The sequence below is a fragment of the Natrix helvetica genome (genome assembly GCF_964273705.1).
Source record: "Natrix helvetica genome assembly, chromosome: Z".
In the NCBI taxonomy this organism is placed as follows: domain Eukaryota; kingdom Metazoa; phylum Chordata; class Lepidosauria; order Squamata; family Natricidae; genus Natrix; species Natrix helvetica.
In genome coordinates, this window is record NC_138554.1 from 19,035,682 (window position 1) to 19,179,860 (window position 144,179).

The 144,179-nt window shown below is 43.6% G+C and overlaps 1 protein-coding gene across 2 annotated transcripts; it reads left to right on the forward strand.

Annotated features, from left to right (window-relative positions):
• Positions 1–13,485: 13,485 nt before the first annotated feature.
• HSD3B7 (hydroxy-delta-5-steroid dehydrogenase, 3 beta- and steroid delta-isomerase 7) lies at positions 13,486–107,173 on the forward strand. Of its 2 annotated transcripts, XM_081971537.1 has the most exons (8): positions 13,486–13,732; positions 32,524–32,598; positions 68,031–68,195; positions 89,598–89,741; positions 98,593–98,701; positions 100,971–101,070; positions 103,463–103,625; positions 105,941–107,173. In XM_081971537.1, the coding sequence occupies exons 2-8, from the start codon at positions 32,586–32,588 to the stop codon at positions 106,363–106,365; spliced, it is 1,119 nt and encodes a 372-aa protein (XP_081827663.1). In that variant the 5' UTR covers positions 13,486–13,732; positions 32,524–32,585; the 3' UTR covers positions 106,366–107,173. The 2 variants fall into 2 exon arrangements, with proteins under 2 accessions (XP_081827663.1, XP_081827664.1); XM_081971538.1 differs by lacking the exons at positions 13,486–13,732; positions 32,524–32,598 and adding an exon at positions 61,503–61,633.
• The last annotated feature ends 37,006 nt before the right edge of the window (positions 107,174–144,179 follow it).

Here is a 144,179-nt window from a genome sequence, read left to right on the forward strand (position 1 = left end):
TAACAGAAGATCATTACATCTGGTTTATCTTTTTCTAGGAATCATCCATCCAGATTTGCCTTCTCTTACTAGTACATATGTATCTGCACCAGCATTCCGTTCTTTCCAAGTCATTATAATTAATTCTGAACATCAATCAGTTCTTCGTTAATTAAATCACAACATTTTGGAGAAAAATGCAATTTATTTGGCATGTTTAATTATTTGTAGCTGCTTTAGAAATGTTCCATCTGATTATAGTGAAATAATTCTTCCTTTCATGGAGATTAGAATGTTTTTTCAAAGAACACTATGCTAAGGAGTAACAACTTAAAAAACTTTTTCAGGCAGTGCGTGTGAGAAGGGCCAAGCTTAGAAAAGTTCACATATAGTTAATAATGCCAGCTTATTATAGCAATAACACTTATATACTGCTTTATAGTGCTTTACAGCCCTCTCTCTAAGCAGTTTACAGTGTCAGCGTACTGCCCCCAAACAATCAGGTTCTCATTGAACTGCTGGCAGTCGGCAGAATTAGCCTGCAATACTACATTCTAACCACTGCACCACCACAGCTCTTACATATTGCACTACATTATTATAGTAAGTCCTCATTGAAACACATCTTTAGCAGTGCACAAAATAGGAAAAACAACAGAATCCTGCAAATCATGGAAAAAATGATAAAACGAATGGCATCCCATACATATACAGCTAGTCCTCGACTTACAACAGTTCACTTAGTGACTGAAGTTAAATGGCACTAAAAGTGGCAAGAATATTCCACATTATCTAAAATTATATGGGAATAAAAGCTAAAATACTTTACCCGGTAGGGAAGCATGGGTCCTTGATTTACAACAATTCATTTAATGACCATTTGAAATTACAATGGCACTGGGGGGAACAAAAAGCAACTTATGACCATTTATCACGCTTACAAACATTGCAGCGTCCCCATGGTCTCATGACCAAGATTCAGACGCTTGGCAACTGACTCATATTTATGACGGGTTCAGTGTCCCGGAGTCATGGGATCATCTTTTGTGACAAGAAAAATCAATGGGGAAGCCAGATTCACATGGTTTACAACCATGTTACTAACTTAACAACTGCAGTGATTCACTTAACAACTCTGGCAAGAAAATGGGGCAAAAGCCACTTGACAACTCCCTCATTTCACAAGAAAAATTGGGGGTTCAATTTGGTTAAAAGTCCAGAGCTATCGGTAACGGCGTAGTCAGAACAAATGAGGCCATTGACCTACACCTAGTCATTTTTACTGACTTTCATTACATTTATATTAATTTCAGGAGATGGACTATTTATTTATTTAGCCTCTCACTTCTGCCTCATGTTTTAAAAGAAGCTTGAGTCCGTCTGGGTTGAAACCTCCCACTTTTTAAAAAAATTCACAGGATCATTTTTCATGCCCATCTACAGACTTTAAGCAAGCAAGCCTAAATGAAACAGAAAGGTTCTGGGAAAAGGAAAGAGGAAAGGGCCAATGGAAAATGCCAATTGATCTTGTGTGGTGTGTGTGTGTGATGTGTGTGTGTTTGCAGGAACTTTTCATAAGTTTCTTTATCCTTTTTCTTATTATTTCACAGACCATTCTAAATTTTTCAAGACCATCTGCTAAATAACATTCTCAAAACATACAATGCAGATTGTCCTTAGAATCATAACTCAGCCCAAAATTTCTGTTTGCTAAGCAAGGCCATTGTTAAGTGAGTTTTTGCCCCATTTTGCTATCTTTCCTGCACCGTTATTAAGTGAATCACTGCCATTGTTGAGTTAGTAACATGGCTGAGTGAAGGGAATCTGGCTTCCTCATGGACTTAGTTCACAAAAGGGAATCACATGAACACAGGAGGCTGCAACCTTACTCATAAATATGAGTCAGTTGCTAAGCACCTGAACCTTGATCACATGACTTTGGGGATGCTGCAACAGTTATAGGTGTAAAAAATGGCCATATGGCACTTTTTTCAGCCCAATTGCTAACTTCGAACGGTCACTAAATAAGGTTGCAAGTCGAGGACTACTCGTAAGTTCATTGCAGTGGTGGGTCCCTAATCGATTTACTACTGGCTCGCTTAGAGGGCGTTTTATGCGTGCGCTGCTCGCTTTGCTCACACACGCGCCCACCATGTGTTGTGCGCACGCACAGTTGACTGAAAACTGTTCTGTGCATGCACAGAAACAAGCCGACATAGCAGAAGAGACCGGGAAACTGGTTTGGGGGTGTGGCAGGCCTGGGTCGTGGCTGGTTCCAGTGACCCAGGCCGCCATACTGCTACCGGTTGAGCCAAACCGGTCCAAACCAGTAGGAACCCACCACTGGTTCATTGTCTCCTTTTTCTCAACCGATATAATGCTCAAACACCTGCAATGCACCATAATCACTAACATAATTTTTAATGTACATTTATTAAATTTATTGCATTTGTTATGGAAATTAGTGCATATTTTGTTGTTAGTTGCAAAATCGTGTCCGACCCATTGCAACACCATGGACAACGTTCCTCCAGGCCTTCCTGCCCTCTACCTGTCCTCTACTATCCTCTGGAGTCCATTTAAGCTCACGCCTACTGCTTCAGTGACTCCATCCATCCATCTCATTCTCTCTTGTCCCATTCTTCAGTTGCCCTCAATCTTTCCCAGCATTAAGCTCTTCTCCAGTGAGTCCTTACTTCTCATTAGGTGGCCAAAGTATTTGAGTTTCATCTTCAGGATCTTCTAAAGAGCAGTCAGGGTTGATCTCCTCTAGGACTGACAGGTTTGATCACCTTGCAGTCCAAGGGATTCACAGGAGTCTTCTCCAGCACCACAGTTCAAAGGCCTCAATTCTTTGGCATTCAGCCTTTGTTATGGTTCAGCTTTCACAGCCATCCATTGCAACTGAGAGAACCATAGCTATATGCAATTTTGTTGGCAGGGTGATGTCTCTGCTTTTTAGTATGCTATCTAGATTTGCAATAGCTTTCCTGCCCAGGAGCAAGCGTCTTTTAAATTCTTGGCTGCAGTTCCCATCTATGGTGATCTTGGAGCCCAGGAAAATAAAATCTGTCACTACCTCCATTTCTTCCCCATCTATTTGCCAGGAATTGAGTGGGCCGGATGCCATGATATTAGTCTTCTTAATGTTGAGTTTCAAGCCAGCTTTTGCACTCTCCTCCTTCACCTGCATCAAGAGGCTCTTAGTTCCTCTTCATTTTCTGCTTCTTTATTTTCTGCCTCTAAAGTGCATCTTTAGAATGGGATTAATACATTCGTGCTTTCTCTTTGCTCAAACTTAATCAATACAGAGATTTAATTCCAAGGTCTTGTGCAGTCATGAAGACCTTGAACAAGGGTTAACTTGTTTCCTCCACACAACTTACTTTCCTAACGGGGAAATGTCTTTGGCCTCCAACAGATCAGCTCAAAGTTTATCACCTAATCTATCTACTACAAAAGCAGCTATGTGCGTGTTGGCACCTTGTAAAGCAAGCCATTTTATTATTGCACAGATTTTCATGGATTGCAGTCATGTCTGATTCATATTGGTGCAGAAATAACTGTAGCACCTGTGGTCATTTTTAAGGTGGACTGCAACTTTGTGTGGTTCTATCAAGGCCACTTGGCATATGAAAACTTGTGGTTCAGAGGTGGTATTCAGCAGGTTCTGACCAGGTCTGGAGAACCGGTAGTGGAAATTTTGAGCAGTCCATAAAGCCGGTAAATACCACCTCTGACTGGCCCCACCACCGTCTAGTCTCTGCCTCCTGAGTCCCAACTGATCGGGAGGGAATGGGGACTTTGCAGTAACCTTCCCCTGCCACGGCCACCCAGCCACGCCTACAAAACTGATAGTAAAAGAAATTTGAACCCCACCACTGCTGTGGTTCCCCCTTCTGCTCTGTTGAAACATTTCTTAATGCAGTCCATCAATAAGGATGATGGAATATCGGTTGGTTTGCAAAATTTAGACCACGGGTGTCCGAACTTGGCAACTTTAAGATCTGTGGACTTCAACTCCCAGAATTCTCTAGCCAGCATATGCTGACTGGGGAATTCTGGGAGTTGAAGTCCACAAACTTTAGCATTGCCAATGTTGGACACTTCTGGTTTAGACCCAACTTTTCCCAATTTCTGCTGGGGAAAAAGGTAAGAAAAGGTGACTAAAATCCAGTTAGGATTTTACGTTCTGTATTTTTATATATACATATACATATACATATGCATATGCATATGCATATGCATATGTATGTATGTATGTATACACATACACACAGATATGTATATGTATGTATGTGTATATACACACACACACACACACACATACTTTATATGAGTTTTTAAATGAAACATAACCTGTTTACCAAAGGGAAATACGGGATCAAGGGCACATTCAGAAGTATAGAGTCCTTCTTCCAAAAAATAAATATTTGTTTTCATCTTAGGGCATTTTCCATGGGGGGAGGGGAACATATTTCATCCTAGTAGATCTTACCTAGCGTAGGATCTGCTCTGTGATCACATTCCCACTATGCTGTAGTTTGTAATCACTGAATTGCCTAACACATTGAACCAATTTCAAGGTGTACAACCAGAATTACAGGCGTCACACAGTACATTATGTCCAAACTAAATAAACATTGTTATATCTGTTAGATCGGGTAATGGAAAGGCACACTCAGGCTAAAGACAACAACGGCTCTTCATTGTAACAGAACAAGTATGTACAATCCACCGAAGGTTGAGTCTGACAGCAGCCCTTTTATAGGGAGCTGTCAGACCCTTCGACCAATGGGATTAAACCTCTCTTCCCGCCGGAACAGAGGACCTTGGTGGAAACCATTATAACTGTAGCAAGTATCTAACACCCTTCCCCTCTTAGATGGAATCATCCTACTGGTAACGTAGTCATGCAGGTAGGCGGGCCTTTTGGTAGCTCTGCCAGACCTGCGCAGTTCAGTCAGAGGGTGTTCTTCGGACAGGTCGGATGGACCTGTTGGCTCTGCAGCTTCACCTGGTGGAAGCTCCTGGAACCTTTCACAGGCTGCAGCTGGAGCTTCTAGAGCCGGTTCACTCGGAGCTCGCTGTGGGCCTGCAACACAAGTAGATAAGTATCCTGGTGTCTTCGGGTTTCAGTTGGCTGTGGAAGGAATGACTTTGTGCTCCTTTTGGGTAGGGCTTTGGCTAACTCGTACAGGAGTTACCTCTGGCTGCCTAAGAGTGGAGTTGGAGAGGCGGCCACTGAGTTGGTCAACATGCCTTCTCCAATTCTGACCATCCTCGAGTTCTACAAGATAAGAGCGAGGCTTGTGATGCCTATCACTGTGGCAAGAATCCGCAGAGTTCCCACAGAGTAGTTGTGGGTGTAAACTGAATCCCCTATGCTAAAGTTCCAAATTTTGCTTGTGGAGTCTGGGGGCAATGCGGCAGAGTAGTTTGGGTGTAGCCAGTCTAAGTGGGACCTTAGCCGGCGACCCATGAGAAGCTCGGAGGGGCTTCTCCCTGTAGTAGCGCTTGGCATGATATGTTGAATTAAGAGATAATGGTCAACCCATGTTTGCCAATCTCCCGGCCCATCCTGGATAGGACCTCTTTTGCAGATCTCACCATTCTCTCTGCCTGGATGGAACAGCGCAACCAGGGCCTGTCTGATTCCCTGTGCTGCTAAGTAGGTCTCAAATTGCATGGCCTGGAATTGGGGCCTGTTGTCAGAGACCAGGACATCGGGCAGGCTGTGTGTAGAGAAAAATCTCCGTAGTACCTTGATGACCGCTTCTGCCATAGTAGAGGTCATAAGGACTACCTCTAGCTATTTCGAGTAGGTGTCCACAACTACTAAGAATGTCTGGCCGTGAACTGGGCCAGCAAAATCAATGTGCACCCTAGACCATGGTGCTGAGGGCACTCCCACTCCTTAGCGGGCACCTCTGGGTGAGCTAGTCTGGACTCCTGGCACGGTGTGCAGGTAGCCACCCATTCTTCGATCTCCCTGTCCATGTTAGGCCACCACACATAACTCCTGGCCAAAGACTTCATCCTGACAATTCCAGGATGCCCTATGTGCAAAGCCTCTAATACTGCAACTTGCAGTTTGGGTGGAACAACAACCCGGTCCTCCCACAGCAAACAGCCATTAATAACAGACAATTCATCTCTCTTACAATGATACACTTTGAAATCAGACTCAACAGGCCCCAAAATTTGTTTGATGGTGGAGTCTTTTGCAGAGTTGCAGGCAATGTCATTAGATGAGACAGATGAGACAGGACCAAGCAGTCAATGAGAATAACTGGCGTCTCGGGGGTAGGGTCTCCAAGAAGTTCTGGCAGCGGGCAGTGACTCAAACGTAGGCATGCCCCAAGGTGGATGAGACAATAGGAGTAGGCCGCTAGGAATATAGTCCATCTGGTCATCCGTGGCAATAATGACCCAGGAGTAGGTCGGTTCCCAGCCAGCAACCCCAGTAGCGGTTTGTGGTCCATAATTAGTTTGAAATCATGGCCGTAGAGGTACTCATGGAACCTTTTTACACCAGCCACTGCTGGTGTAAAGCCTCACGGTCCATTTGGCTGTAATTCCACTCAGTAGCAGAAAAGGTCCTTGAGTAATAGGCTATGGGAGCCTGGGTTCCATTGGGCATGCAGTGGCTGAGGACAGCACTGATGCCAAACGGGGAAGCGTTGCAAGTCAACACCAGTGGCAGGGTCTGGTTGTACTGCACCAGGAATGTGTCTGTTACAGAAGTCTTTTTACCGCGGCAAATGTGGCTGCTTCGGCTCTGCCCCAGGACCACTTTGCGTTCTTTGCCAGGAGGCGATGTAAGGGCTCAGCAACAGTGGCTTTCTGTTTAAGAAAGACGCTGTAGAAATTAAGGAGCCTGAGGAATGCTTGCAGCTTGGTTTGATTGCGAGGTGTGGGGGCGTCCTGAATAGCTTTAATTTTTTGTGAGGTTGGGTGAATCCCAGAGCCGTCGATAAGGTACTCCAGGAATTCAACCTTTAGCATATTTATTTGGCATTTTTCTTTTTTGAGACAGAGGCCTTTGTCTCTAATTCTGGTCAAAACAGTTCGTAAACGTTTGAAAAATTGCGCCTCATTTGCAGCTGATACCAAGATGTCGTCAAAATAGGGGACAACTCCTGGAATCGCCTGCAAAAGCCATTCCATGATGCTTTGGAACAGTCCAGGGGCAATACTAACTCCAAATTGCAGGCAGTTACATTTGAATGCACCCCTGTGCAACACAATATTTTGGGCCTCCTCCGTAACGCCATCTACAGGCAATTGTTGGTATGCCTGCGCCATGTCCAATTTAGTGAATACTTTGCCGGGGCCTAAAGAATATAATAAATGCTGTACAATGGGTGCAGGGTAAGCGCTTTATTGTAATGCTTTATTGATTGTACATTTGTAGTCCATGCAGATGCGGACAGACTCATCAGATTTGACAGGTTTCACTATAGGTGTCTTTCAGTGTGCGTGATCAACTGGCTCTAGGATTCCCTGGCCTATGAGCGTTTCAATTTCCAGATCTATTTTAGGGCGGAGAGCAAAAGGTACTCTCCTGGGTTTTAGCCTAATGGGGGCTATGTTGGGGTCCAAATTAAAAGAGATTGGAGTCCCCACATATTTACCCAGACCTGTGCCGAAGACGTCCTCAAACTCCTTAAAAAATTCTTCGCCGCTGTCGTCTTTCAAGGTGTTGATACCGGTCACTTCTAGGCCCAGGGCTTCGAACCAGTCAAGGCCCAGGAGGCTCTGCAGGTCACCGCTGACCACTGTCACTGGGAGCTGGTGCTGTAGTTTTTGAATTGCACCCGGAAGGTGCCCTAGCCCACGATGGGGATCTGGTTCCCCTGGTAATCGTGAAGGCCTCAGGGGTACGTAGATGCTGCTTCTTCAGGCTAGGGATAGCTTGCTTGAGTGTACACCATGGCATGATGGTCAATGATGACCCCATGTAGATCTCCATTTCTCATGGAGAGCCCTTGATGAGGACTATGACCTTCAGCTTTTTGGCCGCCTAGTGCGGACTTAGCCGATTGAGGTGTGGTAGGTGATTCTGGTGTCTTCCTCTGATCGCCGTGGTGGCGGCTGCCATGCCCCTTAGTTGGGCCTCTGCTGGCGGTTAGGTTGGCTTCTGGGCTTCCAGGTCGTCATGGGGTGCTCGCTTCTGCAAACCTTGGTGATATGCCCCTTTCGTTCGCATTGCTGGCAGATAGCGTCGCGGAATCAGCAAGATGCTCTGGCATGGTCTCCTCCACAGCTTGCACAAGGCAGGAAACACGATTCGAATTTGTGCACCGGCTGTCATCTTCATCTTCTGAGCTCTCAGCCTCTGCAGCCTTGCGATGTACGCGTGCGCTCTTTCGCGCGTCTTGTGGAGTGCTTTGGCGCTGCAGGGTTTCTGTAGACTTAACGGCCGATTCGGATGTCCTGGCTTCGTCCAAGGCAATTTGTAGAGTGAGGTTAGATTTGGCAAGTAGCCTCCTCTGTAAATTAATGTCCCACACACCCCATATGATGCGGTCTAGTATAAGTTCGTCTAGGTCTTAGAGCTCGCAGTATGCTGCGGCCTTCCTTAGCGCCGCAATGTACTCATTGATCGATTTGCCCTCCTTCTGATTGCGACTATTAAATTCGTGCCGGCGGATGTGCTTAGACGGCTAGGGAGCATAGTGTGTCCTTAGCATCTGTTGGAGCACTGACCAAGTGACCGATTGTAGCGGCTTTGGCTCAAATAGATCTTTGGCTGTTTTGAACACTTTCCGTCTACAGTAACCCAGGAACATGTTCTTCTTGCGGCCTTCAGAAAGGCCCATGAGTTTGTTGGCTTCGAGGAAGCAGTCGAACCTCAGCATATACGACTCCCAGTGCTCGGTGACTGGGTCATACGGAGTCGGTGGGGCGTGCATGGCCATCTTGTGTTCTGAGGGCGTTTTGAGTTTGCCGCTCAAAAATGGCTGCTCGAAGCCGCACTGAGCTCTGGGCTGTACTTGCTGGATTGTTACGCTCTTTTTGGTTTACCTAATTGCCTTCCAATCCCACATTCGTCGCCAGTGTTAGATCGGGTAATGGAAGGGCACACTCAGGCTCAACGGTAACAACAGCTCTTTATTGTAACAGAACAAGTATGTACAATCCAGCAAAGATTGAGTTTGACAGCCGCCCTTTTATTGGGAGCTGTCAGACCCTTCGACCAATGAGATTAAACCTCTGTTCCCACCGGAACAGAGGACCTTGGTGGAAACCATTATAACTGTAGCTAGTATCTAACAATATCTTTGGTCAAAAAAGCAATTGGTCTTTCTTTTCCTATGCTTTTTTTTACCTTGACATTCATTGCAGGGAGGCAAGAGCTAAGAAAACACACCCTTCATTTCATTGCAGATTTCACACAGAATCGCAACTTAGTTTTACCCATGGTTTCTGGCCTAAGCATGCTTTCATTTCAGTGTCTTGTATTAATGTTCAGGAAGGACAGAGCCCAAAGGCCTCCTATCTCTTTTCCTCTCCTGCTTCAATTATGCAGGATGCAGACACAGATACCTTAATGCGTGCAGCTTTATGTCTTCATCAGATCTCTGATTAGGACCGGTGTTAACAGTGTGTAAGATAAAAGGAATTGTTATGCGTACAATAAAATAGAATAGAATAACGGAGTTGGAAGGAACCTTGGAGATCTTCAATCCCCTGCTTAGGCAGGAAACTCTATACCATTTCAGACTAATCGTTCTTCAATATCTTCTTAAAAACTTCCAGTGTTGGAGCATTTACAATTGCTGGAGGCTAGTTGTTCCACTGGTTAATTGTTCTAACATTTCTCCTTAGTTCTAGGTTGCTTCTCTCCTTGATTAGTTTCCACCCTTTGCTTCTTGTCCTGCCCTCAGGTGCTTTGGAGAATAGTTTGAATTCCTCTTCTTTGTGGCAGCCACTGAGATATTGCAACACTGCTATTTTGTCACCTCTAGTCCTTCTTTTCATCAGATTAGATATACCCAGTTCCTGCAACTGTTCTCTATGTTTTAGCCTCAGGTGACCTAATCATCTTTGTTGCTCTTCTCTGTACTCTTTCAATATGTTTTTTACATCGTGGCGACCAAAACTGGATGCATATTCCAAGTGTGGCCTTACCAAGGCATTATAAAATGGTATTAAAACTTCACCTGATCTTGATTCTATCCCTCTGTTTATATATCCTAGAACTGTGTTATTATCCTGTTAAAATCCTGGGCTGCAAAAAAAAGACACAGTCAGAGAAAATCTACTTTTTAAAAAATAATTTGATTTTCTATTAAACACATTTCTTAGTGCTTAGTAAACATTGTGTTTTCTGGATATTTTAATTTGCTTAACAATACAAATTTACCTTTTTAAACTGCACCCATTTTTTGCAACCATTGGTAAAATAGATTTCATATTTGATAATATTCTACATCTTCTTTCCCTTTAATTTTCAATGTCAATCTATCCATTTCTACACAATCTAATATCTTCCTGACTATCTCTTTATCTTGCGGTATATCTTCATTTTTCCAGTATTGTGCGAATATAATCCTCACTGCTGTTAAGACATTTAATATTTTAATATACTTTTCTTATCATTTTTTTCCTGATATTATACCTAATAAAAACAATTCTGGTTTAAAATCTGTTTTTCTATCATCTTTTCCAGCCACCTGTGTATCTTTGTCCAATTTCTTTTGCTTTGACGTAAGTCCACCATATATAATAAAATGTGCCCGTTCTTTGGTTTCATTTCCAACATTTGCTAGACATATTTTTAAACATTTTAGCTAACCTAGCAGGTGGCAAATGCCATCTTTAAAACATTTTATACAAATTTTCTTGATAAGAGGTTGCCATTGTTAATTTATAGTTTCTTTCCCATAGGTTTTGCTATTTCTTAAGTTATACGTTATAGCCCAAAAAAATTTCCCATTGTACCATTGCATCTTTATTTGTTCATTTTCCATTTTCAAATCCAGTAAAAAGTTATATACCTTCTTAATTAGTTTTTCATCAGAGTTCAATAGTGTTTGATCAAAAGAAAGAAGGAAGGAAAGAAGGAAGGAAGGAAGGAAGGAAGGAAGGAAGAAAAAGAGCAGGCAGGCAGGCAGGCAGGAAGGAAAGAAAGCAGGAATGAATGAAAGGAAGGCAGGAGAGAAGAAAGGAAGGAAAGCAGGCAGGGCAGGCAGAAAGGAAAGTAGGAAGGAAGGAAGGAAAGAAGGAAGGAAGGAAGGAAAGTGGGCGGGCTAGCAGGTGGGCAGGAAGGAAAGAAGGAAGGAAAGAAAGAAAGAAAAGGAAGGAAGGAAGGAAGGAAGGAGGGAAGGAAGGAAAGCAGGCAGGCAGGCAGAAAGGTAAGCAGGAAGGAAGGAAGGAAGGAAGGAAGGAAGGAAGGAAGGAAGGAAGGAAGGAAGGAAGGAGGGAGGGAGGGAGGGAGGGAGGGAAGGAAGGAAAGCAGGCAGGCAGGCAGGCAGGCAGAAAGGTAAGCAGGAAGGAAGGAAGGAAGGAGGGAAGGAAGGAAAGCAGGCAGGCAGGCAGGCAGAAAGGTAAGCAGGAAGGAAGGAAGGAAGGAAGGAAGGAAGGAAGGAAGGAAGGAAGGAAGGAAGGAAGGAAGGAAAGCAGGCAGGCAGGCAGGCAGAAAGGTAAGCAGGAAGGAAGGAAGGAAGGAGGGAAGGAAGGAAAGCAGGCAGGCAGAAAGGTAAGCAGGAAGGAAGGAAGGAAGGAAGGAAGGACGGAAGGAGGGAAGGAAGGAAGGAAAGCAGGCAGGCAGAAAGGTGAGCAGGAAGGAAGGAAGAGAGGAAGGGAGGAAGGGAGAAAGAAAAATCAAATACTGTAAATTCTAAAGAGCTGAGCTTTTATCAGTGACCTCCAATCAGTTAATTTACTGCTGGATCAGCAAGACTAGATCCTGACTAAATAACCTTATGCAAGGCCTTGTCCAAAGAGCAAAGCCAAATGCTCTCCAGGTCATTTCATTTTGCACGGCATGTAGCTTCCTTCCAGTTGTAGCTACGTGTCACTATTCAGCATGGCTGAATTGAGAACCTGTGTCTTTTGGCCCTCTGCCATTTTAGACTCAATCCTCGCGGGGGGTTGAATGCCAGCTAGGTTGTCCTCAACATACAACCAAAATTGGAACCAGAAAATTCATTGTGCAGTTGTTAATCGATACATGACATGACATCATTGCAACCTTTCCTTCACATTGACTTTGTGATCTCGGGACGCTCGAAGTAAAAGCAAGTTGATTTCTAAGCACCTGGATTGGGATCAAGTGACTGTGGGGACACTGCAGTGGACGTAACTGTGAGGATCATGTCACTGAATAAATGGTTGTAAGTCGAGTACTACTTGTAGAGGCTCAGAGGTCCAAATGTTTCCAAGTGCTGGAGCCAAAAATGCTATCCTACATCTAAATTAAGAAGCAGGGTCAAACTGGCCTGGAAGTCTTACCATTGGAGAGTCTTACTATTGGAGAAGGATGTAAGTTTTCCTCACAAAGGAACTCTGGCCTTTTAAAGTTTACTTGTGACTACAAAAAATTTCCAGGTTACCAGTACAGGTAGCCCACCACTTACAACAGTTATTTGAAGTTACAATGGCACTGAGAAAAATGAGTTATGACCATTTCCCCCAGGGGGATTTGATTTACATTCAGGTGTTTTGACAATTGACTGATATTTATGACAGTTGCAGTGGTCCAGGGTCATGTGATACAAGAGTGGGCTTCAAACATTTTAGCAAGGAGTTATCTGCCTGGTGGTTGGGTGGATGTGGCCATAGCGGGGCGGGGCCTAGACGGCCTTCTGCGCCACACTGGGGGTGACGTTTTTGCCCTCCCCAGGCTCCAGGGGTTTTCCTCGAGCCTCCAGGAGGGCAAAAACGGCCTTCCAAGGCTCCGGAGGATGGAAATGGACCCATTTCTGGCCTTCTTGAATTTCCGGTAGGCCCGTTTTTCGCCCTCCCCAAGCCTCTGCGCACATCCTGCACCTAACTGCATTCAAAACAAGCTATGTGGGGACTCCTAGGAGGGGTGGGGTGGGTGGGGCCAGCCATGAGTGGGATTTGGGGGTTCTCCTGAACCCCTGCGAACTTCCAGCAACCCACCCCTGATGTGGTCCCCTTTTGTGACCTTCTGAGAAGCAAAGTCACCAGATTCACTTAACAACTATATAACAAACAACTGCAGTGATTCACTTAACAAATGTGGCAAGAAAAGTTGTAAAATGACCTGGCAAGCCACTAGAACTTAAATTGAGAGCTAATCCCATTCCTTACTCGCACTGATGATGCTGGTTTGGGCAAGGAAACACCTGCAAGCAAGCAAGCTCAGAGAGCATCAAGGACCCCCACATTTCAATGCGGAGCTACAAAGATTCTCCTTTATTGAGACCCCTGCTTGCTTTGTCGCCCCCTAGTGGCCTCCTTTCTAGCTGCTAACTCTGAGCCTATGAAATTAATCCAATTTTTTTTTGCCAAGCCAGACCGACCCAGAAACCGGCCCCGACACAGAGTGAAGGGAACGGGGGAGGCTAAAACGCGGGTGGCAGAGAGAAGGGGTGAATACGCGGTACGGCCTCTACTCCACCCAATGAAGGGAGGGCAGTTTGTCCCGAGCGGAACTTCAAAAGATGGGCGGGGAGCTGACCAACTGAAGAGACAGCCAGTCCTCGCCGACCTGGGAGAAGCTGGGAGAGAGTTGCGATCTTTGCAGAGAAATCGGACGGTCCGCGGTGGGTTGCAGGTGCGTATGCAGCGGAAGACGGTGGCCGGGCCGAGGGTCAAGTGCCGAGAGCGGCTGCCTTCTGCCTCTGAGCGCGCGCAGAGCGCCTTTCCGCCGCGATTGCAGCCACCCACTTTGGGGAGGTGGGTGTCGGTCTCATCACTGGAGACTTTCAAACCCAATTGCCTTCCCGCCCCCCTTACGGCATCTCTGGGCAAAAGATGCAACCCGGAATATACGAGGCGCCCCCCGGATCGAAAGTCCGGGCAGAACTGCCCCCTCTCGCCCGCGCCGAACGCTTTAACTCGGCTCAATTCAGTTCAAACCGATATTCCTTTTTCTTGAAAGCTTCTCTTAGCCTCGCTCCGCCCTCCAGGCGCTCTCTGGAGGTGACGAGTTACACTGCCCATCATCCCCGGCCGCTAAGAGTAGCAGGTGATTTGGAGCTGCATCCTGAACCCCTGGACGCGGGAATCTGATCAGGGAGTAAGGACGGCGTTTTGGAGGGACTCTTTATTGTTTGTTTGTTTTGTTTTATTGGATTTATATTCCGCCCTTCTCCCAAAGGACTCAGGCGTACAACATTAAAAAACACACATCACAAAAGTTAAAAGGAAATTAGATAAATATCCAAAAAAACCAAACCCAATTAATATGACAATAACATTTTAAAAATTAGATAAAATTAACAGGCCAGGCCAGCTTGTTGGGAAAACCAACTTTTTAGGGTGCGTCAGAAGGACCAGAGGTCAGGGATTATGCGAAGCTCTGATGCTCCAATTTTAAGTTGGTTTCCTGTTCTTTTGCATGTTGAAAGGAGTTTTTTCCCCCATCGAAATATTAATTTGCAAACTCGCCTTTCCCAGTTTAGGGCGTTATGATTCTCCGCGTTGGCTTTGTCCATAAATCACAGTTTGCACAGAGATGAAATAAAGAATTCCATTTCCTAATTTGGGGAAAAGGCTTGCTAGCATCTCCTTTGCGCAAGGAACAGATGCAAAGGTATTGTTCTGCTCTGTCCAATAAGCTCTTTGGCTTGGGATCTGTAGAGATTCTCAGCTATCCAGGCCTTTTCAGCACCCTTGGGGACATCCTTTGGCTTGGCTTTCTTGCTGGAGCTCTCTGTTTTCTTCCGAAGGAGGGCAGTCATTTATCAAAGGAAGGTTTGGGCTGTACTGTTTCTCTGCAGGTGGCCACATCTGGGGGAAGAGGAAGGAAGGATGGGGGGTGTGTGTGTGGAATCCTTGCTTTGGCCTTATATGCAAAACAATTTGGGCTGGATTAGTATTGGATGAGGGAGCACAAGGAAATGCCCTAAATCAGGGGTGTCCAAACTTGGGAACTTTAAGACTGGTGGACTTCAACTCCCAGAATTCCCCAGCCAGCATGGCTGGCTGGGGAATTCTGGGAGTTGAAGTCCCCCAGTCTTAAAGTTCCCAAGTTTGGACACCCCTGCCCTAAATGTGGCCTGAGCTGGGATACAAGAGAAAACCAGTGGCAAACTATGGCTATACAGAAAACAGCTTGGATGGATCCAATGGATATTATCTCCAGTCCTTGCTCTCCAGTTCTGTCTTTTCCCCCCTCAAAATAAATTGTTTGTTTATTTTGTTTGTTTGTCAGGCATGTATGAGAAAACAAGTATAAGTATGAATATAGCATATAAACGTATACGGTAAGTATAAGCAGGTATATGTATATACATAAGAAATGAGTACAAATAAATGAGGACAATAGGACAGGGACGGTAGGCACGCTGGTGCGCTTATGCACGCCCCCTTTACGGTCCTCTTAGAAATGGGGTGAGGTCCACGGTAGAGAGTTTAAGGTTGAAGTTATGGGGGTTTGAGGAAGTAACAACAGAGTCAGGTAGAGCATTCCAGGCGTTGACCACTCTGTTGCTGAAGTCGTATTTTCTGCAATTGAGTTTGGAGTGGTTTACTTTGAGTTTGCGTCTATTGTTTGCAAAACTCCACTGGTTGGCAAAACTGGTTCATAACTATGACCATTGCAGTGGCCCAGGGGTCATATGATCCCTTTTGCAACCTTCTGACAAACAAACATCAGTGGAGAAGCCAGGTTCACTAAACAATTATTTTATTAAGAATTGCAATGATCCACTTAACAATTGCAGCAAGAATGGGGTCAAACTCATTTAACTGCAGTCCCTCTCAGTAACAGAAATTTTGGGCTCAGTTTTGGTCATAAGACGAGGACTATCTGTAAAGCCTCTCTCCACATTACTATTATACTTTGGCCCAACTATGGCTAGAGACATGGGCCTGATGGGCACTTGCCCCTGGGCCCCACAAGCATAGGGGCCCCATACTAATCTGTGTATGTTAACCCTTCAATGCATGTATCATATAAAGTACAGCAACTGTATGGCTTACTGAGTATTATTGTGCTTTTCAACACCGGTTTTGTTGGAGGTGCCAATAAAATAAATATATGTTATCGACCATTTACATTTTTATTCCTGTGAGCCGTTGTCGTAGGGGCCTACCTACACTTCTTTGCCTGGGGACCCATAATGCTGTTAAGACAGCTCTGGTTGGAGGGCTCTGAATAACCTGTTTAAAATGCTCTGAATCTGAATCTCCACAAAAAGATGTGAAGACTCTAGAAAGAGTGCAGAGAAGAGCAACAAAGACGATTAGGGGACTGGAGACTAAAACATAAGAAGAACGGTTGCAGGAACTGGGTATGTTTAGCTTAAGAGAAAGAAGGACTAGGGGAGACATGATAGCAGTGTTCCGATATCTCAGGGGTTGCCACAAAGAAGAGGGAGTCAAGCTATTCTCCAAGGCACCTGAGGGTAGAACAAGAAGCAATGGGTGGAAACTAATCAAGGAGAGAAGCAACTTAGAACTGAGGAGAAACTTCCTGACAGTTAGAACAATCAATCAGTGGAACAGCTTACCTCCAGAAGTTGTGAATGCCCCAACACTGGAAGTCTTTAAGAAGATGTTGGATAGCCATTTGTCTGGAACGGTATAGGGTTTCCTGCCTAGGCAGGGGGTTGGACTAGAAGACCTCCAAGGTCCCTTCCAACTTTACTATTGTATTATTGTATTATTGCTCTAGATATGCTTCTGCTTCTCTGCACTTGTTCTAGGTGGACTTTGTGGTCTATACTTGGCATAGTATGGGAGATGCAATCAGGCCACCACAGAATCAAATTGCACAATTGTACCCCCGTGATTGATTATCTCCATTCATCTGCTGCGTTCCAGAAAGGACATCGGTCATTTACATTTTTTTTTGCAGAGTCACACACACAGAATAAAATGCAGGTAGTCCTCGGCTTACGACTGCAACGGAGCCCAAACATTTTGGTTGTTAAACAAGACATTCGTTAAGTGGGTTTTGCCCCATTTTGCCACCTTTCTTTGCCACAGTTGCTAAGCGAAACACTGCAGTTGGTAAGTTAGTAATCCAGCTGTTAAAATGAATCTGGCTTTCCCATTGACTTTGCTTCTCGGGATCACAGACCCCAGGATACCATAATGGTCATAAATAGGAAACCATTGCCAAGCATTTGAATTTTGATCATGGAGACCCTGCAAAGGTCATACCTATGAAAAATGGTTATAAGTCACATATTTCAGAGCTGTTGTAACTTTGAACAGTCATGGCCTAATGAAAAAAGAATTGGAGAAAAAAATTGGAACTTTGTTATTATATATGTTGACAGCAGCAACACTTTTGTATGCACAAAAATGGAAGGACACTTCGATTCCTACTATGGATGAATAGTTGCAGAAGTTGGTGGAATTGGCTGAAATGGCTAAACTGACCATTTTGATTAAAGAAAAGAACATAAGTGCTTTTATTTGCATACGGAAACCACTTCTGAATTTCATGCTTGGCTTCATTCTCCAAGAATAAAACTCTGACTTGGGTTTTACAAATTAGACTGATAGATCTTTATAGAAATTGCTTGTTCGTATTATGAAAAAAGCAAAAAGTTGTTGTTTGATGTTAATGCCTTATTTTACTGCAACGGAGAGAGTCCGAAGTCAATCTTCTTTTTCTTTTCTTTTCTTATCCTTCCTCACTTCTCTTCCCCTTCTTCCTCCCCACTGTTTTGCTATTTACTTTCGTATTTTGTATCTTATAATAGATGATAAATAAATTGATAGATAGCGTATGCCGCGTGGCCGAAAGGAGGAGGTGGGGGGCGGGGGGCGGCAGTGGGAGGAGGAGGTGGCAGCGTCAGCTGGCATACACTGCATGGCCGAAAGGAAGTGGGTGGCAGTGGCGGGGAGCAAGCTGGTGTGCGCTGGCGGCGGGGGGGTGCGAGCTGGTATGCGGCGGGGAGCAGCAGCGGCGGCAGGCTAGCTTATGCCAGCTCGCGGCTTTTGCGAGGGAAGGCCTTCAATTTATTGTGTATAGAATATTTTTAATGGTTTTTAAGGACTTTTTTATTATTTATAGAATATTTTTTAAAATTATTTTTAGGGAAATTTTATTTATTTATTGTTTATAGAATATGTTTATTACAAGAAATGTTATTCCTTTTTGCAAATGGTTTATTTGTGATGCAATATGTTGCTTTTAAGTGTGCAGGTTGGTGCATGGTTTATGTGTCTCAAAGTGGCTGCTTTTCTATGGGCAGCCCAGGTTGGCGCAAGGCACCTTTGCCAGATTTTGTCTGTTTATGTGTGATACCTGGTTGTTTAGGTAATTGTGAGGTGGTTGCTGGTTCTGTCAGCTTCTTGGCACTGTTCTTTATAATTTCCCACAATGCCTTGATGGTTTTTATTCCAGTGGCTTTGTCTTTCCTGTCCTTAGGGTTAGAGAAAAAGCTGGTTTCATCTGCAGTTTTTTTGGGGGGAAATTGTTATTTTTTGGTGTTTTCCTGGCACTGTCATAGTTTGTGGGTGTGTAATGTCCCACAGCTATCTACACATTAATAATGATCAAGTACTAATAATATTTTCTTATACATTTTAGTGACCTTCCCTTACATAATTGGTGTTTTCTTTCATACTTTTAGATTTCTAATTTCTGTTTCTGTTAGTTAGCAATTGCTAAAACAAATCCCACATGAAAAAGTATTCAAAGCCTTCTTGATTTTAATTGTCAATTTATTTATTCCTGCACATTCTAATATTTATTCATTTTCATATCTCCATTTTTCCACTGCTGTGCAAACACAATTCCAGCAGCTGCTAACATGTGTAAAATTAAATATGTGTTGTATTCCCTTTCAAACAGCCGACAAAATATTTCTGGTTTTAAATCCATACCTTGCTTTACCATTACTTCTAACCACTAACTCCAAAATTTTCTTGCGGATCACCAGTTGGTGACTGTGTGGTTCCAGAGCACTTGTTATCCTGACAGGCTTCATGTAGTCCTCGATTTCCAATCATTGATGTAGTGACTGTCTGAAGTTAGAATGGCACTGGAAAAAAAAATGACTTGAACTTGCGACTGTGGCAGCCTTCCCCTGGGCACCTGCTGAAAATTTGTGTGCTTGGCAACCGGTGTCTATCTATGACAATTGCAGTATACCAGGGTCACATGACTGCCTTCCCAGCAAGCTTCTGATAAGCAAAGCCAACGGGGGAAACTGTATTCACTTAATGACCGGAAGATTCACTTAACAACTGCAGTGATTTGGTCAGCAGTTGTGGCAAAAAGGTTTTTCCCCTTGCTTGTTTTTAATGATAATGAGTTTGAATGAATCATGGTCACGATTCAACCACTGCCTTAGTTGGCAATGGAAATTCGGCTCCCAACTGTGGTTATAAACTGATGACTACCCATGCAATGCACAGGTGTATTATCTTCTGTCTGCTATTACTGTTAGTGGTTACACAGTGATTAGAAATAAGTGCCATGTAGGCTGACTGCCGGCTGACTGCAATTTAGCAGATCGAATCTCAGCAGGCTCAAGTTTGACTCATCCTTCCATCTTTCCGAGGTGGGTAAAATGAGGACCCAGATTATTGGGGCCAATATTCTGACTCTGCAAACTGCTTAGAGAGGGTTGTAAAAGCACTCCGAAGTGGTATATAAGTCTAAATGCTATTGCTATAGCTAACTGCACCACTGCAAAGAGTTCAATCCTCGTCAGGCTCAAAGTTGACTCAACCTTCCATCCTTCAGGGCAGTGCTGAGTTCCTACCGATTCAGACTGGTTCGGCTGAACAGGTTGTGGTTTGGCGGCCTGGGTCGCTGGATCTGGCAGCGACCCAGGCCTGCCACAGAACCGGTTCTCCTGGGGGCGCCCTAGGTGGCGCCATCTTGTTTTTGGCTTCTGTGCATGCGCAGAACAATTTTTTATTGTACTGTGCACGCGATGTGCACCCATGAGCAAACCGGCAGTAGCGGCTTCCGGAACCCACCTCTGCTTCAGCGGTAGGTAAAATCAAACACCCAAAAGATCCTGACTCTGTAAACTGCTTAGAGAGGGCTGTAAAGCTCTATGAAGCGGTATATAAGTCTAAGCGCTGTTGCTATTGCTATCATTCAGAGCCCAAAAGTGAGCACAGCAACCATGAAAGTGTGCAGTTAACGAACATTAAAAAACGGAAAGAAAAAGAACCGAAACATCAGTTGTGTGGGTTGTGATTGTGATATTAACCGTTTTGGACACTCCCTTCCCGTCTGCAGATGTTGTTAACGGAGGGCCTAGGATGCTGAATGTAAAATCCAGCAATGTTTCTTAAAGCAGGCCTTGGTCTGGACGTGCCTAGACAACAATCCTAAAGTTGCATCAGGTTATGTGCTTTCAGGCATGCATTCCTGCAAGACGTGTTGAATAGCTCTCTGTTGGATGAGACTCAAGTTTGCTACCTGAAACAGTTTGAAGCTGATGGGGACCACACCAAGCCACCTGCTTGGTGTGGTCCCCATCAGAGGGCTGGAGATACCTGTAGGATAGTTTCCCAACCCTGGCCATGTCAACTCTCAATTCAATTCAAATCATTTGTCTTAAATGGTATAGGGTTAGAAGACCTCCAAGGTCCCTTCCAATTCTGATTCTCTCCTCTCCTCTCCTTCCTTTCCTATCTTGTCCTATCCTATCCATTACCTAAGAGACAGAATAGACCTGGAAAGTACATTGGAGATCTTCTGGTCCAATCCCCAGCTCAAGTAGGAGACCCTATACAATTTGAGGCAAGTGGCTGTTGGGTCCAGTCTCTTCTTAAAACCTTCAGTGATGAAGCACCCGCAACCTCTGAAGGCAAACCGAACCACCGGTGAATTGTTCCCACTGTTAAGAAGTTTCTCCTTAATTCCAGTTGGCTTTTATTCTTAACTAGCTGATAACCCGGTGTTATTGGGTATTTATTTATAGGGGGGAAATGTCCAGACCAAATGTAATGTCTAATGATGGCTTTTCCCCCTTACCAGAGGGAGCCCCATTGTGGAGTACTGTGAAGCCGTTACCATGGCAACTCCACTGTTCTGTACAGTAGAATCCATTTTACGGCAGTACAGTAGAAGCCATTTTAAGGCACAACAGGCTGTATCTTAACAGAACACACACCCCAAGGGGTGTTAGGGGTGTCTTACCCCCAAAGTATTTTTTTGCAGAGAGTAAGTCATCTGTGTACCACGTTTGGTTGAAATTGCTCAAGGCGTTCTGGAGTTATTCTGGAGAACACACACACACACACACACACACACACACACACACACACACACACACACAGAGCTATATATATAAATTGTGCAAGCACAAAGCCAAAGGCACCGGCCTGAAGATGACGAGTGTGACCTCATTGAAACGTCACCAAGATACTGTCAATCTTACACGGGAAAGGACCCGAATACGCCAAGACCTCCATACCTATACCCATGAAAATCTTAGCAGCCCCCCAAATACTGGAATATTGCTATCATGTCACCCTTAGTCCCTCTTTTCTCTAGACTAGCCAAACCCAAATCCTGCAACTGTTCTTCATATATTTTAGTCTCAGGCTTTTAATCATTCCAATTGCTCTTCTCTGTACTTTTTCCAAAGTCTCAAACATCGTTTTTGAAATGTGGTGAATTATGTTAACTGGGGAATTCTGAGAGTTGAAGTCAAGAGGCCTTATAGTGGCCAAGGTTGGAAAACCCTGCTGTAGGGGATCTTTGAAAAAAACTGACAGCTTGTCTGCCTGCATCATTAAGGAGATTGACAGCTTGTCTACGTCATCCAGCTGTTGAATGATCCATACCTGGTTCCCTGTTTTATGACAGGAATAGTGAAAGCTAGAACTCCCTTAATAGGAGAGTGAAAGATTTTGTGTATAATAAGCGCGCTGACCTTCTGTAGAAGCTAAATAGCTTGGGAGATATAAATGTCAGGTGACATGGGGGAGGGAGGGAGGGAGGGAGGGAGGGAGGGAGGGAGGGAGAGAGAGAGAGAGAGAGAGAGAGCGCTGACTTGCGTATTTTTAGGTTGTGCAAATCGTTGAAAGAGGTGATGAAACACGCAGGGTTATGCCAAAGATCTTGGTTGCAAATCTCCCATTGCCAGCGTTATTTAACACTATCTTTCCCAGCACACAATTCTGCAAATCTCCTTTCCTGTGCTCAGCACTGCTTTCCCTGGCATTGATTATTTTATTGATTTTGCAGCATCAAATCATTTTCAATGTGCTTTTCTTGATAAAAATATTGGGAATATTATTAAGGAACAATTTAAAAATACAGGTAGTTCTGCACAGGAGCTCACTGTATCCCCCCCCCCCTTTTTTTTTTTTTTTTTTTTGAGAAAAAAGTGTCCTATTGAATTTCTGGCCTTCTTTGACCAGAAGAAGGCAGGTGAAAAGTGATGGGAAGATCAGATATGGATGATCCACTACCAATACAGGAAGTCCTTGACTTATAACCGCAGTTGAGCCCAACATTCAGTTGCTAAGCAAGACAGTTGTTAAGTGAGTCTTGCCCTATCTTACAACTTTGCTTGCTAAGGTTGTTAAGTGAACCACTGCAGTTGCTAAGTTAGTAACATGGTTGTTAAATGGCAATAGCAATAGCAGACATATACTGCTTCATAGTACTCTTACAGCCCTCTCTAAGCAGTTTACAGAGTCAGCCTATTGCCCCTAACAATCTGGGTCCTCATTTTACCCCCCGCAGAAGGATGGAAGGCTGAGTCAACCTTCAGCCTGGTGAAATCTGAACTGCCGAACTACAGTCAGCCGGCAGTCAGCAGAAGTAGCCTGCAGTACTGCACTCTAACCACTGCGCCACCACGGCTCATGATTCTGGCTTCCCCATTGACATTGCTTGTCAAAAGGTCGCAAGAGGGGATCCCATGACCCCAGGACACTGCAACTGTCATAAATACATACCAGTTGCCAAGCACCTGAAGTTTCATCTTGTGGCCCATGGGTTGTAAGCGTGGAAAACATAAGTCACTTTCTTTCAGTGCGGTTGCACCTTGGAACGGTCATTAAGCAAAAGGTTCTAAGTTGAGACATACCTGTATAGTCTTGGCATACACGCCAGACATGCTTTGCTGATCCCTCCCAAGAACACACCTTCTTGGCCCCTGCACCCCCCTCCCCCATCGAAGCAACACGACAGGTTTCGTTTCTTCCTCTGTACAATTCTGCAACTCCCACAAGTGAGGGAAAGAGGAGGAGGATGGGGTATGTAGTCTTTCAAAACCCTTTGTGCCAGCTGGCCCAGAAATTTCTTGCAGCAAGGAAATAGCTTTGTTAGCATTGGTTAACATGGTTCTCCAATCAAAAAATAAGGTAAGGTAGGTGTGGCAATATTTGTTTTTGCAACCTTTGCCAACTACTCTTAACCTTTGCATTGTTTTCAAGGAGCTTACAGCAATGACAGTTGCCCTGTCATTTGTCTTAGGTTCTTTCTATATTCTAATAAGTAGGCAGGTATTTGGGTTACAGGTGGCCTTGTAAATATGAATTTTCATCACGTGTATAAATGCTGCAATGGTTGAGAAGAGGAGAGGAGAGGAGAGAATCAGAGTTGGAAGGCACCTTGGAGGTCTTCTAGTTCAACCCCCTTGCTTAAGCAGGACACCCCGTACTATTCCAGACAAGTGGCTGTTCAGTCTCTTCTCTCTTCTCCTTTTCTCTCCTCTCCTCTCCTCTTCTTTCCTTTCCTCTCCCCTCTCCTCTCCTCTTCCCTCCTTTCCTCTCGTCTTCTCTCTTCTCCTCCCCTCTCCTCTCATCTTCTCTTGTCTCCTCTCCTCTCCTCTCCTCTCTTCTTCTCTGCGCAAGTCGTTCCATTAATTAATTGTTGTATCGGGAAATATCTCTTTAGTTCTAGGTTGGTTCTCTCCTTGCTTGGTTTCCATCTGTTGTTTGTTGCCCTGCCTTCAGGTGCTTTGGAGAATAGGTTGAGTAGATCTGGAGGGAATCTGAATGGATCTGAGCAGATTCAGAGCTGTTGTAACTTTGAACGGTCACTAAACGAACAGTTGTAAGTTGAGGACTGCCTGTATTTGATATTTAGAGCATGCCTCACTGAATTGGAGGGTACACAATAGTAAAAAGTTTTGCAAGAGAGCCAAGGAGATGTAGTGGTTAAGGGGTTAAATTAGCAGCAGGGAGGCCCAATGTTCTCTCCCAGGCCAACCTACCTCGCAAAGTTGTTGGGGAGAAAAGCAGAAAGTTTGCCTGCTGTTTGTTGCCTTGAGCTCCTCAACGAAAGGAAATAAATAATTAAATTTGGAAGCGTAAAACATTCAGACATCAGGTGGACTTATGTTAAAAATTAATAAAAGGAACATTGGGGCAAAGGTTTGAACCTCTTGCGTTGGTAGTTAAAGGTTGCTTGGGGAGAGTTAAATTTTCTAAAGCTCCTTTTAAAAGCCAGTGTGGAGGATGGGTCTTCAAAATCAGCAATGAGGATGCGGAAACCCATCTGCAGGAAGAAGGGCCTCCTGGGATGGTCTTGGGAATAACAACCCTACAGGAAGAGTTATTTGCTTTCATTTGTACATTCCATAACAGCTGCATTTCTTAAGAAGTTCAGCTGAACTCTTGTTAAATTGCACTATTTACAGCAAATCCCTGAATTTACGTATCAAAGTGAGATGAAAAGTTCACCCTGTTTGAAATTTCAGAGAATCAATGCAGAGTTTGACAATAGAATAGAATCAGAGGTGAGTTGCTCCCGCTTCGGGCCAGATTGGGTGAACAGGTAGTAGCGGCGGTGGGAGGCTCCGCCCACCTGCCCGGATGCTTCTGCGCATGTGCGAGCATGTGCACACGAGCGAAATGGTAGTGGAAAAAAATGGAAATCCACCACTGAATGGAATGGAATAGAATAGAATCTGGAAGGGACCTTGGAGGTCTTCTAGTCCAACCCCTGCTTAGGCAGTAAACTCTATGACATTTTAGACAAATTGTAGTCCAGTCCCTTCTTAAAAGCCTCTAGCGTTGGAGCATCCACAATTTCTGAAGGCAGGTTGTTCCACTGGTTAACAATGTTCCCTCTAATTTTTTTTCAGTGTGAGCGGAAAAGTATAGTGTTTGAGCGGCACATTTTCATGCCTGAGCACCTGAATTTTTTTCACAGATGTCACCCAAGACAACAACAAAATCAGTGTTATTTGAAATTCAGTTATGTTTATTCAAGATACCCGCTTAATTAAAACTGTTATATAATATATGACTATGTAATATATATAGTAAGTTGAGGACTACTTGTATTCAAGTTCAATGGATGACTCTCTATGGGAAAAGGATCTATCCACATTTTCCATGCTATGAATTACTTTATATGCTTCATACTTTCCCCCTTACTATCCAATAGTCTGCAGTGATATTAGCAAGTGATGAATAAATTACCAATTGATGTAGATTAGCAATTGGGGTACATAAAGAAACAAACCTATTATTTATTGAGTTGCATGTATACAACATTTATATATTGGCTGGCTGTAAAATATATTTAACCATTTGTTTTTATATGATGATCCAAGAACTGGAACCATTTGCTGTATCAATACTATGGATGGTATCACCTAGCTGACCATGGCTGATCCCCCCAAAACTAGTAGAACAAACTGCCAAAACAAACTACATGGAGGTTAGCCAATTTGAGCTTGCTAAAGAAATCTGATCAGTCACCTTTGAGAGGATGAACCAACAGAAAATAAAGTTGGTTTTCAATATATTAAATGGCTCGTTTAATATACAGCCTTTTCATATGCAAATGATATAATAATGCATGGAATGTGTGATGAAATGTTGATTTGTAAGTACTAATTTTCAGACTTTCAGACAAAGATGCATAAAAGAGGCAAACCAATACATTAGGTCAGTTTTCTGTTTCCTGAAAATTATCCCTTTCTTCTCTGGTGCCATTGGTAAAAAAAACAGAAGACTAATTCAAAGCATTTAAAAAGAAAATAGATAATGACAGCATGCAAGTGTCAGCAAAGCCTTCCCCTGATAGATAAGGGAAAGAGGTATATGACCCTACACTTTCAGAATCAAACAGAAAGAAATCCCCTCCCAGACTAAATGTGTGTGTGTGTTACGCGCCTATACTTTCCAATAGATATGTGCAACAGACCGATCGGGAACCTGAAATCCAACTGCTTCCCCAAAGGCAGAGTGCTGTAATGTGCTTCCAGCAGCCCTTCGGGGCCGGTGGTCCTGTTCACAGTTATCACAAGGAAGCCCCTCTCCGTTAAGTGGAGATTATTTTCAGGAAAACAATTTGCGGACTCGCCGCCTGCCTTACACGCTCAGAGCTTTAAAAGCAGTCCTGGATAAATGGCAATAAGTGACGGGGGCTGCAGGTGCCGGGCGATTGAAGCGCTCTGCTCTACCCAGAGGGAAAGAGGAGGCAACCACCAGGAGCAGCCCCAGCGCTCGCGAGGCCACACGGCAAAATGGATGCGACACGCCCATCCGAACTGAGACACAAGCTGCCGCCGCAATTCCCTCTCCACCGCCCCTCCCTCCCTCCCATCCATCGCGCATTTCCTTCTGCGGAGGCCGAGTCTATCCCCGAGGGCCCGGGAGACACTTATTATTCATGACCGCCTTTAAGTTGCTCTTGCGGTGATTGGCTGGGCCTGCTGAAAGACAGAACTGGCAGCCACTCTGCGACAAGCTTGAACGGAGACAGGGGTTGCTGCCGGTGGTGGCGGGGGCGGGTGGGGGTGGGGGGTTACCTGCCCAGCTTGTTGATTCCTCTTGGTCCTGAATTGAATGGTGTCATTTCGGCTTCGTTGCTCTCCCCGGCTGGGTAGTTACGTTTCGGGGGAGGAAGGCAGCTGGCAGAGCCGAGGATTTGGCTCTGGATTCATCATGCTAAAAAACACTGCGCGGAAGTTGGAAGCTACTGCGCGGTGTTTTCTTTTCAAGTGCGCGCTAGCGCAGCCGCGCAGCTTAGAGGGAACGTAGCTGGTTAATTGTTCTCACTGTTAGGAAATTTCTCCTTAGTTCTAGATTGCTTCTCTCTTTCTTCAGTTTCCATCCATTGCTTTATCTCTTGTTTTCTGGTACTTTGGAGAGTAGGTTAACGCCCTCATGTTTATTGGAACGCTGCTGTCATGTCACCTCAAGTTCTTTTTTTCAACAGATTAGCCGAACCCAATTCCTGCAAGTGTTCTTCACATGTTTTAGCCTTCAGGGTCCCCCAATCTTCTCAGTTGCAGTTTTTCCAACTTCTTTTTCATATTGTGGTGACCAAAATTGGATGCAGTATCCCAAGTGAGGTCTTCCCAATCCCTGTAAATGGGCTTTGTTGTAGTTTGCTGGGTTTGGTATTTTTCTCAAAACATGATCAGGACTTTCCTGATCATTAACTTTAGGTTGTCCTCGACTTACAAATCCAAAATTTCCCTTGCTAAGTAAGGCAGTAGTTAAGTGAGTTTTGCCCCATTTTACGACCTTTTGGCCACAATTGTTGTTGAATTGTGAATTTCGCCAGTTGTTAAGTGAATCCTGCGGTCATTAAGTGGATCTGGCTCCTCCCATTGACTTTGCTTGTTGGACGCAGGCTGGGAAAGTTCCGAATGGTGAACAAATCATCCCAAGACAGTGCAACTCTCTTAAATACATGCCAATTGCCAGATTTTGATCACAGATTTTGATCATCCAGAATGCGGCTGCGCAGGTTGTCATGGGGGTACCTAGGTGCTCCCATGTTACACCCCTTTTAGGCGGCCTGCACTGGTTGCCGGTTGTTTTCCAGGTGCGATTCAAGGTATTATGACCTTTAAAGCGCTCCATGGCTTAGGCCCAGGGTACCTGCGAGACCACCTACTGCCAACAGTAGCCTCCCACCGTCCAGTACGATCCCACAGAGTTGGCCTGCTCAGGGTGCCGTCGGCCAGGCAGTGTCAGCTGGTGACCCCAGGGGGAGAGCCTTCTCTGTGGGAGCGCCTTCCCTCTGGAATGAGCTGCCCCCGGAGCTCCGCATAATCCCTGACCTCCGGTCCTTCCGACGCACCCTTAAAGTTGGCTTTTCCAGCAAGCCGGCCTGGCCTGTTAATTTTAATTTTAACTTATTTTAAATGTATTGTTTTTTTAAAAAAATTCGGTTTGTTTTTTTGGAAATGGATTTAATCTTTTTTAACTTTTGAGATCTGTGTTTTTTAATGTACGCCGCCCTGAGTCCTTTTGGAGAAGGGCGGCATATAAATCCAAATAAACCAAACCAAACCAAACCAAACATGACTGCGAGGATGCTGCCATTGTCGTAACTGTGAAAACCCATCAAAAGTCACATTTTGTTGTAGCAACGCCGTTGTAACTTTGAATGATGACTAAATGTATGTTTGCAAGTCAAGTACTACCTATACTTCGATATTTCTCGTTCTGAAGGGCTTCCGTGATTAATTCATGTTGAAATTATTGGCGTTGGAATGAGTTGCTGTCTGAATCCAGTAGTACAGGGGTGTCCAAACTTGGCAACTTTAAGACTTGTGGACTTCAACTCCCAGAATTCCCCAGCCAGAGCTGGCTGGGGAATTCTGGGAATTGAAGTCCACAAGTCTTAAAGTTGCCAAGTTTGGACACCCCTGCAGTAGTAGCTTTGCTTTCTAAAGGCAGGAAGAAAAAGTGAAATTTAGAAGGAAGAATATTCTGGGTATGCTTACAAACACCTGTTTGTGTAGCTACTGAAGGTGAAACCTATTGATTCTCTGAGTTAACAGGACATCATGTAATCTCCAAAAAACAGTAAAGAACATTATAGCATGATGTAACGGTCCAGTTCCCAAAATTTGTCAGGGTGTTCTGACCGAGGCTTCCAAAGAGCATGACGCAAATGTTTGATCCTGACAAAAACCTCTTTTATTAATTGACTGCAAATTCTGCTCATTCACATCCAGCAAAGTCTTTCAAGGGAGGATTTACAGTCACAGACCTTCTCTGGCTTGGAGAGCTGCCAGGCCAATATCTGCAAAACCTGGCAAGGAGTCTCGGAGAGTCACGAACTAATTAATTGAACAAATTGTCTCCTGCAAACTCCACTCCCCTTTCGCTCCTCTTTTATTTCCTCTGAGAGGGGCCATTCATCATCCACCTGTGGCTTTACCCCCAAGACGACCCCTATTCTTTAGCTGTTCCCTTTGTCTGGCAACTCTGCGCGTGCGCACATTGGGAACAGGCTCCAGCTTTTCCTCTGCCTCACTGATGTCTGACTCTGAAGGCAGCTGATAACTGGCTTATGGCTCTGGTCCCATCTCTGCCTCTGACACAGAGCCCTCATCAGAGCCTTCAGGATTGGCTCATGTTTCTCCCCAACCTCCTCACTGTCTGAATCTGCTGCCAGCTCTGCTGGCTGCTGGTGGGCCACAACACAGGATGGATTCCCACCAGACACTGGATCACAAACTGACCCCCATTTTAGCTCAACTCACACATAGATTCCTAAGGAAGAATGACAAGCCAAGCTGAGATATCTTCTCTATCTAATCTCATTTCATTATACTAGATCCTTCTCAGAATCCAATTAATGATAAAGGGAGCAGATATTTTTCCATCATGTGCAGCAGGAGCCTGCCTAACTCTTATATAAGGTTGTATGTGTCATCTGTGTGAAGCATATCGCCCTTAATATGCTTTTTGTTGTTGTACTTGATGCACAATCCTTAGCCAAGATGGCTATTAAATCCAGGCCATTATGGATTTATTGAAGAAACCACAGTCAACACTCTAGCTTGCCAATTACTATCAGGATCTAACAACCATTGCACAGGAATGGTCCTAGTTTTCTCCTAGTGATATACGTCAGTCCTCAATATCTGAATCAGCGTTAGTCAGTGGTGGGATTCTAAAATGTTAGCAACTGGTTCTCTACTCGGTTCTCTACTCAGTTGCTGGGTAGGCGTGGCCATCCATTGGAGTCATTGGAGGCAGGGGAGGCAGAGTCTCCCCTCTCATCATGAAATAATAATATATAAAATAATAATATCCACGAGGGAGTTTCATATATATAAGAGGAAGAGGAGCTCAGGCGGGCGAAAGGAAGTACTTTAGTCAGCGCGGTGTGGGGGAGAGGAGGGGAGAATGCCTGAGCATTCTCTCCTCTCCCCCACACCCCGCTGACTAAAGCGCTTCCTTTCGCCCGCCTGAGCTCTTCCGCGGGCGAAATAAAGCGCTTTAGTCAGTGGGGGTGTCGGGGGAGAGGAGGAGAGATTCTATCCTCTCCCCTGACACCCCACTGACTAAAGCGCTTTCTTTCGCCCATGGCACAGCTCAGGCAGGTGGACGCTCAGAGCCCCTGGAGCCCTTCCGCCAAGTAGGGTGCTCCCTCACAGCTCCTGTCCCGTCTGGCAGGCGCCACCCGCCCGGGAAGCAGCTGAGCTGGGAAGTCCCGGCCGGCAGTTTGGCTTCCAGAGCGGGCGGTGCGGGCACCGGTGGGCTCCTCTGGGCTCCCGCCTTCCCAAAGCGCATCCCTGTTTTTGCGGAAAGCAAAAGAATGGAGAAGAAACGGGGAAGCTTCGGGTTTTCACCCTCCCCAGGTTCCGGAGGCTTTCCTCGAGCCTCCAGAAGGGCAAAAATGGCTTCTCCGGGCTCCGGAGGCCCCTTGGGAAACCAGAAACTGACCTGTTTCCAGACTTCCGGTAGGCCTGTTTTTCCGCCTCCAGAGGCTTCCCCAAGCCTCCAGGAAAAACGCCCCCCTAGGCTTTGGAGGCCCCCCAGAAGACAGAAATGGGCCCGTTTCCGGATTTCCGGTACTTCCGGTAGGACTGTTTTTTGCCCTCCCAGACCCTCCATGTGGCCCCTGCACTTACCTGTGATCCAAAATGGGCCGTGTGTAGACTCCTGGGAGAGGAGTGGTGGGGTTGGGTGGGTGGGCCAGAGGGTCCTTCCAACTACTGGTTTGCCTGAACTGGTGTGAACCAGTGCAAACCGGCTGAATCCCACCACTGGAGTTAGCCCAAACCTCAATCCACTTAGATTGGCACTGTTTGTTGAGATTTTTCAACTGGCAAGATTGGGGAACTAAACACGGTTTCTCTCTCATCTTTGGGGAGGGGTGTGTGGATATTGCTTCTTAATGTTTTGCAGTTTAGGGTTTGTCATCTTGAGCTCTTGCCATGCTGGAGTTGACGGGAGTTATAATATTTTGGGAGTTACAGTATTTGGGGTGTTATGATACTTCGACGGCTGGGGAAAAACTACATGAAATGTTTGTGGCTGCAGGTTTCTACAGCAAACAAATGTGGGTTTTGATTACAGAGAAGGGAAGGCAACTCTATGATGCAGGAACCAGCAGACAAACCACAGCGAGCAAAACTCCCCTTCTTGTTACCGAGTTTTTAGAAATAAAGTGGGTAATTAAGCAGCCACTACCATCAGTCACCATGACAGCTTAGTACTGCTCAAACCCTTGGAGACAATCTGCTTCCTGTTCTCCATTGCTGGAGTTTCTTCCTGTGTCACAGTCACAGTCATCTTCCTCCTCCTCACTTGGGGGACATTGACGGTCGCTGTGCAAGCAAGCAGGATTGTCCCAGCCACTGGCTGTCCATTTTTCTCTTCTCTCTTCCCCTACTTTTTTCCTTCTCTGGTTTTGATTCCCTCCCTTCCTCCCAATCATTTGCCTTCCTCTTTTGGCGGCAGGTGCTGCATTTTCCAGCCTTCAATTGCTTTGAAGGTGCCTTTCTGCAGATTTAATGCTTGGGGGTGGGGGGAGGGGAGAATTGATATGCTGGCTCTGCATCTTTGATGGTTTAGCCCAGTGTTTCTCTATGGTTTTACTAGCATGAGGGGACTCCAACTCTCAGAATTCCCCAGCCAGAGAAACTCTGGTTTAGCTTGCAAACAGGGGTGGGTTATTCTGTTTCCCACCTTTCTGCTGCCTGCCAAGCTTTGATTTCTACTTCTGGAGAACCTCTCTCTGTAGTTGAGCGTCTTCTGTGGAACAAATACTCCTTTTCCTTTTCCCTTCCCTTCATCCTCTCCTTTCTTCTCCTTTCCTCTCCTCTCCCCTCCATTCTCCTGTCTTCTCCTCTCCCCTCCTTTCCCCTCCCTCCATTTTCCTCCATTCTCCTCTCTTCTCCTCTCCTCTTTTTGCCATTTGGAGCACTGCAGAGTGATTCTCAGGGCCAGGGAATGCAAAAACGCGATGCGCGGAGGCTAAAAAAAATTTTTTTTTTTGGTTTTTTAAAAAAATATTTTTTATTGAATGTTTTAATCTTTAAAAACAGAAAGAAAAACACCATAAGAAACAAAAATTGTTTTTCTTGTTTTCCTCTAGTAAACTTAGGTGTGTCTTATAGTCCGGTGTGTCATATAGTCCAAAAATGTGGTATCTCTCTTCCAAGCAACACACAACGAATTAAAATAATCTGAGTCATAAGGTGCATTAAGGAGGAAACATACTTCACCTTAATTGTTTTCTTTTTCTAGCATTTGAAGTCTTGACCTTGTCTTTGTTGATACTGGAACTGGAAGCCATCCAAGCAGTAAGAATGCGGATTCCTGGTAAGTGTCTCACAAGATACTAGGAATGCTGTAAGAAAGAAAACAGTAACTGCAATTATAAAACGCCTTAGAGTGAACGTCTTGTCTTTCCATTCTTAAATATACGCAAGGTTGCCTTAAAGAACTTTTATTTTCTACAATACACCCTTTCTACCATCCTCTCTCCAAAGAACTCTATTTTCACGACTCACATAGATCTGTTCCAGATAAAGATTTGCGAGTATTATTATCCTCTCACCATACAGTACATAATTTATTTTTATCTCCAAACTAGCTGAATGTACATGCTTTGCTACGAAACCATGTGATCGGGCCAGCCAGCAGGCTGGATGAGTCACATGCTGGCCCTGCCCATATAAGGCAACTGGCAGTTAGAACAGAGTTCCTTTCAGGTGGGGCGGGGGAGTAGAACATCTAACTCCTTAGCACTGGCGTATGTTAAATAATACTGTATAAGAAATACTGATGATCTGATGGTCATTTCGAAAAATCCTTTCTTAGTGAGCACCTAGAAGCCAAGAGGAACATACGTGCCAAATTTCAAGTTTGTAGGCTTTACGGTTCTGGAGATTTCGTGATGATGCGTGGGTGGTATTTTGCTTTTATATATATAGATTTCCCCATCCATCGTTTATATAATTAAATAGTGCAGAAGAAAGACAAAAAGGAAACAATAGAAAGAAAGCAACACAGAACAGTAAGAACAAAATTATATGTATCTCCCAATTCTTTTCAACTACATAGTTATTATGTGGAAATTGGTGGTTAGATAATGGAAAATGAAATTTCTGCACTGTTACTTCTAGAAATGCAGTCCTGCAATGCTGGATAAATAAATTTATTGACCAAATTTCATGGCGGATTGACGTCTTGATGTTCCCTGTGAGTCACGTACAAACGTAGGTTAAGTATTGGGTGGACAATTACAATGCAGAATGCTCAGCCTTCATGAAAACTGTTGTGGGAATTTTATAGACAAATCTATTTGTAATATAAATAAGCAAGGTAAGGGGCTCCAACAGTTTCCAGGAACAACATCGCAGCTCTCTATCCAGAAGAGTGCTAGGAAGGGTTAAGATCCTACAAAGAACTCTTAATTTCCCAGACTCTGGTAGAAGACTTAAAATTGAGGAAGACGCAGATCATCCACGTGGATGAGAAAGGAATTTTTATAATATGTTCCTGGGTTGTTTTTCTCTCCTGCCTGAATATAACAAGGAGCTTTAAGTCTCTTGTTTTGGATCTGGAATAAGGGGCAGGGTGATAACATAAAAACACAGTTGGAAGGAACCATGGAGCAGGGGTGGGATGCTACGGGTTTGCTTGGGTTCGGGAGAACCCGTAGCTAATGTTATGGCCGGTTTGGAGAACCTCCAAATCTCATCCCTGGCTGGCCCCGCCCACCATTCCCTGCCCCTGCCACCCACCACGCCTTTCCCAGGAGTCTCCACACAGCCCGTTTTGGATGTGAGGTAAGTGCAGGGCCTGCATGAAGGCTGGGGGAGGGGGGGGGAAACGGGCCTCCTGGAAGGCAGTTTTTTTCCTCCCAGAGGCTCAAGGAAAGTCACACCCACCACCATAGTCATGCACACCAAGCAACCGGGCAGAGAATCCATTGCTAAAATTTTTGAAGCCCACCCCTGCCTTGGAAGTCTTCTAATCCAGCCTCCTGGTCAAGCAGGAAACCCTATACTATTTCAGGCAAATGGTTGCTCAGTCTCTTGTTAAAAATCTCCAATTTTGGGGCACTCACAACTTCTGAAGGCAAGTTGTACCACTGGTTGATTATTCTTACTTGTCAGGAAATTTCTCCTTAGTTCTAGGTTGCTTCTCACGTTGTTCAGTTTCCCTCCATTGCTTTGAACAATAGGTTGACCTATTGTTCAACTCTTTTCTGGTGCTTTGAACAATAGGTTGACCCCCTTCTTGTTTGTGGCATCCCCTCAAATCATCAGTGTTGGAGCACTCACAACTTCTGGGGGCAAGTCCTTCCACTGATTAATTGTTCTAAGAGATGGGGTCCCTTGTTATTGTAACAAACTCATCTGGTGTCAGGTTGCTTCCTCTTGATTCTGCCCAACTAAATTCTCAAACCATGTAATCCTATAGGTCCTCTTTTTACAACTTCTCTGGAGCCTTTTACTTCCCTGTCTCTTAGACTGCGGCCTCAAAGGCCACAACCTCTCTTCCACTGCTTCTATTCTTATTATTATGGTTCGTTGTATAATATCAGACAGACTGGGTTTAGGAAAGACTCCCTCCTATCGAGTCCTTCCCAAGGATCTGGGAGAGATAGATGTGAGTGTTTGGTGGTGTTAGAGGTATCGTCACAGGATGGAAGCTGGTGGGTTTTTTTATCAGTGCCAATGGTGTCCACGGGATGCTCCAGATGTTTTGGAATTCTACCCAAGGCGCCTATGAAAATTGGTATGTACTTTGCTTTCTTTGGCCACAGTCGTTCTACTTCTGTTTGCAGGTCTTTGTATTTTGTGTTTTTTTCTGGTGACGCTGGTCAATCAGGGCAACCGGGACTATGCAAATATGGGATGGAGCATATTGCTTACACTTTTGCCTTTCAGCCCCAATCCAGGAGCATTTGCAGGCCGTCGCTTTCGTGACAAACTGTTTTTGTGTTGAATTGATGTTTTATTGACAAAGAAATAAAGGGAGACTAAACGTAAAGGTTCCCCTCGCACATAGGTGCTAGTCATTCCTGACTCTAGGGGACAGTGCTCATCTTCGTTTCAAAGCCGAAGAGTCAGCGCTGTCCGAAGTTGTCTCTGTGGTCATGTGGCCGGCATGACTAAACACTGAAGGCGCATGCAATGTTACCTTCCCACCAAAGATGGTTCCTATTTTTCTACTTGCATTTTTTATTTATTTTATTCAATTTATAAGTCGCTCCCTCTCCACGAAGGGACTCGGGGCGGCGTACAATTAAATATATAAACATATGGTATGGAGGAGGTATATACATAAAATATTTTTACATGCTTTCGAACTGCTAGGTTGGCAGAAGCTGAGGCAAGTAATGGGAGCTCACTCCATTATGTGGGGCTAGGGATTTGAACCGCTGAATTGCCAACCTTTCTGATTGACAAGCTCAACATCTTAGCCCCTGAGCCACTGCGTCCCTCTGAAAGTGAGAGTAGTATAGATCTATTTCAAGCTATTTAGCTCTCAACAAGTAGCCATACTCTCCTGGGATTCGAACCCTGGTGACTGTCTTTTGTTATCTTCTCTGGTTTGTTATTTGCCACCCATATTGCAGTTTGAAGTGATTCCAAGAGGCTTGCCACAAGCAGTGGTGAAATTCAATTTTTTTACTAGCGGTTCTGTGGACGTGGTCTGATGGGCGTGGCAGGGGAAGGATACTGCAAAATCTCCATTCTCACCCAACTCTGGGGCCAGCCAGAGGTGTTATATGCCAGTTCTCTGAACTACTCAAACTTTCCACTACCGGTTCTCCAGAACCTGTCAGAACCTGCTGAAATTTCACCCCTGCCCATAAGACAAGCCAAAATGTTGATCCTACAGTTGTGCCTTCAACTTGATTCTCTTCCTCTATTGGTGCTTCTGTAATGGAATGTGTGAATGACCTTGGGGAGATGAGGGAAAGAGGTACAAATGGTCCTTGACTTATGACCACAATTGAGCTCAAAATTTCTTGTTGTTAAGTGAGACCTTTGTGAAGTGATTTTTGCCCTGTTTTACGGCCTTTCTTGCCACCATTGTTCAGTGAATTGCTGCAACTGGTAAGTTATTAACCCGGTTTTTAAGTGAATCTGGCTTCCCCATGGAATTTGCTTGTCAAAAGCTTGCAAAAGCAGATCACATGGCCCCAGGATGCTTCAACCGTCATAAATGTGAGGCAGTTACCAACAGTCTGAATTTTGATCATGTGACCATGGAGGTGATGCAATGGCCATACATGTTAAATTTTGATCGTGTAATCCTAGGGATTCTGCAAGGGTCATAAGTGTGATTAAGCAGTCATTTTTTTCAGTGTCGCTGTACCTTTCAGCGGTCAGTAAATGAATGGCTGTAAATCGAGGATTATCTATAGTCTACAATAACCCTGGTAGTATGTTTGAAAAGCAAAATAGAGTGTTCTTCTCACTGAATGTCCCTATATCCTGAAATTCTCACAACCAGAGTAAAAGTATAGTTCTTATTTTGGTTGCCTTTGTTTTGATAATTTTTTTTAAAAAAAAAAATCTTCACATTGATCTTCATAAAATGTCCATCTCATTATTTTGGCAACAGGTTGGATTGTTTTCTCTCTTTGGATTTCTTTGTGCTCCTCCTTTGTAATCTTTTATAATCCCATTATTTTCTCATCTTGCTCAACTCTATAGGGCCACTCTGATCCAGCTGCCTGCTGAAATATTTCAAATCAGAGTTTAGTAATTCTATTTAGTCAGCACATTTCTTAGAGCAGAGGCAAGATGTACATTTAATCATTGGTGCCTCATTTGTTGACAGTACGCACTTCCACTTTCTTGGGGCTTTAAAAATGTTGAAAGGGGAGTATTCGAGTCTGCAATTCTCAAGGGAAATGTTTTTAAAAGGGATGGATCAAACTTGGAAGCAGAAATGAAGTTGATCAGTATCTTATGAACTCTTCTGTTCTTGGAAATATTGAAAATGATTGTTTCTGAGTCAGAACTGCATGTAATCAGGGTAACGTCATTTGTTCTCTCAGACATCCCCACAGACCAAGAGGGATGTGAGGTGAGATATGATGCTCTTCATCTTTAAGGTCAGATAATTTCATGCACCAATGTTTTGCATCCTTCTGTTTTGCAAAGCTGGGAATCTCGAGGGAAGATCTGTAGATTGACCTTATAAATTATTAGCGTGGATTTCCTAATGTGTTGCTTGATGAGCTAATACAGTGATGACAAATCTTTTTGTAAAAGCGTGCCAAAATTGGGTGTGCATGCATGATCGTGCGAGTGCACATGCCTACACCCACAATGCAATGCGCCCCACCCACCAGCGCATGTGTGTGCAACCCTCTGTGCATGTGCACCCCTCCCCTGCACGGTAGGAGGGAATTTCCGAACTTCCGGTTGGCCTCTGTTTCACCCTTCCGAGGCTCCCGAGGCTTTCCTGAAGCCTGGGGAGGGTGAAAACGGCCTTCCCCGGCCCTCCGGAAGGATAAAAATTAGCTGACCGGCACGCTCATATGCACTGGAGCTGATGGCTCATGTGCCAGCAGATATGGCACTTCCTGTCACCTGTGGCACATGTGCCATAGGTTCGCCATCACAGAGCTAATATATAGTTTCATTATCGAAATCAGCAAAATGAACCAGTGAAAGCATATGCTTCCAGGTTTACAAGGATTCAGTGATGCCAGTTGTGTTTCACTGCAAATAAATGGGATATTGTGTTAAATTTTGCAGCCTCGTAATCTCGGTTAGAAAGAACTAAGCTCCTGGACCTTGCGGGGAGGGGAGGGAAAGAGTGTCTGCCAGGTTTCAGAATAATTGGGAGAGGGAGAAGGTTGGCCCATCAAACAACAGAAATGTTGGTTGTACTGTGGTCGTAAGCCAAGAACTATCTGTATAGGTTTTTTCAGCCCCATGTCTCAAAGTCATTTAAAACGTTTTCTTGGGCAACAACGTAGAAGAAATTTGTCATTGCCATTTGTGTTTGACTCTGTGGACGCATTTTAGACCTCGTAAAACAGGAGTGTCAAACTCAATTTCATTGAGGGCTGCATCAGGATTGTGTTTGACCTCAGGGGGAGAGTGGGCGTGGCCAGGTTGGGCGTGGCCAGCTCGACATCACTTGTGTTGGGGGCGCCTGTGGCAGCCCAAGCGCTGTGCCAGAGAAGACGGGCTCCCGAGCTCCATTTTCGACTGCGACGGCCTCCTGCAACCCTCTGATAGTGAAAACAGAGCTCGGGAGTGCTCCACACACTGTTTTTGCTGGCAGAGGCACTGTGGGCCAGTCCTTCTCTGCTTCCAGAGAGGCTCCGTGGGCCAGATCTAAGCACCTACAGGCTGAATCCGGCTGCCAGGTCTTGAGTTTGACACCCCTGTCATAAGGTGATCCACTGGCCTCCCAACCAACAGCTAACCTCATCTGACTCTGCTTAACTTCCCTGTCACGATGTTAAAAAGTTTGCTAGGCCTGAACTGCCTAAACTGACATTCAAGAGTTAAACTAAGAAAGCTTTATTGCGCAGGTCATAAAACAAAATGTTATCTGAAAGTGATTTATTGCGCACGCGTTACACATTCCAAAATTCCCCTCTTCTTTGTTCGGCAGCCAACTTTGGCAGACGTAGCTTTCATTATCAAAATGTAACCAATTAGTTATTTTCTGTTTCATTTACTTTTATTATTTTATTATTAAAGTTTGTTTATTAATTAGAATATTTTAAAAGACTTATTTTTTCTCAATATCTCAAAAGATATGCGGAAGGGAATCAGCCACGGTCCATTGATCTCCAACAGGGTGTTTTTCCCCTGACAACTTGGTATGCAGAGTTTGGCTTTTGATGATACCGGCTGAGATGGCTACAATTTATGGCTGTATTTTCTCTTCACGCTATCTTAAGATAACCGACTAAGCCTAATTAGCAATGTCGAAAAAAAAAGAAAAAGAAAGACGGGGCGAGCACAGATGGATCAGCTTCCTCTGACAAGGAGGCTCCCTCGGACACAGAGAAGCAAGATCAAAACGTGCTTCAGGAACAACAAATTCCTTCAGGTGCCGAGCCAAATATGGGAGAAGAAGCTACAGGACGCGACATCCACGAAACGAGGTCAGTGGTTCCTCCTTCTAAAATATCTCCAGGAGATTATGAATTTTTGGGGGCCAAGCCAAAACTTCCCACTCTGCCAGAGCCACTCCATTCCCAGACCCTCACAGATTATCAAACGATTGATGAATGGCAACTGCCGGCACAGAAAAAAATCCTCCCACGCAGAAAGCTGATTTTATGAAATCCCCCCAGATGATGAGCAAGAAATGCAAAGCTATCTTGATCAAATAGAACTGTTTGAAAAATATGCTAGGGAGGCGAGAGTGTGTTTTGAAGAGATAAGGCGAAGTAGGAGAAGCTCCCCCACTCCCAAAATGTCTGAGAACGCCATCTTGTCTTCAAAACAACAGCCTAAGACACACCCCACAGAGTTCATTGGTCAATTAGAACAAAGAGACATGTACACGTCACCGAGGTCACGGGGTCCCTTTGAGTCAACTGAACTTCCGCATACGTATAGAAAGGAGAGGCAGCCAAAAAGTGAAGCTGCACTGCCATCTGCTGGCGGAGAAAAATTATTACAACAAAAGATGAAGCAATTGGACCAGATCTTTAGAGATCTGTCTATGAGTTTTACAGAAGCCCAAACTTTGCCCCCAAAGGTTAAGTCTTCAACACCCCCTGGCGGTGCGGAATTCTCCCTAGATGGAAAAAGGCAAAGCCAAAGGCGAATTCGAGGAAGCCAATTTGATGTTGCCACGCAAAGGCCAATGATGCAACCCCAGCATCCCCTGGTTCAACAACCAGCTTTGCAACCAGAGCAACAAATCATTCCTCAGCAGGTATTCACAGTCACCCCCTTGACTGGTGAGTCCAAATTAAAGGAGTCAGGAGAGAATTATAAAGCCTGGGTCAGTGAAATTGCGCTCTTACTTCGAAGAGAAGGCACACATTCCATGGTTTTTGATCCTCCCCGTCAACCCTGGACACCTGCAATAAGAGACCTCGAAAACAGAGCAATCACGACTTTACTCATGTCAATGGAAATTGAGATCCAAGGTATCTTTCCACCTGATGCAACTGCCCAAGAAATATGGGCTATTTTGGAAGATTGCTACAGGCCCGTTTCAATTGAATCCTCATGTTTGCTCATGTCCGAGTTCCATGGTTCGAAGTTGAAACCTGGTGAACGAACTGGTGGACATTTGACCAAACTGAAAAGAATGAGAAGTGAATTGAGACAAAATGGCCATGTAATCGATGATATCCAAATGATTAGCATCATCATTAACTCATTGAATTATGAATGGAAAGATGCTGTTGCAAAGATTAACTACGTGCCTATTGCTCAACGCACAGTTAACCACGTTTGCAGACTTTTAGTGGAAGACGAAGCTATCAGGTTAGCTACCCCACATCTGCAACGGCCTCCAGCACCAAAGGCTCCAGCCAGATGTCCCTGCCGAGGAAGAGGCTACGCTCCAAGGATGCCAAAATGCTACACCTGCAACCGTGTGGGACATGACACCCGGGATTGTCCCCAACGAGTTCCAGCTCCCATCACGTACCAGCCCAGAGGAACAGATTCCAGAGGCAGAGTTAGAGGCGGAAGACAAGGTCGTCGTGGTCCAAGGCGTGATTCACAAGCTCCATTTGTGACACTGGCCATAACCAACGTTCCACAACCTGATCCAAAGTTCGACAGACGTCTTTTGTGGACTTTAGATAGTGGAGCAGCTGTGCACGTTACCCACAGAAGGGAACTTTTCACAGAGATGGGCGAACCAGAGCCCGAGTATCGAGAACTGTATTCCTTCACCAACCACACTTGCAAGGTCATGGGAAAAGGAACTGTTTACATTGAAGAGCTCGATACACACATCCCTGATGTTTATTACATACCTTCAGCAACCAGTAATTTGTTTAGTCAAAGTCACTTGTCTAGAGAGTTAAAGTTCCAGGTTCACCACCTCGAAAAAGCAAGTTACTTAGTTAAAGATGGTGATATTGTTGCTGAAACTATGCTGATTGGTGGTGTTTATTACTTAAAGCCAAAGCCTAAAGGGCAAGCACAGGCAAGTATGCAAACTCCAAAAAGGCACAACGCAGACCCAGAGAGAGTTGTCCCAGAGAGAGAAAACGTTACTGTGCCAAAGGCTCCTAAAGCCAACAAACAAAGAAAACAGAAACAGATTGCTCAGAGCAAGCCTGAGGGTCCTCATGAAACTGTTAATGTTGAGAATTCACTAACTGGTAAACCTTTGCATTCCAGGTGTATTCACAAGTGGCACAGAAGATTGGGGCATGCCAGTTTCCGTGTTCTTAGAAAGATGCCGGATTTCGCAAAAGGTTTGGATCTAAAGGGGTGTAAGGTGTTTTTGGATTGTGCGGTTTGCAAAAAGGCTAAATCCAAGGTGGCTGCAATTCCCAAACACGCTACACGCCGGTCAACACGCATTTTTGATTTGGTACACACTGACATAGTGGGTCCTTTCCCACCAACACTTGGTGGCAGAAAGTATTTTTTAACAATTGTAGATAATCATTCTAGATATGGATTTGTATATCCTATGAGAGAGAAATCTGAGACCTTTCAGATCTTTAAAGACTTTGCAGCATTTGTTTCTACACAATACCAAGTTCGCATCGCCAGAATCCAGAGTGACCGTGGTGCAGAATTCATGTCTCAGCGTTTCCAGGACTGGATGCGTAAGAATGGAATTCTTCATCAGACATCTGCTCCATATACACCGGCTCATAACGGAGTCGTAGAAAGAAGACAAAGGGTTCTACAAACCATGATGCGTTGTCTTCTAGAAGATGCCAATCTCAGTAACGCATACTGGGGTGAAGCAATCAAATATGCAAATTACATTGTCAACCGTACTTGGAGCAGTGTAATCAATCAAACTCCTTTCTACATGCTGTATGGCTACAAGCCTGATCTCAAGAACCTCCACATTTTTGGTTCATATGCTATGGTGAACACTCCCTTAAGTCAAAGAAGAAAGGGAGGTACAGTAGCAAAGAGACTGAGATTTATGGGTATTGATGATAATTCAAAATGGTACAAATTCATTGATACTAAACATGTGATTGTCATTTCACAATCTGCTAATTTTGAGGAAGACATTGACTGGTCCAGGATTCATTCCAATGATCCTGAAGTTTATTTTCCTAGAGATGGTGTTCCAGATGCCACGCAGCCTGATGACAATTCGCAGGCAGATATTCCTTCTACCAGTTCTTCACAACCTGATGTTCCATCTTCGCAAGCCGCGGATACTGATGCTAGTGACGAACGTGAGGACGAGGATGATGATGAAGAAGAAGAAGACTGGACTGATGTTCCTAGACGCTCCAAGAGGGCCACAAAAGGAATCCCTCCACAACGTTATTCATGGCAACTGACAAAAACACCAGTACCTTTGATTTGCAACGTTACTCTACCTCCAGAGACATTCACACAAATCAAACAGCTTCCTGATTCAGAACAAGACAAATGGTATGATGCAATGCAGGATGAAATGGACAGTTTGAAGAAACTTAATGTATTCACACCTGCAAAACCTCCAGCAAACAAGAAAGTCATTGGCACCCGATGGGTCTACAGAATCAAGAAGAAACCGAATGGTGAGTCTTTATACAAAGCCAGACTTGTAGCTCAGGGTTTCGCTCAACGTTATCCTGAGGACTACACAAACACTTACTCACCAACAGTCAGAACTGAAAGTGTAAAAATTGCTTTAACCACTGCAACTATTCTTGGTTTAGAAGTTTTCCAGTTTGATGTAGACACAGCTTATCTACATGCAGACCTAGATGAAGAGATCTACGTGAGAAGCCCTCCAGGATTCCGAAAGCAAGAAGGGGATACCTGGTTCCTGAACAAAAGTCTTTATGGTCTGAAACAGTCAGGTTTAATGTGGTATTTATGTCTTACTGACAAACTAAATTCAATGGGCTTTATTAAGTCCGAAACTGATGAATGCGTGTTCACAAAAAGATCTAACAATGCATATGAGATAATTCTTGTTTATGTTGATGATATTGTTTATATTGGTCCAAATAAGAAAATGAGTGAGATTTTTGCCAAAAGTTTGCAGAGATACTTCACACTAAAATCTTTAGGACACATTAGCACTTATTTAGGTGTTCAAATTGAAAAGACACAGAAGGGGTTTAGTCTTTCACAAGAAGAGAAAATTGACCACATTCTACATCATTGCAACATGAAAGATGCTAGCACAACAAAGACACCCATGCAAACAGATTTTCACAACTTAACACATGAACCAAGTCCTGAGTTCGAGGATCAAACACTTTATCGTTCAGTCATTGGTTCACTATTATACATTAGTAGTTGGACCAGACCTGACATCGCACTTAGTGTTAATCTTTTATCACGACACGTAGGTAAGGCAACACAATTTCATTGGTCATGCATTAAGAAGTTGTTGAAATACCTGAAACACACTAAACACATGAAGTTATTGCTAGAACCAACACACACTGATCAACCAAAGCTGATTTGTTTTGTTGATTCCGACTGGGCGAGCGACAAGAAGTCACGCAAAAGCACTTCTGGTTACATGATGTTCCTAAATGGTTGTCCTGTTTACTGGCAAGTGAGAAAACAGAGTTTTGTTTCATCTTCATCTACTGAAGCTGAATATGCTTGTGTTTCAGATGCTTGTAATTCTCTAACGTGGTTTGATGCTTTGATCACAGATATCTGGACACGTCCGATTCGACCAATCACCGTGATGGAAGATAATGTATCTGTTGTTTATATTTCTGAGTCACATTTTACAGGTTCTAGGTCCAGACACATTGACATTCGTTATCAAAACACAAAGCAATTAGTTAAGCAAGGTTTTGTTAAATTGCAATATGTTTCTACACATGATCAGATTGCAGACATGCTTAACAAACCACTCGCCGCAAATCAACACGAATATCTGCGAAAGAAGATGTGCCTTAATTGATGATTTGATGATGTCAGCCCAGACTAGCAAAAGAAGGGGTGTCACGATGTTAAAAAGTTTGCTAGGCCTGAACTGCCTAAACTGACATTCAAGAGTTAAACTAAGAAAGCTTTATTGCGCAGGTCATAAAACAAAATGTTATCTGAAAGTGATTTATTGCGCACGCGTTACACATTCCAAAATTCCTCTCTTCTTTGTTCGGCAGCCAACTTTGGCAGACGTAGCTTTCATTATCAAAATGTAACCAATTAGTTATTTTCTGTTTCATTTACTTTTATTATTTTATTATTAAAGTTTGTTTATTAATTAGAATATTTTAAAAGACTTATTTTTTCTCAATATCTCAAAAGATATGCGGAAGGGAATCAGCCACGGTCCATTGATCTCCAACAGGGTGTTTTTCCCCTGACATTCCCAAGCAGAAGTTCCCCAGATGTTCTTAACTGCTAAGGTTAAGGTAGTTTAGAATGGGACGATGTCATAATTCTAAACATTGGGTGACATCATAATTCTAAACCTCCTGCCGTAGTTTAATGTTCTTTTTGCTGGAATCTTTTCAGATAAGTAGGTTTGCAATGGCATGGCTTTTAGCAGCCTCTATGAGAACAATGACAAAAGGGCCAAGGAAGATAAGTGTTGTGAACAACGTCATTTCCCAGTTTTCCTCTTGCCAAATAGATCGTCAAAGGTTAAAACCCTTTTGTTCAGGAGCTGTGTTTTTAAGACCAGCTGGTGAGTATCTGAATAGCAAGAGTTTTGTTCACCTGAACACATCAGTAACGGTAACAGGATAACAGAATTGGCAGGGATATTGGCGTTCCATGGCACAGGACCTAGGTATTTGCGGGATCGTATCCTGCCCCATACATCCCTTCGGCCGATCCGCTCACACAGAGAGGGACTCCTCAGGGTGCCGTCCACTAGGCTGTGCCAGCGGGCGACGCCCAGGGGAAGGGCCTTCTCTGTGATGGGCCCGACCCTCTGGAATGACCTTCCCCCTGATATTAGAATAACCACGGACCTCCACTCTTTCCATAAGAAGCTTAAAACCCACCTGTTCAATTTAGCCGGCCTAGCCTAATCCCAGCTCTCCCACCTCAGTCGGTATTTTTAAATTTTACGGGTTGGTTTTAGGCCGAGTTTTAATTTTTATAATTTGTACAGGGGTTAAGGTTTAATTTGATTTTAATGGTATTTATTCTTATGTGTATGGTTTTTTAATTTGGTGCCTGTACACCGCCCCGAGTCCCTTTGGGGAGAGGGGGCGGTCTAGAAATCAAATAAATTGAATTGAATTGAATTGAATATTGGGGGTCTTCTAGTCCAACCCCTACTCAAGCAAGATATCCTATACCATTTCAGACAAGTGGTTGTCCAATATCTTCTTAAAATCCTCCAGTGAGGGAACACCCCCAGTTTCCGGAGGCAAGCCTGTAAGATTTTTGAGTGCAGCTGAGAATCCGATAAATCCAGCGAAACTCTTAACACGAGGCTCCTGACAATCAGATTTATTTTTCCACAGAAAGCAAAACTGGGTGACTTTTAATCTGCCACCTTAAACAGAGCAGGCAGAGAGAGAAAAGCAGGTGTGCACAGTTTGCAAATTCCACCCCCTCCCCCCAAAAAAATTCTTTTAGTTTACACAGCTTGCATTGATTGTCATAGTGTTAGAAACATTATTTTGTATCATGCAAACCTCATGATTTTTCTCAGCGCTGTGAAAACAATGGACCTTAGAAGGGGAAAGAAATACATTTTCTGGCATGCAGCCCTACCATTATTATCTCTCATTGGGTTGCTCAGAATACACATTTTAAGTTACAACAAACAGAATCCACATTTTGCATTTCAAGAAGTCTACTTATTTTTATTTATTTTTATTTATTTATTCAGTTTGTCAAACATGTACGAGATGACAGGTATAAGTATAAACATGGACATAAGCATATGGAATGAGTACAAATAAAGGGGGACAGTAGGACAGGGACGGTAGGCACACTGGTGCGCTTATGCACGCCCCCTTTACGGACCTCTTAGGAATGGGGTGAGGTCCACAGTAGACAGTTTGAGGTTGAAGCTGTGGGAGTTTGAGGATGTAACAACGGAGTCAGGAAGAGCATTCCAGGCATTGACCACTCTGTTGCTGAAGTCGTATTTTCTGCAATTCAGTTTGGAGTGGTTTACCATGAGTTTTGTATCTATTGTTTGCTCGTGTATTATTGTGGTTGAAGCTGAAGTAGTCGTTGACAGGTAGGACATTGTAGCAGACAATTTTGTGTACTATGCTTAGGTCAGACCGTACGTGGCATAGTTCAAAGTTGTTCCAAGCCCAAAATTTCAAGCTTGGTGGCATAAGGTATTCTATTGCAAGCAGAGGAGTGGATTACTCTTCTGGTGAAATGCCCCTGGGCTACTTTAGCTAGGCTAAACTTGGCAATTTGCCTAGAGCCTTTATCTCTGCAGTTGGCACATTAGGTTACAATGGAGCTCAGCTCAGCAGGGATTCAAAAGTCAAGTTAGGCACCCTCTGTGTATGCTCTAATCCTTCAAGGACCGTTTCAAGCCTTTCCACTGATTAATTGTTCTGACTGTCAGGAAATTTCTCCTTAGGCTACCTATACAGCCCGCATGCAAACTAAGCTGTCTTCAGTTCTCATTTTAGAGTTGAAGGGGACAAATAAAAATAAACATGTCTGAAGTTCTCCTTGGCTGGGTTATTCCTCGTCTGAGCTACCTTGAGATGGGGAAGTCCTGTTTTCAATCTTAGAATCAGACGATTTCCCAACCTGTTTAGAGGAAGAGACGAGGAAAGCCAAGCTAATGCGGTCCAGGTTTCAAAAAGGCTTGATGCATCTTTCAAAAGAAAATGTTGAGTCTAATACCATTTGCAGTTCCTCAGCATTTTCTTCCACATTCCTGGTTAGAGACAGATTACAATAGTTTACTTTGCAAAATTGCCAATTCATGTGCTGTGAACTATGGAGCATGCAAAAAAAAAAAGTACAGTAAAATAAAATAGTTCTCAGTGTCAGAAAATTTCTCCTTAGTTCTAGGTTGAATCTCTCTTTGATAAGTTTCCCCCCCATTACTCAGGTGCTTTGCAGAATAAATTGACCCTTTCACCTCTGATATTGGAAGATGCCAATATATCTTTTTTATTCATTTTATTCACATTAAAATCATCCCTAGTCTTTCTTTGTTAGACCTGACATATGCAGCTCCTGCAACCGTTCTTCATATGTTTTATTAGCCTCCAATTGCGTAATCATCTTTGTTGGTCTTCTTGGCACTCTTTCTACAGCCACAGCATCTTTTTTGTATTAAGCTGACTAATCTTTCATACATACACAAACACACACTTTTTGTTATCCTCTTCTGCACCACGGTGATTTTTAGAAAATATTTCCAGTTTAGTTTCTAATTTCGTTCTCTTCTTTCGTGAGTTTCCTATTTTTGAAATGGTGGACAGTATTTGATCTTGCTGTGTGCTTGCTTGTTTTGTGACTGTGCTAAAAGAGACTTCTTTATATTCTCGGGTTTCCTGGGTTGGCGTTTCTCAGAACTCAATGTAAGCTGAAACTTGCCGGTAAATGCTTATTCATTTTGGTAGCTGGCACCACTATGTGGCATGCTCCAAATTTCTTGATATCCAATATTTAACACTCCATTTCTTAAAAAGACTTGCAATTAAAAAAATAAGCCAAATCAATTTGTAGGAAGTTAGCATCCACCTCTCTCCTAGAAAATGAAATATTTTAGGAAATATTAAAGGGCAGGATATTTCCCCCTAAAAGGGAGAAAGAAACTCATTTCCCCTACCTTTGTCAATGGACCATTAAGGCCTGGGCCAGAGGAACATGTTTTTAGGCAGGAAACAGACTCATTCTTAATAGCCGCCACCTTTGTCAATGGGCCATTAAGGCCTGAGCCAGTCTATTCTACATAACGAAGATCTACAGGCAGAGCCATAATAGGAATCCCAAAGTCCTTTCATTACATCACCACCCAGCAATGGATTCAAAGCACAGCCTACAGAGTTGCCCCTGCATGACCCCATGGGAGTTTGATAGCCAATCAGAGTTCATTTCTTGCACAGGAGTGGGAGCCCCCAGGGTGGGGCCCAACAGAGGGCATAAAACCCAGGGACTCTCAGCAAGCGAGCCTTTTTTCCTTCTTCAACATCTTCAAGGCATGTGATTACCTTTTCCCCCAGGACCTCAAGCCATGCGGTCCTGTCCACCATTAAAACCATCTTTCCAAGCGGCCTCCATGTTTCCAGTGTCTTTTCCCCCATGTGGAACTGAACCCAGAAGGACATTTCTTCCAACAAAATAAACTACTGCTCAGAGGGAGAAAACAAACATCTTTGATCAGTATTCAAGTAAAAGCTAAAAAATGAAAAAGCGTAAATCAAAATAAGGTTGCTTCTTCCTGAATTGAGCCAAGACAGTTTATTTTCCATCCAAATATTTATTCTACAGAGTTGTTGGCAGGTCTCTATCCGTTAAACTTGGATCTGGGGATAGCCGATAATTAATTTAAAATGGGCACTAAACAGGCATTATATTATTATTATTATTATTAATCATTGCATAGTCAGCCAGATGTTTAGTCTGGGTTTGGCATTTTTGTCTACCTGTCACATGCGCGCGCTGGCCATCTGAGTTCACCTTTTTAAAAGCCATTTTTCGCCCCCCCCCGGCTCCAGAGGCTTTATAGGAGCTTGGGGAGGGCGAAAAGAGCCCCCCCGCCCCCCCAAAAGCCCTCCGGAGACTTCAAGGACTGTCCGGAGGCTTCCCTGACGCCTTCGGAGCACTTAAAACGACCCTCTGAGCAACCCGGAAGTGACTTAGAACTGAGGAGAAACTTCCTGACAGTGAGAACAATTAATCAGTAGAACAGCTTGTCTCCAGAAGTTGTGACTGCCCCAACACTGGAAGTCTTTAAGAAGATGTTGGATAGCCATTTGACTGAAATGGTAAAGGGTTTCCTGCCTAGGCAGGGGGTTGGGCTAGAAGACCTCCAAGGTCCCTTCCAACTCTGCTATTGTATTGTATTGTAAATCCAAGTGAAAAAGAATGTAAGCCAGAGAGTTTTGGTTTCTGTGATTTACAGATCTGTCTCTACAACAAATGATCCAATTAGGCAGACAGGTTTGTTTATTCATCCTACTCAAGTATCTGTTTTTGAAATCTGTTTCGCCTCCTTATGCATTTGGGTGTGGATGCAAAGCCATGTAGAATATAAATCAAGGCTCCACCAGAAATCGATTTAAAGTCGCTTGCATCATTTGCCAAAACTCTAGCAGCATCTTGGAAGGTACTTTAATTTGCTGTGATCATTATCCTATCACAAGAAGATAGAAATGGTAATCAGAGTTGGAAGGGACCTTGTAGGTCATCTAGTCCAACTATCCCGCCCAAGCAGAAGACCATACACCATTTCTGACCAATGGCAGTCCAATCTCTTCTTGAAAGCCTCTAGTGATGAAGCTCCCACAACCTCTGAAGGCAACTTCTGTTCCATTGGTTGGTTTTTTTTTTCTCACTGTCAGAAAATTTCTCCTTATCTCTAGGTTGAATCTCTCCTTGGTCAGTTTCCAGCCATTATTCCTTGTCTGTCCTTTTAGGTGCCTTGGAAAATAGCTTGACCCCCTCCTCTCCATGGCAGCCCCTCAAATATTGGAACACTGCTATCATGTCTCCCCTGGTCCTTCTTCTTTTCACTAGACTAGCCATGCCCAATATTCTAACACATATTGCAAGCCTCATTTCTTCCAGAGCATGAAAAGTAAAGTTTCTGAATTGTGCTCAGATATGCTCTCCTGCACACACACATGCGTACGTGCACACACACACACACACACACACACACACACACAAACAATCACACACACACACCAGTGGTATAGTGGGTTTATTAATTGGCCCAGGAATTCCCTTCACCAAAGCCCCAGGAATGAGCCAAAAGCAGACCAATGCTAGTCCATACAGCAATGGCCAATGAGTCCACGAGGCAAAATTAAATCCACAAGAAGGTTTAAGAGGCACGGTCGAAGTCAAGGCATGGTGTAAATCCAAAGCAAGGCAGGTATCACGACCAGAAAACACACAGCTATGAAACAGATGCATTGTTCCCAGCATCACCTTTATTTGTCTGCTGTCCTAAATAGCCGTGGGGGAGGTGGGGCAAGAGGGGCAAGGCTGCTTCCTTGTGAGTAATCAGGCTGACCTTAGCTGATCCTGCCTTTGCTCTGCCCTACCTGTTCTGGGATCAGGTGCAGAAGGCAATTCCTCTTCCTCATCACTGACCAGCGTGCTTTAGAATAGAATAGAGCTGGAAGGGGACGCAATGACTCAGTGGCTAAGGCTTGTGGATCAGAATGGTGGGCAGTTTGGTGGTCCGAATCCCTAGCGCCGCGTAACCGAGTGAGCTCATTAGCTCTCATGGAACAATGAGGGCGTTACCACAGGTTACTCAATGAATCAGGTTGCTCAATTAATCAAGTTGTATTCCTGCCCTCTCCTTGTTGACATAATGCCCCATTGTTTTGCAGCGTAGCATGCAGAAAAATGCAAGGTGCAAAATGCAGACCTTCTTTTTCCTCTAAGGTTTGTTGTTAAATGCCTGTCAGTGCCCAGAAGTTTCATTTTCCATTTCTCACCTCTCTGTTTGAATTACGTTGGGAAATGTGGGTTCTGTTATCAGCAGGGTAACTTTCCCCGCAACTTTGAAGAATGCTGGACTACAGTTTCCATCATCCCCAGTCAGTACATTTCTTTTTTTCTAAACCTAACGAAAACAAAGGGCTCAGTGGCTAAGACTTGGAGCTTGTCGATCAGAAAGGTCGGCCGTTTGACGGTTCGAATCCCTAGTGCCGTGTAATGGAGTGAGCTCCCATTACTTGTCTCAGCTTCTGCCAACCTAGCAGTTCGAAAGCAAGTAAAAATGCAAGTAGAAAAATAGGAACCACCTTTGGTGGGAAGGTAATAGTGTTCTGTGCACTTTGGCGTTTAGTCATGCTGGCCACATGACCGCGGAAATGTCTTTGCACAGCGCTGGCTCTCCGGCTTTGAAATGGAGATGAGCACTGCCCCCTAGAGTTGGGAATGACTAGCACATATGTGCAAGGGGAACTTTTACCTTTTTAACAAAAACAAGAGTGATCTATGGATGGTTTTTAAGCCCAACTGAGAGCTTTGCATTCTTTTTTCAAAAATTAAAAGTATCTTAGCCATTTCACATGCTTTGTGAGTTTGAAACCATGGCTACTACAAAATAAATAAACATGTAATCCCTTTTCATTGTGATTACACATGATCCTCGATTTAAAACCATTTGTTTAGTGACTGTAGTTACAATGGTACTGAAAAAAGTGACCTATAATCGGTCCTTGTGCTTAAGACAGTCACAGAATCTCACGATCCAGTAATCAGAATTGAGAGCATACATTTTCAATGTTTGCAACATCCTGGGGTCATGTGATCTTCCTAGCCAGCTTCCAACAAGCCATGTCAATGGGGAAAGCTGAATTTGCCTAACAGCTGTGTGATTTACTTAATGTCATAAAATCAGGTTAGACTCACTTAACAAACATGGTTCCAATTCTGGTCATAAACCGAGGATTACCCATACCTGCTCACTTTTTAGTGCTGGGAAGCAGTGGCTAAATAATTCCAGCACGGATGGAAGCGTTTCTGATCAAAGGACAAATAATTATCATTTCAGATGATGCTATAAGCAATATCCTAGTATTTTAGAATATTTTCAGCATTCTGTCTTCTTTTTTTTTTTTTTTTGGCCTTGATTTTGAGTGTTTTTTCTAATTCATTATCACATTCTATCTTTTTGGTATTTTTTGATGTGGGATTAAATTTTGGGGATGATTCTAAATAGTCTCCGAACGGCAAGCTCTCTTTTTTGGTGTGACTGCGAGAAGCCTCCCAGCGGCCACCTCTTTGCCAGCAGCTTCCTGGCAGCAACGACTGTCTGGAAACTACCGGAGGTCGCTGAAAAAACTACTACCGTTGCTGCCCTGTCCTTCGCACCGGCCGCGCCCTGTCCTTCGCACCGGCCATGCACATGCATCCTATTGCCTGCTGTGGCAGAGAGAGCTGGCCGGGCAACTCCAAGCAGAGCGTCGCAGCAGGCAATGGGATGTGCGCTGGCATGAAGAACAGAGCAGCAATGGTAGTGGCTTTTTCTGGTACCTCCGGTAGTTTTCAGCAGCTGGCAAAGAGGTGGCAGCTGGGAGGCTTCTTGGAGTCACACTGAAAAAAAAAGCTTGCCTTCCAGAATCCGGATCAACTGCTGTGGGAGGAAGGTAAGCCGAAGAAAGATGCAGTCATGGGAGAGGAAGCCAGGCTAGGGTTGGGCCTCTGAAGGAGGGGAAACAGGGCAACTGGCAAAGGGAGAGTGGGCGGCAAGCGGGTGACCACTCTGGGGCAAGGCCGGAGCCAAGGAATGGTGCATTCCCTGATGTGGCTGAGGCAGGCAGTGACTCTCAGGAATGGCATGTCCCTGGGGCCCTGGACTCTGACCCAAGGTGAAGGGTGATGGGGTGGCATGCTTACTTACCTTTGGTGAGCTGAGCAGAGCAGATGAGGCGTGGAGGCGACTGGCGAGGTGAGTAGCTGGGCCATGTGGTGAAGCAAAGGCAACATATATAGGGCTGGGATGGATGAGGTGAGCGTTGAGCGGGCGGACAGGGTGAGCGAGTGGTGACCGGGTGGGCAGAGCAAGCAAACGGTGACCAGGCAGCTGGGCGGGGGATGGGGCCAGCCAAAAATCACTACCAGTTTGGCGAACCAGGCCAAATTTCCCCTAAAGTTTCGCCTGAACTGGTGCAAACCGGCTGAATATCACCTCTGGCCCACTTGGAGGTTTATTCGGGTCAGCTGGGTAGTGCAAATGGGTGTGGAGCCTTCTAGGAACTGCTGAAAAGACGGTGTGGTAGACTGGAAATAGATGATGTCATATCCCTCCCCCTCTGTTGAGAGAGCGCTGTTTAATTTTGACATAAATGGCCTCGTTGACCCCTCTTTCAAACCAGTGATCCTTTCTGTGGAAAATGTGGACATTGCTGTCTTTAAAAGAATGACCTATGTGCAGGTGGACTGCTGAATCTAGTCCTGATAGGTTTGTTCTCCTATGTTGTGCCATATGTTGATGAAGAGGTTGTTATATTTCCCCAATGTACAGATCTGCACATGGCTGATTTCATTGTACTGCTTATATGTAAACTGAGCAAATGATTATCTACTAGGATTCCAAGATCCCTCTCACTTGTTACTACTATTGAGTCAAGTACCACCTATTCTATACCTGTGCGTTTGGTTTTTCTTGCCTAAGTGTAAAACCTTACTTTTCTCTACGCTGAATTTCACTTAGATGTTAAGTATTAAACACAGAAATGATTTTTATATTAATATAATCAATCATATCACTTTGAAAGAATAATTAAAACCAAATCACTGTTTACTAATGAGCAAAAGCAATTGGTACGACAAGATTCATTAATCAATATGAAAAATTGCTAGGAATTTTTGGGGAAAAAAATCTATCCTTATTTGTCACCATTGTGACAAGGTATTGTATTTCAAAATCTCTTATAAACAAAAACTCAAACTTAAGATGTGGCACACCCATTTCTTCTTCTGGTCAATTGTGCATCAGCATAAATGAATAAAAAAAGTGATGACAGCAGTTTGAATGGAAGTGAAAATCTCTTCCTTTTTCTTTTCTGATATTTACTGGTCCCAAAAGAGGCGAGGAATCAGCCAGAAAAGGAATAGCTGCTTTTGCCAAAAAAAAAAGAGGGCTTTTCCATCATCTGAATAAAGAACATTTCCCACTTCCTTCCTTTAAAAAAAACAACCCCATTCTTCTAAGCTGAACAGGGATATATATATACATACACACACACACACACACACACACACACACACACAAACACACAAAACCCCTGGTATGCCCAAATATGGGAGGGAACTCACTACTCCCCCTTTCTGTCTATCGGCTCACTGCAGGAGACCATCCAAGCAGAAAACCATATTTTGCTGATAAGGAGGAGAGCCTGATAAGGAGCTGATAAGCTGATAAGGAGGAGAGCCTGTGGCTTAATGGCTAATACATCTGCCTAATATGTAATACAGCCCAGGTTCGAATCCCAGTAAGGGTATGGCTAGCTGATAGCTTGAAATAGATCTATACTAGTTTCCCTTTATTTATTTATCAGCACAAATACAACACACACACACACACACGTGTGTGTGTGTGTGTACATTAGTCCTTGATTTACGACCACAATAGAGCAAGGCAGTTGTTAAAGGCATTGTGCCTTATTTTACGATCTGTCTTGCCCCCATTGTTAAGCGAATCATTGCAGTTGTTAAGTGACTCATGTGGTCATTAAGCAAATCTCGCTTCCCCCAATGACTTTGTTTGTTGGAAGCCAGCTGGGAAATGGTGATCACATGACTCCGGGATGCTGCAACTGTCATGAATACATACCCGTTGCCAAGCACCCAAATTTTGATCACATGATTGGGAGGATGCTGCAATGCTGGTAAGTGTGAAAACTGGTCATGTCACCTGTTTTCAATACCGTTGTATCTTTGAACAGTCATTAAACAAGTGGATGTAAGACAAGGACCACCCCAGTGGTGGGTTCCTACCGGTTCGGACTGGCTCAACTGAACCAGTAGTGGTTTGGTGGCTTGGGTCGCTGGAACCTGCCACGCCCCTGAACCAGTTCTCCCGGCAACACCGTAGGCTCCACCATCTTGTTTTTTGCTTCTCTGCATGCGCAGAGCAATTTTTATTGCACTGCTCACATGCACAGTGAACTGGCTGTAGCGACTGCCGGAACCCACCCCTGGGGCCCCCTTATTGCCATATTCCGTAAAGTAGTTTTCATGGCTTCCCCTTCTCCTCAAAATTGTCTTATGGGAAGGGATCTAAAAAGTGGACTGGGCAACCATAATAAATTTAATAAATGATTAGGAAAATATTAGAACGTGCAGCAATGAACAGATTAACACTGGCGATTAAAGAGAAAGAACAAACTGATTGTTACGTTACATGGGAATCATTTTATCGATGGCTAAAGAATAAATATAAGAATTAGAAGTAAAAATAGTTGTCTAAAAGAAATGATCATTAGAGTTAGCGTGATTAATACAGTTAAATCAAGAAGGGGATTGTTATAGTATTAGACATTTAAGGTATTGGTATTAAGCTGGGAATAGATTAAATAATGAATATGATTGTAAATTTTAATTGTTGTTGCACAAAGTATTTTTAGCCAGAATGGCACACTGTTTAATGGAAGATGGATTGTATATATTAAAATAAAACAAAAAACTTTAGAAAAAAAATTAAATTTACATGTAATAAATCACCACAAGGAAGAGGAGGGAAAGATGGCAGTCCCAACCATGTGATCAAACAGCAACACTTAGAGTTATATACTGCTTCACAGTGCTTTTACAGTCCTCTCTAAGTGGTTTACAGAGTCAGCCTTTTGCCCCCAACAATCAGAGTCTTCACTTTATTGACCTCGGAAGGATGGAAGGCTGAGTCAACCTTGAGCTGGTCAGAATCAAACTGCTGAACTAATGGCAGTCAGCAGAAGTAGCCTGCAATACTGCATTCTAACCACTGCGCCACCATGGCTCATATGGGTGTGACCGCCATCTTGCCTTTTTTGACATGTAGATCCCATGATATTTGCTGCCTTTATGTATGAGATACTTGTGTACTTGTGAAGATTTGAGGCAATTTGTTTTGCAACTGAATGATTGACATCTTTAAGATCGGTGTATTGGGTATCTTGGCTGGAGTGGGGTGTAAGAGCTGGTGGAGATACAGTGGTTCCTTGTGAGATGCTTTATTTCTGCCTGACCATGGCAGAAATGGGTGTTGAATTATATCTGGGACATATTAGTTAGGTCTTAGTGTAAAACGAAGGAGTCTATTGGCTCTAGAACAGAGGTCTCCAAATTCAGCAACTTTAAGACTTGTGGATTTCAACTCCCAGAATTCCTCTGCTAGCCGTGCTGGTTGGGGAATTCTGGGAGTTGAAGTCCAGACATCTTCAAGTTGCCAAGGTTGAAAAACACTGGTCTATGGAAGCTTTGGCCCAGATTCTTCTTTTCAAGACATCCCACTTAACAAGGTTGTTGTGCAGAACAAGTGGGGGAAGGAATTTGATGGGCGCCACCATTTGCTCCTTGAAACAAAGGCAGTATTTACATTTGGCACATGAAAACTCAATCCTTTCTACTCTCATGCTTGTTAAAAATAACTGGCCCTATAGGTAATTCTTGAACATCCTCAATCTAATGTAGAGTTTTTCCTTATGTTAAGCAGAGAATACCTTGGAATAGGGTTTCTTAGCCATGGCAACCTGAAAAAGTGTGAACTTCAACTCCCAGAATTCCCGCCAGTATTTGCATTTCCTGGCTGGGGAATTCTGGGAGTTGAAGTCACATATATGCTGGGTGGGGAATTCTGGAAGATGGCTGGGGAATTCTAGGAGTAACACTTTTGGTGGCAGAGGAATTTTTGGAGATGGCTGGGGAATTCTGAAAGTTGAAGTCACACATATGCTGGCTGGGGAATTCTGGGAGATGGCTGGGGAATTCTGGGAGTTGAAGTCTACATTAAAGTTACCAAGGTTGAGGAACCCTGAGACAGAGCCTTAAAATGCATAATCTGAGGGCAAAGACAAGCCAAAGAGCAAATAAACCTGATGATTTAATGTATGATGGAATGATTAGATTGTTGGATTAGAATCAGGGGTGGGATTGAAAAATTTTAGCAACCATTTCTCTGCCTGCTTGCTTGATGGGCATCACCATGAGGTGGGGGGGCATGGCCTACTCGGCCTCTGGCACCACAGCAGGGGGGAGTTTTTGCCCTCCCCAGGCTCTGGAGGATTTCAGAGTGGAGTGGGCAGAGCCAGCCAGTCCTTCCAACTACTGGTTTGGCGAACCAGATGTAAAATTAGCATCCGGTTCGCCTGAACCGGTCCGAACTGGCTGAATCTCACCCCTGATTAGAATTACATCCATCCTTAATTATCAAAAAACAGCCTAGCCTACCCCACAAAGTTGCTGTAGGGATAAAACAAAGGGAGAGCTACATAAATCTCATAACTCACAACCAGTCAGTGCACCTTGGCTGAAAGAGGACTCTGAAAGGGCATTCATCAGTCGTGAGGGCTGCTGGGAGCTGATGTTTAACACTATCTGAATGAGGCCTTTGTTCAGGGGTGGGCTCCTGCCAGTTCTAACCTCTTCTATAGAAGAGGTTCCACAAATCTATAGTGCCATTTAGAACCGGTTCCAGCTCCCTCCCTCCGCCCGTCCGCACATCATCAAGATGAAGAGCGAGAGGAGGAATTCTGGGAGTTGAAGTCCACAAGTCTTAAAGCTGTCAAGTTTTGAACACCCCTGGTTTTTTTTTCTAAAGTTTTAGGGGTGCAAGGGTCTTGTAACTTGACAGCTTTAAGACTTGCGTGCTTCAAATGCCAGAGTTTCTGAGCCAACATTTTGGTTGCTAAGCAAGAGCGTTGTTAAGTGAGTTTCACCACATTTTACAAGTTGGCCACGCCCATCGTCACATGGCTGGCAAGCTACTCCCACCCAGTCATATGGCTGGCAAGCCACTCCCACTCAGTCACATGGCTGGCAAGCCACTCCCACAAAGCAGGCCACACCTACAGAAGAGGTTCTAAGAAATTTTGAAACCCACCACTGCCTCTGTTATACAGTAGTTCAGCCAGTCTTCCCATATCAGGCTTAAAGACACATCCACACCTTAAAGAAGAGCCAGGCCTTTCTTATTAAGCATTAAGAATCCTGAAAGCCTCCCTCCACCATTAAACTATGAAAAAGCAGCCAAAATAGGGTTTCTGCTTTGTAAAATACAAAAATCTATTGACCTCCCCTCCTTCATATGTATAATAGGGCCGACTACACATGAGATCAGCATTTCCACTGAGGGCGTTTGCAGGATTTGGAGAAAAATGGATTGACTCTAGGCTGCCCCAATACATTTTTCAGGATTTCTGTTGGATCATGATTCCTCCCAGAAATTAAATGCATGAAAGTTAGCTATTGACTAAGCCTTTGAGAAGTACGTGGAAGGATAAATTATTCCAAAATAGATTTGCCAGGGGAGTCATCCAGAGAACGGAAAAGTTCTCTTCCAACTTCATGAGCACTAAGTCCATGTGCTTCCTTTCCTTTGCCACCCCTTGATGACTTGACTAGTTTACAGTACATGTTAGAAAGATATCTGAGAAACTCTAAATCATAAAAACAGAAATAAAGCCCAACCCAATCTAATCTGACAAAAACAAAGACCCGATAAATCACCCCTTCAGATTCCTGGGAAATGTAACCACAGCTGCTTATGTGCAAATCTGCACCACTGCTGTTTCGTCTATTTTCCCAACATCATGTTCTCAATGGGCAGGATTCTGATTCATGGTGTAAACAGGAGAGGTGCCAGATAAATAGCAATCGCAAATGGAAAAGATTTGAGAAAATAGGATTTACTTTCCGGCCAACTGTACCAGGAGCGAAATTCCAATGAAATCAGATGGTGTTTTAATCAGTTGGTACTTTGCAATGCAGATATTTACTTTATTTATTTTATAGTTAGCTGGCATGAAATATTGCCTTCATTCTTGTTAATGCACAGGTTGGCAGCTGCTGCCCTCCAAATATTTGGAACACAAGAGGATAAAATCTTTCCAACGGTTCTTGCGAAATTATGAAATCACTTCCAAGGAAATTGAAATTGATTTCACCTGAATTTTTTTATGGAGTAGCAGTTATTTAAAAGGCTTAAGATCCACTTTGGTCTAGTGGTTAAGGCACCTGGCTAGAGATGTGAGTTCTAGCCCTACCTTTGGCATGAAAGCCAGCTGAGTGATGTTGGACTGGTGTTACCCTCACTCAGCTCAACCAACCTTACAGGAAAAATAGGAGGAGGAAGGAGCATTAGTATGTTCACTGCCTTGACTTATTTATAAAAATAATAAAGGTAGATAAAAATAAAAACAAATAAGTCAATTAAAATATTACTGTTTCGTGGAAATTGGTGGGAACAGGTGGCTGGGGTATTTTATAACTAACCAGTGTGATTTCCCTCCTCCTTTTTTTTTTTTAAATGGCTGATTTATTTACTATGTTATTTTACTTTATTTTTTTGGCATGCTCCGTTGTTTACAACGCATGAATTCATTGTGCAGTTTTGCAGAGTAAACTATTGTAATGTGTCTCTAACCAGGAATATGGAAGAAAATGCTGAGGAACTGCAAATGGTATTAGACTAAAAATTTCCTTTTGAAAGATGCATCAAAGCCTTTTTGAAACCTGGACCTCATTAGCTTGGCTTTCCTCGTCTCTATTTCCTCTAAACAGGTTGGGAAATCATCTGATTCTAAGATTGAAAACAGGACTTCTCCATCTCAAGGTAGCTCAGACGAGGAATAACCCAGCCAAGGAGAACTTCAGACGTGTTTATTTTTATTTGTCCTCTTCAACTCTAAAATGAGAACTGAAGACAGTTTAGTTTGCATGCGGGCTGTAGGTTAAGAAGCAATGGGTGGAAACTAATCAAGGAGAGAAGAAACTTAGAACTGAGGAGAAATTTCCTGACAGTCAGAACAATTAATCAGTGGAACAGCTTGCCTCCAGAAGTTGTGAATTCTCCAACCCTGGAAATCTTTAAGAAGATGTTGGATAGCCATTTGTCTGAAATGGTAGAGGGCTTCCTGGCTGAGCAGAGGGTTGGACTAGAAGACCTCCAAGGTCCCTTCTAACTCTGTTATCCTGTTATACTGTAGCCCTTAACACACGACCACAGTTGAGCCCAACATTTCTGTTACTAAGTGAGACAGTTGTTTAGTGAGTTTTGCACCATTTTATGACTTTTCTTGCCACGGTTGTTAAGTGAATCACTACAATTGTTAAGTTATTAACACATTTTTTAAATGAATTGGGCCTTCCTGTGGACTTTGCTTGTCGGAAGGTGATCGCACATAATGCCAGGCCACTGCAACCATCACTAATGCGAGTCTATTGCCAGCTGTTTGAATTTTGAATCACATATCCTGGGGACTCTGCAAAGGGTGTGAGTGTGAAAAACCACCATAAATTACTTTTTCAGTGCAATTATAACTTCGAATGGTTACTGAATGAACTGCTAGTTGAGGATTACTGTACAGAAGTTGAAGAGCACTTGGTACGGAAGAAAATTCACAACTGCTTCTTAACCACTAACTGTGGATGATATGGTACAGTGGTGGAATTCACTTACTTCCCTACCAGTGCGCAAATGTGAGTGTGCGCCGCATCTGTGCATGTGCACTGCCTTCTGCGCATGTGCAGTGTTTGCGCATGACATTGGGGCTGGTGGGCGGAGCCTCCCACAGCTGCCACTACCGGTTCACTGCCGCTACCGGTTCGCCTGAACTGGAAAGAATCGGCTGAATACCACCTCTGATATGGTACCTTCCACGTACAGCTAGTCCTTAACTTACAACAGTTTGTTTAGTGACCGTTCAAAGTTACAAGGGCACTGAAAAACGTGACGTTTTTGGACATTTTTCACAGTTACAACCTCTGCAGCATCCCCATAGTTATGAGATCAAAATTCATATGCTTATCAACTGGTTCATTTTTATGACGGTTGCTGCTGTGCCCCAAGGTCTTGTGATCACCTTTTCTGGCCTTCTGACCAGCAAAGTCAATGGGGAAGTCTGATTCACTTAACAACCGGGTTACCAACTTATCAACTGCAGTGATTCACTTAACAACCGTGGCGAGAAAGATTGTAAAGCGGGGCAAAACTCAATTAACCAATGTCTCACTTAGCAACAGATATGTCGGGCTCAATTGTGGTTGTAAGTAGAGGACTACCTGTATTTTGGACTATACCCTCCATCTTACCTAACCACGGATGGAGCTGGCTGGGGGAAGTTGCCTAAAGGTCTGGAGGCCATCGGGTTGTCCACCTCTTTGAGCAATTCCAGACATTGGGGGTTGTGATGGGAACTTAGCACGGGAGGAAGGAAATGAGTAGTATTACACCTTTCTCGTTATGGCACTTCCTTTCTTTCATGCTTCCTCTTTGCTCTCCTATATGAGAGCTTGTGCGCCTGGGGTTCTGAGCCACGTTTTCTGCACCTGTTGACTGAGACTGAGCTTCAAGCCTGCCTCCAGAAAAGTGCTGTCCAAGTGACAACTGACTCTTTTGTTTTTGCTCGCTGATTTGTTTGGATCATTTTCCGCGCGTCGAGCTTTGGCTGGTAAGGCTTTCAAACAGTTTACTTCATTGTTTGTGCTAATGCACTCATGCTAAACCTTGCTTACATTCTGCATGAATTTCAGCCTTGGGAATGTGTAACATTTCTACATTGAACAGTGTATTTAATGCCCTTGCATAATATGAACCCTAAAATGGTTTCATTTGAGTAACCAACGCAAATGCAGCATTTGGATCCTTACCAGTTAATTTTAGGCCAGAATAAAACCAAGGGCTTGTCTAAAAGGATGCTGTTTTTAAGACAGCTGCGAATAACCCCCGTCTGCTAACATTTTTGTTTTGTGCTCAGTTCATTGTTGTTGTTTTTTAAAATTGTGTGAGAGTGCTTTGAAACATTAATGCGCGAATGTAAATGAGCATACGGAGGTTTTAAAGAAATTATGAGTCACTAAAAATAACTGAGGAATTAGATATCATCTAAATAATCTGACATAATTTATCTTGTTGTCTAAGTTGTACGTGCCGAATTCTCTTAAACATTTGCCTGGTCTAGCCAAATAAAATAAAAGGCAAGTCAAGGTTCTTCGCGGGATTGGTATGTGATAATAAAGAGTATTTTATGGCTTCATGCTTAAAATACCCAGTTTCTCAAACTACTCCATCACTGGAGGTTTTCAAGAAGAGTTTAGAGAGGCATGTGTCCAGAATGGTATAGGGTCTCCTGTTTGGGCAAGGGGTTGGATTAGAAGACCTCCAAGATGCTTGAGTAGAGTCCACCAGATGTTCTGGGACACTACATATCCTTTTCATGACCTCTTTTCCTCGTTACCTTCGGGGAGGAGGCTTTGTGGTATCCGAAGTAGAACATCTGTCCTAGATTCAGTCACAGTTTTGTTCCATAGAGCATCAAACTTGTGAACTCTCAAGTTTCCTCTTTCCGCTACGTATTCAAAGTGAACAGTGATTAATATACAGTATATATGTTGTGAGTGTTATGTATGTGTTGGGTAGATATATACTTTCTCTTGAGAGCAGGCTACAGAATTTCATTTTTAATCTCGGCCGGTGTGCTCACAGTAAAAAAAAAAAGACAATAAAGTTATCTTATATTACATCTTATAATCAGAGGTGGATTTCAAATCCTGGTGCTACCGGTTCGCTCTTGTTCATTTGCGTGCTCGCGGGTGCATGCAATGCTTCTGTGCATGCGCAGAAGCATCCAGGTGGGGCGGGTGGTTTCTCCCAGCGCCACCACTACAGGTTCCTCTGATCCAGGCCAATCCAGGAGCAACCCCCTTCTGCTTATAATCATATCTTACATCTTACGTCTTATTTTATCTCTTATCTCTTATCTCATCTCTCATCTCTCATCTAACTTATCTCCCTTCCAACCCTATTACTCTATGTTCTGTGCTCTGTATTTAATCTGGTAAGCTGATAACACTGTTGATTAATAAATGAAATATCTCCGGGGCTGCTGGCATCTGTTGAAACCAGGGAAATTTTTCAGATGTCGCTGATCCATAAATCCTCACCAGAACATTATTACTCTTGTGGAGTTGTCTAGGGTGTTTTGCTAGATGGGACTGTCTCCCTCCGTACAACCCCCCCCTTTCAGTTGGATGATGAGACCCTGTTAAGCAAATAAATGAGATTGGTGTCTAGACTAAGAGGCATGTTTTCACTTGTGATGATGAACAGTTCAAAATAGAGGGTAGACGATCCATGACCTGTTATTTCAGAGATATTTCCTTACCAGATTCCTTGATGCCTTCAACACTGACAGGACTTCTAATGTAGGGAATGGGGCAATTCGCTGCAGCCAACTCACTGTGCCATTTCACCATGGCCATATCGCCATGGCCATTTTGGTGCAGCCAACTAGCCAGGAGACAGCTGGCCGTGGCCAACTTGCCATAGGACAGCTCATCACAGAAAATTCCAGGGGGGGATAACTCAACAAAACAAATGTTATCTATCCGCCACTGTTTCTCTGACATAATATCCATTTTTGTCAATGGAAATAATGTCAAAGAAACAGCGGCGGATAACATCGATTGCATTGAGTTATCCTGTGTGGAATTTCCTGCGGCAGGTTGTCCCACAGCAAGTTGGGCTTGGCGAGTTGTCCCGCGGTGAGATGACTGTGGTGAAATGGCCACAGCAAGTTGGCCATGGTGAATATCCTAGATTAGAGTCCCCAATCTTTCTGAGTTGACAGTCCAAAGTGGGGGAGAGAGGAAAGAGGGAATGGTTATGTGGGAGGGGTAGGCACATGTGCATGTATGTACACACATGAAACTCATTGCTCATGTGAGTGGGTCCGTGAGGGCCTGTAATGATGCTCAGTGAGTGGGGCCACGAGCACCCACAATACTCGTGGCAATGCTTTCGTGAATGAACTCTGAACGCCACACAAGCGGGGTTTTATGTGTCCGCGATAATGGTGGTGGCACACACCCAAGTGGGGCTATGAGTGCCCACGCAAGTGGGGTGGTGAGTGCCTGCAACACTCGTGATGGTGACGTGAGTGGGGTTGCATGTGCATGCATGCACCAGCCAGCTACTCCCATGGCCCGGTGTCCAATAGGCCATGGCCCAGTACTGGTCTGCAGGTTGGAGACATCTGTCCTAGGCCCTCTAATGTACTGCCTTCACTGGAAAAGGTTCTTAAAAATTCAGTGAAATATTCAGAGATGTATTTACCTTGAAAATAGCCCCGGTGAAGTACATACCATAATTAACCACCAGGACTTGTTCTCAGGAGATGTCTTATCAGCGGTCCTTAACCTTTTCTTCATCACGGACCGGCTTAAAATATCTTTTATGGCCACAGAGCATGGCCACAGACCCCCCAAGATTTAACTCAAGATTTAAATCATAACATTGACTCCCTGTGATGATATCGCCCGGGGCGGGGGCGGGGGGGCAGTGGTCCGTGAACCGCAGGTTCAGAATCAATGTCTTATGACATTTTCTGTTATGTCATGAAATGTTTTATATGTTTTTGCCAAATTTCAGTTCCACAGTAGCCTTCTGTCCTTGATTTTGGACACATTTTGTAAGTTGGCCCATCTGAAGTACCTTGGCTTAAAAATTGTTGCCCTACGATCAGGGGTGGGATTTAGAAATTTTAGCAACTGGTTCTCTGCCTGGTTGGTGGGTAGGCATGACCATAGTGGGCATGGCCTACTTGGCCTCCTGTACCATGTGGGGGGGGGTGTTTTAACCCTCCCCAGGTTCTGGAGGCTTTCCTTGAGCCTCCGAGAGTGTGAAAACAGCCCTCCCAGACTCCGGAGGCCAGAAAAAGGCCTGTTTCCAGACTTCCAGCACTTCCGTGAGGCCTGTTTTTCGATCTCCCAGAGTCTCCGTGCGGGCCCTGCACTTACCTGGCATCCAAAAGGGGCCGTATGGAGACTCCTGGGAGGGAAGGGGCAGGAGGAGTGGGGCCAGCCAGTCCTTGCAATTACCAGTTCGGCGAACCAGATGTAAAATTAACATCTGGTTCGCCTGAACCAGTCAGAACTGGCTGAATCTCACCCCTGCCTACAATGCACCATTTCACCCTGCTAATGCTTATACAGAGACAAACAGGAGAGTAAAAAGTCTTATTTGTAAACCTCCCAGAATCACTGAGAGTGAGTAGGCGTCCATATAAATCTTCTACATCAAAAAAAAAAAAAAACCACCCAATCAATCATAAGTAAGGAACACCTTGTTTTTGTATTTATTTGTCTGTTGGCAAAGGAATAGTTGGTCCTGATGTTTCTATTAACTCAGAGCATCCAATAATTGGGAAAGGACAGGGAGGTTCCACTTGGCAATACAGTCTAAAGTTTGGCTGAACTACTTGCATTCCTGCCTGCTAAAGTGATCCTTCCATAGTACGTCCAGCCCAAAGATCTCTCTCTCTCTCTCTCTCTCTGGACATCTTGGATCGTGGTTCACCAGAAAGCAGCCGGAATCTGAGGTTAGAGATGCACCACCCATGTCGATCTGAATATCAATGGTTTATTTCGTATTATTTTCCCTTTTTTTTGCGTTTCTTAAAAGGGGAATGTCAATGGGCTGGTTTTGATGGAGGGAAATCTGGTTTTGTATTTTGTTTACTTGTCTGAATTTGCTTTCTCCCCCCCCCCTGCCCCCCCCCCCAGGCTCTTAGCTAGTATCTTCTCTCAGTTGGTTATATCTGAAAGATAGTGCATTGGAGAAGGCAGGTATATTTTTAAAAGATCTGGCTTCCCTTCTCGCTGACCACGGGGCCTGGGGGATTATGGGAGTTGAAGTCTACGCATCTTAAATTGGCTGCCAGTTGAGGAAACACCGCTGTAGCATCTCGGGTTGTGGTCCAATGTTCAAAACAAAGGAAGCCAGCAATTAACCGTCCTTCCTTTTTGCATAGCATTAGCATTGACCAGGCAGTTTTTATCTGTCAGCACCCTTTTATTCATAATGTACATTTTTCGACATCTAGAGGAAAATTAGATATTGTGGAGATGTTTTTGCAACACATCCAACTTGGAGGAAAAATATGTTCTTTGAACTGGTGACAGGGTGATAAGAGATAAAAATTAAAGAAAAAGAGACAGAACACAGGCAAATTAGTAATCTAAGCTTCAAAGTCATCTTCTTTGGGCTTTTGAAACTAAGATATAGTTAGTCCTTGACTTTCAATCAAAATTGAGCCCAAAACGTGTATTCTTAAGCAAGGCAGTTATAAAATGAGTTTTGCCCCATTTTATGGTCTTTCTGCCACAGTTGTTAAGTGAATCTGCAGTTGTTAAGTGAATTATGCAGTCACTAAGTGAACCTGGATTTCCCTCATTAACTTTGCTTGTCAGAAGCTGGTTGGGAAGTTACTGATGACAGCTATCTTAAATACATGCCAGTTGCCAAGCTCCCAAATTTTGATCATGTGACTGTGGGGATGTTGCAATGATTGTTAGTGTAAAAATTGGTCATAAGTCCTTTTTCCCCCCAGGACCATTGTTAACTTCAAACAATCACTAAATGAACGTGTGAATCAAGTAATGCCTGTAATAGGTAAGACTAACAACCCAGAACAATAGCTGACTACAAATGAGTTGTAGAGTTATTATCATTGTGGTGCGGTCTATTATTTATTTGGGTTGTGTCTCAAGCACAAAGTCACGTAGCCCTGATTGTAATCTGTGGCATTATAGTAAATTTCCTGGCTTGTAAATAATGCCATGGATTTCAGCAATAATTAGAGAAGCACACACACACACACACCCTGCAATTAGGGTTGATTCATGGATTTCTTGGTTCTCTCTTAGCTTGCTGGGTTTTTTGCAGACGTTTCATTAGCCAAACTAGGTAATATCATCAGTGCTGGTAAGGAGTGGGGTTTGCTCCCAGTTTATATTCTAGTGGTTTGCCCTAGACTGGTCTTAGAGGTTCTTTGGTTGGGCTGTTTACTGTTGGCTTGTTCGGCCAGCAGTTTCTTGATTGGGGTATTGTTTCTTGATTGTTGGTCTAATGTTAATCATGGTGGAATCTATGCTCATCTGGGTGTTGATTGCTTGTGGAGAGGTGCTGAGGTCTCTTTCTTCCCCCTTTTGACTTATTGTTTCTTTTGCACTGTCTATAGCAGAGGTGGGTTCCTGCGTAGGTAGTAACTCGGCCTGCCACACTCCTGAACTGGTTCTATCGACGGCAGTGCCATCTTGATTTTTGTTTCTGGGCATGCACAGAACAATATTCATTGCAAAAATGTAATTTCCTCCCCTCCCCCTTTTCTAACGTCATGCGTTTGTGCAAACCTTTTTGCGCACCGAAGCATCAGTGATGCCGGCAGCAACCCACCCCTGGTCTATAGGTATTATACATGCCTGTCTATCAATAGCTAGTGCCAGGCTTCTAGAAATTCCCTAGGGTTTTGGAACTTGGTTTGGTCACAGTTTCCCAATTGAAACTATGGGGAAGAGCTGATTCAAACCCATTTTCCCTCCTTGCCTACATCCAGAAGTTCCAAAACAAACAATTTAGAAAAATACTCAACATCTGAGTATTTGAGAACTTGGAGAAGTAAGGGAGTTGTTGTCCTTCTGGTAGACAGCAGTGATGCCAACAATCTCTAGGAGCAATCGCATGAGAGGCAGTGATGATCCGTGACTGCCTTTCTATTTGGAAAAGGTTACTCGGAAAGTCAGTGGATTTCCTAAAAATTGTGGGAAAGAACAGATGCATTCCAGTGGTTTTGTTTTTTTTACTCCTTCCCTCCCCCTTCTGGAGTATTGTCTCAGGGTCCTTCCTTTTTCCCCATATGTGACACGTGTGGTTTTTACAGTTGCTCTTGAGTTTATAATCTCCGCCTAGGGAAATCTACTATTTCTGCTTTTTGTTGGTTTGCCTACTTCCACTCATTCTGACTTCTCGCAGTCCCGGTTTAAGTGTGCTCTTTGGTTCTCCCTTTCCAGCACAGATGAGGTTGACTAGCAAAAACCAGACCTATCTGGTGACGGGAGGCTGTGGTTTCCTTGGAAAACATCTGGTTGAAATGCTTCTGGAACAAGAACCCAACCTTGCCGAAATACGGGTCTTTGACTTGCATCTGGATCAAAGTATGCGCAGCTTGGATAGAGGTGAGCCAGTCCTTTTTTTCTATGCACAAGGAAAGTGCACGTACCTGATCATTGGTATGTGCTCACTTGAATTAAATCATCATTACATCCAGAGGGTGGGATTCTACCAGTTCGGACCAGTTTCCCAAACCGGTTTCCCTGAACTGCCACTTGCCCCGGCTCTACAGCATCCCATTTAGGCCTGTTTTTAGCAAAAAGCGCCTGTGCATGGGTAGGTGCATGCTCACATTTACGAAGCGGTAGGGAAGGTAAGTAAATACCACCCCTGATTACATCTCTTGAGTTGTCCCCCTTTCTCTGAAGGGTTGTTCATTTGCATCTCCAACCAAGCCAAAGAGATCACAGAGAAACTCTGTTTTTGAGTTTGGGACCGAAGCTCCACTTATTATTTCTCCATGTTCTTTGTTCATAGCAATTTATTTCTTTATTTGTTCAGATGCTAAGACATGTCTGGCTCTTTGTGACCCCACGCACGCCAGGCCTCCCTGCCCTCCATTGTCTTTATGTTCATTGCATCAATGACACTATTTAACTAGCTCATCCCTTCTCTTCTCCCTTTGCCGTCCATCTTTCCCAACAGCAGGTTCTTTTCCAGTGAGTCCTCCCTCTTCTCATTTGTTGGCCAAAGTGTTTGAACTTCAGTATCTGTCCTTCCAAGGGACAGTCAGGGTTGATTTCCTCCAGAATTGACTGATTTGATCTCCTTTCATTCCGAGGGACTCTCAAGAGTCTCCCTCAACACCATTTATCTATATCCTGCCCTTATTATTTTTACAAATAACTCAAGGAGCAAACATATCTAACATATCTCCCTCCTCCTATGTTCCCCACGATAATAACCTTGTGAACAGGGGTGGTAATCACTTACCTTCCCTACCGTTTTGCAAATGTGGGCATGCGTGCTCGCTTTGCTCGCAAGCACCACGTCCATGCTTGCGCTCTGCTTTCCACGCATGAACTTTGCCTAAAAAAGGGCCTAAAAGGGATACCGTAGAACCAGGGCGTCACCTGGAATTTCCGCTACTGGTTCGGGCAAACCGTTTTGAACTAGTAGAATACCAACACCACTTGTGAGGTGAGTTGGGCTGAGAGAGTGATTGGCCCAATCACCCATGACTGAGGTGGGACTTTAACTTATGATCTCCTGAGTTCTAGCCTGGTGCCTTAACCACTACACCAAATTGGGTCTCTTAACAATTATAGGAGGCACTTCTCCATGAAACAAAACAATAATTTTGTCCAAGAGCCCTTCTGCTGACCGCTGTCCAATACAAAAGGGTCTCTGTGTTCCATTATCTTTGGCGTGGGTGTGATAATACCATTGAGGTGACAGCCTTAAAGGGAAGGCAATTTTTTTTTTTAAAAAAAAAATTGTGTTGTGATTTATTTAGACTCTTCATTTCTAATGATTTTAGGAAGCAAATGAAATTTGTGGGCTCATAAGACATTTTAACCAAAATCCGGATCTTTGGAAAACTTTGTACCCCAAATTGCTGGTTTAATATTACTTGTCATTGCTAGGCAGTGAGGAGAATGTGTTTTAGGTCATTCTCTCTTCTTTCCAAGTTATTACTTGTTAGCATTATTAGTTTTATATTTATACCATTTGTTCTATGGAAAGAGCCCAGGGCAGAGTACGAAAGGAAAAACAACATTAAAATAACCTTCAGTAAGAAAATAATTTAATAAAAAAAAACTCAACACTAAAACTATCTGGCTTAAAACAAAACCCTATAAAAACTATAAAAATATAGCTACTAAAATAGGATTTGCTTTAAAAAGGCAATCTAATCTTTGAGAAGTTGTTATTCTATCTTATTCTGCCAGATTCTCTTACAGAGTCCTAGGTTAAATTAAGCTTTTATATAAGTGGAAAAATTAAATATTTTCCCCACCACTTTTGGTGATGAATGTATGTTTTTACAGTCTATCAGCCCAAACAATGCTAATTTTCTTAAGGTTTTTGGATGAGATCCTGTTTGTAAATGATGGCGGCATCTTCAGATACAAAGATCCTCCCCCCCCTCCTTTTTTTTAAAGGCAGCTGTTTCCATTTTTCTCTCTCTTCAAGAGATCTCTTCAAAAATTACGAGTAAAGTCTGTATATATGATTTGTAGTTTGTAGACATAAAAAATGCACAATGGCAGCCAATAATGCGTTTTTTTCCTCAATGCCTGACCTTTGAATCACTTTGGCACAGCTGAAATTGGCACGTTGGGGCATATTTTAAAAGAAATCTTATATTTAGAAAATTGTAACCTTGGAAAGATTGTTGCGACAAACTAAGCCCCTTGTTGGCTTACTTGAACAAGGGCAGATGCAAGGGAGTTCTTTTGGTCCTCAGTGAACATGTATTTTAATCCTCCTACCCGACTGGTTTCAAGTGGGACCAGTGGCGTAGCGTGGGTTGTCAGCACCCGGGGCAAGGCAAGTAATTTGCGCCCCCTAAAGCGAGGGCGGCCCAACTGCAGCTGCCCCTGGGTCGGCATCAGTCAAGTGAGGCTCTCCATGCTGGCCTCCTGCCTTCCTCCCGAGGAGGAGCTCGAAGGGCAGCGGGAAAAGGCTTGACTGAAGGGAAGCAGGTGCCGCGGGGGTGGGAGGCGCACCGGGGGCTTCGGGAAGGCGCCGGCTTCCCGGGGCGCTCCAGGCGGAGCGGGAGGACGCGGTGGCGTTGCAGCGGCGGGCAGACGGAGCGCAGCGCCGCTCTCCTTCAGCTCCCGCGGGGGCGGCGCGGCGGGTCCGCTGGGAGGTAGGCGGTGCCCAGGAGGGGCCTGGGCGGGCCAGGGCCGGGGAGCTTAGTTCGCGGGCCGAGCCGGGCGTGGAAAGAGACGGCCACAGTCCGGCAAACGGCGGCGCAGGGCGAGTCAGGGCGCCCCCCCAGATGTTGCGCCCGGTGCGGCCGGCCCCCCCTGCACCCCCCACGCTATGCCACTGAGTGGGACCAGGTTCAAATTAGCATAGGTCTGCCTTTGTCAACCTCCACAACTTTAAGATATATGGACTTCATCTCCCAGAATTCCCTAGCCAGCTTGGGATCTTGACAGACTGGAACACTGGGCCCTATTTAACAAAATGAAATTTAATGCGGAGAAGCTTAAGGTTTTACACTTAGGCAGGAAAAAACAAAGGTGCAAGTACAGATTATGAGAAACCTGGTTCAAAAACAGTAATTGTGAGAGGGACCTTGGAGTCCTAATAGATCAGGGGTGCACAAACTTGGGAACTTTAAGACTTGTGGACTTCAACTCCCAGAATTCCCCAGCCAGCCACAAGTCTTAAAGTTCCCAAGTTTGGACACCCCTGTAGTAGATGATCACTTAGATATGAGCCAGCAGTCTGTGGCAGCAGCCAAAAAAGCTATTACAATCCTTGGTTGTATAAACAGAGGCATAGAATCAAAATCACGTGAAGTATTAAGTACCACTTTATAAATTCTTGGTAAGGTCACACCTGGAATACTGCATCCAGTTTTGGTCACCACAGTACGAGAAAATGTTGAGACTTTGAAAAAAGTGCAGAGAAGAGCAATTACGATTAAAGGCCTGGAGACCAAAAAATATGAAGAACGGTTACAGAATCTGGATAGTCTAGAGAAAATAAGGATTAGGAGTGACAAGATAGCAGTATTCCAGTATTTACAATACAATACAATACAATAGTAGAGTTGGAAGGGACCTTGGAGGTCTTCTAGTCCAACCCCCTGCCTAGGCAGGAAACCCTATAGTATAGGGCCTATACCGTTTCAGACAGATGGCTATCCAACATCTTCTTAAAGATTTCCAGTGTTGGGGCATTCACAACTTCTGGAGGCAACTTCTGTTCCACTGATTAATTGTTCTGACTGTCAGGAAATTTCTCCTCAGTTCTAAGTTGCTTCTCTCCTTGATTAGTTTCCACCCATTGCTTCTTGTTCTGTCCTCAGGTGCCTTGGAGAATAGTTTGACTCCCTCTCCTTTGTGGCAACCCCTGAGATATTGGAACACTGGTATCATGTCTCCCCTAGTCCTTCTTTCTCTTAAGCTAAACATACCCAGTTCCTGCAACCGTTCTTCATATGTTTTAGTCTCCAGTCCCCTAATCATCTTTGTTGCTCTTCTCTGCACTCTTTCTAGAGCAGTGTTTCTCAAACCTGGCGACTTTAAGTCCTGTGGACTTCAATTCCCAGAATCCCCCAGCCAGCATAGCTGGCTGGGGAATTCTGGGAGTTGAAGTCCACAGGACTTAAAGTCGCCAAGTTTGAGAAACACTGTTCTAGAGTCTCCACATCTTTTGAAAGAGTGCAGAGAAGAGCAACAAAGATTTGAGTGGCTGCCACAAAGAAGGGGTGTGTGTGTCAACTTATTTTCCAAAGTACCAGAGGGCAGGGCAAAAATCCATTCATTTGTTTCGCAATGGATGGAAACTAATCAAGGAGAGAAGCAACCTGGAACTAAGGAGAAACTTCCTAAGAGTGAGAACAATTAACCAGTGGGACAACTTGACTTCAGAAGTTGTAGGGGCTTCATCACTGGAGGTTTTTAAGAAGAGACCAGACAGCCACTTGTCTGAAATGCTACAGGGTCTCCTACTTGAGCAGAGGGTTGGATTAGAAGACCTCCAAGGTCCCTTCGGCTCTATTCTGATTCAAAGAGAAATTCATGAAGGATATCAGACTGACTAGGTGGCTCAGTGGCTAAGACACTAGGCTTGTCGATCAGAAAGGCTCAACAGTAGATGACCTCCAAGGTCCCTTCCAACTCTGTTACTGTTTATCTATAAAGGGTTGCTGGTCCTCAGGATTCAGTGTTAACTTCAGGTTGATGGTACTTGTAGAACAAGGTGGGAAGAATAGCATTTCTCTCTGTCCCAGTTGTGAGACCGTAGAAGTATCTGGTCGCTCTTTCTGAGAAACCGTATGGTGGACTAAGATGAGTCTTGACCTGAGACAACATAACTATTTAAAAATTCTTATGGTGGAACTGTATGTCCTGTTCAGAATAGGCATGCTTATAACTTTAATCTATTTGATTTGTGAATTTAAAAAAAAAAGAACCAACATTGGGTTTATAGTTAAGATGGATTGACAATGGAGAAACTCCAATCTTCAGTCACGGACATTTGGGGTGTCACCCAGTCCAGGAGATGAGTCTTCCATAAAAACAGCCAACTAAGATGATGTATTTCCATCACTGAACTGCCCTTTGGCAACCACAGAGCTGTTGACCAGCTGTTAAAAGCATAATGATATCCTGAGATGAGATACTGCTCTAAAGTATCTTAAGCGAGTTTGGTCATGGAAGGAAGTGCCTTGTTCTACTCGAAGGTCACGCAAGGAAGTGCTTTGCTTTCCTTAGTATCTTTTTGAACACAGAAAAGAAAACACACAGCCAAGCCAGTGACAAATATATGTGTGCGTATGAGCAAAGAGAAGGTCCAGAGCTAAAAAAAAAACCCAGATGGTTGTAATTTGCTCTCAGACACACGCCTGGCCTGCATCCTTCAACCAAACCCTTTTTGACGAAGTGTTTTTGGCAAAGCGCAAGGCGCCTTCAGTAGCTAGCAACTCTGCAGAGAGATGATAAACGGGAAGAAGGGAAAATATGGACAATACAATTTTCCTGTATTTTCCAATATCCTGTAAGGATACTGCCAAGGTTAATGCCCAATAGGATTGGCTTCGGCTGAGATGGCGTGGACTCACATTTGGACTCTTCCCTCTTTGGATTTTGCAGCTTGGTCTCTGTCCAAGACAAGCCATGCTTAGCCTGAAAAAATGTATTTCTAAAATGTGATTCTAGGAAGCGAAGCCCATTAAACTCCATCAACTTTGCAAGATTAAAATAGTTGAATAATTAAATGGCTGCACAGAAAAGCCACAGAAGTCTTTTGGGTCAATATTCAATGCTGCAGCCTTTAATTTAAATTCTACAGTGTAATATGTCATCATTAGATACCACCTTTTTCTCTGAAAGCAGTTGGCTTATAAGCACGCACACACTGCATTCTCCAGAGCAGGGGTCTCTAACCTTGGCAACTTTAGGCCTGGTGGACTTCAACTCCCAGAATTCCCTAGCCAACTTTGCTTTGTTGGTTTGCTGGCTGGGGAGTTCTGGGAGTTGAAGTCCTCCAGACTTAAAGTTGCCAAGATTGGAGACCCCTGCCCTAGAGGCTTGTGAATGCCGGTCAGCTGATCATGCATCCCACTGTGTGTCATTTCCTTTGGCCACTGAAGGATGCTTGGTATGTGATATTCTTCTCAACAATTGAAAAGTTGAAGCTTATAAGACTGGGCTTCAGTCCTTGGTTTGATGGTTTAATGTGGGATGAATACAAGTTCCACTGTGCTTGGAAAGAATGCAGAGTGCAGCCCTTCGAGGTAGGCCAGGTCAGGAAACAGTCTCTAACCAGAATTCTTAATATTACCTGTAGTAACAAAAACTGGTTCCCCCTCCCCCTCCCCCCTTTAGCCCCATGAATGATGTTAGAACCAATATGAGCCAGGCTGAAATCCTATATCTTTGGAAGTGTCATCTCTGCCTTATTTCTCTGTGGTTCTCTACAGCAGGGTGTAATTGTAAACCTTGGAGCAGATGGACTTATAACCCTAAATGTCTGTAGGATTTAGTTCTTCTGTGTCATTCTTTTACAAGTGGGCAAAATGAGGCCTAGAGATTGTAAAAAGAATTATAGATAAGTGAAAGACTTGTCTATCAATGTGTCTGCCTCTGTCTATATATCTTTCTATGTGTCTGTCTGTCTGTCTGTCCTTCTAGTATTTATATCTCTACCTATCTCTATTTCTATCTGTACGTATCTATCTACCTGTTTGTCTGCCTCCCCCCCTCTCTCATCTATCTGTCTGTCTGTCTATCCAGCCAGCTATCCTCCAGCTATCAATGTATTTATCCATCATATCTCTCTGTCTTTCTCTCCTATCATCCATCCATCCATCCATCCATCCATCCATCCATCTATCATCTATCATCTATCATCTATCTATCTATCTATCTATCTATCTATCTATCTATCTATCTATCTATCTATCTATCTATCTATCTATCTTCTATCATCTATCTATCTATCTATCATCTATCTATCTATCTATCTATCTATCTATCTATCTATCTATCTATCTATCTATCTATCTATCTATCTATCATCCCTCCCTCCCTCCAGCTATCATCTATCCCTCCTTTACCCACCCACCCATCCATGCCCTGAGAGATGTTACTTACAACTGGACAACTACCCCAAGAGTACAGGTAGTTGTCGACTTAAAACAGCTTAATAAGGGTTCTTCACCTAAATACTTCTGAAACCTCCAGGTCTTCTCAAGTTATGGAAGATGGTATGAACTGTATAAGACATAATAGCTAGTAGGGCCAGTTGGGCGGAGCACTTGAAGCATCACCAGAAAGTAGTGACTTGTTTAGGTTTCATTATAAATCCAGCTGTCATTGAGGGGTTCATTTCAGGTCATTGAAAAGAGAAAGTGAAGGCAATTTGGAGAATAAACCTTCCAGGGACAAAAAAAAAAAAAAAGGAACGTGAGATTATTCTTAAAAATGGCCCGTTTCATATTCCATTGTTCAACCAGATTGCATGTTCTCATAACTTGGCTAGCAGATCCGAACCAAACAAGCCAAGGTGAACAAGACAATGTCAGGAAGGATCTGAAGATGGAAAAAGTCTAATTTAATTGGCCATTATGAGAGAACATTCCTATGATTTTTTAAATGACCAGGTTATGTAAGCAAAGGTTGCTATAAGCTGGAGACCTTGGGCAGCTGCTATCATTGTTGGTTATTCAAGTGTTTGTGAAGTATTTTAATGCTATTTTTTGCCAGGGTCCTTGACCAAGACCCATTGTAAATATCCAGCCTCTCAACCTTTTATACCTTAATTGGACTGGAAAGTTTTAACTCAGCTGAAGTTGCTCAGAGACCGAATACGATAGAACCAGGTCATATAATGGCCGTTTGGAAGCTTTTGATAGGAAAAGTCAATGGTGGAAGCCAGATTCGCTTAATGACAGCATTTCATTCAACAGCTGCTGTGATCCACTTAACAACCATGACAAAAAGGTTAGAATAGAATAACAAGAGTTGGAAGGGATCTTGGAGGTCTTCTAGTCCAATCCCCTGCTTAGGCAGGAAACCCTATAAAATAATAAAATCAGGCCTATCTTAAGGCTTCATTAATTGCCTTTGACAATGGAAATTCTGGTCACAATTGCAGTCACGAGTCAAGGACTGCCTATGTAAGGCAACTAGGGTGCATCTTGGAATTAAGCCTGGCTTGAGGGCTACCAAGACTGTGTTTTTGAAAACCCCCAAACCCCAGAGATAAAATAAAAAGTGGAAGTTTAGCTTCTGCCCATCTGGAGAAAAAGAAACCAGTGCGAGGCCCTTTCTGAACTCAGGGCCTAGAAGGTTGGTGGACGGAAAACGAAATAAATCCGCGGAACAAACCAGTTTTCAGGAACAGCCATGGAAAAACCCTGACAGATGTGTTCTTGGCAGGTGATGTGAGCATGTTGTCACGGCAGGATTTCCTGGGAGGGCATGAAAAGATTTCCGGTCTACGCAATGGAAGAGGAAGAATGAATTATTTTCTGAACCTGAAAAACCTCCATAAAATCCAGGGAGATTTTTCTGTTTTGTTTTTTGTTTTTCTGTTCCCCTGGCCGTGAACTACTTTGACACCTCAAAGCCCCACGAGAATTTTATTTCTGTTAAACACCAGCAGGATAGATCTCATTTCTGCCCTGAAAATTCATCAGTCTTGATTCACCTGCAAGACTAGCAATTATGACTACTATTAACAGATTAACAGAGCTGGAAGGGATCTTGTAATCATTCTAGTCCAACCCCCTGCTCAAGTAGGAGACCCTACACCATTCCTGACAAATGGCCATCCAATCTCTTCTTGAAAGTCTCCAGTGATGAAGCCCCCACAACCTCTGAAGGAAACTTCTATTCCATTGGCTGATTGTTCTCACTGTCAGAAAGTTTCTCCTTATTTCTAGGTTGAATCTCTCCTTGGTCAGTTTCCATCCATCACTGTCTGGCCTTCAGGTGCTTTGGAAAATAGCTTGACCTCCTCCTCTCTGTGGCAGCCCCTCAAATATTGGAATATTCCTATCAAGTCTCCCCTGGTCCTTCTCTTCTCCAGACTGGCCATGCCATTACTACAAGAAGTCCTTGTCTCAGGACCACAATTGAGCCCAACGTTTCTGTTGTTAAGTAATTTATTTTTTATTTTATTTATTTTATTAAATTTATAGACCGCCCCCTCTCCCCGAAGGGACTCGGGGCGGTGTGCAGACATCACATAAAACCTAATATAAAATAGATACACTTAAAAAGTAAGACATTTGTTGAGTGAATTTTGCCCCATTTTACGACTTTTCTTGCCACAGTTGTTAAGTGAATCACTCAGTTGTTAATGTAGTAACTGGGGTGTTAAGGGAATCTGCCTTCCCCATTGACTTTGCTTGTCAGAGAGTCAAAAAATGGGATCCCGTTTAGTGACCCTGGGATATTGCAATCGTCATAAATATATTAGTCAATTGCCAAGCCTCTGAATTTTGATCATGTGAACGAGGGGATGTCGCAACAGTCATACATGTGAAAAATAGCCACAAGTCAATTTTTTCAGTGCCGTTCTAACTTTGAACAGTCATTAAATGAACTGTTGTAAGTCGAGGGCTACCTGTACTATTATTACCACTAATACTATGTATTTTTTTGCACTTTATACAAATCCGGCATAGGGTTGCATTGCAGTGAACAATGTCCTGTGAACGTCTGTGGAGATTCTCAGCCATCCTGGTCGTGGTTGTCCCAAAGGTGCTTTTTCCAGAGGCAACTGGACTGTCTAGTTTCTCTTTTGAAGATGTTTCACTTCCCATCCAAGAAGCTTCTTCAGCTCTGACTGGATGGTGGTAAATGGAAGCGGTGAAAAAGCTTCTTGGATGAGAAGTGAAATGTCTTCAAAGAGAAAAAAAAAAGGAAGTCCAGTTGCCTCTTGAAAATAAAGCACCTTCGGAACAGTCCTGACCTGGAGACTGAAAATCTCCATAGACACATCCCATGCAGGCTTCCAAGGGACAAAAGTTAATCACATTTTAATCACGGGTAGCATTTTGGAGACTTCTAATCTACATTCTTCCCTTGTCTCATAATCAGAGGAGGGCTGCTGGGGGTTCGCAGGGGTTCAGAATCTAGATTCTGTGCAGTTTGGAGAACCCCCCCCATCCATCCATCTCCTGGCTGGCCCTGCCCACCCCACCCTGCCCCTCCTAGGAGTCCCCACGTGGCCCGTTTTGGATGCAGGTAAGGCAGGACACGCGCGGGAGGCTCAGGGAGGGCAAAAAACGGGGCTACGGGAAGTTCAGGAAGGCCAGAAATGGGCCTGTTTCCATCCTCCAGAGAGCCTCTGGAGCCTGGGAGACCATTTTCACCCTCCCGGAGGTTCAAGAAAAGCCTCCAGTGTCCGGGGAGGGCAAACCCCACCCCCCCCCACTGTGGTGCAAGAGGCCGACTAGGCCACGCCCACCATGGCCCTGCCCATCCAGCAACTGGACAGAGAACCCCTTGGTAAAAATTTTGAAGCCCACCTCTGGTCTCTTTCCAATTTAAAATGGTCGGTAAGCAAAATTTTAAGCCGCTTGCCTGTCAGAGAGAGGTAATAAATGCATCACCTTGGTTATGTTGAGGAAATCCTCATAGCCCATTCATAACACAGACTGCAACCAGACATTTTTGCACAAGTTCCCCCCTACCCAATTTTAGGATTCTACAAGTAGTCCTCAACTTATGACGGTCACTTTTGACCGTTTGAAGTTACGATGGACTCGCCAAAAGGTACTTATGACCTGGTTCGAAGGTTCTGACAGCTGGCTGCCCCCCAATGGTCACATGACTAAACTTCGGACACTCTGCAGCCCAGGCCGTATTTATGGCTAATTGCCGTTTCCTGTTATCACATGGCTGAAAATGAATCCTTTTTTTTTTTTGTCAGAATCCAGGGTTTATTTCCAGTTTGCAGCAAAAAAATGGCCCATGGAGAACAATGAGTTTGCCTAGTCACTGCAGTGTACGCCTTATAATAGCCATGTGTGGCTTTCGCCTTATAATAGCCATGCTTAACGACTGCCGTAAGAAAAGGTCATAAAATCGGATTGATCGCATGATGACCCTGTGTAGGACAATCATGATTGCGGGTAGTAATTATGGCTGTAAGTCGAGGACTATCTGTATTGCAACCAGTCCATTTCCAAAGGTCAGCTAACTAAAACCCCTAGGGCATGGTAAAAGATTGTTGTTCCAAATACACAATAATTGAACATTTATCCACAACCAATTTGCAGATAATTGCTTAGTCCTACAGTTCAGGCTGTGCTTATTAACCTTATTCTTTCCATCTTAGATCTAGTTCATCTGATTTAGGATGCAGCCTGGCTTGTTTGATTAAGAGGCCCATATCAATCTTGCAAGTAATCTACTCTCTTCCAATAAGAAGAATTTCAGGCTTCTAATGCTCCAGGGATTCTATTTGTTTGCCAAGCATCTGGCAACGGTGCTGTTGCAACACAAGCTGCAAAATTGATGTTGATCCTACGGGATTAGCCAGATAGGAATCACCATCACGCAATCAGAGGAGCTAATGCTATTCATTTACAGGTAGTCCTCGACTTACAACAGTTCATTTAGTGACCGTTCAAAGCTACGACGGCACTGGAAAAAAGAGGACTTAAGACCATTTCTCAATAGAGATGGAGATAGCATCCACTTATGGGTTAACCCTGTCCGTTCTCTGATTGGACTGAGTCTGATTACTAATTAATTAGCCACCTATATAACCCGTCCCTGTGAGTGACTCCCCCCAGCCACTCTGGACAGTCGTGTTATCCAGTGTTTCCAGTATTTGAGCAAATCTCTCTTTATTGACTCTCAATTTGGCAGTGAGTAATTGCGGAAAAGAATAGTGCGCTGGTGATATCAGAGCCATCCTAAGTAGCCAGCAGGAGCCTTGGGACTCTCGGAGAGAGGCTCATTGAGGCGATTCTACCTAGCCTCGAGCCGCAGGTGCGGGGGTGAGGGGAGGTCGCATGCTGACAAGCCAGCCCTAAATCTTCATACCGCACGCTGCGATCCCCGGGACAGTATCCCCCACCTGCTGTGTGCAGCCGATTGTGCAGCATGCTTGCGCAGCTGCGGGGCACTTGACAGCGTTGCCCCCGGCGTCTCCAGGCCAGATCACAGGCAGAAACTGCCACAACTCTGGGAAACGTTACTCCGACGCCTCGGGGAGACAAACAGTCCCCTTAAACTGCTTTTGCGCCCTGCAGGCTTGCAGGCAGTAATTGAGGGCATGCACGACCGCCTTGGCCTGAAGGGGCTCTCAGAAGCCTAGAAAGAGCGCCGGTCACCATTTTGAAAAGGAAAAATTTGGTGCGGTCGCCATTTTGAAAAATAATGGTCATTCCAATGGCAGACAGCAACATGTCAGACCACCCTGGCATGGAAAGAGACGGTCAGGGGGGGGTGCCATTAGTGGCTGGAGGGCCCGATCCCCCAGCCTTGCCTGCGTCATCCCAGGGCAGCAGTGCAACTAAGCCACATGATAAGAGCTCTAAGGACTCTAAATCATCCAGCAAGGGCTCCAAGTCTAAGAAGACTTCTAAGTCAGCAGACAAAGAGACTACCCCCCAGACCAGGACCAGGCCTCATCACCATTCCTCCACTTCCAAATCAGGCTGCAGGCCTCATTTGCAGTTGGATCCTGGCCCTGGCCCATTTGCCCAATGCTGTCTATTAATACTTCAGGGCTCTGGGGGCAATCTGTACCACCAGCCCCTATGGAGCCTCGCCTACCTAGCAGACATGTGGAGGCCACATTTACGCCTATGGCTGCCGGCCTCCGCCCTGAGTATCCAACCCCTGCCATGCCACTACATGTGCCTGGACTACCAGTCCTTCATTGCAGACGGGATTAAACGGGATTGCGCTGGGTTGCAGCAACAACGAGTGCTGCCGACACCACCACCAACTGCCCCAGTTCACGCTCACAGTGACCTCATGCCTAACCTGGGAGCGGAACAGTCACCTCAGTGCCCACATCACAGTCGATCCCCGGCTTCAGAGGAAGGGGAGATCAAGGAGGCCGAGCTGTCTGAGGAAAAGAGGGCAAGCCCAAACAAGCCGGTTGCCTTGGGCCTCTTTCCATCGGCCCTGTTCAAACCTCTGCTTTCCAAGGCTATCACTGCAGCCGATATGGGGGGGACGGGGGACAGGTAGAGGCTCCCTCAATCTCTGGAGCCACCAAATCAGCCAGCACATGGTTTACGGAGCATAAATTGGAGACGGACACCATCCCTGCTCCCCAGTTGTTTATGGACACCATCCAGAGACAATGGGCTGCACCAACATCAGGCTCGGCCCTGTCCAGCTCAGACAGGTGCTTTTATAATATGGCAGAGGGCCTTGACAAACTGTTGCTATGGCCAATTGTAGATGCCCCAATTTTGGCCCTTCACTCTAACACTACGTTACCTGGGTCCCAGGAGGAGGTCCTAAAACCCAAGGAGAAGAAGGCCGACCAAAGTCTCCATGGGGCCACCAAGCGGCCGTTTGGGCGGTCCGGGCTTCAGCAGTAGGGCAGGTTTGGCCCTTAAGTTCCTTTTCTCTCCACGTTTTTTCATTAGGTCCCCAGTCCATGATAATAGGCAGCGGCAGCTCTTAATGAGCTCGGCCATAAGACGTCTTTTAGACATTGAGGTCATCCAATTGGTGCCGGTTGGCCAATGGTTTCGGGGTTTTTATTCTGTGTTATTTGTTATCCCCAAGTCCTCGGGGGATTGGAGGGCTATTTTGGATTTGAAGCATCTTAATAAATACTTGAAATACCGATGGTTTAAAATGCACTCCTTGCAGTCAATTTTAGAAGGGGTGCGACAGGGTGACTATCTCACCTCTATCGACTTGACAGAGGCAATTTGCATATACCTATCCTCCAGGACCACCGTTGTTTCCTCCGTTTTTGCTATGATAACTGTCGTTATCAATACAAAGCCCTACCCTTTGGCCTCTCATCTGCCCCTCGGGCTTTCACTAAGGTGTTGGCCTCCCTGACGGCACATTTGAGAACAGTGCCCATCAGGATTATGTCTTATCTAGATGACATCTTGGTGTTGTCATGCTCTAGGGATAAGGCCATGAAGGACCTCGACATCACTGTTCAAGTTCTCCAATCCCATGGTTTTTCCATCAACAGGAACAAGAGTCACTTTGTACCTACCACCTGCATTTTGCACCTGGGGGCTTGGATTGACACGGAGGCAACCCAGCTGTACCGCTCTGAGGAGAGACAGGACAGTCTCCGCCAATTAGTGTCTCAGGTGGAGAGGGAAAGGAAGGTTTCACTGGCTACTTTGTCTAAATTAATGGGGAAGATGGTTTTGGCCATCTCAATTGTCCCTTGGGCCAGACTACACACCAGGGAATTGCAATAGCTCAAAGGGAACGGAGGAGCACTTCCCTGGCTAGGGTTACCTTGCCTAGCGAGGTACGTCACTCCTTGCATTGGCGGAGGTCCCCTGCGATCCAAAGAGGGTGTCTCTGCGAGTCTCTGAGGTTGGGGTGCCCATCTTGACACACATTTTGCACAGGGCAGGTGGTCGGAGGAGGAAGGTACCTTGAGTATTAACCTCCTCGAGCTTAGAGCCATCCGTCTTGCCCTCCACTACTTCATAGACTTGATCAAGGGAACCCATGTACTGATTCTGACAGATAACATTATGGCCAAGGCCTATGTGAACAGGCAGGGGGGCACCAGGTCGAGACAACTAATGGGGGAGGTGGAAGAGCTGGGTCGCTGGGCGGAGGTTAACCTCTTGTCCCTCATTGCTGAACACATTTCAGGGGTTGACAATGTGAGGGCAGACTGGCTCAGCCTTTCTACCTTGGATCAGGCAGAGTGGAGATTACACCCTTTTCTCTTCCAGGAGATTACACGACAGTTCGGGGTTCTGATCATGGACCTCTTTGCCTCCCCAGCCAATGCTCAGCTGTCTTGGTTCCTCATGAGGTTCCCCATGACAGATGCAGAAGGGACGGACACCCTTCGCTGGCCCTGGCCTCTGGGACTACTATACGCCTTCCCACCGCTTCCACTTTTGTCCAGGGTCATGTACAAGATCATTTCGTCCAGGGCGGAGATCATACTAATTGCCCCACATTGGCCATGTCACCCTTGGTTTGCGGATCTTCAGACATTGTCCGTGAAGAGGCCCTGCAGGATCCTGCCAGATGAGGCGTCCCTCAGCCAGGGGTCGCTAGAGCACTTGGACCCTCCAGTTGACTGCCTGGTGTTTGAGCGGGAGGGTCTGAAGTTTGGCAGATTTTCCGCTAGAGTCATAGACACTATGACTCTAGCGGAGAAGAGCCACGCTGTGCAGGAGACTCCTCAGTGCTAGACTCAGGTCAGCGCAAGCCATGGTCCCCTTCATGTTGGCTCAGGAAGGAGGGGAATGGGATCGCGGCTCGCACTGACCTGAGTCTAGCACTAAGGAGTCTCCTGCACAGTGTGGCTCTTCTCCGCAGCGCAGCGGAAGGAGTTGCTGTTCCTGCCACCGTGATCCTGGGATATTTTGCTTGCACGTGCAAGAAAGAGATGAAAGAGAAAAGGGAAGAAAGAGAGAGAGATAGAGAGAAATGAAAGAGAGCTGGAAGGAGAGAATGGGAGGAAGGGAAAAGAGAGGGAAACAAATTAGAGGGAGAAGGGGGAGAGGGAGAGAGAAATGAAAGAGAGCTGGAAGGAGAGAATGGGAGAGAGGGAAAAGAGAGGGAAACAAATTAGAGGGAGAAGGGGGAGAGGGAGAGAGAAATGAAAGAGAGCTGGAAGGAGAGAATGGGAGGAAGGGAAAAGAGAGGGAAACAAATTAGAGGGAGAAGGGGGAGAGGGAGAGAGAAATGAAAGAGAGCTGAAGGGAGAGAATGAGAGAGAGAGAAAAGAAAGGGAAACAAATCGGGGAAAGAAAGGAAGAGAAAAAAAGAAAGAAAGGAAAGGAAGAAAGAAAGAAACTAACTTTCTCAGACTTATGACGAAAGCAATGGCAAGCTAGATCTCTTGCCAAGAAAACTGCACTTTGCCAGAAGGCACAAATTGGAAGCAAGTCTGATTTTTTAAAAAGAAAATAACAGATGGCAAAAAATGCATCTGAAAATAAGATTATTTATAATTTTGGATAACGTATTATATTGTCAAACTCAAAAGGTTTTGATACTTAATTTTCATCATCATCATCACCATCATCATCATCATCATCATCATCATCATCATCATCATCATATCTCTCTCTCTCCTCCCCCCCCCTCGGAGGGACTGTCCTCCCTTGTGGAAAACACAACAAGGAACTCCTCGGCTCCTTGCTCCCCCCCCAATCTCTTTTTTTGTTGTTGTTGGCGACTGGTGGTCACCGCCTATGGTCCTCGGCGATACGCTCTTGCCCGCCACCCCTTCGAAACGGGCAAGGATGGGATAAAACAGCACAGATCCTTTTATTAAAACCCCTTGTATTACAAAGGCATTTTAATAAAAAGATTGTGATGACGTCAGTGCCTCACCAGCCATAAACCTCACTGCACGTCACTGGTACCAACGCCCTTTTTCACACTTAACGTTGCAGCATCCCCATGGTCGTGCGATTTGCATTCATATGCTTGACAACTGGTTCATATTTCTCAGTGTCCCAGTGGGGGCGGGGGGTGGCCTGCAATCTCCTTTTGCCACCTTCTGACAAGGAAAGTCAATGGGGAAGCCGGATTCCCTTAACAACAATGTGACTAATTTAAACAATTGCAGGGGTTCGCTTAACAAATGTGGCAAGGAGAGTGGTAAAATGGGGCACAGCTCATCAAACAAATTCCCCACGTAGCAACCTAAATTTGGAGCCCTATTGTGGTCGTAAGTCAAGGATTAACTACCTGTATTCTATTTATTGTAAAGCTACATTGACAGAGTCTTGCAAGAATGAAAGTACAAACCCCCCCCCCACCTCCTTTACAGCCTGAGAAACTAGGAAGGGTGTTTCCTTGTTATTTATCCACTATCGTGCTGCTGTTTTTTATTTGATGCTTCCTTTGCAGCATTCCTCCACCCATTGTCCCAAGGCCTTTCCCACATACCATAACACTGAGTTTTAAAAGTTGCCCCACATTTCTCTCCTGAAGCTTGGGGAATCGGTGAATATCAAATGCAGGCGGTGTTGCAAAATGAGATTCAAGGCAGGACCTGGGAAAGATAGAAAGATAATTCCATTAAAGCAGCTTTGCTTTTTACTTATGTCCAATATTTATGCCATACTTCTTAGCCTGAGCAGCTTACATAGTAAGGTAGTCCTCTCTTTAATACACAGGTAGTCCTCAACTTACAACAGTTCAATTCAAAGTTACAAAGGCACTGAAAAAAAAAATGACTTATGACCATTTTTCATATTTGTGACCATTGCAGTAACCCCATGGTCACGTGATCCAAATTCAGACGCCTGGAAACAATTTCAGTATCCCAGGGTCATGTGATCACCTTTTGTGACCTTCTCACAAGCAAAGTCAATGGGGGAGTCAGATTCTGTTAACAAATGAGTTTCTAACTAAACAACTGCAGTGATTCACAGGACAGCAAAAGAGGTCGTAATCTGGAGCAAAACTCTCTTAACAAATGTCTCACTTAGCAACAGAAATTTGGGGCTCAATTGTGATTATAAGTCGAGGACTACTTGTAAAGAAGTCAGAAGACATACAGTAGCGGCCAAAATTATGGGAACCTTTTGGGAAAAGTGTACAGTATTTTTGAGGTTTGATGGCTAATAACACCACTTTTTTTGCAGTAGTATCATAAAATTATATATCCTCTGTCCAGGTAACATGGGTTTTAGCCCAGTTTAGTCTTTTCAACCTTTGTTTGAGAGATAAAAGTGGCTTTTTTTGTGGAATTCTAGATTGTAGGCCAAATTCCTGCAGTCTGTACCAAACAATCCTTGCCCTCAATTTCACATTGCATTTCATTTTCTATACATCCACATGATTTTCTTTTGTCACATAGGCACAGTCTATCATCCCTTGTTATTGTGCACCTTTTCCTGCCTTTACCAGTGTGCGTTTGTAGTGACTGAGTCTCCTTATACCTCTTCAAAAACTTAGAAATGCCACCTTTGGTTAAGTTTCCACCAATTTTTCTTCTAATTTATAACTGTAGCCTTGTTCACAATACTATTTTACATGGCTTTCTGGGTGACCAGTCAACTCTTTGCATACTTACTTTAATTTTATTATGTTTTACAAGCTCACTAAATGAAAGAATGCAAAACACCTCAACCAACTTGATAGCAATCATATAACAGACTGACAAATGTCCTCCTCTCAGCTTCAATACATGACATCAATAACTCAATCCTACTGTGATCTGGTTGGCTCAGTGCCAAAATCCAATAAAACAAACAAAACTAACAAAACAAAACAAGATGACCCCTGATTGACTCTGTAAGCACTCATTTTCCTTGGTTACAATCAGATGAAGGAAAGCTATCTGATATCAACCTAAGCAAGTTGTGCTTCCTTTTTCTGTTTTTTTTTTTGGCTATTACTTTTCATAGAATACAGATAATTGAACAAACTTTGTTGAATTACATTCTTGATTAAATTATCTTTCCATTGATATATAAATTTATGGTACTACTAAGAAAAAAGTGGTGTTATTAGCCATCAAACTTCAAAAGTACACTTTTCCAAAAAGGTCTCCACAATTTTGGCCACTACTGTAACATAATAGGAAAGGGAGTGAGAAGGAAAGAGGGAAGTTTGGGCATTCTGGGCACCAACTGCTAATCTGTCTCTCAGAACCAGTGCTAACTGCTACATACTCTCCAGCATAGCAAAATTCTAAAATTGTACCATGTTGTGTCATCCAGAGTTACAAAATTGTATTGTGTAATTTATGGATGGTGTTGCCTGGAGTTCCCATGGCACAATTCTTGCTCCTCCTCCCCACCCCACCACGTCCTGTTCTATATAACCCAAAGGCAATGCTGTTTCAGGGAGGAAACACCTGTTCTATTGCTCTGCTGGAGTCTGTTCCTTCCTCTTGAAGGCACAGTCCCTTCCAGAGCATGGTGGTTAACCCAGTTTGTGACTAAGATTAGTCAAAGCGGTTGAAATAGTTCACAATTACAATGGTTTACTGAGAATATGTGTAGAGGTATTTGATAAGATAGGTGGAAATAGGAGAATCAAGGGCCTGGTTTTGCTAAACTGCACAGAGGTTTATTCCCATTATTCACCTTCCCTGCAGGACTCCACACCGTGATCTGAATTTTTGAGATATAGGTAGTCCTCGACTTACAACCATCCATTTAGCGACCATTCAAGGTCACAATGGCACTGAAAAAAGTGACTTTACGACCAGTGGTGGGATCAGGTTGTCCGCCCTAATGATTTCTTCCAACAACCAGTTCACCAAGCTGCTCAGAAACTTAACAACCAGTACTCCAGAAGTGGTGCGAACTGGCTGAATCCCACCACTGCTTACAACCAGTACTCACACTTATAACCATTGCAGCATCCCTACAGTCACCTGATCAAAATTCAGTTCCTTGGCAATTGACATGTGTCTGACATGGTTACCAGTGGTGGGATTCCAAATCTTTTCCTACTGGTTCTATGAGAGTGTGCTTTGCACACTCGTTCTTCGCGTGCAGCATTCAAAGACCGTCCTTGGTGTCAGTGCTGGTGCTGGTGAGTTGGTTCTTAGCTCAGCTGAGGTGCGGCAATCTTCTCTGCTGCGCGAATCAATAGCTAAAAAACAAGGGAATATAGGACAGGGAACGACGGGGGTGGGGGGAGGGCCCAAGCAGAGGTGGTATTGCCGGTTCTCTGAACTACTCAAAATTTCCGCTACTGGTTCACCCGAACCAGTCCGAACCGGCTGAATACTACCTCTGATGGTTACAGCATCCCGGAGTCACATTGCCATTTGCAATCTTTCCAGCCAACGTCCGTCAAACAAAGTCATGCAGGAGAGCCAGATTTGCTTAATGACTGTACAATTTACTTAACCGAGTTTAACAACCATGGCAAAAAAGATCGTAAAATTTGGCGTGACTCACTTAACAACAGCTGGTCTCAACTCCGGTCATAGGTCATAGCTGTATTTAGTTTTATTCCAAGCAGGAAAAGTGACTGAAAGTTGCCTAGGTTTTCTAAACTGGGGGGGGGGGTGTCTCCAAACTTCCTTTGTTTACCTGAGCAGTAAAGGGCTTTTTTTGTGATATCCCTAATATGCTATGTATATTTATTTAGAAATAAAGCAGTATACCTGTACGATGCTACTATGAGATTACCTACATTCTAAAATATACCCCACAGATATTTTGTATCTTCTGTTATAAGTAAAGTTTAATTTCTTTTACTCTTTTTAAAGATTAAATAATAAATATAAATGGACAATTTATCTCCCCCCCACCCCCCACACCGCACTCCAGTTAATTGTCTTGTAGTTTCCTTGAGATGGTATACCTCTCATTGTGAGATTCCTTCCATCTTAACAAATGACCCTGAGCGGTTAACCAAATTAAAAATAACATTAAAACCAATTTGAAAACACCGACATTAAAACACATTGCAGCCAAATATTGCTGCCTCAATGAACTTCCTGATTGTTTAGAATTACACGAGGTCCAGAATTGAGTTCTGGCAGGGTTTCCATTTGCTATTTTCAGGCACCATTCACATATTCCAACCTCCCAAGTTGGAGCTGTTGCTCTATTCTTCATGTCCTCTTGTTTCTCTTCTGCCCATTTGATCTTGCCCGGGGAAAGGAACAAGTCAACAATACTGTATCTGTTTTATTCCATTGTGTGTTTCTCGCTTCTATGTTTTTCTCTCTGTTGGTACAGTTGTGCTGCAGGCTTCTGTGTAACACTTAAAAACATCATTCATCCAACCATCCCCCCATCCATCCATTCTCTTTTTCTTTTGTTTTTTATATGATTTTTATTGAAACTTTTAAAAAGGAGCAAACAATTAATCCAAAAAAAGAAAAAGCAACAAGCAAAAAGGCAAGAATATTTAAGAAAATGGGGGGAGAGCTACAGAGAATTGACTTCTGATATTCGTCACAATGGTTTTAGGAACAATTGTATTTTAACCCCTGTCTCTAAAATTATTTCATAATATTCTCTTTTCTATAATCTATCTAGTCTAATCATCAAAGGCATACATCCCAACTTCATTTTTCTTTTAATTGTTACGCAAAAAGTCCTTAAGAAGTTTCCAGGCACCCATTGATGTGGATTGTGTCTTTTCTCTAATTAAAAAAGTTAATTTATCTCTTTCTCTCTATTTGGCTCTGGAAAATTAAAGTGACTCTAATCCAAGGAGACATCAGCAATCCAGAGGATGTGATGCCAGCAGTCCAAGGCGCCCATGTCGTCATTCACACAGCCGGTCTGGTGGACGTCTGGGGCAGAGTCCCACCCAAAAAGATCATGGCAGTTAATGTGCAAGGTAAGTTTTGGCAGGAAAACCTTTGAATGTCTGACCAGTTTCTCTACACAGTACAAATGAGATCAAGATGCCCCTTCTGAGTTTGTGGAATTTGTCCCAGCAACAAGGGTATGGCAGGTGCACAAAATTAATTGCACAAGGAAAAAATCATTTTGTTGCTGAATCTGCTTGCCTTATGGAGGTTGATGGAATTTTGTCACACACACCCCCATTTTCTAGAATGGAACCTTCAACGCTGTGCTTTTTTCAGCCTGCGGGAAAGATTCGACTCCACAAAGAGGATAGGAGTAGAGAAAGTCCTTTTTACATTTAGATTTGACTAAGGGGATGTTATTTCCTATATGTAGGGTTATTTACTCCATCTGCCACATCAAACATATCTAACGTAACAGAAACGTCTAGAGGAAGTTGGCCGTATATTCTAAGGCTTAAGCCAAACTTGATCCTTTTTATTCGAATCCCGTCTTTTAAGAATAAATAGAACTGGCTTCCCAAAAACGTTTTGGCTTTTTCTAACTTATCTCTTTCATCTGTGGTCAGAAGGGTGTGTGTAATGGTGGGGCAGCATGAATGAATCTGAATGAATCATCTGTAGTTTTTCTGAGCCATCTGTTTGCAATTTTGAACTCTTTGGTTCAAAATCCCAATTTAGAACAACGGGAATTAGATTACTTGCTACATCCTTGATAGCACTTACTTTTAAAGTCTACTGGTAAATCTATCAGTCTGTCTATCAAAATATCTAGCCCATTTAGTAACCAAAGTTCTCTGAATAGTTTATAACAAAACTGATGGAACCAGATAGGTTCCAGATGGAGCTTGGGCCACCTCCTGTAACCTTGACCCGCCCCCGGGTAGAGGACCTGGTGGTCGCGTGGAATAATGCGACTACCGGGGCCTTGAACCGGGTGGCGCCTTTGCGGCCTCTCCGGCGGCAACGATCCACCCTGGCCCCTTGGTTTACCGAGGAGCTGAGGGTGATGAAATGCCGCAAGAGACGTCTAGAGAGTTGTTGGAGATCCTCTCGTTCCGAACTTGATCGAACACAGGCACGAGCCCATTTAAGGACGTACCTTGTGGCATTGAGAGTGGCCAAACGCCAATATTGTGCCACTCTCATTGCCCTGCCGCCCTGTTTCGGGTGTCCCGCTCCCTCTTGTTTCAGAGGCCGCGGGAGGCACCTCTACAGGGCAGAGCAGAGGAATTTGGGAAATATCTGCAGGATAAAATCGCTCAAATCCGGAAGGATTGGGTCCCTGTTAGTGGTCCAATGGAGACGTCCGTGGCGACTCTTGAGGAATTGACCTGGGAGGAGTTTGACTTGGTTGCCATCGAGGATTTGGACAGAATGCGTGGACGACTGCGACCCACCACATGTTTATTGGACCCGTGCCCCTCCTGGCTTGTACTGGCATCCTGGGAGGTTACACGAGACTGGCTCCTGGACCTAGTGAACGCTTCGCTGAGCGAGGGGTCTCTCCCGGCCGCCTTGAAAGAGGCGGTGGTGAGACCCTTGCTCAAGAAGCCTTCCCTGGATCCTTTGGAGCTGGCCAATTATCGTCCTGTCTCCAACCTTCCCTTTTTGGCGAAGGTTGTAGAGAGTGTGGTGGCCTACCAGTTTCCACGGCATCTGGAGGAAAATGATTATCTAGACCCGCGCCAGTCCGGCTTCCGCCCCGGTCACAGCACGGAGACGGCCTTGGTCGCGTTGGTGGATGATCTCTGGAGGGCCAGAGATAGAGGTTGTTCCTCTATCCTGGTCCTATTAGACCTCTCGGCGGCTTTTGATACCATCGACCATGGTATCCTGCTGCGCCAGCTGGAGGGGTTGGGGGTCCGGGGCACCGTTTTGCGGTGGTTCGGCTCCTACCTTTCTGGCCGGACGCAGCGTGTGTTGGCAGGGGAGGAGAGGTCGACCCTACGCCCCCTTACTTGTGGGGTGCCACAGGGGTCGGTCCTCTCGCCACTCCTGTTCAACACATATATGAAGCCGCTGGGTGAGATCATCCGTGGTTTCGGGGTGGGATACCATCTGTACGCTGATGATACTCAGCTGTACTTTTCCACCCCGAACCACCCCAACGAGGCCATCGAAGTGATGTCCCGGTGTGTGGAAGCCGTACGGATCTGGATGGATGACAACCGACTCAAACTCAACCCCTCCAGGACGGAGTGGCTGTGGGTACCGGCTCCCCGGTTCAGCCAATTAATTCCATCATTGGCCATCGGGGGCATTCAACTTGCCCTCATGGAGCGGGCGCGCAATTTGGGCGTCCTCCTGGATGCCCGGCTGTCCATGGATGACCATGTGACAGCCGTGGCAAGGGGGGCGTTCCACCAGGTTCGCCTGGTGCGCCAATTGCGCCCCCTACTGGACCGGGACGCCTTACGCACAGTCACTCATGCGCTGGTGACGTCTCGCTTGGACTACTGTAACGCTCTCTACATGGGGCTTCCCTTGAAATGCACCCGGAGGCTACAGTTGGTCCAGAACGCAGCCGCGCGGGTAATTATGGGGAGTACTAGGTACTCCCATGTGACACCGTTCCTGCGCGAGCTGCACTGGCTTCCTGTGGTCTATCGGGTGCGTTTCAAGGTTTTGATAACAATCTTTAAAGCGCTCCATGGCTCAGGACCTAGTTACTTGCGGGATCGTATTCTGCCCCATACATCCCTGCGACCAATCCGCTCGCACAGAGAGGGCCTCCTCCAGGTGCCGTCCACCAGACAGTGTCGAGGGGCGGCACCTAGGAGTAGAGCCTTCTCTGTGGCGGGCCCAGCCCTGTGGAATGACCTCCCTCCGGATATTAGGAATACCTCTGACCTCCGCTCCTTTCGTGTAAAGCTCAAGACCCACCTTTTTCAAGTTGCTGGCCTGGCTCAACTTTGATCCAACTATATCGCTCCTGACGGGTTTTTTTATTTGGGGTATTTTAATTGCATTCAATTTATTTAGGGGTTTTTAAACATTGTGTTTTTACTTGTTTTTATCTATCAGTTCACCTCCTCCTTGTATATGTCGTGTATATGTCTTGGTATATGTTTTGTTATATGTATGTCGATATATTTATTTCCTATGTTTTGTTGTACGCCGCCCCGAGTCCTTCGGGAGAGGGTGCTGCTAAGAAATAAATATTTATTATTATTATTATTAAAACCAAACAATACAATTTGAATATAAGCACATATACAATAAAATCAAATGAAATAATGGATGAAAATTAGGCCCTGGTAAATCTGAAACAAGCAACGCAATGGCTCAGTGGCTAAGACGCTGAGCTTGTCAGTCAGAAAGGTTGGCAAATTGGTGGTTCGAATCCCTAGTGCTGCATAACGGAGTGAGCTCCCGTTACTTGTCCCAGCTTCTGCCAACCTAGCAGTTCGAAAGCATGTAAAAATGCAAGTACAAAATAGGAACCACCTTTGGTGGGAAGGAAACAGTGTTCCGTGCGCCTTCGGCATCTAGTCATGTAGCCACATGATCACGGAGATATCTTCAGACAATGTTGGCACTTCGGTTCTAAAAACAGAGAGGAGCACTGCCCCCTAGAGTCGGGAACGACTAGCACACATGTGCAAGAGGAACCTTTACCTTTTTAAATCTAAAACAGTATAAATTAAAGTACAATTAAAGACAATTCAAAAGCCTGATATTAAAAAAAGAAAAAGTGTTTAGCTGCTAATGTGGTCCCCGGATGAGTCTCTCTCATAAATGGTTAGGTCACTGATTCCCTTTTTGATCCCCAGGAAGCAACAGGCTAATCAGGTAAAAAAAATCTTGCTAGAACCAGAGGTGAAATTGAATACTGGAATAATAAACAGACAAAAGGAAGGACTTTTCTTTTCTTTTCTTTTTTTACACGTCTAATCCAACTTTGGAATTGGCTGCCTTGAAATGGGGTAATTTAGCTTCCCAAGAAGGCGGGAGCAATTCATGGAAATCAGGTAGATCGATGGCTCCTTGATGGCACTGCCACTGAAGAACTTCTGCTGGGAGATTGATGGGCTTCCTCCTGCAATTGGCTTTCCCCTGGAAGAACAGACTGCTGGGGTAGATCTGCCAGAGAACCAACCCGTTGATTATTTTCTTAAAACCTTGAATATGGAGACATGACATACTACAACCGTGATGGCGATACTATGGCACGCATGCCACAGGTGGCATGCGGAGCCATATCTGAGGGCACGCAAGGCGTTGCCCTATGTCAGCTCCAGGCATATGCACACTCTGGCAAGCTGATTTTCAGCCTTTCAGAGGATGGGAGGAGGCTGTTTTCGCCCTCCCCAGGCTTCAGAAAAGCCTCTGGAACCTGTGGTTCTGAAATTCTGGTAGGCCCATCGGGCCCGTTTTTTGCCATCCACAGGCTCCGGAGGCTTTACTGAAGCCTGGGGAGGGTGAAAAACGGCCCAATGGGCCTACTGGAGGTCCAGAGGCTTCAGTGAGGACTGCACGCATATGCGCACAGGGGGCTTCTGGGTGCATGTGCCAGGGGAAGGGCATTGCACTATGAGTGTGGGCGCAATATGATGATGATGTGAGATTTATTCCATGTAAAATGGAATAAACAACCAGAATGGCTCATTGAATGTGACGAGAGAAGAAAATGAGATGAAAGCTGTAGATGTTGTTTGTGAACAAATGTGATCAACATTTCCAAGAACAAAGCATTTATACCTCTGGCTTAGAAGGCCTGAAAGAATTATAGTTGGTAACTGGAAATATTGCTTAGCTACTCTATGAGAACAGAGGTGTTTTCTTCATTCCCTGGGTGCCAGGTAGGGCTGGGGAAGGGACTTCTAGGAAGGCCAAGCTTTGTGCCCAGTTTTTCTCACCATTTGTTTTTTTGAAATTATAATTCCTATTCCAAATTGGTGCATGGGGTATAATCATATTAGTGATTATTAGTTGATACAAATGTTACATTGTACAGGATGGATGGAACAGGATGGGACAGAACAGAACAAAAAATGGAACGGAACAAAATAGAATTTGTATTTGAAATATCTTTTCTAGTTTTGTATTATTTTTCTTGATTTTATTTTTAACATTCTTCTGACCTCAAAGAAAGTTGTTCATCTCTCCACACCCAGGGCCCCAGCTGGAATGCCACAGGCTTCCACCCTCGCCTTTTGCTGTGTGCCAGCCTCCAAGATCCTTGCCTATTTTTCTGGCCTTTCTGGAGCTAATTTGGCTTGTCTCCGGAGGCCCAATGCAATGATCCTGCTAATCATTTGGGAGAAGCTTCAGAGGGCTTTTAAGAGAAACGTTTTGCTTTTAAAGATTGTGCCTAGGATGAGTCAGGAGCAAAAATAACAAAACCCACATATGAGGCATCTTTATGCTTTTGTTTGCATGATTAATGTCCCAGGGTGGATCAAGCAAGCAAAGAAAAGAATGATCCAAGAGGCATTTTGTTGTTTTCCTTTTAGCCTTTTACAACAATAATCTGGAATCAACTAAAGGCTCAGCTGTCAGGATGACAAATGCTCAATTGAAGAAACAACCTGTTGGGAAGCAGAATTGAGAGGTCTTTAGAGGAGAAATGCTCTGCTGTTCTACTTATTATATTTTAAAAACACACATTTTCTTGTTTTTACAATGACCCTGTGAGGTTGGACCACAGCTAAGCTGTTCAGAGTGAATTTCCATTTGGCTTTCCCTGACTTGTAGTTTTAAATCTCAGCAAATCCCTTCTTCGAATCCACTAGTTTTAAAGATTATTGGGAGTTGAAGTCCATACAATTTTGAAGAGTTTAGGTAGGAAAACAGTATTAAAATGTGGCCCATGCTCCTCTAAGATCCTACCAGGAGGCCTTCAAGTAGAAATTATTTTCCAACCTATGTTGAAATATATAGGTCAATGCTGGCGAATCTTTTTGGCACTGAAATCCCGAAATGGGAGTGTGTGCATGCCTGCATGCACATGCCGGAAACCAGAACAGCAGCTGGCCAGAGATTCATGCGCGTAATAGAAAGATGATTTTTTGGTTTCTGGCATGCGCATGTACACCGGTCACCTGGTAACCTGGTTTCTGGCATACATGAACGTGCAATGAACAGCTGGCCAGCATGCATGCGCACACCAAAAACTGGAAGATCATGTTTCCAGCAGGTGTATGTATGCGTTGCCGGGCAATTGCTCTTCTGTTTCCAGCTCTCCCACGCTCGTGAAGACCAGCTGGCCAGCGTGCCAGAATCTAGAAGAGCAACAGGCGATGACTCAGGTGCCCGGAGAGATGGCTCTGCGTGCCACTTCTGGCATGTGTATCATAGGTTCGCCATGACAGATATAGGTAGTCCTTGACTTATAACAGTTCATTTAGTGATCATTCGAAGTTACTGAAAAAAATGATATGACCATTTTTCACTCTTTCAACCGTTGCAACATCCCCGTGGTCATGTGATCAAAATTCAAACTCTTGGCAACTGACTTACATTTGTGACCATTGCAATGTCCTGAGATCATGTGATCATCTTTTGCGACCTTCCGCTGAGCAAAGTCAATGGGAAAGCCAGATTCATTTAACAATCATGTTACTAATTCAACAATGTAGTGATTCACTTAACAACTGTGGCAAGAAAGGTCACAAAATGGGGCAAAATTCCCCTTATCTTGCTTAGCAACATAAATGTTGGGCTCAATTGTGGTCGTAACTGGGAGACTACCTGCAATATATTAAAATCCCATCAAACAAGCATGAGAAGTGGTAATAGCAAGAAATGCACTAATTTTCATTTTCAATACTCATTGTATCCCTCTTTAATTGTTACGATTTATAATCAAGGAAGCTCTGCTCGAAAATGTTTCCTAGAATGAACAAATAAACGAATGAATGCAGATGTCAGTATATTTTGGGTTGAGATTTGACTTTTGACATTCACTGGATCTTAAAGCCAGCAAGTTTATTTCAAAACGCCAAACAAGACCAGACCAAGATGGCTTAAATACCAAAGTCATTTAAAGAGAATGGTTTCCAACCTTGTAAAATTCTACTTCTCTGGGTTAATCTGTTACAAACAGAGACTTTCATTTGCAAGCCAGAAAAAGGAGAGCCCCTCAGATCCCCCAGTGATTGACACCTGTCAATCTCCTATTTTGTTTTTGTTTTTCAATGAAAGGAAGCCCACCTAAAACTCAAATGTTTGGATGATTCTATTTTGCTTCCTTGACAAATCTAATTTTTGTCTCAAAAATTTTGTCCCCTCCTCTCCCCCCAACTTTCCCTTAGCAAATCCATAGATCAGTATTTCTCAATCTTGGCAATTTTAAGATGTGTAAACTTCAACTCCCAGGATTCCTGAAGTAGCATCCCAGCTGGGGAATTCTGGGAGTTGAAGTTCACACATCTTAAAATTGCCAACATTGAAAAGTCCTTCCAGAGATGCTAGAAAGGGAATGCTGTAATCCTTATTGGCTGTCTTCTCATGATACGCCTGAACCACAAACAGCTAACCTGTCTGATTGTATCCTGCAAACCCAACTGCTGTAGCTGGTTTATGGTTCCAGAAGCCAGGCCTAACATCTATTTTCTCTGACACTGACAACTTGCTTATGACAACCTACTAAATAGACTAAGCAATACATGATCCAATCTATTCTGACATGATAGTGCTATATTTACATGGACTAAGACAGAACTGCTCTAATTTCTGAAGTGAGTCAAAGAGTGTCCTGAAATAGCCAAGAGCCGTAATACACACAGAATTAGTAACATGGAGGACGAAAGGGACCTTAAAAAAAAAAAAAGATAATTGACTGAAAATGTAAACACTTCTTTAACCCGAGATCTTTTATTCCCTGAAACAGTAGGATCAGGGTTAGAAGGAGAATAGATCATAAGAATACTAAATAGATTTCGTAATTGGTTGGACCATCTGACCACGTCCTGTTATTATCTCTTCAGAGGCTTAGACTGGATCAAGTTATCGTTATACTGCCAAATTTGAAAGACAGCTGTTGTTTTCTGTAACCTGGTGTGAATTTAGCCTCCGGATCCCACACGTCTCCTAAGGGCCATCGGGAAGTCCTAGCTTCAGGCTTCTTGTGGTTCACAAACTTGGGAAATGGGGTTTACCACAAACCCCTTCCAAATCTTTTCCTGTTATCATTCACACCTACTGTCTAGAGACACGCACGGCCCCAGCAGATAGCTTGCATCCTTGTCATACAATTGTGGCATGGGAAAATTCACAGGCTGACCTTGTTGTTATTCCAGGCAGCCCTGGGGGCCTCTTTCTTTTTCCCAGGACCACAGCAGAGATGGTGTGTGCAACTATTCTCAGCGATGGATATGCTGAATTACAATAATACGCCTTTCCGTTAGCTGAATCATCCGCAATGTTCGATATGAGACAAATGTGTAGAAAATGGCTTGATTTAAAAAAAAAGGGGGGGGGCTACTTGAGCAAGGTCAAAGGTATCCTGGCTTTTACAAAATAACTTTGGCTTTCCCAGTTACTTCCTTCCAAGATCTCTTCTGCAAAGAATAGGATAGGATAGGATAGGGCAGAGCAGAGCAGAGCAGAGCAAAATATTGAATAGAAGAGAATAGAATAGAATGGAATGGAATGGTGTTCAATCACCAAAGGCAGCATAGGTAGTCCTTGACTTCACAGCAGTTCATTTAGTGACCAAAGTTGCAACAGCACTCTGCCTCTGTTTATTATGGGAAAATGAGGTGCTGAACCAATTGGTTCCTATGTAAGGAAAACCCCACAGATTTCATTGCTCCTTTTTCATTCCTGGAAGAGCTGTTTATTTTCCAAAAGGTGAGGGATCTGGTGGACAGCCAGGTTTTGCATTGTTTCTCCTCCTTTCCTCATTCCCTCTTTTTCCCTCTTTCTCTCTAGGAACCAAAAATGTAATTGAGGCCTGTGTCACGCAAGGAGTCCAGTATCTGATTTACACCAGCAGCATGGAGGTCGTGGGACCTAACATAAAAGGCCACCCTTTCTACAGGTATGAGTTGCTTATTTTTCAAAATTATGATGATGATGATGATGATGATGATGATGATGATGATGATGATGATGATGATGCACTCTAGTAGGCCAAGAAAACTGGGGAACTTTTTTACAGTTTCTGTTGTCTGTAGAAGTTCTCAGCCATCCAGGTTGTGGATGTCCCAAAGGTGATTTTTTTCAAGAGGCAACTGAACTTTCTTATTTTTTCTTGGAAGATGTTTTGCTTCTCATCCAAGAGGCTTCTTCAGCTCTGAATGGATGGTGGGGAATGGAAGGATTTATACTCCTTGCAGACAGCTGGTCATTTGCATTCGTTTTAGAGTGTCTTATGTCCTCAGGGTCACCTGAGTAGTGCACATAGGTGGAACTGATTCTTGGAACTGCTGGAAGGACTGTGTTGTGGAGCTGTGCTTTCTGCAAGATGTTTTCCTCTGTTGTCTGCATCTCAAATTGACAACATAGACTCATTCCCAACAGCCTGCACCTGTGTTCAATAGTGAAAAAACACAGGGCAGTGAAAAAAAAACATCTTTCAGAAAGCACAGCTCCACAACACAGTCCTTGCAGCAGTTCCAAGAATCAGTTCCACCTATGTGCACTACTCAGGTGAACCTGAAGACACAAACTTCCAAGTGGTCTCAACTATTCTCTAAAAAGATTGCAAATGACCAGCTATCTGCAAGGAGTATAAATCCTTCTGTTCCCCACTATCCTGTTAGAGCTGAAGAAACTTCTTGGATAAGAAGCGAAACGTTTTCAAAGAAAAAAACAAGGAAGTCCAGTTGCCTCTTTAAAAATACAATTTCAATTGTATTTCCCTTGGGTTGGACTAGAAGGCGAAAAAGGTCCCTTTCAATCCTACTTATGTTTTAATTTGGAGTTTCTTATTCTTTTGAGTCTTCTCACACTGTTTTAACTATTGAAGGGCCTAAATGTGCATATTTTTTAAAAAAATAGAATGGAACCCCTAAAGAGTTAATTGAGTTTCAGTGTTGGTTGCAAATAACAGGGAGTTCCCCTGACTGAGGCAAGGCCCACATGTTTTGGCCCTATTCAAGGGTTTCCCTGGGTTCCCCTAGCATTGCCATGGCAACAGGGATACAGTTCATAACAGTCACGGTGGATTACCGCTCTCTGTGGGTGTGGGCCAATGGCTCTGCCCTCCCTTCTAACAAGTAGGGAAAGTTGACTGCTGTTTGTAGTTAGAAGCTTAGTCACCCCAAGGCTTGAAAATTTGAGAAATTTTCACTGCAGGGTGCAAGGGATCCTCAACCGCTCTGTTACAATGGCACTGAAAAAGGTGACATGACCGTTTTTCACACTTATTATGACCGTTGCAACTGATTCATATTTACGACGGTTGCAGGGTCCCGAGGTCACGTGATCCCCTTTTACGACCTTCTGACAACCAAAGCCTATGGGGTATCCACTATGCAACCATCTTACTAACTTAACAGCTGCAATGATTCGCTTAACAACTGGGGCAAGAAAGGTTGTAAAATGGGGCAAAACTCGCTTAACAACTGTCTCACTTAGTGACAGAAATTTGGGGCTCGGTTGTGGTCATAAAGTTGAGGATTACCTGTATTCTTGTACTTTTAACGGATGCCTGTAGGAAAAACCTATTAGATACAACCAGTGGTGAAATTCAATTTTTTTTACTACTGGTTCTGTGGGTGTGGCTTGGCGGGCGTGTTGTGGCTTGGTGGGCGTGGCAGGAGAAGGATGCTGCAAAATCTCCATTCCACCCTACTGTGAGGCCAGCTGGAGGTGGCATTTGCCAGTTCTCTGAGCTCAAAAATTCCACTACCGGCTCTCCAGAATTTGTCAGAACCTGCTGCATTTCAACCCTGGATACACCCCTTTCTGTCACGGGGAGTCAAGACAAGCAACAGATTCCCCCCCCTTCCCCCCCCCTTCCCCATATCATTTAAGGGTTCAGGAACGTTATCCTCTCCTATGTAATGCAGGGGGCAGCAGCCACTGTAGCAATTGCACTGGATTTAAATGAATGGCGCTAAAGTGTATTTAAGATTCTTTCAAGAAGAGATTGGACTGCCATTTGTCAGAAATGGTGTAGGGTTAGGGACTCCTGCTTGAGCGGGGGGTTGGACTACATGACCTATAAGGTACCTTCCAACTCTGTTAATCTGTTAAGAAAGATACATAACTTTGTTAACTGTAACCTGGTTAACTGCTCCTGCTCTCACCTGTTGCAAGCATGGGGTTTTGATGGCCTGTGATGCTTTCTTCCTTGCTTGCAGGTGCAATGAGGACACAAAATATGAGGCCATACATCACCATCCTTACCCATTTAGCAAAGCCAAGGCCGAGCAGCTTGTCATCGAAGCCAATGGGCAAGTGGTAAGCTAGAATTTCAGAGAGGAGTTTGAATGTCTTCCGAGTTAACCAAGCCAGGTGCTTCTTAGCATCCTTCTATCTCAAACCCTGCCTGTCTCTTGGTCTGTTTCCTTGAAACTGGCACTCTGCAAAAGATTCAGACTGCATGTGGTGACTGCAGAGTGTTCTGTGCATTGCAGGTCACCTTATCTGCAGAGTTCAGGGTGGAGAAGACTAATTTGCAGCAGCTGTACCTACGTATATACTGATATGGTTTATTTATTTGGCCAAGTACACACAAGAAATTTGTCTGTGGTGCAGAAGCACTTAGTGTATTTGCAAAACAACACAATATAATGATAATACTGAAGCGTACTGCCAATAAAAAGGAGGAAGTAAAAAATAATAAAAGGAATAAATAATAATCCTTCAGCCACACCCTATGAGGTCATATACATACACCGCAGGCAAAAACAAACAAACAAAACATTTAGCAGTCACTCTATTTTCTATCAGCTGCGAGAATTACCATATTTTTCAGAGTATAAGACGCACCGGAGTATAAGACGCACCAAGGTTTTGAAGAATTGTTTTAAAAAGTAGGTAGGGAGAGAGAGGGGGAGAGAGAGAGAGGGAGAGAAATACAGTAGGTAGGTAGGGATAGAGAGAGAGAAATAGAAAGAGATAGAGAGAAATACAATAGATAGGGAGAGAGAGTAGGTAGGTAGGTAGGTGGATGGATGGATGGATCGATGGATAGATGATAGATAGATAGATAGATAGATAGATAGATAGATAGATAGATAGATAGATAGATAGATAGATGATAGATAGATAGAGGGAGAGAGAGAGAGAGAGAGAGAAATAAAGTAGATAGGGAGAGTAGATAGGTAGGTAGATGTTTCCAGGTGTATTTATCCATGTGCTGGAGAAGGAAATCACTGACAATCTGCAGCACCTAAGACTTTGTCTCTGCTGGCACAACACTTGATCAATCTAATTCTCATCAATCAGTTAAAGAGCTTTCCAAAGGGGGGGGAGTTTTTGCACCCTGCAAATATCCCAAAAATGGCCTGTTTTTCGCAGAAACGGGCCTGTTTTTTTTAAAGGCATGAGTAGCCTTGGGGGGGGGGCTTGCAGAGTGCTCCTGGGGGGGTTGGGGGCCAAAAACGAGCAAAGAATGGCCTGTTTTTCGCCAAAAAATGCATGCATAGCCTTATGGAGGCTTATAAAGTGTTGCTGGGGCTGGGGGGGGGGGGGGGCAAAAAACCGGCCCGTTCTTTGCTCATTTCTGCCCTCGCCAGCCCCCAGGAGCTCTTTGGAAGTCTCCATAAGGCTATGCACAGCCATTTTGGTGAAGGAGGCAGGGTTTTGGGAGGCAAAAAATGATGTATTCAATGTATAAGATGCACCCAGATTTTCAGCCTCTTTTTTGAGGAAAAAAGGTATGTGTTATACTACGAAAAATACGGTAGGGGTTCAGCAGACTGAGGGCACAAGGGAAGAAATTGTCTAGTTGTTTTGGCATACAATGCTGTATAGTGTTGTTACACTGCCTTCTTTTCCCCCAGTCATTTTTGTGGGCTTTGAACCCTTGACCCCTTGATCCAATGCTGTTGTCTTGATTAAGTGGTGAAGGAAGGCCCAGATTCAGGGGTGAAGTCAACTTACCTTTACTACTGGTTCGGTAGCAATGTGAGTGCGCGCGCGTGACCAACTCCATGCATGCACAGGACCTTCCATGCATGCACAGAGCGTCAAAAATGGACGTGATGATGTCCGGGTGGGTGGGTGGGTGGGTGGAGCCTGCTACCGAGTGAACCTGCAAAGGTAAGTAAAACAGCAAGGGGGGCAGGATACGCTGTGCCACACGATTTAGATTATATAGAAAGCAGGAAATCCTGCTTTCTAGCTAATATAAATCGTGTGTCGCAGCTGATCAACCGCGGATCAAGCGGTTCGCTTGAACCGGTAGCATTTTTTTACTACCGATTTGGTGAACCGGTAGTATTTGACCCTTGCCCAGATTCAAATCCATCCTCAATGATGGACTTTTATTGGGTGACCCTGGGCCATGTAAAGTCTCGGCCACAATCCACCTCATTGAGCTCTTAATGGAGTCCGGTTGGAGAAGCCCAGTTGTAATCCGCTTTCAGACATGAAACATCACGGGAAAAGTGACTTTGGACCTTGGTGTTCCCCTCCATTGGCCCAACCTATCTCACACTCTTGTTATTAGGGGAAGCCAGGAGGAAGGATGGCTAAATCCCTTGCTTGAATTGGCATGAAAGTCCAGCAAACTAACACCTAAACAAAGACTTTGCTACCAACTTCTAACTTGCCTCGATGGTGGATTGTCCACCCACAACCTGCTCAGGTGTGCCAATCAGCAACAGAGAATCTTTCTTTTCTGCAGATGCCGAATGGGAAGCGGCTAGTCAGTTGCGCCCTTCGTCCAACGGGCATCTATGGGGAGAACCATCTGCTGATGAAGGAGTTTTATGAGAAAGGGCTGATGACAAAGAAGTACATGATCCGGGCCATCCCAGCCTCTGTGGAGCATGGCAGGGTCTATGTAGGTAGGTTATGATGGTGCCTGGTTCATTCTTGACCCACCTTTTTTATTTAGATATTTTTACTCTTCTTGGGCGTGTTCCTATATGTACGTACATCTTTATATCAGGTTCTGAACTTCTTAAGAACTGTGGAGTCCTTGGTGTCCTCTGAGCTTGGTTGTTTGCTTGGAGACATTTCATTACCCGACTAGGTAATATCATCAATGCCAAGGAAGGTGGGGTTTGCTCTTATATACAGTACCTTCCCCTGCCTTTGTTGGTGGAGTGTGGTTTTCCCCCCCCCCCCCCCCTTGGTAGTTCCTTGATTAGGGTATTGTTTTCTACTTGATTGTTTCTCAGATGTCACACCTCCACTAACATTGGCAGGGCAAACGGCTATAAATAAACAGGGAGCAAACTCGGCAATCCTTTGCAACGATGATATTATCTAATCAGGTAATGAACTGTCTGAAAGCAAATAACCAAGTTCAGAGAGCACCAGGAACCCCACAATTCAACCTTAAGCTGGAGATATTATTTTTCATTGGGACTTCTTAAGAACCATTGCCCTACTCTCTGCACTTCTCTGAATTACCATTTGGTGGTAAGAGCTCCTGGATATAAATTTCAGACCCAAGAAACAAGCCTGATATGGATTCATATTAATTTGACATGTTCTCAAAGTGTGGGGTACTCTGGACCCTTAGAGAGGAAAGTGAATGTATGCAAACTTTCCTTTCCCCATGAATAAATATAATGTTTAGATTATTTAGATGAAAAACAAATTCACGGCTTAGTAATTCTCACAACATTTCTCAAATTTCCAAGCCAGCAGCCAACTTCTTTCCCAAGAAAAAAAGGAGCAAAGTTTGCAGTGAGTCTTGATGTTGTTTGCATTTTGTCTGCCTGATCAGATTTCAATTTTTTTTTAAGCCTGTAGCCCCCACTAGTTACTTATGACTCCCTCAGAGATTTGGACAGGAAACTTGAAAGCCCATATTGTAAGAATTAAAAAGAAAGAAAGAAAAGAAAACGAGTTCAGTTTAGCTGCTGGATTTATTTGCCATCTCCATTGCAGTATAAATAAAAGCAAGGACTAACCCAGGAGCTGTCAAACTCGCAGCCTGCCAGATGCATCACACTCTGGCCATGTCCATGCTGGCAGCGTGGCAAAAGGGGTAAAGTCACAATATATCACATAATGACGCAGGTTTGACACCCCTGGCCTAACTCTTTCCCAAAACTCCCTGTCCTCAGTATGAACTGGGAAATAACAGAATAATGAAGTTGGAAGGGACCTTGGAGGTCTTCTAGTCCAACCCCCTGTTTAAACAGGAGACCCTAGGCCAGTGATGGCGAACCTATGGCACGTGTGCCACAGGTGGCACGCGGAGCCATTTGTCAGGGCACGCGAGGCGCTGCCTTGTCAGCTTGCCAGCACGCATGCGTGCGCTGGCCAGCTCAGTTCACCCTTTTTCAAAGCGATTTTTCGCCCTCCCCAGGCTCCTATAGAGCCTGGGGAGGGCGAAAACAGCCTCCCCAGCCCCCCCGGACGCCCTCCGGAGGCGTCAGGGAAGCCTCCGGACAGTCCCTGAAGCCTTCGGAGCGCTCGAAACAACGCACCAAGCACTTCCGGTTTGTTCAGAGGGTCGTTTTGAGCGCTCTGAAGGCTTCAGGGACTGTCCGGAGGCTTCCCTGATGCCTCCGGAGGGCGTCCTTGGGGGCGGGGGAGGATGTTTTCGCCCTTCCCAGGCTCCTATAAAGCCTCTGGAGCCTGGGGAGGGCAAAAAAAGCATGTAAAAATGGGGGGGGGTCGCGCCTGTAGTGCGCGCATTGCATTATGGGTGCACGCCCACACACGACCTTCCTGCGCCCCCCCCCCCCCACTTATGGTACGCGAGCCAAAAAAGGTTCGCCATTGCTGCCCTAGGTCACTCCATACAAATAGTTGCCCAATCTCATCTTAAAAACCTCCAGTGTTGGAGCACTCACAACTTCTGCAGGCAAATCATTCCACTGATTAATGGTTCTAAATTTCTCAAAAAATAAACAAACATGCCTCTATACACACAGACACACACACACAAAAGTAAACACAATTCCTATTTCAGTGTCTTGTGTGATCGGGTGTTGTGTTACAACTTCTAATTTGCAGAGTGTACGAAGCACTATTTTTAGAAATACATTTGAGATCTTATCCCTGCTGTGTCGGCTTGAGTAAACGGTGCTGCATTATTGCGTCTCCATGTTATCTCTGCGTTTTCACAAAAGTGACGTTGGCTAGCGAAACGTCTCTCACTTGATTATCTTTCTGGTCTCCTAACTTGCCCCTTCTGTAGGCAACGTGGCTTGGATGCATCTCCTGGTGGCTCAGAAGATCCAAGAGGACCCCTCAACCATCGGGGGCCAAGTTTATTTTTGCTATGATGACTCTCCTTACAAGAGCTACGAGGACTTTAACATGGAGTTCTTGAGGCCGTTTGGCTTCCACCTCTTGGGGTCCCGTCCCCTGCTGCCGTTCTTTGTCCTCCATCTGATAGCTCTGCTCAATGCTCTCCTGCAGTGGCTCCTGAAGCCCCTCTGCGTTTATGCCCCCATCCTCAACCCCTACACTCTGATCATCGCCAGCACTACCTTCACCGTACAGACCGACAAGGCCCAGAAACACTTTGGATACCAACCTTGTTTCACCTGGGAAGAGAGCCGGAATCGCACAATTGGGTGGCTCCAAGAGGTTGCGGCAGAGAAGCAGGTGGAGAAGTAGGTCCCAGCAAGACAGGTCAACGTGAATGGAGCGATCGCTGGAAGAAACCCGGTTGGGGATTGGAAATCTCCTGGATTTTGGATGTGCTAAACTCAGAACAATTGCAATATCAAGCTATGGCCTTATGTTGACTGGTTTGAGATGGTGATGTTAGAAATTTGTACAGTAGCTACCTTTGCCCTTGGGTGACCTTTGGAAGCAGCCCTACAGCCTTGCAAGAATGGGTGGACCCTCTGTTTTCCCAGGTGGGAATGTCAAATACCAAATGAAATACGTTTTAGATTTTGGCTGAGTGCACCAATGTCTCCTTCTCAAACTAGATGAGGCCTTTTTTTTTTCCAGCCAAAGTCCCAAACTGTTTTCAGAATGACTTTTGATGATGGTCTTCAATGTTTCCATCATGTCATACATTCCAACCTACTTGCACAGCTTTGATTTAGCCTGCTCCAAAGTTTAACTGGAAGGTTGAAAGGTCAGCTCATCTTCTACCATTCCTTAGCTTTGGAAGATGGATTGTTGGTCCATTCCATGTCACTACAGACCAGTTCCGTGTTTTTCTTCCTACCTCAGTGACCTCTAAGTGCAATAGGGATGGAAGTTCATGTTTTTGATGTAATCTAGCTCGTCACTAGTTATCTGAGTAAGCAGATACTCTTAAGTATGAAAGGAGACTAATATGCTGTTCTATTATTTTCTAGCTACAATGATCTTATATGACTTGTACAATAGAAATGTATGACTAGGAAGCCTCCTTGATGGCCAACAATTAAGTTAAACAAGCAAATAAATATATTATATTCTCATGAGAGCTAGAGTTATCTTTTATGATGTCTGAGAGAAGTTTAAAAACTAAGGAAGAGGGATACGGTAGATCGAGAGACAGAGCTTGAGGGGACAAATTTGAATGACATGGGCTGGAATCAGCGGATGATGGGAATTAGTGGCCTTGAGTAAAACCTGTTGCTGTATAACCAATAGTGTTACTTAGCTCCTTCACCTAGAAGTCCATGGAGATTCTCAGTCATCCAGGTCATGGTTGTCCCAAAGGTGCTTTTTCAAGAGGAAACTGGACTTTCTTGTTTTTTCTTTGAAGATGTTTTGCTTCTTATCCAATAAGCTTTTTCAGTTGAAGAGCTGAAGAAGCTGCTTGGATAAGAAGCGAATCGTCTTCAAAGAAAAACCAGAAAGTCCAGTTGCCTCTTGAAAAAGCACTTCTGGGGCTTCACCTACGTTCGTTTATTTTGTTGAAGATTGGATGCCGTGAAGGGTTTTTTTTTTTTTAGCCATGTATATCATCTACAATTATTTTTAGCTTTCTTCCATAACAATAAATTTCTCTGTTTTTTGGCTTCTGTCTGTGAAGAAAGCTACATCTTTCATTTCCATAGGAATAGCTATGGATGGGTAGTTCAAAAAAACAGCAAGGCAACTGCAGCATTGTTCATCTTTTCACTTTATACCTCTTATAAGAGAGCCCTGGATGCAACCTGAAATTATCCCAAGTGCTGAATACAGATGCTGCTCCCCTCCACAGCCCCTTAAAACTCTGAGCCCTAGTTTGTTATGGGCTATGGTTTGTTGATTAATTAAGCCTACTTTGTTGAACTGTGGTTTGCTTCTGATGTCAGCTGCATTTGCTTCTTAAGGAGCCTCAGTGAAGCACAAGAACTCCACAGAATGACTTAACCGATGGTTGAGCCTAGCCAGTATTTAAATACAGCCTCCAGATTGTAACTAGGTAAAGGTAAAAGTTCCCCTTGCATATACATGCTAGTCGTTCCTGACTCTAGGGGGCAGTGTTCATCTTCAAAGCCTAAGAGCCAGCGCTGTCCAAAGACATCTTCATGGTAATGTGGCTGGCATGACTAAACACCGAAGGCAGACGGAATGCTGTTACCTTGCCACCACATTTTTCCCTATTGGTCCCTATTTTCTACTTGCATTTTTACATGCTTTCGAACTGCTAGGTGGCTGGGACAAGTAATGGGAGCTCACTCTGTTACGCGGTGCTAGGAATTCGAACTGTCGAACTGCCGACCTTTCTGATTGACAAGCTTAGCATCTTAGCCACTGAGCCACCACTTCCCTCCAGATTGTAACAAACATCCCCTAATTTCCCCCTCCTTTTAAAGCAAGTTGGCTGATAGAAAGTTCTAGAGCACTTTGTTTTATTTATTCAATTTCTATAGCTGCCCATCTTAATCAAGGAATCTGGGCAGCTTACAGTTCAAATTTCATGCTGTTACTTTGTCCTCTTGATCTTTCCCAGTATAAGCCTACTAAGTCCCCTTTTGAGTCCAGCTCCTGGATATATATGTGCAGCTCCGCTTCTAGACCTCAACTCAAAAGTGAGAAGTTCCTTCTAAGTTCCAAGAAACAGACAGGCCCAAGACCTAAAGGAACATCCATCTTTTGACAAATGTTACACGTTTGGCCAAAGCGACTTCATTTGAAGTTTTCCTGAATTTGAGATGAGAGCCAGCAAACTGCTATCGTAGATAGTTTAACAAACAGGTGAGTGGAAGGTGAAAAGATTTTTTTAAAAAACCTTTATCACTCTTTAGAAAAAGGGAAAACAGTGTCCAAAGCTGAGCAGATGCTAAGATCCTCCACTGATGGGTGGAACAGGGAACCAATTCAGATCAGGTCAGATCACAAAGGGCCCAGCTGATCGCAACCACGTGTAGCAAGCCACATTGGACTTGACAATCTAGAACAACCAAGATGTTCCAGGTTACAATGAAATTGTGATGGATGCTGCTGCCTAAGGAGAAAAGAAGCTGTGCAGATCTCTGGTGGAAGAGCCCATTGTCTGAACATCACCTATCCTAGGTAGTACTTCTTCAAAACCAAAGCTAGATTTAACCAGCCAAACTGTGAGATATTTATTTAGTGAACGGCATATAATCAGGGATGGGATTCAGTCGGTTCAGATCGGTTCGGGCAAACCAGTAGTTCCAGTGAGCAGTTGGTCCCAGCCGCCCACCCATGCCTTTTCTTGTTCTATATTTCCCTGTTTTTTAGCTCAACTGATTCACGCAATGCGCATCAGCTGTTTTACTCACCAACACTGACATAGAAAGTAAATTTTAAAGCTTAAAATGGGTGGTTTTTTAAACACTGTGCACGTGTGCAAAGCATGCATTATGTGTGTGTGTGTGTGCAATGCGTGTGCGCTCATCAAACCACTTGTTAAACCGGTTGCCTCCCACCACTGCATATAATACATGGATTTGCAATGTATATTTACATTTCATCTAGGTAGATCAAAGAGCACAATAAAATATGAATGTTAAATTAAGATCTATATTTAGATACCATTAAAGTGTAGCATCATTTATACGAACACCTCCCCTCCCCACCAATACTGGATCAGTATGTGCCCTCGGCTTACAACCGGTCACGATGTGATCTACACTTTGATGTGGGATCCCACAGTCACATTGATTGGAGGATGCCATGTCCCATTTATACAAAGAGCCCTGGCAGACGCTGTGTGAGGTGCGAATCCTATCCAGGATTGTCCATTGCTGGTGTGGCAGTTCAAAGCCAGGCACCTTTTTTGTAGCATCATTTATATGTCTTCCTATGACTGGACAGTCAACAAGCAAATTGGCTTTCCATTTGGAAACAGTGTTAAAGTTGTTGAGCAGATATTGCACAAGTGCCAGTAGGGTGGCTTCCTAGATTTGAGTTTTCCATCTGATAAATGAGGAAGGTTGGCATGGGCCCGTCAGAATGATAGTAGGTGTGGGATTGTAGACAACCTATACAGGTAGTCCACAACTGAGCCAGAAATCTATGTTGCTAAGTGAGACATTTGTGAAGTTAGCTTTATCCCATTTTATGACCTTTCTTGCCACCATTGTTGGATTGGATTGGATTGGATTTATTAGATTTATATGCCGCCCTTCTCCCATGCGGCATACAGCATTAAAAAACATATAGTACAAAAGTTAAAAGGAAATTAGAAACAGTCCAAAAAACAAATCCAATTTATATAACACTCACATTTTAAAAATTAAATAAAATTAACAGGCCAGGCCAGCTTGCTGGAAAAGCCAACTTTTTAGGGCACTTCGGAAGGACCGGAGGTCAGGGATTATGCGAAGCTCCGGGGGCAGCTCATTCCAGAGGGAAGGCGCTCCCACAGAGAAGGCTCTCCCCCTGGGAGTCACCAGCCGACACTGTCTGGCCGACGGCACCCTGACGAGGCCAACTCTGTGGGATCATACTGGACGGTGGGAGGCTACCGGTGGCAGTAGGTGGTCTCGCAGGTACCCTGGGCCTAAGCCATGGAGCGCTTTAAAGGTCATAATTAGTACCTTGAATCGCACCCAGAAGACAACCGGTAACCAGTGCAGGCCGCCTAAAAGGGGTGTAACATGGGAGCACCTAGGTACCCCCATGATAACCCGCGTGGCCGCATTCTGGACCAGCTGAAGCCTCCGGGTGCTCTTCAAGGGCAGCCCCATGTAGAGAGCGTTGCAGTAGTCCAGGCGAGAAAGGACGAGGGCATGAGTGACTGTGCACAGAGCATCCCGATCCAGGAAGGGGCGCAACTGACGTACCAGGCGAACCTGGTAAAAGGCCCCCCTGGTCACGGCCGTCAGGTGTTCTTCTAAACTAAGCCATGTATCCAGGAGGACTCCCAGATTGCGAGCCTTCTCTGAGGGGGCTAAAATTTCTCCCCCTATCCTCAAAGATGGAACAAGATGCACAAATCAGGATGACGGAAACCACAGCCACTCAGTCTTGGAGGGATTGAGCTTGAGCCTGTTCCTCCGCATCCAGAGCCGCACAGCCTCCAGGCATCGGGACATCACGTCGAGGGCATCATTTGGGTGGTTTGGGATAGAGATGAAAAGTTGGGTATCATCAGCATATTGATGATACCGTACCCCAAAACCATGGATGATCTCGCCCAGCGGTTTCATATATATGTTGAACAGTAGGGGTGAGAGAACCGACCCTTGGGGCACCCCAAAAGTGACGCGCCTGGGGGTCAATCTCTGCCCTCCAGTCAACACAAACTGCGACCGATCCGACATGTAGGAGGAGAACCACCGTAAAACGGTGCCCCCCACTCCCAACCCCCCGAGTCATCGCAGTAGGATACCATGGTCGATGGTATCGAAAGCCGCCGAGAGGTCTAATAGGACCAGGACAGAGGAGCAGCCCCTGTCCTGGGCCCACCAGAGATCATCGACCAACCCGACCAATGCCGTCTCCGTGCTGTACCCGGGCTGAAACCCGACTGAAATGGATCCAGGTAGACAGCTTCATCCAGGTACTGGGGAAGTTGACGTACTACCACACTCTCGACAACCTTTGCTACAAAGCGAAGGTTGGAGACCGGACGATAGTTGGCTAAATGTTAAGTGTTAAGTGAATCGATGAGGTTGTTCAGTTAGTAGCCTGGTTGTTCAGTGAGTCCGGCTTCCTCATCGACTTTGCTGGTCAGAAGGTCACAAAAAGGGGATCCCGGGACACTGCAAACCAAGGTCATAAATACGAGTCAATTGCCAAGTGTCTGAATTCTGATCATAGAACCACAGGGATGCTGCAAAGTGTGAAAAAACTGTCATAAATAACTTTTTTTCCAGTGACGATGTAACTTTGAACAGTTACTAAATGAACTGTTATATGTCGAGGACTACCTGTACAAGCCAGCAAAGGTTTCCCTGATTTATTAAATGATCTTTGAATAAAACCATGGCGTTTTATTGCTGCTCAGTCCCAGAGGTTTGGTTGTTCCAGGCATGAGGTCTTCTTTCCGCCTCACAACCACTCCCATATTGACAAGATACAAACTACCAACCCAATTGCAATGGGGATTTTAAAAAGGCCATCTCCTTGGAGCTGCATTCCTGTGCAACAACAAGCAAAAGAGATTGAGGCATATATTCTCCAGCTCTTTGCCAGCTGACGCAGATGAGCTTGTTGAAATCTTGCCAAAAAAAAAAAAATTCAGTTCCTAGCAACAACCCAAAGGTAAATTGTGTTTCAGGATGATTGATCGGAGAGAAATTTTGGGAATTAAACTAGGCTGATAATCCGCAAAGAATCTGTGGACAAAGTGAAGAGAATCTGGCATAAGAGAGGGATTTTTTTTATAAAAAAAAAAATCTGGGGTTTCAATTTTTTTTTTAAAGTTCTGAGCTTACGGAGTTGTGTGAACAGCCATCAAACAGAAGAGAAGAGAAAAGAATAGAATAGAAATTGTTTATTGGCCTAGTGTGACTGGACCCAAAAGTAATTTGTCTCCGGTATGTAAGCTCTCGGTGTACATTCAAACCACAAGGTAATATAATCAGTGTACGTGCAAACATGCAAGCACCATGTACATAACGGAGGCTTTCTTTGCCTACAATAATACATCCCTAAGTGTTGGAAACACTTTACACGCACTGATGTATATCTGTAACACCAAGAGGTCAAACTTTGGAGCAGTTTTTCTCAATCTCAGGGACTTTTAAGATGTGTGGACTTTAGCACTAGACTAGAATAACAAAGTTGGAGGTCTTCTAGTCCAACCCCCTGCTTAGGCAGGAAACTCTATACCATTTCAGACAAATGTAGTCCAATCTATTCTTAAAAACTTTTAGTGCTGGAGCATTCACAACTTCTGGAGGCAAGTTGATCCACTGTTTAATTGTTCAAACTGTCAGGAAATTCCCCCTTAGTTCTAGGTTGTTTCTTCCCTTGATTAGTTTCCATCCATTGATTCTTTTTTAAGAAGGAACTGAACAACCATTTGTTTGATTACAGGGGTGGGCTCTTGGGGGTTCTCAGGGGTTCAGGAGAACCTCTAGCTAAGATTCTGTGCAGTTCAGAGAACCCCCAAATCCCACTCCTGACTGCCCCCCTGCCCCGCCCCTTCCAGGAGTCCTCACGCGGCCCATTTTGGATGCAGGTAAGTGCAGGGCACGTGCAGAGCCCCAGGGAGGGCGAAAAACAGGTCTACCAGAAGATCGAGAAGGGCCTCCGAAGCCTGGGGAGGCCGTTTTTGCCCTCCTGAAGCCCAGGGAAGCCAAAAACGCCTCCTCCCTGTGGTGAGGAGGCTGACTAGGCCACGCCCACCCAGGAACCAGACACAGAACTCCTTGCTAAAATTTTGGAAGCCCACCCCTGGCTCTGAAATGACATTGGGTTTCCTGCTTGATAATCTGCAAAACAAAGGTTGGCCTAGATGACCTCTACAGCCCCTTCCAACTCTATCATTCTGTTATTCTGTTACTCTAGGTCAATCTCTCTTTGTCCTGCCCTGGCTATCTCACCTACACTGCCTTGAACCTGTAAATACAAAGAAGATAAAAATCAAAGGCACCAATAAATCCCTACATCACTGCTAGTTGTGAAAGAAGCAAACAAACATCCTGACATTCGGTCAAGCTTTAGAACTCGAGCGTGGCTGTGGCCTTGGTCTCTTTTTGCCCTGTGAGCAAAAGGGGGAGTATTTCAAAATAAAAATATATCTGACCAAAAAGAATACAGAATTTGGGGGCAGTTCCTGCAATAGCTGCCAAAAGAGAGATCTGTGTGTCTGAGCAGTTCTAGGAATAATAATTTTGTAAGATTTAGGAGAAAGAAGAAGCCAGAACTCTTTCTGGGTTTACAGAGGTGAAAGGGCTTCCAAGCCAAAATATCAGAATTTGCTGACCGCTGGGATTTAAATAAATGCTAGTGTCTTGTTTACCAGCTGCCCTAACCCATTATTTGTGCTGCCTTTCCATAAATCAGGCTGTAACCACATCTTCTAGGTTCAAGTGTGATGGGTTAGTGTGAATGTTTGCACAATGCCTCAAAGCACAAATTAAAGGTACGCTTTCAGAAATATTGATGTTGGGCGGGCATCAAAGTCAACCATGTTCTTCATGCAGAAATCTGAATTAAAGCATCTCCCACAGGTGATTGTCCAGCCTCTGCCTGGACACATTTTACCATTAAAAGTATCTTATTTTTTTAAAAAAAGATTTCCAAGTATTCAGTTCGAAGGTACTTCCTCATATCTTATATTCATTGTTCTGACTCTTGAACTCTGGAAAAACGGAGAACAGGTTTTGCTCTTCGATGAAACATCCTTCAAATACTTGGAATGTCCACTGCTCTTCGTTTATTTTATTTTTTCAAGATTCAGCATTTTCCAGATTTTTCAATATGTGTAACATTTTCTAGACTGCTATTTTCCTTTAGCATTCTCTGAATCTGTTCCAGAATACCTGATTCCTTCCTTAATGTCATGTGCCCAGAACCGGACACACCATTCAAGGTGGGCAATGACCCCCGAGAATGCCTGGAGAGAAGAAGTTACCTTCTTGTGGCCTGGCTATTAGTGATCCTTCTACCAAACCAGCCAATTTAAACCTGCCTTGCTCTGTCTCGATAAAACTGAATTAAATGTGAAACTGGAAGAATTGCTTCTGCCCTGAATCAATGGGACTGGAAAGATTCCCTTTGCTGTTGTGCTGATATGCAAACTGTCTAATACAGAATTGGGATAAATAAATACTCTGGCAACACCAGGTTATCAGCTAGTAATAAATAATAATCAACACAGAACAAAGTGGAATTCTTAGAAGCATGCCTTGGCCTTAATTGGGACATGTTGCATTAAAATGTTCTGGGAATTTGGAACAATGGGAGGGTGCAGTGATTTAACTTCAGTAAGGCATTTGACCATAACCTACTACTAGATAAAGTAGAAGAATGTGGGTTGGACAGCATCACCACCAGATGAATTTGTAACTGGCTGACCAACCGCACTCAACGTGTAGTCCTCAATGGAACTGGATTTACATGGAGGGAAGTATGCAGTGGAGTACCCCAAGGCTCTGTTTTGGGCCCAGAACTCTTCAACATCTTCATCAATGATTTGGATGAGGGAATAAATGGGGAACTCATCAAATTTGCAGTTGACACCAAGCTGGCAGGAATAGCCAACGCTCCAGAAGATAGGCTAAAGATATCCAAGGATCTTGACAAACTTCAGCAATGGGCCTTATCTAACAAAATGAAATTCAATGGTGAAAAGAGTAAGGTTATACATTTAGGCAACAAAAACAAAATGCACAGGTACAGTATAGGTGATACCTTGCTCAACAGTAGTAATTGTGAAAGGGATCTTGGAGTCCTAGTGGACAACCATTTAAATATGAGCCAGCAGTGTGCAGCAGCTGCCAAAAAAGCCAACACAGTTCTAGGCTGCATCAACAGAGGGATAGAATCAAGATCATGTGAAGTGTTAATACCACTTTATAATGCCTTGGTAAGGCCACACTTGGAATACTGCATTCAGTTTTGTCACATATGATGTAGAAAAGATGTGGAAACTCTAGAAAGAGTGCAGAGAAGAGCAACAAAGATGATTAGGGGACTAATAGCAGTGTTCCAATATCTCAGGGGTTGCCACAAAGAAGAGGGAGTCAAACTGTTTTCCAAGGCACCTGAAGGTAGAACAAGAAGTAATGGGTGGAAACTAATCAAGGAGAGAAGCAACTTAGAATTGAGGAGCAATTTCCTGACAGTTAGAACAATTAATCAGTGGAACAGCTTGCCTCCAGAAGTTGTGAATGCCCCAACACTGGAAGTCTTTAAGAAGATGCTGGATAGCCATTTGTCTGAAACGGTATAGGGTTTCCTGCCTAGGCAGGGGGTTGGGCTAGAAGACCTCCAAGGTCCCTTCCAACTCTGCTATTGTATTGTATTGTAAATCCAAGTGGAAAAGAATGTAAGCCAGAGAGTTTTGGTTTCTGTGATTTACAGATCTGTCTCTACAACAAATGATCCAATTGGGCAGACAGGTTTGTTTATTTAGGTACATCTTCTCCTAGATTGTTATCTGCTAAAATTCCCTGGAGAAGCGGGAAAGATTCCTACTTTTGTCTAAATGTATAGCTTGATGCCTGTGAATAGCACAATCTTGTGATTCCATAAATTGATCATTCAATTTGATTTCCGAACTTACAAGCTCTCTAATGTTTACATTTTTTCAGCAGGCAAGAATTTTTTTTAAAGATAATATGGCAAATGTTTTTCAGATGCGAGAAAGGAAATCCGTGACAATTCTTTTCTCTTTTACCATAAATCCTGTTGTCTGTACTTTCCATTTTAATTTTTTTCTTCTTTCAACTGTAGCATAAACATCCTGTTTTCTAAGACTTTGTCCACTTCCCTCACTTCAGGGCACTGCAGAGAAATCCAGCTCTACCAGCTGGCAAAGTGAGGTTGCTGAGTTTGGCAGATGGCTTTTTTTAATCCCCAAAGGGCAGCCAGTATTATTCAAGTTATTACAATATACTGATTTTCTTTGTTGCATTGCTGGAAAAGACATTTCTGGGAGTTTTTTCCAATAATCTGGGGGCTATTTCACAAGCTGGAAGGCCATTATATCATTTTCTGGTTACATAATAACTCATCTAGTCCTGAATCAGACAGATGTCCAAGAATGGCCAGTTGAATGATGCACGCCATTAACCAGTCCCAGCTGATTTCTAATAGTACTTGACATTCTCTTCTGGCTGTTCTTTGTTGTACTTTTCTGAAAATGAAGAGGATTAGGGGACTGGAGGTAAAACATGAGGAATGGTTGCAAGATTGGGTTAGTCTAGTCTAGAGAAAAGAAGGACTAGAGATGATATGATAGTGGTGTTCCAATATCTGACAGACTGCCACAGAGAAGAGAGGAACAGCCTATTTTCCAAAGCACCTGAACACAGGACAAGAAGCAATGGATGGAAATTTACCAAGGAGAGAACCAACCTAGAACTAAGGAGAAATTTCCCAACAGTGAGAATAATTGATTAGTGGAATGGCTTGCCTTCAGAAGTCGTGGGTACTGGGTGCTTTTAAGAAGAGACTGGTTAGCCACTTGCCTGGAATAGTATAGGGCAGCGATGGCGAACCTTTTTTGGCTCGCGTGCCATAAGTGGGGGGAGCGCAGGGGGGTCGTGTGCGGGTGTGCCGCACCCATAATGCAATGTGCGACCCCCCCATTTTTACATGCTTTTTTCGCCCTCCCCAGACTCCAGAGGCTTTATAGGAGCCTGGGGAGGGTGAAAAAATCATCCCCCACCCCCCTGGACACCCTCTGGAGGCTTCAGGGACCTTCAAGTGACTTCTGGCTTGCTCGGAGGGTTGCTTAAGTGTTCCGGACAGTCCGTGAAGCCTTCGGAGCACTCAAAACGACCCTCCGAGCAAACTGGAAGTCTGTTCCTGAACTTCCGGTTTGCCCATAGGGCTGGTTTTTTATGCTCTGGAGGCTTCACAGAAGCTCATGAAGCCTCCGGAGGCCCTTCGGGGGGGGGGACTCTTTTCGCCCTCCCCAGGCTCCTATAAAGCCTCTGGAGCCTGGAGAAGGTGAAAAATGGCTTTAAAAAAGGGTGAACTCAGCTGGCCAGCGTGCGCATGCGCACTGGCCAGCTGACAGGGCAGCGTCTCAAGTGCCCTGACAAATGGCTCCACGTGCCACTTGTGGCACGCGTGCCATAGGTTCGCCATCACTGGTATAGGGTCTCCTGCTTGAACAGAGGATTGGACTAGAAGACCTCCAAGGTCCCTTCCAATTCTGTTATTCACACGATACAAAGGGAGAATGGTGTACTAAGGGCTGATCTTTGCCTCATCTGACATGTTGACAAGGAACCCTGGGCCCCATCCAACGAAATGCAATTCAGTGGTGAAAAATGTAAGGTAGAATACTTGGGCAAGAAAAAAAAAACACAGAGATATAGAATAGGTGGTACTTGGCTCATCAGCAGCAATTGTGAGAGGGATCTAGATGTCCTAGTAGACTACCACTTCAGTGTGAGCCAGCAGCATGTTGCAGCTGCCAAAAAAGTTCATGCAGTCCTAGGTTGAATCAACAGAGGGATAATTTCAAAATCATGTGCAGTGATCATACTGCTTTATATTGGCTTGATGAGACCAGAAAGATGTAGAAGTGATATGATAGAAGGCTTCCAGTACTTGGAGGGCTGTTACAGAGAAGAGGAAGGTCAACATATTGTCCAAAGCACCTGAGGGTAGGGCAAGAAGCAACAGTAACACCTGGAGGAGAAAGATGGCTGCGCACATGGATGCTGCAGCTGGGCACTTCTTTTTTCAGGGTATAGGGTGGATTGGATTTCCCCTCCCCCTTGATTGAACCCTGTGGGGCAATGGGCATTTATAGTCGGCAAGCCTTTATTTAGCCTTTGGAAAAGCTGGCCACAACGTCATCCTTCATCATCTCTAGAAAGAGAGCACACAGAAGAGCTTAATGAAGTTAAGTTAGTTCCAACTTCCATTCAAGATGGCTGTGCACATGGATGAACCCTTTGGGGCAAGGGGCGTCTATAGTCAGCCAGCCTTGTTACAAATTGGATTGAAATGTGAAAAGACTGTTACAGACAATTTTATACGTTACAAAATACCGGAGGAGGCAGCTAGGCCCCTGGGGGAGCCATGGATTACTATCCCTGCAGGAAGGAGGAGGAGGCAGAGAAAACTGTGGGACAGGAAGAGAAAGAAAAGATGCTGTGCATGGGTCTTTTTAAGCTGAGAGGAATTGAAGACATATGTGGAACATCATCCTTGTAGAAATAATAAGGTTCCCCCCCACAACATTCTTTCAAAAAGCATGGTTTTGCCAGTAGGCCAGAGACCCCAGGGTACTACGAAGCCCACCAAGTGGTTGATCCAGTGGTGGTTGCAGGCAGTATGCCCCAGGACGGGCGTACCGGAGCCTGTCCAGAGCACCGGGTACTATTCAGGTACGGTGCTCCAGAGGGCCCACCCACCTGTCCTCATTACCTGTCTTTAAACTCTTTGGCGCTTCCGCCCATGCGTCCGGCATATACAGCACCTGCGAGATGCTCCTCCGAGCAACTGGAGCGTCATGGAGGCTCGTGGAGGCGTCGCTGGATGGTAAGACGCATGGGCACACTGTGCACATTCATGTGGACGACGCCAGGCCCCGTTGCAACCGGTACCCACCACTGGATTGGTCTGATTGTTGTCGTCAGGGGTATCATTATGCTTTGTCAACCATGAAAGATAGAGAAGGGTCTTTGACTATACAGATAGTCCTCACTTAGTGACCTCTTGTTCAGCAACCATTTGAAGTTATGACAGTGCTCAACAAGACAACTTATGGCCAGTCCTTGAAGTTCTGGCTGTTGCAGTATCCCCACAGTCACAGGATCTTGATTGGGGCACTTGGCAACCGGCACACAGTTACAATGGTCACAGCTTCCCACAGTCATATCATCACCACTTGTGATCTTCCCTGCCAGCTTAATGACTGCACACAATTCCTTAACAACCACAACCTGAACTGTCATTGTACACTGAAGATCGCATTTAATTTCAATGTACAATGTGCAATGACAATAAAGTAAAGTAAAGTAAAGTAAACTAAACAGGTGGAAGATGATTAAAGGTAGAGCCAACCTGGAACAAATGAGAAATTTCCTGGCAGTGAGTACAATTAATGAGTCAAATGGTTTGCCTCCAGAAGTTGTGGCTGCTCCATCGTTGGAGATTTTCAAGAAGAGATGGGACAGTTATTTGTTGGGAGTGGTATAGGATCTCCTCCGTGAGCAGGGAGTTGGACTAGAGGACCTCCAAGGTCCCTTCCAACCCAACATGATTCTGTGTTCTATCTCCTCTTACAATTTGGGAGACTCTGAAGGACCTGGTCAGGGAATCCATTTTTATGGAACTTTGGTGAAAGAACTCTCAGGACACCAAGGCCAGGATGGGAAGGCCATTGTGACCTAGACACGCTCTTCCCCTAGCTGTATACTTTCCCCACTTTGTTTACAGCTAGTGAGATCTTGAGATGTTTGATATGTCTCAGTCCACTCGACCGAATTGAACAGTCATATCCTGACAGCTGGTGTTGGCTTGACAACAAAGGCTAACAAATATCAAGTGGGTTGCCAAAAAGGCGTAATTCAATAAATGAGAGTCACCTTTGGCTGGTGATCAAGTAAGATGTCTCAACTGTGAAATGTTACAATAGGTGCGGTCACCACATGTTTTCTTCGCCTCTCCACCCATGTGGCCACCTTGGGAATCCTCGACATTTCGGCATGACTAGCTAGAAGGGCTTATGAGGAATATCTGGGCTCCTTTGCAAAATTTAGCCTGGGGGAAAAATGGCCTTCTGGCTCACTAGTTTAGATTAAATACCACAGTCCAGTTTCTTGACCATATGAACTCAGGCTATTTTTGATTTCATTATTCCTAGGATTGAAGCTGCAATGTAAAAGAATGCATCCGTCTCTCCTGCATCTGTTTACTTAGAAGTAAATTTAACAGAACCTGTTGGCTCTTTCTGCTCAGAATATATACAGAACGTGTGTCCATGCATAAAATGCAGGCTTTAAAAAGTTTCCCAACTCAATGTCTATGGAAGATGTCCTAAAGATGTTTTTTTCAAGGGGCAACTGGACTTTCTGGTGAAAAGAAAGTCCAGTTGCCTCTTGAAAATATTTTCCAACTCAAGAACAGGCCAATCTGCCAAACAAGATGTCAAACCATCCATTGTGGGAGGAGCTTCTCCCCATACAATGGGGAAATTGTCCCAAATAACAATTTGTGAGGGTACCCAACATTATTTAAAACCCAGTGCATACTTTCAAAAGTATCAGGGCTAGAAAATTATAAGTGATCAAATTTCATGTTGCATATATTTTGTTTATGCTCAATAAGATAACATTGCCCCAGACATTTGTACAGGTAATCCTCAGCTTACAGTCCAAATTTTCCATTGCTAAGCAAGACAGTTGTTAAGTGAGTTTTGCTCCATTTTGCAACCAGTGCCACAGTTGGTAAGTGAATCATGGCAGTTGTTAAATTAGTAACACAGTTGTTAAGTGAACCTGGCCTCCCCATTGACTTTGAGTCACAAAAGGGGATCACAAGACCCCGGGACACTGCAACATAAATACCTGCCAGCAATGTTCCCTCTAAGCTGCGCGGCTGCACGGCCACGTGGCTGCGCAAGTAACAAGAAAACGCCGTGCAGCAGTTTCAAACTGCCACATGGTGTTTTTTAATCTCTTAAAAATTGACTTAAAATATTTCCCCTCCCTCCCTCCTCTCTCTACAACGAACTCTCTCTTCCAGCGGTGAAGTCAAGGAAGACTCTGCTCGGAGACCGATGACGCTGCAGAAGGGAGAATTCCCATTGGTTCCTCTGGGGCTTCGTCGGTTCCTGGGAAAAAGCGATTCGCTGGTTGTAGCCTCCATTTCTCTGCACATCTCATGTTTCTCAGGCATTGCGTTGTCTGAAGGCCTGTTCTGGGCTCAGCAGCCTTTCTGCGATCCCTTTGCTTTGCAGAGAGGGAAGCAGCATGGAGTTGGACTGCCTGAGCCAAAGGAGTCCACGGGATCTTGAGACTTGATTTTTGAGCAGTACCAATCCATTCCACTCTTTCTTTTCCCTTTGTGTCCTTCTCCTATCTTCCTTTTCCTTTCTCTTTTCCTTTCCTTATTCCTTTTCCCTTTTTTTCTTTTCCTTTCTCTTTCCCCCCTTCTTCATCCTTTCCTTTCTTCTTTCCCATTTCCTTTCCTTCTTTTCCATTTCCTTTCCTTTTCCTTTCCTTATTTCCTTTTCTCTTCTTTTTTTTCTTTTCCCTTCCCTTTCCCTCCCTTCTTTATCCTTTCCTTTTCTTCATTCAAACACTATACTTTTCCACATACACTGAAAAAAAATTAGAGGGAGCATTTCCTGCCAGTTGCCAACCATCCATATTTTGATCATATGATCCTGGGGATGCTGCAATAGTCGTAATTATGAAAATGATAATGAATAGCTTTTTTTCAGTTCCCTTGTGCTTGCAACTGTCACCAAACAAATGGACGTAAGTTGGACTACTTATACCATTTTTGTTAGCCTTCCTCTTCTAAAAAATCAAATAGATGCAGAGACTGGAATTATGAATGAATAAACCAGAATGGGCTGATTTTTCATATCATACTTTACAAGCTGGAATGGCTTGGATATGCACCACCCAACCCAGTTCATAGTGGTTTAATGCTATGGATTGGCTAGGTGGTTTCTTCGGCCTTATTTTTGACCATTTTACAAACAGTAAAGGATGGCATTGAGTAACAGTTTATAGAATTTCATAATAAGCTACAGTTGGTAAGGCAGGCGATTTCGGATGCCTGGAGAACAACTTCACCCAAGATTAAAAAGAGGCTGTTCCATCTGCTTCATTGCCAAAGTGGAGAGAGTAGGTGTGCCATTAAGAAAGCTTCAGCAGGCTCGGGTCTCCCAAAACATGACTGTGACTCCAGCAGCTTTTCTTCTGACCAAGATGAAATTTCAGATGAAATTGCCTGAACCAAAAAGGCTTCTGAATTATAGAACAGAGACCAATTGGGCTTGTGGTTATCAAACAAAATAAACTAAAAAAACACAAGTGCTTTTTTCATGCAGGGAGGTAAGCTTGATAACTGCTGAAGGAAAGGCTGGGTCACCTTGTAATCACCTTTGAGGAATTCTGGCCAAGGTTGAAATGAAAAAAATTCCCAGGTTTATTTGAAGGGCGTGTTTTAAGTCCTCCTGCTGCAAGAAGTGAGCAGAAGACAGAGGCTACAGATTGGAAGGAGAAACAAATGGGCAGCATAGCTTTCGTAGACTTCATTTCTAAGTGTAACCAGGAGTGAGCTGCTATGGGGTTTGGCCAGGTTCGGGTGAACCCAGAGATAACATTATGGCTGGTTCGGAGAACCTCCAAATCCCACCCCTGACTGGCTCCTCCCACCCTACCTCTCCCAGGAGTCTCCATCCGGTCCATTTTGGATGCAAGGTAAGTGCAGGATAGATTATTCCCCCCCCCCCATGGGACCAATTGAATGAAAAAAGAGAGAGGGGGGAGGGGGAGAGAGAGAGAGCGCTATTTCATAAATGGACTGATTTTTTTTTAAAAGAGCAAAATATAAAACATTGACTGTGTCACTGGTCCTACAGCCTGGGACAAACATAGTGTACAACTTACAAATGTAAGTTGAGGACTAGTGTAAAGGTAGTCCTCAACTTACGATCACAATTAACCCCAAAATTTCTGTTAAGTCAGGTATTTGTTAAGTGAGTTTTGTCCCATTTTATGACTTTTCTTGACACGGCGATTAAGTGAATTGCTACAGAGGATAAGTTAGCAATCCAGTTGTTAAGTGAATCTGGCTTCTCCCTTGACTTTGCTTGTCAGAAAGCCGCAAAAGGCGATCACATGACCTTGGGACACAGCAACTATCATAAGTATGAACCAGCTGCCAACCGTCTGAATTTTGACCACATGATCATGGGAATGCTGCAAAGGTCATAACTGAAAAACGGTCATAAGTCACTTGTAACTTGAACAATCGCTATATGAGCTGTTGTAAGTCGAGGACTACAGGGACATAGATAAATCCTAATTACATCCGTGCCTTGTGAAATCTCCCCTGCTAATTTATAAATATAATGGTTGCCAATTGTGACATAAGCTGGCTAGTATCTCATAAGCACCACCAGTTCATGTTTATCCCAAGCACACAAATGTTTTTTTTATGCAAACCAGGACGTCTATTTTAGAGACTATTTTGTGAGTCAATATTATTATTTTAATTATTTCTATCTCACGTTTATTATCTTTACAAATAACTCAAGGCAGGAAACATGTGCAACATACTTCTTCCTCCTATTTTCCCCACAACAACAACTCTGCGAGGTGGATAGGGTTGACAGAGAGTGACTGGCCCAAAGTCACCCAGCTGGCTCTCATGGCTAAGGCAGGACTAGAACTCATGGCCTTCTGCTTTCTGGCATGGAGCCTTAAGCATCACACCAAACTGGTTCTCTCTGTTGGTGCTTTTATCCTATTAATCTAGGACAGTGATGGCAAATCCTTTTGTAAAGGCATGCCAAAACACGATGGCTAGCCCCACAATGGAATGCACCCTCCCACCTGTGCCTGCACCCCCCCTCCCCCGCACATGCACGCACGACCCCCACGTGCACATGGGGGGAGTTTTCACCTTTCCCAGTCTTTGGAGGCTTTCCTGAAGCCTAGGGAAAGCTAAAATGGCCTCCCCCAGCCCTCCGGAAGGCCAAAAATGATCTGGCCAGCACATGCATGCACACTGGAGCTGATGGCTGGCATGCTGGCAAATATGACTCTGCATGTCACCTGTGGCATGCATGCCATAGATTCACCATCACGGCTTTAGGAGGAACCTGAAACATACTGGCCAAAAGTGGGATACTCTTCCTGTTTCCAACATTTTTCAACTTTTCAAACTAGTAGAGTAAGTTCAGGCTTGGGATTTCTTTCTGGTTGTCCATTGTAATACTTTGACTTACATCCGCAATTGAGCCCAGAATTTAGGTTGCTAAGCGAGAAATTTGTTAAGTGTGTTTTCTCCCTTTTTACAACTTTTCTTGCCACGTTTGTTAAGTGAATCTCTGCAGTTGGTAAGTTAGTAACCCAGTTGTTAAGCGAGTCTGGTTTCCCCATTGACTCTGCTTGTTAGAAGGTCGCAAAAGGGGATCACATGACCCCGGCACGCTCCACACGTCGTAAATATGAATCAGTTGCCAAATGTCCAAATTGTGATCACGTCACCATGGAAATGTGGCAGCGGTCATAAGTATGAAAAATGGTCAGGGGTCACATTTTTGGGTGCTGTTGTAACATTGAACGGTCACTAAATGAACTGTTGTAAGTCAAGCACTATCTGTAATGAGGTCTGCAAATAGTGTAGGTCATGGACCTGAACATATGCAAGAGTTACTTCGCCTTGGTGCTTTCCCCTAGAATCCTGCTATTTCTCCTTTTCAAAGCCACCCAAGTAATTTATGTAAGTAAAAGATTAAAAATGCAGGGCTTATTTTGAGGACAGTTCTTTCTGCTCATCCATCCCCAGAGAGAGAGAGAGGCAAATGCACAAAAACATGATTTTTGCAGACTGTATTTAATTGACTGCTCCTGACCAGCAGAGGCCAGTAAAATAACACTGAATCACTGCATTGCAAAAGGGAAAAGAAAAAAGAAAAAATCCAAACAAAAACAGCTTTCCAGACCTTGGAGCCTAAAAATAAAACAGAGTCTGCAAGGAAGGGGGAAGGAAGAATATTTTTAAACCAGATTTAAGTCAAAATAGATGAGAACGGACAGAGTACTGCCTGCTTATGATGGGAGAGCTGACAGGTCAGAATGTCCAGGCCGGCCGGTGTGTGTGTGTCTTTGTCTGTGTGTGTGTGTGTGTGTGTGTGTGTGTGTGTGTGTGTTCGTGAGTGACGTGAGTCTTTAAAGAACTGCCCACAAGGTGGCCTGCTTGGGAAAAATGTTCTCACTGATAACCCCCCTGCCTTATCTCCTTTTCATTTGGGTTTAGGTGGATTTCAACCCAGAAGGGAAAAATGAAGAATCAAAGCGAGGCTGTTGGTAGAAAGAAATCACTACTGATGTTTTTATCTGCTGAGAAAATGTGCTATTTTGATGAGCATTTTAAAAAAAAGATGTCTATTCAAGATTTAATTTAATTAATTTAATAATAATTTAATTTAATATTTAATGCTTCTAGACCGCCCCCTCTCCCGAAAGGGACTCGGGGCGGTGTACAGTTCATACAAAATATAACAAGATACAATAAAATTAAATATGTACAGTTGACAATTGACATGGAGGAGGTTAAAAAGCAGTTAAAAGAACTGTACAAAGCAGATATAAAATAAATTCAAACCCCTAAAAACAAATACAGTAAATTAAAAAACCCCTAAAATAACCAGATATAATACATTTGCCAGGAGGGACAGTTGAATTATGCCAGGCCTGCTAATCGGAACAGGTGGGTCTTCAGTTTTTGCCAGAAGGAGCGGAGGTCAGAAGTGGTTCTAATGTCGGGGGGGAGGTCATTCCAGAGGGTTGGGCCCATCACAGAGAAGGCCCTACCCCTCGGTGTCGCCCGCTGGCATTGCCTAGTGGACGGCACCAGGAGAAGTCCCTCCCTGTGTGAGCGTATTGGCCGCAGAGATGTATGTGGGAGGATGCGATCCCGCAAGTAACTAGGTCCCGTGCCATGGAGCGCTTGACAACATGATGGTTAGAAATGCAAAGGATGGTATTAGGGACCCTAACATTCAATGGGATTTCACCAAATTATGATGTTTTAGAAATATACCATTTTGGGGAACTGGAATAATCAACTAACTGGGGTGGAGAACTGAAGGGACATTTTTTTCTCTCTCTCTCTCTTTCCTATCTATCTATCTATCTATCTATCTATCTATCTATCTATCTATCTATCTCTATCTTTATATCTATCTTTGTATCTATCTATCTATCTATCTATCTATCTATCTATCTATCTCTATCTATCTATATCTATCTATCTATCTATCTATCTATCTTTATATCTATCTTTGTATCTATCTATCATCTATCTATCTATCTATCTATCTATCTATCTATCTATCTATCTATCATCTATCTATCTATCTCTATCTATCTATCTTTACATCTATCTTTATATCTATCTAGCTATTTATCTATCATCTCTATCTTTATATCATCTCTGTCTATTATCTCTGTTTGTCTGTCTTCTTTCTGAGCCTTGAACAGAAGGCACACATTGCCAGATATGTGTGGCAGCTAGTCCTTGCAGCTATGGGGGTGGTGTGCCGGGGAGAGACGGAAAGCCCAGGCAACCATGGAGATGGAGTGCCTAGATAGGTCTCTCTTGGACTTCATCTCCATTTAGGTTAACCTCATGTTTCCACAGCTGGCCAATGTAGTTAGTTTTAACTCTATGTACAATTGGGGCTATTTAGGCCTAAATCTAATTCTTTATGGGGTAGCTGAATCAATTTTCTACTTGTTGAAGTTCCCACTTATACATTAAATGACTCAGTGAAACACATCCTAGAAAGAAGCCTGTAAGAATCATCAATGAAACCATCTAAAACATGGAAGTTAAAACGGTTGGATTCCAAACTCTTTCTGTAATTTAATTGAAGTCTATTTTAAAAAATCTTTTAAATCAAACCAACCCTTATATATGTTTAATTTACCATTTTTTTTCTAATGCTTTCCCTTCCAGCTAACTATAAACCATTTCCAAGTGGTTTGCTGCTGAAATACAATCCAGTTCTTCTATTTATTTTTTTAAAAAAAGGAAGTCAGGAAACAATGTACAAAAATACAGCTATTTACTGCAAAGAGAATGCCCTCAAAATTAAGTATTTGAGAAAACCGATTCTGGAAATGCACAGGGGGATGGGGATAGGGCAGGAATGTCTGTAAAACTGGGTATGAATTCTAGTTCATAGAAGCCACATGGAAATAATTTCTGAATTATATTAAACAGAAGTCGTAGCAACAAAGCGATTGACAACTGGGACTGTCTGTAAAGTACAGAATTGGAAATGTAAAAAGCCGGATCCTGGCAAAGGGATTTGACTCCCTCCTTGCCTTCTCGCTCAGCACGACCCCTTTGCCATGTATGCCAGCTAACAATGTAATTGTGGGAAATTGTGGATTACTGCATTTATTTACGATGGGAAAGTGTTGCTTTTCAGATTTCAGTGTATTATGTATCTCTTTTAGGCCCAAAGACCATGCTCGAGGAATATTAAAGGGAGAAATGAAATTGGCGGCTTTGCAAGCATAAAGGCAACAAAACAGGTCATCAAGCAACTAAGGAGATAAAGGCCAATGTTCAAATCCCCTGCAGAGATGGCAAGGCATTGCCTAGGCCACATCCAGCTGTTACGAACATCTGAAATGAGATCAGAATAACAAGATTTCCCATTAACAATCCAGGATTATCCACCCCACCCGATTAGTGGACAATCCGATTAGATCCCTAATCGGTCAAGCCTGGTCCGCCAACTACTGGCAATTCTGCTACAGGAGGGCTCTAACGGGAATTCACTGAATTGTGCTATCTGTGACACGCTAGCCAGAAAGTAACTGGGTTTGCATCAAGTCATGATTGCCTTCCAGGTGCAAGGATAGATCTCTTGTCACATGGGCTTCCCCCTTGTCTGAAATGAATGGAAGCTGCATTTTGTGTGGTGTGGATGTCAAGAAAGAGCTGCCATTGCAATTCAAGGAGGAAAGAGGTTCTTGTGCCTGAGGGTGGTTGGATTAGGGGAGGATGTGTGAATGCCAGAATCAGGGAATGGGAGGTCACTAAAGCAAGGAAACAATTAAGAAAACCCGCCAAGGATGGACGTTCCATTTCAGAAATGTTTTAGCCCCTTTAGATTTGCTATTTTTGTTTGTTTTCCTGTGGCAGAGAAGGAAAGTTAACAATCTGTTATTCTGCCCATATCCACCAACACACATAGATGTTTTTAAGTTTTTGATTTTATTTTAATTGACATATGCACATATTTTCCTCCCACATCCCCAACATATTAAGAAATAAAAGCAGAAAATACATCTCGTGGTTAATCTGGGACTAAACCCTGAAATACTTGTGAGGAGGAGGATTTGTGGATAGAATGAGCTCTTCAAATATTCATAAAGGCTGCCTTCTGTGAGCATTTAAGTTACAATTCCTTCCTAAATATACTCCTCTCTTATAAAACCAGCTTGGACTCTGTGCTTTAATGAGTGTAATACGCCTAAATGGTTAAGTGGCCAAGATCCTGCAAGATTGTCTAAATACTTACATCCATTTTTAAAGAAGCCATTCACAGTTATAAGGGCAATGAAAAAAGTGACTTATAAGTGATCGTCCACTTACGACCATTGCTGCAACCCCACCATGTGATCGATATTCAGGAGCTTGACAACCGGCATGTATTTTTGATGGATGCAGTCATTTGCAACTTTCCCAGCCAGCTTCTGAATTTGGGAAGCCAGATTCACTTAACAGCCATGCGATTCACTTAACAACTGCAACGATTCGCTCAACAACCATGGCAAAAAAGATCATAAAATCAGGTATGAGTCACTTAAACAACCACTTTGCTTAGCAGTGGATGCTGACTCTGTAAACCACTTAGAGTGGGCTGTAAAGTACCGTGAAGCAGTATATAAATCTAAGCACTATTGCTATTACCAGTGTTGTAACTTATGTTAATTATCATATAGAAAACATGGAACTCTAAAGACTTGGAATTCCTTATGAAATTAGTACCATGGACAGCAACCAGCAGAGAATATTGTATTTGCATAGCAAAATTTAGGGACTAGGAACGACAGAAAACAGAATAATAAAGGTATTCAGGATGGTCTGTATTTAAGGCCCACCCTCCTTGGGGCAATTAATCCTTAGCTATTGTTTAAGAATTTGCTAGTTCTGATCCATAACTGATATGTAACAAAGATGAGATTTTTTTTTAAAAAAGAGAGTAAAATTTTTTGGTCAGATTAAAAGTAGACTCTCCTTTGAGTCAATCTCGACATCAACCATATAATATTACAATACTATCATAAAAGGCAACTAAGATGACAAAGACTATAAACTAGGCTGAATAGTTAAGGGAACCAGCCAGGTATGTCTAGCCTAACAAAGAGAAGGATTAGGGGGACGTGATAGCTGTCTTTCAGGACTTGAGGGGCTGCCACAGAGAAAAGGGGGCATCTGAGGGTAGGATAAGAAGCAATGGGTAGAAGTTCCTTAAATAGAGATCCAATTCAGAATGAAGGAGAAATTTCCTGATAGTTAGAACAATTAATCAATGAAACAGCTTGCTTCCCAGAGTTATGGTTGCTCCATCACCGGAGATTTTCAAGGAAGTATTGAACAAGTATCATTTGTCTGGGATGGTGTAAATTCTCCCATCTTGGGAAAGGGGTTGGAGAAGAAGACCTCCAAGGACCATTCCAGCCCTATGATTCTCTTTCTTCTTTGAACATTATAGAGGTGTTTGCTCTCCTGGAGTGCCTTTTTAATCCCAGACTAGTTTACGACTATGGGATCTAGGATCTGCCATCCAAATGTTAAATAGATTCAATCCAGGTTTATTTTTCAAGATCAAGCAAGGAAATTTTAAAGACAGCAAAGTGAACTAGAGGATCAATTCACTTTTTTGACCCCATCAAATGTATTGGTAAAAAGGGGGTATTTTAATAATAAAATGAAGCCATGGCTGAATTTGAGCACCTGTCAAATTCTTAGAAATTCAATTTCCATTCTGGTCAGTAGAAAGCCAGTGAATGAGAAAGAAGAGATGAAAAGGAAAAGTGGAAGTAAAAATTGGTAGGAAAAAGGTGTGCTGTTAAACTATAGTATCAAACACAAACACACGCACATGCACATATACTTATAAAGAGAGAACCAGTATGAGTTGCAGTGAGTTCTTGATTTATGACCACAATTGAGCCCTGAATTACAGTCATAAAGGGTGACAGTCATTAAGCAGGTCACCACTTGACTTCATCTAATTTTACAAGTTTTTTTGCAGCAGTTGTTAAGCAAATGCCATGGTTGTTGAATAAATTCTGCAGTCATTAAATGAGCCCATTTTCATCCATGGGCATTTTGCTGAAAACTGGAAATAAACAGTAGAAATGGGTAAAACACATAGAAAATCAGTCATATGACTGCGGGGACACTGAACACACTACAAATGTAAGCTGATTGCTAAGCATACAAAATGTTAATCACTTGATCACAAGGATGTATGTGCATCCATAGGAATGTCTAAAACAGTTCATAAGTAACTGGGGAGCCCCATCATAACTTTGAACAGTAACAGTCAATAATGTGGACAAACTGTACTCTAGAAGTAACTCTTACTTCTAGACAGACATCATAATGAAAATGGCTAGCATGTGAAGACCTGCTCTGGAGGATTTACTGTTATTGGGAAGATGGGACTGGAGATTTTTTTTTTTTTCTGGAGAAGGCGTCGGAGCTGACTCTAATAGCTTTTCCTCAAAAGAAGCCTCTTTGAGATTCCTCAGTGACTGCTTCCTGGGACAAGGGATAATTTCCTTTCGGGCTAAGGTCAAACCATTATGTTGTTCTACTTTTTCATGTCAATGTTTTCCATAGCATTTGAAAAGGATATCAGGCACCTCACCGGCTTTCCAGGATCCATTTGTACTCCGATCTTTCTTCCTCCATCCTGATGTTCTTTCTTCTCTTCACTGCACACGGTCCTGAGAAGCTCCCTTTAAGTTGAAGCATCCAAAATGCTTCTTTGCATCACCGAACTGCCCAGTGCAAACCTTAACCAATTCTATCCCACGGTCTGCTTTGGCTCGGGAGTCCTTGCCTTTATGTTCCTTTTTTATTGTTGTTGAAACTCCAGTTAAATTACAGAAGTGGGCTATTTGCCTGATTCTTTCATGCAATTAATTATATCCAAGGTTTTCTTTATGGAAAGTAGCAAAAACAAAATATCATCATGCCTGTAAGAGAAAACTGTAAGACACTTGCAAAACTAGCCATATGGTGTGCTTTTTTTCAACTTGGTGCCCTCCAGATGTGTTGGACTTTGTCAGATTAAACCAAAACATCTGGAGGTCACTTAACTTGGGGTGGGAGCTGAAGGGTTGAATTCAGGCTTACTGTGTTTAATTTTCACATATTTTTTCTTTCTTTTTTTTAAAAAAACGAACTGTTTCAAACTTGGAACAGCCTGTTTTGAGTTCCAACAATTCACTTTCAAAATGAGACATCTCTGTCATTTGGGGATGGTTTCAAAGGAAGGTGAAAAATTCCCCTAGACCCAATTTACACGTGGAGACCCCACAATTTGCTTGAGCCAAGTTTATTCAAGCAGTGCCAAGGGAAGTCCATCAAAGGTGGACACAAATCACATTTTATATATTCATATAATGCTGACCAATAATGATGCCAAATAACCATCATTATAGGGATTAGATTTTTTTGTTTATGAAGAGATAAGGAGAATAATAAGGTAGAGGTTGATGCAGATCAGTTTTTGTGGTTAGTTATGTTCTGGTTTCCATCTAAAAACACTGTACCTTTGCTGATTTCAAAGATACCATGTGGGCCAGCATTTGCAAATGCCTAAGCAAGAATCTTACTTGAGTTTAAGGGGCTTGTTAGTTTGACAGACGTGCTTGAGCTATTTGCTTTCATTCCTTCACAACCTCAGCAGGACCCGTTCCCCTCAATTTGTGATAGTTTGAAGCTCAGACAACTTTCAAACTGATTGAAACAGCCTGGAAAAGCTCACAAAAATGACGCTGAACCCAAAACCGGGTGATTTTGAAAGATTTTGCACAAGCCTGCAAGGAAGATTTAGGGAAGCAGTTAGCATTCAGGTCCATTTATCTTGCTCCGAGAAGGGAAAGACTAAAGGTGTATTGCTTTGAATTCTTTGAAGAAATCAAAATAAAATGACAAGAAAAAAGAAAAGTAAAGTAAAGCTAAAGTTTCCTTTAAGGGCTGAGAAATTCCTGACCCTGCTCTTTAAATGGCCCTAAGGGGAAAGGAATAGCTGGCTCCGTTCCTTATAAAGATCACAAAACACATTAAGAGTGAAAGCGTTGTTAATTTACCCCACTGTGGAGGGGAAGGAGATGAGAATGAGAAATTCTCCTACCTCTTCCTGTTTTCCCAGATTTCAAGTGAGATATTCAAACTTCAGCATTAAACATTAAATTATGTTACAACCACCAGAAAGAAGAGAAAAAGGATACGCGCAAGAAAAAGGGAAGGGAGAGAAAAATGCAGAGATGGTTGGTTTAACACACAGACACAGAGACAAAAGGTGATACCTTTTTATTAGACCAACTTGCGTTGGCAAGAGAGCGTGCAAGCCATCGAGCATTTGGAAAGATTTAGCATTTAGTCACTGGCTTTAACTAAGCACATTTGGACAGACATTGAAAAATAAACCCAGAAACGAAGAGTTACCTTTTGGAAAGGAAAAAATGGAACAGACCTTTTGTTAAAAAATAATAATAATAAATACTTTTTTAAAATGAGAAAATTAATAAATTGCTATACAAACGAATTCAAAAAGAAAATTTCCCCAGTTGGGGGAAAAACACACTCAGACCTTCCGAAGTCAGCCAGTTAAAGCGCATTCAGAACAAAACAAACACAAGGTTCTTTTTGTTTCCACAAAAAACAGGGGGAAGGAGGAGAAAGAAGGAAGAAATCACCCGTTACACACAGCAGCTGGTATTTACACACGGAGGAAGGGAAGGAACTAAAGAGTGAAGGGAGGGGGGACTTGAAAAAGAGAAGGAGGAGGAGGAGGAAGAGGAAGAGGAGAAACTAAAGATATGAGGTGAGGAAATGTTTCCTTTACATATTTGGGCCCCGAATGCTGCTACGATTCATGCGGCAATCTAACTTGGATTAAATTCAGCATTGATCCTTCTGCCACATGCCAACGTCACTTATGACCCAGGCAAGGATAGGTTGGACATTGACGAGTTCTCTGCACACATTGAGTAGTACCACTACCACGTGGTTGATGTTCTCTGGCACCAGCACACATATACCTGATTAGATCTTTAAAAATCCTGTGTTTTGAGCATGGATGTTCTGTTTATTGCAAAAACACTTACCCTTTAAAGCTAGGTCAGCCCTGTTTAAAATCTTGGCTTTTCTTTCTTTCTGCCTCAGATGTACACTGCAAATGGAAGGCTGTTCCTTCCAACTACAGACATTTTTCAGACTTTAACCCTGCAAAATCTGGAAACGGATCTTCTAATGGGGAGTTTTCAGTATGATCCGTGCCGGATCAGCCTACATTCCCCAGGATGCTTTGCACAGAAAGCAAGGAGCTAATCCAAAACCATTGAAAATCAGAATAGGAATTTGTGTTTAAGCAAAACATGAAAAAAAAACATTCTTCTATCTAGAAAATGGGGCAAACTAAAGATCTAGTCAGCTTGAAATGCCCAGAGGATTCTGTCCTTGAAAGATGCATGGATTACAAGAGACAGTTAATGTTTTAAAAGAAGTCTTTTAAAACTCAAGAGGCTCAGATTATCCCTCTGCCCTTTTGTCATTTAAAAATATAAAGGTGTTTGTGGAAATGGGGCAGATTTTTCTTCTGGTTCGGATTGGGAGACTCTGAAATAGTTTGGGAATAGATCTGTCTGTCTGTCCAGGATATATTGATACATTCCTCACATAATAGTGGGATAATTTATGTCATTTGTAATTTATTTGTTGACTTTATTTGTGTACTACAAGCCTACTTTTTGCATCAGTGCGGGATACAGTTTTTTGAGTATATCCATTGCTAGATGGATTGGCACATGCAAAACTCTTTATGTTCTTATGCTGTCTACATACATATCAATGGGATCCAGGCTAAACAACGCACATTTCTTTCCCTCACTTTCTCTGGAATCCTGTGGCTAAACTGGTTTCTAAACAAGGCTGACTTTGGCCAAGCACTTTTGCAAAGGGTCTTGCCAAGAGTATTAAACCCAGATTCCCTCTTTCAAGTTAAATATCCCCACAAATCTCTGTGCACTTGAGGGCCTCAAGCCCTTCTGTTTCTTGAAAGCATCACATGAGAGGAAAAGAGGGAGGAGGGGAGAGAAAATATTTTAACCAGGAGATGAATATATATTTCTCTTTTTAAAAATAAAAATAAAATCCCCCTTTTCTTTGGATCGAGGGAGGTCTTCTGGATGTAAAAAAGAAAAAGAAAAAGAAGGCAAAAACTGATATTTCTTTTCTGGTCCAGAGTGAATCATATTTAGACTATAATCAATGGAACTATTTTAAGATTTTAGTTTTTAACCAGTTCCAACCCTGTGTTTTTAAATATATTTCAGAGACAGCTGAAATTTCACTACAACTCCTGATTGGGAAAGGTGCTCTTTGACCACAACTGCCCACTTTTGAGTTGATTTAGTCATTCCTAAATCAAGGAAGCAACTATCTATTCACATGTTACAAGAGATTCATATTAGGGTTTTCATCTCTGTTAAGTGTATGAGTTCTATACTGCATTGGATTATGTTGTCCATAAATATTTACATTAAATTGGGGGGCTAGGGGGGGAGCTTTTAAAGCTGCTGTCTCTTCATTTGGGGCACTATTTTAGTTGACCACAATGTTTTTAATGGATTAATAAATTACATGTTATATCTTATGTTATATCCATTACCCCAGTGTTTCTCAACCTAGGCCACTTTAAGACATGTGGACTTAAAACAAAGCTGGCTGGGAAATTCTGGGAGTTGACATCAGCATCTCTTAGAAGTTACCCAGCTTGAGAAACATTGCTTTACCTGGTTTATCTGGGTTAATTCTTCTGTAGATGAAGCTTTTTCTGTGTGATGTTATCCACCTTTCTTGGCTGGGAGAAGGGTGTTCCAAAGTTAAGGCTAAATCGTGGCTTGCGTCAGAGAGTGACAATTTTACCCTACTTCTACAAAAGGGGTAAGGGCTGACCTCTTCAAAAAGCCACCATCTGAGATGTCTAGACAGCCATCTCCAGTAGGTGCAAGACAGAATGATCAAGAGTAACTCTGGGACCATGCTTCACAGGGGGAATTCTTGCATGCTGGAGATATAATTGGGTATCTTTACAAAAGGGAGACTTCAAACAAATGCTCCCAGGCAGGACTGGCAAATAGGAATATTAATAAAAGAGTATGTAGGCCACACAATTACCAGGGGAACATATTGTCTTACTCATGAGTTGGAATCATGAAGGTTTATCTTTAGAGTGGACATAAGAAACTCCTGGGATCATTTTAGGCAGATGGTATTTACCAGGGTACCCATCACTTTTTTAGCCTCTTTTCAGAGTTTTGTCAGATTACCTCAAATTTGCTAATGAGAGGAGGAAAAGGACACCAATCATGTCCGACCAATATAATTCTGTTACACATCTGCAGTTATGCAAGAGAAACCATTTTTTGGTAGCTTCATTCCAGCTTAAGTATCACAGCTGTTTGATTTTCACTGCTTCCTGGAAAGTCACAGCCTTGGCCCCGTGCAATAAAGCTGGATAGGGTTTTCCCTCATATTGATGGGACGAATTCATGAAGGACTGCGGTGCTATATTAGGAATGCCATGTCATGATGTGTACCAATGCTGAGCATCTCCAAGGGCATGCTTCAATAAGGATGGACTTCGAAGTCCAAAGTCCATCCTACTGTTGATTTCAGAAAGAAAGTCAACCAGTGCTTATTCCATCAGAGGCTGCTATAAGTGTATCGGTTTAAAAAAATTAGCGTTACTCTCTTGACCATTTTATAGAACGTCAGCGTAAATATAGACTGCTTCCTGTGGAACACCCAGCTCCTAGTTGGTGAATCAGTTCCTATTGTCAAGATCAATAGATCTCATTAAATCAGGGAGTGTGAATTTTTCTCAGGCCCCAGGGCTACATTTAATATTTTTGAGGTGCTTAGGAGCTGGAATGTGCAAGGCAATTAGCAAAGTTTTTTGTAAGGTTTTTTTTGGCAGGAATATCTTGGTTTTTCCAACTCTGTTAAGCCTAACAGGATTACAGTAGGGTTTCTATGCATTTTCTATTAAAGAAAGATGGGAAATTGCACTAAATATTTTCAGCAATATTTTCAGAGGAACTTAAGAATGCAATTGGAGCTACATGTGACTCTAATGCTCCAGATAATTCATTCCAGCACTAAACCAGATTCACCATTTAAAGAGGGGGGAGGGGGTTGCCTCCAGAGAGGAAAATCTCCAGAGAAGGAGATGTAGAGTGGCTTCATCTACAGAAAGTGTCCTTCTAATTTTTGACACCTGCAAAACAGAGACTAAGGGCAGAGGTGGGCTGCCAATTTTTCTACTAATGGTTTGGGCGTGCTCCTGTGTGCATATAATGCTTCTGTGCATGCGCAGAAGCGTCTGGGCAGGAGGGTGGGGCCTCCCACCACCGCTACTACCGGTTCGCCCAATCCAGGCCAAACAAACAGCAACCCACCTCTGGCTAGGGGTAAAGTTACTTTGAAATGAACAAAGTTCCCTAAAAGGACTGTTGCTTTGTTAAACTCCCTTGATCCAAAACTAAAAGCTATCATTATGTGATTTTTAGATAAGGGGGAACAAGAAAGAGAACTCTATTGATAAAATAATTGTATGTATGTATGTATGTATGTATGTATGTATGTATGTATGTATATATATGTATACACACACACACACACACACACATATTCTGTCCATAAAATAGGTTACATGATAAGATGGAAAAAATATGCTTGAGTTTGTTCCCCCATTTTGTTTGTTTTTTTTCTTCTTAATATTGTAAACTTGAGCAAACAAAATAATATCAACTGAAGGGAAATGGAAGAGTAAAGGAAAAGAAAGATATGTCAATTTAAAAAAAGAATGCTTTTTTTTTATAAAGGAAATTTTGTGAAAAGTTGTTGTTTTAGCAAATACGTCACAGACTACAATAAACCGCCTACATTGAAACAATACACAGATCAATACCCAAAATGGAGAGTCGAGGGGATTTCAACATGTTTGTAGGATTCGTCTTTCGTCTTTGCGATGCAGTTAACTTTTTTTCCCCAGAACAGTTGCTTTTGTTGGTTTGTGTGTGATATTGGATACGTTTTGTAAAAAAGATCAAAAAATCTAAGTTTTTTTTTGTTCTTTCTTTTCTGGAGTTTGATCTCTTATGCAGAGATGACGGAATGAAGACTTTATAAAAAAGAAAAATAAGAAAAGTATGTACATATATACACACACAAAAAAGAAAAGAAAAGCAAATCACGAAGCTGAATGGTTTTGAAGTCATTGCTGCAGTTACCCCCTCTAAGATATCCCTAAGGTTAATACGAAACAATTAATAAAACAAAAACACTTCATGGGAAATGGAAAGATGGATCTGAACCTAAGGATATCTCCTGAAAGTGTCAAAGGCATCATTTAAAAATAACGCTTTCCAAAATAATGTGGAAAAATAGTCAATTCACAAATGGTAGCCTTTGAGTAGAAGTCCTATCTCGGCTATGTCTCTTTCTGTCCAGCCAGACATGAATGAGCCCACCCCATGAACTGTGTATTTCTCTTGGTTGAGGGTAATTACAGGTCACATTTTAAGAATATATGCATGAGTTAAATTATATCCCAGGGGTGTGTGTGTGTGTGTGTGTGTGCTTCCTTAATTATATTTACTTGTGTGTGTTTGAATGCAAACACAGACACATATGATCAAATAAAGATGAATGGCATATTACTCACCTTAATAGGGTACTCTTGTGTGTTAAATATATACACTACTACCTACACATTAATATACTGATATAGTGTAGGTTCTGAATTTACAACAGTGTATATGTGTCCCAACAGACTGATTTATTTCTAAAACAGACCAACTTTAAAATTAAGTTTTTATAATGTATAACTTAATCACTTTGGAGACCATTGCTGTATTAAGTGTTCGAGTCTCGCCTTCTACTCATTATTGTGAAAGGCAGAAAGGGGCCCCTAAATGCCCACTGCATTTTACTAGTCTGCTGCAGATCAAACTCGTGCGTATACCAGTATATAAATAAGCGTTATCTTGCAGTTCTCCAAGATATAACATAGATAAATATAGGTCTATCAACTGATACCAGAAACCGGTTGTCCAACTGCGGATTCATTAAAGCAGGAAAGCAATGGGAATTTTTCCGAAGGAAAAACCAGAAAAGTGGGCGGGTCTTTACATCTTCCAACCCAATTGGAAAAAAGAGTGAGAGGCACCCCAGTCCATCTGTCCCAGCAACCATTCATTTAGACCTGTCTCACACTCTGAGAACCAACGAGCTAGTCACACATGCATACAAAGATACCGAGTTAGATTGCATAATATTTAGGCACATTAAAAGCTACACATAGGCATCAACGGGACCACATATGCGAGTAGGCATACTGACTCATGCCAACAACACAGAACAGACATTTGCCACACAGTGTACTCTGGTCCTATTTCCCCAGGGTTTACAGGGATTCACATTTTAAACTTTATTATGAATTTGACGGATAACTTTATTAGATATCAGACTGATTTTGTAAACCAGTGTTTTTCAAACTTGGCCACTTTAAGAAGTGTGAACTTTAACTCCCAGAGTTGAAGTCCACACTTCTTAAAGTGGCCAAGTTTGAAAAACACTGGACTCATGAGGGGTGGCAATGTGCCACTTCGGTTGCAAAGGGAGAGCTGATTGAATAATGCTTGCATATAGTGTTTTCTTCCAGGAGGTGTTCTGTTCACACATACTATTAATGTGAGCGAAGTCTGTAAAACAGGATCCCCGGTTCTGAAGTCTAATCCCCTGCCTCTAATCTAAAGCAGCATAATTCAATGAGAGATATGGCACATGAATCATTCAAAGAGAGATTTGGCTCTGTGGAGGGCCATCTTAATCTGACTTTCCATTAGGTGAAATAATTCAACACTTGCATTCACACCTGAAAATTCTGAGCATGGTAGTATATGGTAGAGGATTTAACTGCCACATTTCTTCATAATGGTGATCCAGCCCAGATTATAAACAGCTTTCCTTCTAAAATCTGTTTTCAACACAATGGTTAATATTACAAGTGCATGATATCCAGGTGTCTTAGAGTGTATTTATTACATTTTAGCATTTTCTAATCACCCGCTGGGTAGTTTAAGACAGTATAGAGAGGGGGTGAAATTCCACCCCGCTTCTTTCTTCTTCAAAACATGTTTATGTAAAGTCCCCTTATTTTCACACCTATGCACTTTATTTTTAGCTTGTTTTCAATAAGTTTCATTGCCAATTACACATGATCCTCAACAGCATTCCACACTTTTTGGAAGAGACAGTTTTGCTGATCCTTTTGCGGCAAATTCATTCAGATCTAGGGACGGGATCCATGTCCAAAGGGAAAGCCTGGGATAATTAACAAGGATAATGTAAATGATTTGGGGTTCTTCCAAACCAAAATTAGGAGATAGCTTTTATGCAATCCCAGCTGCAGTAAATTGACTTTGCTGTAGGATGAGGGGGGCAAAATGAATTTGCCACCATGCCATGCACAAAGCCATCAGCAGAGACAGAAAAGACCTACGTACTTGCCTATTGCTTGAAAGAAACTTGACCTATGTGTTTATGTATTTATACATACACTGCCACCAGTTCATTTATGTATGAGCACTGATACACACCCACACTGAATATATGTAGCCTACATATATTCCTTATCACATATGTAGAACATGCAAGCAGGCACACATACACACGCCTTCACTGATTTTGCAACGTCAGAATTAAAGATGGGAGCAGAAATAGCAAATGGAGAATTTGGGAGTAGAGAAACTGTCAGGCACCATCATGGGAGAAAAGGGTGAGTTATGTAAGCAGGGTCATGCTTAGGGCATCAACATTGGGAAACTTTTGGAACATATTTGGAACGGCCACATTTCAAGGATGGATTTTAGGATGGGAAGAGCAAAGTTCAATCGCAATAGAATTGGAGAAAGAGAATTTATATGGAACAGCTGGACAATGTTCCTCTGAGACAGAGTTCTCCAAATTTGGCAACTTTACGACTTGTGGATTTCAACTCCTAAATTCCTCAGCCAGCCATGCTGACTGGGGAATTATGGGAGTTGAATTCCATAAGCCTTAAAGTTGCCATGTTTGGAGACCCCTGCTCTAAGACTTCATTCTGCTCTCTTAACTAGTCTGGAACCACAGCTTGCTAAAGGTGGCCTTCCATACCCAAGAAGGTTTTCTGCAGGTCTTCCTTGCTAGTACATCACCAACTCTGATTTTGGATTTGAAGGCCTTCATTTTCCTTTGTTTTTTGTTTTCATACTAATGAATGGAATCCTGTATTATCCACAGCTAAAGTTTTGGGGGCCAGTAGCATCAGTCTTCTAGCTAGATAGGAAATGTTTGGGAGGTGTCTATTAGATAGGAATGCTCTGTCATTGTCTATAGCAGGGGTGTCCAAACCTGGCAACTTTAAGACTTGTGGATTTCAACTCCCAGAATTCCCCAGCCAGCTCTGCTGGCTGGGGAATTCTGGGAGTTGAAGTCCACAAGTCTTAAAGTTGCCAAGTTTGGACACCCCTGGTCTATAGGAAATGCAGTGTCTTGACTGAAGTGGTTAAAAAAAGATAAGGGAACCCACCTTTTGCTGGGCTCTGTGTGTCAATTTAAGGGTTGTGTTGAGAAGAGCCAAATGACTCATGAAAACAGCACAAGCTTCCCCAAGAAAGAGACTATGCAAAATGAAAGACATCCAGTGAAGATGGAATCTCTTTTTACTTGACTGGTTTATATTTTTGATTACTGTTCACAAATTCCTCAAATAAAGCACATTCTGAACTAGGAGCATCTTAATGTGCTGTTAGAAATTACTTAATGGGCACTCTGTTACCAGGCTTCAAAGTAGTTGTTCATGGGGTCTCTGTGTGTTTTAATAGTCTCGTTTTTTTTCTCTAACTAATCAACCTTCTACTAAAAATAAGTAATTTCAGCCTCATTTCTGCACTGAGTTTATTTAGACTGCCAAACTGAAGCTCTATAGAATTACCTATCCACCAAGAAGATTTGTCCAGAACAGTAATTCATGCTGGATAATTCATGCTAGGTCTTCTTCATTCTTAGCTACACTCCAAGAAAACTTTATAGTAAGAAAACAGCAGGCATTGGAATTGCCCTACAAGATCCCAAAGAAATGGAATATTCTATATAAACACATCTCCAAGCTGCTATGATTGTGCTAGCGTGATTGTTTTGTTGCTACATAGAAATTTCAAAAAGACAATTCCGCTTCCACAGCTGATATTAAACAATAGCTGGTGGTGACCATGGACATATTGCATTGAAAATACAGACACTCCTGACATTTCAGTCTGAAAATTACCGATATTTAAGTCATCACTAAACAACTTAAGAATGATTCTCGGTGTTTACAAAGAGCATGCTTCATGAAATAACTGCATAGTTATACCGATGTTAAGGTTGCTGGCAGATCTGCATCACGCCTTGTATCATCTTGGCGTGACAAATATCTCTTTTCACTAATGTTACAAAGGGATACAATAAATTACTGCAGTAATGCCTTTGGCCAGTAGGAAGGGGCTTCATTTCTGACCACTGCAGACTACTCAGCAAGGGTCAGTCTTGTTGCCTTTGATTGCTTCCTTCTTTCATAGTACATTCTCTCTATACAGTCTAACCCAACATGCAGTCTTCAAGCCATATTGAACTTCAGCATTTCGTAACCCCATGCAGTGTAGTCCAAACTTGGATATTCTGGGAATTAAAAGTGTGTTTTGAGAGCACCATGTGTGGGAGGGTCACCTTAGGATACTCAACTACACAGTCTCCAAACTGGGCAACTTTAATACTTGTGGACTTCAGCATGGCTGGCTGGGGAATTCTGGGAGTTGAAGTACACAAGTCTTAAACTTGCCAAGTTTGGAGACCCCTGTTCTAGTAACAGAGGAAGGTTTCTCGTGGGGCAGTGTCTTAAAGCACAGAGGTTCCTTTGGATAAACATACCTGACTCTGTTGTTGTTGTTTTTGTTGGGGTGTGTGTGTGAAGCCCAATGCCATAGCATAAGTAGGAACAGTTGAGAATGTGTGTGTTTGTATTGTGCAGGGTGCTTTGAGGTGCATATGGATCTGAGGTGCATATGGACTTGCAATCGGATGTGTATGGGCTTTGGGTCTGTTCCTGCACCAGCTACATTTTGTAGGAGCACAAGAAGGTGGTCTAAGATCCCCTTTTCCTAGCCAGAAATCAGAACGATTCTTGTTTTCATGAAGAAAACAAGCAAGTGCTCACATTTTCCACAGGCAGCAAAATCCCATGGCACAGTCCACTCCCAAACCGGTGGCCTCAGATCAGGAGAAGACTGCCCCAACAGGTTGCTTGCATAGAATAGCTGCTCTGTGGAGCTAATGATTCTCTATGCATGAAAAAGGAACATGGAGGGAAGGCTACATGGGTGGGGATGGGTGGTGAAATAGGCACAACAGATTTAAACCTGTGCTGATAAGCACATGAATTTGGAATTAAGAGCCAACTTTGGCATATGGTTCATTCAAAGGGCAAAACACTTATGGACTGTACCAATTTGGAAAGGAAGTGGGAGATAGTGGAATGAAGAAGAAAAATTCCACAGAAAACTAGCATATGGGGACAGGGGGGTGGGTAGCTAACTTGAAAAAAACAGATTCCCTTCTTTCTTTCTTTTTTTTTCTTTCTTTCTTTTTCTTTCTTTCTTTCTTTCTTTCTTTCTTTCTTTCTTTCTTTTTCTTTCTTTCTTCCCCCCTTCCTACTTTCCTACTTTCCTTCCTTCCTACTTTCCTTCCTTCCTACTTTCCTTCCTTCCTTCCTTCCTTCCTTCCTTCCTTCCTTCCTTCCTTCCTCCCTCCCTCCCTCCCTTCCTTCCTCCCTCTGCCTGCAAAAATGCATTCCTTCTTTTCCATCTTGGAAAGTGGAAGTGTTAACATTTACTTCATTTGATGAGATGTAAAGACTGTCAAGGCACACACACACACACACACACACACACACACACACACACACAGGCACACAGTAAAAATAAAAGGAAAATGGTGTCTTACCAGCACTCAGGCTATCAGGAATGGTTCCTAATGGTGCCAAGTAGTTGTCATAATGTATGAAGCAGCACCTTCTAGATGATCTATTAGGATCTATCTACTAATAGTGGAATCAATGGATCATTCCTCTACTTTTGTGGCCCTCATATTTTGCTGTGAAAACAACAGAGGATACAGGCCTTCCTCTGTCTCTCAGTTTATGAAAGAACTCATAGCAATCATACACTGTCAAGTTTAGTGAGTTATCAGAAACAAAGAATTTTCCTAAACTGTTCATTGATTTCTGGCATTGGAACCCCCAGAGGCCTGACCTATTTCTCAGTTAATCTGGACTTAATGGTAGCCTTGGAAAT

What these genes read in the sequence shown, in the direction of transcription:
- HSD3B7 (XM_081971537.1), top strand. An exon ending in TATGCGCAGCTTGGATAGAG is followed by an intron (nt 68,196 to 89,597) that starts GTGAGCCAGTCC and finishes GGAAAATTAAAG; the next exon opens with TGACTCTAATCCAAGGAGAC. An exon ending in TCGAAGCCAATGGGCAAGTG is followed by an intron (nt 101,071 to 103,462) that starts GTAAGCTAGAAT and finishes TCTTTTCTGCAG; the next exon opens with ATGCCGAATGGGAAGCGGCT.